The 140,386-nt window shown below is 41.5% G+C and overlaps 8 protein-coding genes and 1 long non-coding RNA gene across 18 annotated transcripts; 4 read left to right on the top strand and 5 right to left on the bottom strand.

Moving 5' to 3' along the window:
* Nucleotides 1–11,019: 11,019 nt before the first annotated feature.
* On the bottom strand, nt 11,020–29,658 carry hdlbpa (high density lipoprotein binding protein a). Its single transcript, XM_087835603.1, has 28 exons — nt 29,540–29,658; nt 25,807–25,878; nt 22,356–22,470; nt 22,099–22,265; nt 19,118–19,333; nt 18,826–19,032; nt 18,503–18,718; nt 18,090–18,296; nt 17,893–18,000; nt 17,700–17,804; nt 17,311–17,389; nt 17,084–17,223; nt 16,900–17,004; nt 16,653–16,766; nt 16,457–16,543; nt 16,230–16,361; nt 15,885–16,103; nt 15,340–15,561; nt 15,028–15,246; nt 14,805–14,943; nt 14,425–14,576; nt 14,241–14,345; nt 14,023–14,157; nt 13,576–13,719; nt 13,265–13,444; nt 12,885–13,001; nt 12,660–12,800; nt 11,020–12,560 (listed from the first exon to the last, which is right to left on the bottom strand). Exons 3-28 carry the CDS (start codon nt 22,429–22,431, stop codon nt 12,471–12,473), a joined length of 3,822 nt encoding a protein of 1,273 aa, XP_087691729.1. The 5' UTR covers nt 22,432–22,470; nt 25,807–25,878; nt 29,540–29,658; the 3' UTR covers nt 11,020–12,470.
* Nucleotides 29,659–41,404: 11,746 nt separating this feature from the next.
* farp2 (FERM, RhoGEF and pleckstrin domain protein 2) lies at nt 41,405–71,836 on the top strand. Of its 4 annotated transcripts, none has more exons than XM_087835611.1 (28): nt 41,405–41,532; nt 42,120–42,340; nt 49,119–49,223; nt 51,839–51,881; nt 51,963–52,041; nt 52,396–52,493; nt 52,977–53,091; nt 56,748–56,895; nt 56,998–57,093; nt 57,187–57,350; nt 57,440–57,508; nt 57,658–57,715; nt 57,895–58,153; nt 62,623–62,807; nt 63,059–63,148; nt 64,199–64,332; nt 64,510–64,591; nt 64,682–64,919; nt 65,550–65,680; nt 65,781–65,849; nt 65,940–66,029; nt 66,230–66,250; nt 67,180–67,262; nt 67,883–68,001; nt 68,795–68,934; nt 69,986–70,093; nt 70,176–70,327; nt 70,411–71,836. In XM_087835611.1, the coding sequence occupies exons 2-28, from the start codon at nt 42,140–42,142 to the stop codon at nt 70,502–70,504; spliced, it is 3,171 nt and encodes a 1,056-aa protein (XP_087691737.1). In that variant the 5' UTR covers nt 41,405–41,532; nt 42,120–42,139; the 3' UTR covers nt 70,505–71,836. The 4 variants fall into 4 exon arrangements, with proteins under 4 accessions (XP_087691737.1, XP_087691738.1, XP_087691735.1 ...); XM_087835612.1 differs by lacking the exon at nt 68,795–68,934 and adding an exon at nt 68,190–68,353 and having other exon boundaries at nt 41,406–41,532; nt 62,623–62,759; XM_087835609.1 differs by lacking the exon at nt 68,795–68,934 and adding an exon at nt 68,190–68,353 and having other exon boundaries at nt 41,406–41,532.
* A 3,704-nt stretch (nt 71,837–75,540) lies between these two features.
* Nucleotides 75,541–87,509, top strand: boka (BCL2 family apoptosis regulator BOK a). Of its 3 annotated transcripts, none has more exons than XM_035907444.2 (5): nt 75,541–75,707; nt 75,937–76,269; nt 78,804–78,932; nt 80,830–80,993; nt 85,551–87,509. In XM_035907444.2, exons 2-5 carry the CDS (start codon nt 76,056–76,058, stop codon nt 85,674–85,676), a joined length of 633 nt encoding a protein of 210 aa, XP_035763337.1. In that variant the 5' UTR covers nt 75,541–75,707; nt 75,937–76,055; the 3' UTR covers nt 85,677–87,509. The 3 variants fall into 3 exon arrangements, with proteins under 3 accessions (XP_035763337.1, XP_006790522.1, XP_035763336.1); XM_006790459.3 differs by having other exon boundaries at nt 75,934–76,269; XM_035907443.2 differs by having other exon boundaries at nt 75,903–76,269.
* A 773-nt stretch (nt 87,510–88,282) lies between these two features.
* Nucleotides 88,283–97,422, top strand: atg4b (autophagy related 4B, cysteine peptidase). The gene is made up of 13 exons (XM_006790457.3): nt 88,283–88,390; nt 91,288–91,389; nt 91,510–91,581; nt 91,675–91,773; nt 91,877–91,978; nt 92,073–92,145; nt 93,492–93,571; nt 93,895–94,091; nt 95,217–95,295; nt 95,439–95,584; nt 96,069–96,125; nt 96,231–96,324; nt 96,698–97,422. The coding sequence occupies exons 1-13, from the start codon at nt 88,381–88,383 to the stop codon at nt 96,769–96,771; spliced, it is 1,185 nt and encodes a 394-aa protein (XP_006790520.1). The 5' UTR covers nt 88,283–88,380; the 3' UTR covers nt 96,772–97,422.
* dtymk (deoxythymidylate kinase (thymidylate kinase)) lies at nt 97,289–101,646 on the bottom strand. Its single transcript, XM_006790458.3, has 5 exons — nt 101,318–101,646; nt 101,112–101,220; nt 98,764–98,854; nt 98,469–98,666; nt 97,289–97,597 (listed from the first exon to the last, which is right to left on the bottom strand). Exons 1-5 carry the CDS (start codon nt 101,541–101,543, stop codon nt 97,472–97,474), a joined length of 750 nt encoding a protein of 249 aa, XP_006790521.2. The 5' UTR covers nt 101,544–101,646; the 3' UTR covers nt 97,289–97,471.
* Nucleotides 101,647–104,372: 2,726 nt separating this feature from the next.
* Nucleotides 104,373–108,586, bottom strand: agxta (alanine--glyoxylate aminotransferase a). The gene is made up of 11 exons (XM_006790456.3): nt 108,272–108,586; nt 107,938–108,130; nt 107,133–107,197; nt 106,941–107,041; nt 106,795–106,865; nt 106,622–106,706; nt 106,441–106,539; nt 106,280–106,349; nt 105,031–105,126; nt 104,805–104,933; nt 104,373–104,708 (listed from the first exon to the last, which is right to left on the bottom strand). Exons 1-11 carry the CDS (start codon nt 108,428–108,430, stop codon nt 104,601–104,603), a joined length of 1,176 nt encoding a protein of 391 aa, XP_006790519.1. The 5' UTR covers nt 108,431–108,586; the 3' UTR covers nt 104,373–104,600.
* A 172-nt stretch (nt 108,587–108,758) lies between these two features.
* Nucleotides 108,759–113,614, bottom strand: zgc:103559. 5 transcript variants are annotated; one of them, XM_035907429.2, is made up of 11 exons: nt 113,235–113,614; nt 112,934–113,085; nt 112,334–112,448; nt 112,072–112,218; nt 111,896–111,941; nt 111,664–111,757; nt 111,328–111,514; nt 111,104–111,242; nt 109,908–110,080; nt 109,808–109,840; nt 108,759–109,708 (listed from the first exon to the last, which is right to left on the bottom strand). In XM_035907429.2, exons 1-11 carry the CDS (start codon nt 113,442–113,444, stop codon nt 109,565–109,567), a joined length of 1,440 nt encoding a protein of 479 aa, XP_035763322.1. In that variant the 5' UTR covers nt 113,445–113,614; the 3' UTR covers nt 108,759–109,564. The 5 variants fall into 5 exon arrangements, with proteins under 5 accessions (XP_035763322.1, XP_035763320.1, XP_006790517.1 ...); XM_035907427.2 differs by having other exon boundaries at nt 109,808–110,080; XM_006790454.3 differs by lacking the exon at nt 109,808–109,840.
* A 3,760-nt stretch (nt 113,615–117,374) lies between these two features.
* LOC102797843 (tetratricopeptide repeat protein 39C-like) lies at nt 117,375–128,699 on the top strand. The gene is made up of 14 exons (XM_006790453.2): nt 117,375–117,950; nt 118,673–118,721; nt 119,555–119,683; nt 120,130–120,244; nt 121,357–121,717; nt 122,688–122,856; nt 123,161–123,254; nt 123,353–123,460; nt 123,552–123,661; nt 125,366–125,489; nt 125,576–125,673; nt 125,763–125,867; nt 125,970–126,008; nt 126,105–128,699. The coding sequence occupies exons 1-14, from the start codon at nt 117,799–117,801 to the stop codon at nt 126,192–126,194; spliced, it is 1,743 nt and encodes a 580-aa protein (XP_006790516.1). The 5' UTR covers nt 117,375–117,798; the 3' UTR covers nt 126,195–128,699.
* On the bottom strand, nt 124,396–127,969 carry LOC148096021 (uncharacterized). Its single transcript, XR_015717173.1, has 3 exons — nt 126,588–127,969; nt 124,946–125,042; nt 124,396–124,855 (listed from the first exon to the last, which is right to left on the bottom strand). It is a non-coding gene; the product is annotated as an uncharacterized LOC148096021 (long non-coding RNA).
* Nucleotides 128,700–140,386: the final 11,687 nt, after the last annotated feature.

The following is a 140,386-nucleotide window of genomic DNA, read 5'->3' as shown; positions in this document are numbered from 1 at the left end:
CCACATTTGGAGCGTACACTTGGACTACTTATTCGTCCTGCGTAAAAGATGAAAGCAGGTGAAAAGTGTGGCGAGGAAAAAATGAGGGATGTGGAGAGAGAGTCAAAGAGTTTCATTTATAAGAGGAGGGGGGCATTATGAGCACATTTATCCAAAATTGGAAAATAATGAAGAAAGATTAAAGCCCTCCCAGTATTTTAGATGTTCCAAATGGACAACCAGTCCTGTAGTTGACAATGGACCACAGAGAGTTCCAGACACCATTATGTGCCACAAATAAGAGACTGACAATGTGAAAGCCTCTTTGCAAGATAGAGGGAAAGAAACTTGAATCAGGTCTACTTGTTCACATCTCCTTTCATACATCTTGTGTTGTAGTGACAAGACAAGAGATAAGCGCTCACTGTCTCAAATGAAGTAAAAGAGGGAAAAAAAGTGTAAAGAGGCTTTTACATCACCCATTATGGCTGTTATTATACTCCATATTTGCAAGTGCAGCTGCTACTGGCTACTCCTGCTGACCTCTGAGTCCAGAGCCGCACTGCAATATGTGCAGCTAACGCAAACCTATACAGGGACCTGCTCATTCAGGCCTCGCTGCTGCTGATTAAATTATTTAAAAAGCTGAAATATATGCTTTATTAGTTCCGTTTTTCATCGAGTGTTCTTGAATGAATCGGCTCCTTTGAACTTGGGGCGCAGTTTCAGCTCCACATGACAGGTTGAGCATTTTGTTCAGCGAAGCTAGATGAGAACTACAGCCTCCCATCACCTCCACCTAAGCTGAGAAAATACAGACAACCAGGTCACAGAAATTCTGTCACAAGTTATTGGGCACCTAAGAGTGTGGGAAATCCTATGGTGCAATATTATTCTCTGTAAATCTCAAACTGTGAATAACACAAGCCAAGCAATTTAAGCAGGAAGGTCATAGCAAAGTAAAGCAGGAAAATTGCCACGAAAAAAAAAAAAAGAAGAAAAAAAAACAGGCTTTCTGAGAGAGTGAAATAGATGAGAGATGAAGGGAGATGAAAAGTTGACGGGCTACCCAGGCAGGTCTACAAAAAGTAATGAATATCCCTTGGTGTGGAGCGATTTTGAGGAACTGTCATACTGAATGAAGTGAGATAAAAATTATATTTCACCCAGATAAAAAAACCAACCATTACAAAAGCAGAAAGGACATATGTCTGCCTGATGCTGCCCTTAATCCAAGACAAGGCCTGACAGCCTGCGCCATCAAATGTCAGCGCCACTGAAGCATCAAAACAGTGATTATACAACACATATGGCAAAAATAAAATAAAAAAATAACACAATTTAAGAATATAAAGTCTGAATTTTAGGCAACTTTCAATTATCTGATGTCATTTTCACATGAAAAATGGTGGAAAATGGAGCTGAATAAGCCCCATTATTCCATGTATTTTTAGGATGGATTCTGGAAACAACTTTTTAAAGAATGAGCTGTATTAAAAAAAATAAATCATTAAAAGTATGAATCAAAATGCGCGTGCAGGGTTACAGCTTTTATCTGCCTTTATCTCAAATGGCCCAAAATGGTCCACAAGGTTATCAGCTTTGAAATGTGCATCACAGTATCAATCGGTTGAACACGTCAGGTGCGGGTGGGGGGGGGGGGCCGTCTATGAATTCAGACAAACTTTTCCCCCTCCCCTCACATCCTTTTATCAATTCAGTTTCTTTTGTGCGGCACAGAATGAATTGAGCAGCCATAGATTTTGCCTTGTGTGTACAAAATAACGTGTCCTTCACAAAAGAATACAGTCATGCTTCTCATTCCAAAGTCTTAGTGCTTTTTCCTTGAATAAATCATCCACATCTATTGAATCCTTTTCATTTCACAACACAAGCCCACCTTTCACAGTGAAAAGAAAAAAGTCTGAATTACTTCAAGCTGAAGAGTTACCTTGCATGGAGAGGAATTAAGGACCATTTGCCAATATTGTGGATCAACTATGCTGAGAATAAAAGCAGCATTCTTGTGTTACCTGGCTGGGGAATTTCGCCACAAAGGACTTCAAACAAGGACCAGCATACAATCCACAGACTGATTTTTACTTGAGGGACCTTGGACTTTTCACAACAAACCGTCTTCAGCAAAGACAAGCATAAAGGGAAGCGTCTGAATACTCGTTGTATTACCCTCTTGGCCTTTGTCAGCAAGAACGTAGGCTGTTTATTGTATGTCAACGGATGACCTCAATCTCATAATTTATCACAGTCGTGCTGGAAAGTGAAAGGCTGTTTCTGGAAACTGTTGTTTTCCATTGTTCAGCCCTTTCATTCGTTTCTGAATATTTCTGGGCACCTTTACATGCCCCCGTACGTTGTACAATGCGTTACTAATACAGAGAAATTCAAAAACTAGAAGGACAATTGGAGAGCAGAGAAAGAGCGCAATCCAGATCTAAAATTTTATGGGATCTCTTTTGTCAGTGATCCCCTCTAGCGGGTTTCGGACACATCGGACACTTTGCTTTTGCCTACTCGTGTAAACACGCAAACTGATGAACAAATGGTAATGAAAATATCAATTAAAACGGGGATAGCACGCGTTCTTTCTGTAGAGCTTGGAGACGTCAAACTTGGCAAAAGTCATGTGACTATGCAGGTCTGATGTTTGCACATTTCATTGTCAATACTGGAAGTTGGCTGACTATCCCCCTGCTGCTCTTAAAAGGTGCCCACACTCCCACCTGAGTGACACTCACTTGAGCTCTGCTCCAGTCTCTAGACCCTCTAACAGCAAGATAAGACTCTTATCACCTCCAAGAGTGAAGATTTGGCCTCAATCCAAGAGAACCAACGGAGCAGGAAAACCACTGTCTAGACACTTAAGGTGAACTAAAAGCAACAATGCTCTGTTTGACAGGAAATACTAAAGGGCTGTCGCTGAGGCACGGCAAGTCGAGGAGGCTGTAGTTCAGACATTGTCATTGTGCAAAAGGGCCTCACCAGATCCCCTTTCCTGCAGTCATTTTTCATCACCAGCTAGCATGAACCTTCTGCAGGACAGGGAAAGAGATGCTGAGGAGTTCTGATACCGCATTAATCCCATCAGACCAAAGGTATCCTGTATGGGTCTCTTACAAACCCACGTTCAGGTTTAAATCATGACAACAAAACATATTTTTAAAAAACTGCCCCTGCATTTGTCAGGGTGTTTCTCTTAACTAATTTACTGCCACCTGTCAGTCACTTTAATAGTGTTAACGAGACAGCAGGAATGTGTGTCACGGCGCCCACGTGTTTGCATATTTGCATGTAAGAACAACAAACAAAATATTTACCCAACAACAAAACAAACTGCACATCCACAGGGCACCTTTAAGATAAAGTAACTCAAATTTGCTGCATTTTCTTTATGTACAACAAAAAAAATAATACTAGCAAACACCTGCTTTTACTTACTTTCGCCAAGGTAATCTAAAATAATTACTGAATGCAACAAAATAAATAATTGTTACTTAACATAACAGCTTTTCAGACCTGATGTTTCTGTGATAGCTCACACAACAGAGAAACAGACTTTTAAACACTACAGAAATTAACGGAACAAACTGCATTTAAGTATTCATGAGTCATGATAAGAGCTAAAGCTTAAAAAACATTGGTACGCCCCTTTAAATATAACTATTATTTATGTATCTAACAGGTTTATGACCCATTGCAAAATGAATCAACTGTTTCACACAAAAGTCAAGTTAATTGCCATTCAAACAGTTACCTTTAATGTCAGTAAACAAAAACGACTTTTAAATTATGAGTTCGAGATGCAACAACAAACAGTAATGCTCTGTGCCATCTTGTCTGTACATCAGTGTGTTGTGGTAAGGTTTGTCTTAAAAACAAGGCTGAGCAATGAGAGATGGCAGCAGCTGCGGGCTGGAGCGTGCAGGAACATGAGGCTATGCGTGCTATCTAACACCTTTTATGTAGAAACTCACCTGAAGTTTTCTCTTTTTCTCTCCCCGTGCTTTGTTTAAGTGGTAAAACAATTTAAAAACAACACCCAGTTGTGTTTCGGCACAGCAGCCAAATCAGATTACCTAGAAAATAACTTGCTAAACACAGACTGCAATGCTGGGAAGAAAAAGCGTCAAACATTTCCTGCGGTCTTATCATTTTGCAGTTTGCAGTGGTTTTTTTGTTTTTTTTTCTTCAAGTATCACACTACAGTGCTAAAGGCTCGCTTTGAATCATATAAATTAAAGTAGCAATAAACATCAAATTACAACCTCCCTCTTGGCATGTCTGTACGGAAACCTGGCTTTCAGTTTTAAGCAGTTATTCAGCTAATAAGTAGCAAGGTTTTGTTTCTAGCCAATTCAGTGGAATTAATGCTAACTGAAAACTATCATATTATTCTGCCAGTCAGAGATTTACTTATATGTGCTTTTTATTCATGTCAGTTTCTTTCACTCTCCTTTCCACTTCTTCTACCTCGTTCAGCAGCTCTTAAAGTACTCAAAGTTGCTCTGGTTGGTCAACCATGCACTATCTCAGCTGAAACACCAAGGACCATAAAAGCTCTATTCTCTTGTTGCTTGTTAGTTTCATAAATGATCCTTTATTTTCCTCTTGTGCACAGTGATCAACAGAACCATGCATTATTATAGAGCCTCTACAATGTTAGCAATGACATTTGCAGAGGCAATTTAGCAAATTCATTTTTAAGTAGATATTATTTCACTAAGACTTCACTTCATGATTTTCACAGCCAAAAAAAACCCATTATATCCACTATGAAATTATGAATATGAAATGTCCAATTTCATGTTAAAACATCGGCGTCATCATACAAACGCTACTGATGCAAACACACCTTTGCCAGCTCATGAGGATATTAAAGACCCCCCCGCCTCTCGACTCAAAGTGTGTTATTTTTGAATGTTTGAGCTTCACCCTTCAGAATGACGCGCAAACGCATGCGGGCTGTTCTCAAACGCTGAAGGGGAGAAAAGTATATTTCCACTTGCTTTGAATCCGAATTTAAGATGTGCACCTGCAGGTCTGATTTTGTGAAATCACAAGTAGTCTGGCAGCCAAATGTGGTCCAATATGTAATGTCAAAGTTTGTTTGAAGCATGTGAGCAGGAGCAAGAATGTTCCTGTGTGACTGCTGCGAAAATATGGGAGTATCTTATCGAACTTTTGTATTGGCTATCCATGTTAAGCAGGATATTATTGAAACTGATTGTTTTTGTATGTCTTAAAAATGTGGTAGGGAAGATTGTTGTCTAGTGCACGGTGGGAAAACAAACAAACAAAGCTATCAGCTAATGGGTAAAAAAACAGGACATCAGAAATAAAACTGCAATTTTTGTTTTTTTAAATTAAAAAAATATAGAAAGGATTTTGATTTTGCAGATTCTTTTGTTTACATTTTAATTGCACAAAGGGCATGGAAATGGCTGTAAAAAAAAAATTCCTGGCCAAATGTGACCCCTACTGGTCAGTATAACAGATTCCCCACCATCACAGCCTGCTTTTCTTTGCTCCTTTTTACTCCAGAAGTGCTGACACAGTCAAATAAATATTTGAGTTATGTGGCCTGCCCATTCTCACGCTAAAATCTTGGGATACGGTACTCCTATCCTGTCAACGGATTCAAGAATTCGCCGAAATGTGGTTGTTGATTTTTTTTTTATTATTATTAACTTGACCGAGTCAAACCCAATGCAAGGCAAATCAGAAGGCAAATTGAAGTAGGGTTTTTTATGGAAGTGTTCGAGTTCAGCAATATTTCATGTGGCCAAGCCTTTTCCGAGAGCGTGTGTCAGGGAACGTTGTATTCACCAGCATATGAATGTGTCGCCTCTCATCATTTGATTGAGCCCTGCCAGTCTTGAACGCAAGGGGATTCCACAGTCTGCCAGTGCCATTTACTGCCAGGGCCCTAAAATCCAAATTGACCTAGACACACAGACAGATGGAGACTTTTTTTTAGCAACTAAAATATGAAAATTAGGGAGGCAAGCCAGGAGACTCTATGGCAATTTCTGCTTTTCTTTTTTAACTATTTACTATTTCAATCATGTAGAATAGCTTAAGATGAACACCATAATGTTCAACTAGATGCATCTAACACACAGGATGTAAACCATCAAACTCATTATAAACTAGATGAAAATGACTAAATTCAGCCGGTATGCCAAAACAGGTAAAATGTACACTCAGGGTCTGAATGGTTTTCTTTCCACTGGTGGAGAGAAAACTTGTCAGTTTATTTTTTCTGTTAAAACTACCAGGAAAGCAAGAATTCAAATTTAACAAAATAAGAGAAAAGGAAGGAATGTTACTTATAATGTCACAGCGGGTGAAAGAGTAAACAGGATATTTCAGTGAACAGTGAGGGGCTATCCACATCTGTTTACAATGAATTTAATATGTGAACATGTATGGGGTGAGCTGGACAGTAGTATAGAGGCTGCTGCTGGCTGAGAGATCAAACTCAAGTCTATCGATGCCATCTAGTGGATATAAGGATTTAAACTGTGGCTTCAACTGCAGCTTCATTCTCCATCACATGTGCTATGCAGTTCATACTTCTATTTGAAATTATAATAAAAAGAAATTTACTAGAACTTTGGGGATTTTTTTAGAAAGGTCTTTTGCAGTCTTTTATTATTTGCCTTCCTTTTTTTTTTGGCAAATTCACCCAAATTTACTAAATGAAGACCTTAACATACATTTTCATGATCCAGTCACTGGGTTCTTTGTGAATTTCCCAACAATGTCCTTCTTTTCTGGAGGCTAATGTCATGGCCCACTTGCCTGCTGCAGGAATACTGTACCAATGTCACTACTATATTCTCCATATAGAAATGAGATGCATGTTTAACTTGTGTAGTTGCTTTTTCTGTTATTAGATGACAGAACAAGTATAAAACAGTGAAGTTAAACACTACATTGTTAGCTAAGTACTTGCTGCTTTGCTAAGATACAAATTTCATAGACATGACTATGTGAACATGTACATATGTGAATATAATTACATGTAAAATCATCAAGGATCAGACAGTTCATTTTAAAATCTTCAGCTAATTCACATTCATTAAGGATATCGAGCTGTGTAAACCATTGTTACTCACTGAATGGTGCCAGCTGCAAAGAAACAAAAAAAATAAAGCAACCAATTCTTATACTGAAAAATGCATTAGGATTTTCTGAAAAGTTGCCAAATTTTCACGAGATGCTTCTTTGAAAAAAGAAATACTGCTAAATACTTCAAGCAGAAATATTACTCAATATTCGCTCAGATCCTTAAAGAACAACGACCCCAAACTGCTGTCAAATGATAGTGTACAAACTTGTAACATGGTAGCTTCACCTGGTTTGGACTGGACTTCATTCACATTTATATTTTTGAAGAAGCTCCACAGTAGCCATCTTTGGCTTTGCATGTACAGAGGCAATATCTAATCTTGCCACCTGGTTGCGAGCAGCTGTTCGTCTATTTTTGCTGGCTGGCAAACAGCTTCAAGGTGCATTACCTTTTGGATGTAGCAGCATGTTACAAACTGCCAGGCAATGACGGAAACAAGGGGGAAAAGTACATTTTAAGATAAGAAATATGAAGACCATTTATAACTTAACGATTATTTGAAAATCATTATGTTATATTTCTTTGGATTATTGTTGTCATTTTTGGTTTTTTGCTCTTAATAGTTCCTGATTAGTTTGTCAGTTGGCTGAATTAATCAAATAATTGTTACAGATATTTAAACTGTATTGTTTGAAGTAGTTAACTTGCCATGATCCAAAATCAGATCCATTTGACCAAGTAGGACAGCATTTTTTTTCCCCATTCTGACATTCCTAAAAACCAAAATGGCTGAAAAATCAACCACAAGAAGCTAACATTGGCCAAGATTTCCAACCCCCACATGTGGTAATCTCATACAGTATGGGTCAAATTTGAAGTTTGTCATTGGATGGCAAGTCGAAGACAGAAAAGGGGAAACAGAGAAAGAAAGTGTGAGAGAGATAACGGGCCACTTGGCTCTTTCATGTGGCAAGATGCAGGAGTAGATGGCAGCAGAGGCAGGTAATAAGATGACAAATGCCCAGAGACACAAATCCACCACTCAAATGTTTCTTTCATTTTCAAAATCAAACCTGCATTACCTTCCAGGCAACCTCAATGGGCAAAGAGATACCTGAGGCCACCTGGATCCCACTCCAAAGAGTTAGCCAAGACAATTTCCCTCAAATCACCTGCTATCTTAATCTGACAGCCAGACTCGATTACAAGGCGTAAAAATTGCTTTTCTTGCCACCAGCAGTGGTTGGGAAATTATCTTAATTGTGTCATGATTATGCCTCAGAGCTCTGGTGAGAGCTTTACGTTGCTCCTTTCAAACACAGGAGCGCTTCATGAGTGTTGAAAGTGCGACTATCAGCTTTCAAGAGGAGACCGGGGAGAGAGGAAAACATTCATCTCCATTTCTTTGCTGCCTGTTCACAAACATGTACACATGTAATCCACGAAAGGGAGGAGAGCTCTGAACCTTGTGATACTGAAAGAGCTCAGCAGAGGAATACTCAACAGTGATTACAAACTACCTTTTTCAGTAGTTTTCAGGAGCATCAGTAGGAAGGAGAATTTTCATTTGCAGCACGCTGGATGGATACATTTGACTTTAAATAAAATCTGTATGAACAGTGACCTGATTTCCAAAACAATGACCTGATAATGGTGACACCAACAGTGTTTCCTATTAGGATTTACACGACCTCTTAGCACCGATATCGTTCCTCAAATTATCTAACACACATCATCTTTGCCCTACATTTAGTTTCTTTGTCGTCTGCTCTACATTGTGGTGAATATTTGTCATGTATGTATATACTGATCTATCAGCAAATTCAATAACAAACAGTAAACAGAACAAACTAATTTTACAGATTTTATCTTTCCAGTATGATGCTGGCCATCACACTAAATAACATTTTACCTTTCAGGCGTATTTGACAAACACAGGAAGTGACTGAGAATCTTCACAGACAAACACAGGAACTCCTCCACATCAGTCTGGCAGTGAATTATTTGTTCGCTCATGTCAATAGTTTATTCAGCCCTGCTCTTTCTCAACACTTTTCTGTCATATCAGTGGTTCTCAAACTGAGGGGCACGTTTGTGAGCTGTTTTGTGTTGTCATTATATTTTGGGTTTGTTTGTTGTTTTTACTGAGCTGCTTTCTTAAAGCTTTTTTTTTAATACACTGTGTTCTGGCTTAAATCACAATTTACCGTTAGCATATTACTAAAAACCCAATGAAGACGTGTGATACGAACCATACCAAATAAACAGACGTAGTTAAATTCACACTCAGCCACAGGTGTGACCAGGTGACAGCAAACTGAAAAGAGATACTTTTACTCACTTTATTCGATGTCCCGTCCACTTTTGTGTCTTTCATGAGGAAGGATCCACACTATGTTACGTCCGACGATTTTATTGAAAATAAATAAATAAAAGATAAACTCGATACAGCTGGAAGTTGTCCAAAGCTTTTGTTAGCAAACAGAATGCTGATGTTAGCTAACAATTCCAGGCTTGTTTCAGGTAAAGTGTGACCGCTCTGTCCCAAGTTATAGTTATAGACTGACCTCAACTGTAACTATCTTATTCTTATTTATTTAATGCTTATGAACTCACCTTGCTACAATTCATCAATTCAACCCTACTCCCGTTTGAGGCCATTTGATTTTTATCAGCCTTTACAACCCAGGGGGCGCTGTTTCACACATTTGCCCAGACTCAGAAAAGGGTAAGGACTACAAAGATGGTTCCATTTCCCACCTGACCCCCTCAGAGTCAGCCCGTTTTTTGCATTAGTTCATACTATGAGGACAAAATTCTACCCTCATAAAATGAGTGTTTTCCAAACTACAGGCCAAACGTTTTAAATGTGCTTAATTTTTGTTTATTTTTGTCAGAACTCAACATCAAATTTCCAGGTCTGAAGAAAAACATTACAACCAAATTAATTTTATGTCACAGTCTGACGACAACACCTGATTTCTGATAAGCATTTTTCTGTAATAACCTTTTGATTTCATCAGTATCACAGGTATCAGTATCACAGGTATTGTAGTTTCAACAGTACAACTACACCAGTTTCATGTCTATGACATTAGAGGAATAGAAACAAGCACTGATACCCTGGAAGTTTGATGTGTTTCATTTTAATTCACTGGAGAAAAGCTGAAAACTGGCATTTGGGGTAAACTTTAAAGGTTTGGGTCACCATATGGGATAGAAGCTCAAAACAAGTTATGAAAAGTCTCTTTTTTATTTATTTTTTATCTTTTTACCAATAATCAGGCTCATCTTCTGCCTGGATTTTTCTTTTTTGGCTTATTGATAAATCTGTGGTTAAAATAAATTTTCTTATTATTTGATGAATGTGAAATGTTTTACCTATATTCTGTGACTTTATTTTTGCACTTTTTGTTGAAATTGTTTTTTGTTGGTGTTGTTGTTGGTTTGTTTTTATGTAACACCATGATGAGCACTAAGTTTTGCATCACCTTTGCTGCCTAGTAGAGATATGCTGTGACATGACATGACATATGCTCCGGGACCTGAACATCACATTATTTTAACAGGATAAACACCAGCAATGAAGGGATTTCTCATCAGGTTATTTATAAAAAACATAAATTCTGGTGACTTTAAAACTGTTAAATTTGGTAAAATAATACAGAAGTAGTGATACAATTCCTGGGATTTTTGCTCTGAATATTAGGAATCATGTTATTGTTCATTAATACAATATCTGACTAACATTGCACCTAGTTTGTTTTAGATCACCACAGACATCAAATTAGAAAAGAGGAAACAATCTCAATGAGTCTCCATGCATGGCAGTAATATAGATGGGCAGATTATTATATTGATCGTGTTTTCTGTGTGTTAGATTTCATTGAAAAATTAGAAATTCTGCTTGATAGAGGGAAGAAAAAAAACTGATGAAGAAGCACAGAGCATTTTCAATTTTTATTGACTTTTTTGGACAATTTCTTTTCCAGTGTCATCCATAACCGTTCACTTCAATGGTATTTGCATAATCTTTCATTCAATACTAGGAGGATAGAAACCAAGGTAGGCTGATGCTAGATGCTGAATTAGCAGCTGACAAGCTAAATCTCCACTCGAGCAAAGTAAACTAGTAATTGAGGAGGAGAGGCGGGGGGGGGGGGCGGGACTGTCCCGAGAGTTTGAGGAAACAATAGACATACCTTCCAGTTGTCCATTAAAAATGCACCTCAACATCATCTCTACCTGGTTTGTATCTTTCTAGTTGTAAGGCTGATTAAAAATAAAAAGGGCCATTGCTATTTAACAGAGCAATCTGCATAGCAACTGGAAGACAAAAGGACTGGACACTGACCCAATACAGAGGATGAGTAACACAGGACATCACTAGACAGGTAGTTGGCACACGATGGTCTGCCGTTTTGATCACAAACACACAGTCATTTTATTTTGTAGAGTGACTTACTTTTGAATGTCAAAAAAAAAAAAGAAAAAAGAAAAAAATATATAGGTCCAACAGTTAGTGTGAGGTTGGATACGTTGGAGCTCTAGGCCTAGTGTTGCAAGAGGTTTAGTTCTGGCATGATCTCCAAGCATCTGGCAGTTTGAGTAGGTGCCATTCTGCACTGGCTAAAACCACCCCCCGCCCCCTTCCCTACCCTTCCTCCACTCCCACACCCCCTTTGAAAAGTTCACCAATTCATAAGGCTACAAGGTACGTGCCACTACTTGACCGTATACACAGAAGCACAGTTACAAGCAAATGGAACGACATGACGGAGGACAACCACTAGAGTGTGCTTGAGGGCTAATGACTGACAATTTTCAACGCAGCTACATGAATAAGGCAGGAGAGGGGTGGGATACTGAAACAGCTGGCCTCGCTGGTCAGGCTTCATGTCTGAATAGGTCACCAGCAGCAATTCAATTGCTTCACCCCACCCTGCGAAGGCAACTAAGATAAGGGCAGCTCAAAAAGAATTTAAAAAAAAAAAAAATTTAAAAATAAAATAAAAAGAACCTCATGTCTGGCCACCACTGAATTTGGTATAACAGTTCAAACCACAATGAAATGTCTTGTCTAATCAACATTTAAACATCGGTCTTTTACAGACTGTAGACTTCACCGTAACAATGGGTTGGTTTTTTTTGTTTGTTTGTTTTTTTAAGCATAAGACAGTATTTAATGCAGAAACAGAGCTCACAAGTCAATTACGGTATCTTAGAACACTTTTAGACTGAATCTGCGAGGCTAGACCGAGATAAGTAGACAGAAGGATGACAGTCTCAGAACTGAAGACTTTTAGGGTCAGCGGTCAGTCCAGGTCAAGAGGGGGTTGGGGAGAATAACGGGGTAGATTGTGTTGGTTAATTTCAGGCCCGTCTGTAGCAGCACGGCTTAGAAGCGCTTTGGTCCCCAGGGTGAGGCCTTGGTTGCCACTGGGGCTCCAAAGCTTGGGAAATCTTCAGAGCTGCTCATATCAGGGGCCTTAAGAGTAGAAAGAAAAAAAAAGGAAAATGAGGATTTAAAAAGAAAAGGGCGTGACCACTTCGCAGATTTTTGACCTAGATATTAGAAGACCCTCACCTTCTCATTGGCAGTAGCCCAGGGAGCCTCCCTCACCACGAAGCCTTTGGATGGGCCACGCTGTTCGTCGGCAGCAGCAGCGCTACTGCCAGAAGGCCTCATATAAGCCATCTTTGCCTCATTTTCCACAACATCTGCCATCTGACACAAAACAAACTGTGTAAGTACCAATTAACTCACACAAAGCACTTTTTGTTTTGACATTATCTGGAGAGGGAAGCTTACGTATTCCTCCTCCAGGTTGAGGAGATGGTCGATGGCTTCATCCACAAGCTCAGGGCGACCGGTGACTGTCACGAGGTTTGGGTCTGCAGCTCCACTCTGGGGAAACCTGAGATCAACCTGAAGAGTTTAAAAGAGAAGTTAAAGTTTGTAAGAATACAGAAAGTGCAGTATTTGGAATGACCTATTCCACTAATTACAATATCATTCATTTCTGTATGTGAACACAGCTGTGACTGTGCTGTCTGGCAGGTATAACCTTTTCCCTTCTGATAGTTTTTTGTGTGGGGGGAGAGGATTTTCCCCCCACACGTCTTTGTCTCTGTCATTATAAACAGATTTGTAGAGCAGCTACCTACACCTTCTCGTTTCACCATCCTCACCTTAAACTCATCCATGATCTTGCGAATGCCCTTGCCACGGGCGCCAATGATGCGAGCATGGACCCTGCTGTCCAGGGTGATGTCCTCAGAGATCATCTCTTCCAGCTCATCCACGATGGCCTGAATGGCATCTCGTGCAGCTATGGCTTTGTGCTCATACCCTGTAATAGTAATCTGATCCTATGGAGACACAGCAGAATTAATTTTTAAAAAACAAAACAAAAACACCCTTATACCAAGCATCTGGCCCGATATAGAGCACCATTATCAGGAAGCCCATTTCGATTTAATACCATAAGCCATAGACATACCTGGTTTTCATCATTCTTCTCTGGGAACTGGATGTTAACATCATGCTCAGTGCGGATGTTTGTAATAATGGCACCCTTGCGGCCGATTATCTTGGGGTGATACTTGGGGTCCACAGTGATGGTCAGCTTGAAGCTCCTGAGTGCCTGCAGAGGGTTTGCGAAAAGGTGGCAAAATGTTGGGTTGGAATTTCATAAAGTCTGACAGCTGGCCATTTCCCACTACTACTCAACCTGATGTTTGCCTAAGATAAGACTAATTATGAAGCCCTTTGTTCACTTGAGGATTATGATAAGGGTGCCCTTTGAGCTAATCTGAAAAGATAAGTGCACCATTTGAATATAAATCATCAACACAGAAATAAAGACACCATGTAAACTAAAGAGTTCAGCCTCGACACACACCAAGTGCCACAATTGATGCATTTTAGTACGCCAGCAAATACTAACCCGATCCTCTTGCTCGGCCTGCAGCTCTTTGACGCGCTCCAAGAGGCCCTCTTTGGCGCGGTCGAGAAGACTGGCCAAGCCGGTGATGGCGATTTTATCAGACTGCTGCTCAGGAGCAGGCACTTGAATATTAACCTGGAGAGAGACAGTGATGCCAGATCAAATATCCAGTAAAACATCAAGGCTCCTTCATTCCTATATGGACATCTGCAACACACCTCAAAATCCTCCATCATCTTGCGAATTCCACTTCCTTTCTGTCCAATGATGTAGCGATGAAGCTCAAAAGGCACTTCCACCTCAATAGTTACAGGAACCAGGGCCTAAAGAAGGAAGACAGTTAGCTGTAGTTCTTCAAAAAGTTGCTTTTTAACATTCCTGAGCTTGAATATGAAGTCCAACCTTCAGTGCTTCGATGGCAGCCTCGCACCGCTCTTTGCGTCCAGAAATTATAATCACATCGCACTTCTTGGGTGCGTTGGGATCAACTGGCTCCTTCACTTCACCGTCAGCTTCTCCATTCTCCTGGACAGGAGCCTCTGCAGGAGGTGCAGCTAAAAGAAAATCAGAGTATTCAAAAAAATAAATGCGCATGCCCAAATGCTTTTTGTTGGCTAAAAATATCAACCATCAGTTTCAAAACTAAGTACAATTATTTTATTTATTTATTTTTAAATAAAGTGTTACTTAAAAATAAATAAAAATATCAATGTTCTCATAATGAAAGTTATATTAAGACAGAAACTAAAGTAAGAGACACACTGCAGGTCTTTACTATTTACCTTGTGGGTCCTCGCGTTCTGGGAACTTAATCTGCACGTTGTGATCTCTAGTGATCTGCTGGATCCGTGAGCCCTTAGGACCCATGATTGAACGATGGAACTTCTGAGGAATTACACACTCCATAGTCACTTGAGCATCCTGAAAAATAAAAAGAAGAAAAGCTTGTTACATTTCAAAGAGGAGAATAAACAGAAAGGCTTCCCTTAACAAAACACTACTAACCAAGTCCTCCACGATCTCCTGCATGCGTTTTTTGGCAGCTTCCACACACTCTTTGGCTCCTTTAAGGGTAACTTTATCACTCTGAGAAGCTGTGCGGGGGAAGCTCACCATAACCCCACCATACTCATCAGCAAGGTCCCTAAGGACTTGGCCACGGCGGGCTACAAAGTAGCGATGATGCTTGGGGTCAACGTTCATAGTGTCCTCAACAACATTGTCCTGTAACCCCAAAAAAAGAGAAGTTTAAAAAAAATGAACCGAATTGTTGGTTCATTTCATCTAACTGTTGACAGAACTCGTTTGAAATCTTACCAAACTCTTGATGAGTTCCTCCAGCTCTTTCTGTGCATCCCGCACTGCTTCCTCGGTGCCAACCACAGTGATGAGTTCCTGGTCTTTGTCCTCAGGGGTGGGGAAGATGATTCTGGCGCCGGTGCTGTCACGAACCTTACGGATGTTTCCACCTCCTTTCCCAATAAGGAATTTGTGGTACTCTGGTTTTGCATGCAGCTCAACAGTGTGACTCTTTGTTTGCTAAGGAAAAAAAAAAGTGGATAAAATTAGGCTGACATTTATTACAAGTAGCTTTTAACTACATGAGGTCTTTGTTCAAGTCTTTTTCCAACTGAAATGCATGAACTCCCTGATAATGGGATAACAACTAACCAAATCAAACTTCAGAAACATTTTCTTAGCCATTTACGAGCGACTAAAAGGATGACTAAAACAAATGCTCAGCATATGCTAATACAAAAGGAGCTCTTTGCCTTTTTACCTTCTCATTCTCTTCACCCCACAACTTCAAAACAATGAGTTCAACAAAAGTTCAGCTTTAATTCAGACACATATTTACAAACCTTCTCCTCCGCCAAGGCAAGCAACTGCTGCTTAGCTTTCTCCACCTCCTCTGCAGGGCCTCTGATGGTGACCTTATCAATCCCTGAGCCCTCTGTGGGAAAGTGAATGTGCACACCACCACACTCCTCCATGATGGATCGCACCAAACGTCCCTTTGACCCAATCAAGGAGTTGTGCAGCTTCGAGGGAATGGACACATCCACTTCTGAGATGTTCGCCTGGACAACATGAGAATTTATTAAAGCAAACAAGACAAGATTTGAAAACAACCCTAGTTTAAATTAAAAAAATAATAATAATAATAAAAAAAGAAAATCCCCACACATGCTAAAATGAGTGCCTACCAGATCCTTCTGAATGGCCAAGATCCGAGTCCGTGCTGCTTCACAGTTTGCCTTCTTTCCAGTGATGACAATCATCTCTGAATTGCTGTTCTCAGCAGGCAGATCAATTTTGGTGTTCGTTTCCTCTCGAATCTACAAAGCAAAAAATAAAGGGGGTGTCAAATCAAACTTAAAACAAATTAACACGCCGATTTAACGTGAATTCAGAATCAGAAAACGTGCAGTACCTTCTTGATGTTTGACCCTCCTTTTCCAATGATGTTTCTGTGGAACTGCTTGAAGATGGGGACTGAGACAGAATAGCTGTTCTCCACCTGACCAAAGGAATCACTGAAGGTTAACACTTAATGACACTTCAACACTGCAATAAAATACAAATACACTAGCACAGCATTTTAAACTTCAAGTCAAACTGAGATTTACCATTTCAGCCACTATCTTGTTCATAAACTTTGAACATTTTTCTACTTCAGTTCTTGGGCCCCGAAGTTGAACAATGTCACTTTTCTGTGCTGGGTCAGGGAAGTTAATGATGACCTGGAACAAACATTTAGGGGTAGGGGAGTAAATTTGCCAAGGTTAAAGCAGAGGGAAGAAAAAAAAAAAAAAAAAAAAAAAAAAAGGACAACAAAACAAAACACAGAAACAACCACAATGATTTACAGCTCACCTCTGGGAATTTGTCCCGCACTTCCTTAATCTTCTCCCCTTTTTGGCCAATGATGGCCCTGTGAAAACGTTGTTCGATGATCAAGTCCTTTGTACGCTCGTTCTCCTACATGAAACCATGCAATTAGAGACATAACAGGAAATCATTTGCAAAGTTTTGCCTGTAAACTCAAGCTTGAACTAACCATGCGTGACGCAAGCTCTAGCAGCTCCTTCTTGGCTTCCTGCACACCCTGGGGATCCCCCTCAATGCGGATCAGGTTGCTTTTTTCATTATCAGGGGGGATGCGGACAGTCACCTTGTGCACCTCTTTGATCCGGTTGACTAAATTAATAAGTAAATGCATTGTTTCAGAAAAATATTCCTTGTCGTTGTTGTTGTTGCAGCAGCATCTGACAGCAATATACTCACTATTAACACCTCCTTTTCCAATCAGGTGACGGTGGAATTTGGGATCCACACTAATCTCTGCATAGTCCATTCGGCTTACCTATCAAAACAACAAAAATCATGAAGAGCTTGTTGTCTAGCACTTAAGGTTTGCTCATTCTCACTTGATTCCGGCTTCAAATTTAAACATTTTAAAATGTTCAACTTTACAGCAGAAATAAACACATTTACAGCCTTTTACAAAAAATTACAACACAAGTGTATAAATTTCGCTGAAGCTTACAGTTTTCATTACCGTGTGTAAGGCCACAGGGAGGTGACAGGCTTCCCTGAGCCTTCCCAATCAGCCAATTTCAGGGAGAAACATAGCCTGACAAATTTCTGTGTGACTGAAGATTCAACACACTTACCAAATCTGTAACCATGGCTTCAATCTGGCCTTGCACAATTTGCACATCTTTGGTAGGACCCTCCAGGGTGATCTTGTCTTCTCCCTCAGTGAACTCAATGTGCACCTTGACTCAAAATATGAGAAAACAGAAGTTAAAAGCAGGTTTAAAAAAGAAATTAAACAAGTACTTTATTTAAGAGCATTTAACACACCTTGGGCATTTGTTGAGTGATCTTTGCCAAGTTCTGGCCCTTCTTCCCAATAATGAAACGATGAAGCCAAGAAGGAGCTGAGACCGAGGAAACAGTGTAACTGTTTGCCTGTAGAAGGAAAAATGCTGTCGTTACTCCTCAATTCTCATATGTTTAAATACCTCTTAACATTACCAGTCTTCACATGGTAAATGTACCTTGGCATAAACTTCAGTGAGAGCCTGACCCAGACGGTCGGGCTCTCCACGAAGGATGACAGTTTCTGAGCTGCTGTCAGAAGGTGGGATCTCAACTGAGACGCCAGTTCTATCCAGAATCTCCTGCAGGGTGTTTCCCTTGGGGCCGATCACATATTTGTGCTGAGACTTCTTCACCTCCACAGCAATAGTAGTGGTGTTCTTTTTCTACAAGACAGACAAGAAGGTGAGGGACTTTGCACAAAGTAAATATTTTCATTTTTTGTGCCATTTATCTGGACAAAGGCACACAATGTGCAGGGCGATTACTGGCGTCAATCTAGATGATAAACAGCAATACCAGCTATAGAAAAATATGAAAATCTGACTGTTGCTGAAGTCTGGACACAATTTCTCAGTGATTATTTGCATACCTTGTCTTCATAAACCTTTTTGATCTTAGTCACAGCAAGGGCCACCTGCTCCTTTTCCCCAGTGATGACGATCTCAGTCTTATTCACACTCTGAGGGGGGACATTGATGCGGGCACCAGTTTCTTGCATCATCTCGCCCACTAGCTTATTGTAGGCACCGGTGATGAATGGGTGGTACACTTTTTCAATGTTCACCCTCTCTACAGCACGCTTGTCCTAAAAAGAGGAAAATTGTATCAGATTTTGAAGAGCTATAAAACAAACTTTTAACAAATTATATACAGATATTCTTAAAAAGGTGTTGGCGTGAGGTGGTAAATTACCTGCTCAGCAGAGATCAGCAGGATCTCATGCTTTGCCTTCTCCAGCCCCTCCTTGGTACCAGAGATCTTGATCTGGTTGCTGGGGTCGTCAGGTCGTGGGATCTGGATTTTGGTGGCAGTCTTGAGCTCCAGCTCCTGAAGCTTCTCCCCGTTTTTGCCAATGACAAAACGATGGTGCTCCTTGGGGATGCCAACACTAGCTGAAGCCTGTTGGTTTAGATTAGAAGGCAAAGTTGGTACCACAGTCTGCAACTTATCATTTAAGAAAACCAATAAAGGCAAATCTCTTAACCTGAGTCTGCAGTCGGGACACAATCTCCTTACGGGCCTTCATCACGGCATCCAACTTTCCAGACACCATGATGGAGAGACCCTGATCTTTTGCTAAGGAGAGTTCCAGGTGGGCTCCGGTCTTATGCATGATGTCTACGCAAACCTTTGCTTGGTCTCCTTCCCCAAACTGGTTGATGTCCTTGTACTTGCGCTCCTCCAACGGCACATGGAAAACCTAGGAAAACATAGTTCATGTAAAAAAAAAAAAAAAAAAAAAACAGTGAAAAACAGGATTAGCTTAACACAAAGAAAGCCTAAAATGTGAGGCAAACAAATGCGTTCAAATAGAACACCAACAGCTCGGGTAATCCTCACCAAGATCTGTAACCAAAATACACAAAAATGTTCCTTCTACCTAGGGCTGGGCAATATGGCCTAAACTTCATATCGCGATATAATTTGTAGCACGTGCGGTAACGATATATATCACAATATATTCTGTTCTTCTGCATAACGTATTTTCCACACTATAAGGCACACTTAAAATCCTTTTTATCATAAAATTTTATCAAAAATCGAGAGTGTGCCTTATGTATGAATTCTGGTTGTTCTTACTGACCTCGAACCGATTTTGGCGTGCAGAAATCTGTTAAATATGTTTTGATGGATTGTCAGAGCATTACGGCTGCCGTAGTGAGGAGCTTCGCGGAGTAATCTGGGTCTAAAACGCCGTCTACTTCAGGTCCCAAAGTCAAATGAACACTAAGAGTTAAAAACGATCTAAATTCTTTCATCTTTAATTAAATCATCAGCGTTGCTGCTTTATCGGGTGTAACAATTAAGTTTAACATCCAGGCATCCATGAAAACAGAATTTATTAAATTTAACGGAGTTAGAAGTTAACTTAAGTTAAGTTAACTTAGCTCGCTCGTTTCCACCTAAACATGACACACGATGTTCTGACTGAGAGATTTTTGAAACTAATTAAAACGTACAGCTCTGCTACCACTTCCAACATAAATGAAGACAGCAGTGGCATTTGCAGGGTTACTGAAGTTGGACTACCTGGTATATAATGATTGTTAGCAACACAGCTATGTTAGCATAACATTAGCACAGTGAAGCTGGAGGATGAACGCCAACTTATCGATAAAAGTTAACATGACAGATTCTGGTGCTTGGGGACAAATGCAATCGCATAGCAGGATACTATACATGGGCCAAACTTCAGTCAGGAGAACAACTAAGATTATTCATCCACAATACGAGGTTAGTTATTAAAATACTGCAACAACATGGGAATAGAACAGCTGCGAGAGAATTCAACATTAATGAATCAATGTTACGGAAATGGAGGAAGCGCAGTTTTGGCTTTCCCCATATTTCAAAAGTGCTTCATCTCTTTGCTATGACTGTCGCCCGCCATAATTTGCAGATGATAGTGGTTTTAACCACTGCGATGCTTTCGACCAAAACAGGCGCAGCTTTATGACATCATCAACATGCACTATCGCAATATAGTCAAAATCTCTATCGTTGGCCAAATTTATCGTTTCTATCGTATATCGTTTATATCGCCCACCCCTACTTCTACCAAAACCCTTCTCATTCTCAAATATAAATGTTTTTCCTTCCGTTTTATATCATACTGAAAACATGCCAATGAATTAAACATTTTATTTAAAAAGGAAAGATAATGATCCATTAATTCACTAGTCACACCCATCCCCCACCCTAAAGTAGACATCTGATTTATTTAAACACTGCAGTAATCAGCACCAAAAAATTTAGACATGGAAACTAATGATTCATCTTTTCTTTGTGTACAACACCCGTCAACAATCGGGTCAACACAGCTAGCTGCCCACACTGACGGAAGCAGACGACAGCAACCCTCTTTTGGACAAGTTTGGCAAGTTATGAAACAGGCAAGTGGGAAGTAAGACTGATGATGTCCCTATCAACCAGCGCAGTGCTTAGATTGCTGAAAGCTTAGAAGAAGAGTAAATAACATGACTATAACAACACAGGCTCACATTAACCTGCACAAGGAAAAAAATAAATAAATAAATCTGCAGTGCTAGCATTACTAACGTTAGCCAATTTAACAGATGTATAACAAATGTATTGTTATTTAGGGGGCCAAGTGGCTTGGCCCCCTAAATGCTTATGCTTCCGCACTATTTAAATCAAGGCCGTCATCAAACAACACTGACTGTTCTGAATGGCCTTTAAACATAGCATTTGTGTAAACAGCATTATACCTCATCTATTAGATAAGGCTCAAGCTCTCTCCTCCCCAAGTTTAATCAATTAAGTCATTTTCCAGAAGAATCTGGAAAGAACAAGAAAAAAAAAAAAAAAAATAGACCCTCCGATGCTTTTAAGCTTTGAGTCAGTTTTTCTTCTGACTTGCTTACAGAAGCCTAATTTCCACAGATAACTGTTTGAGTCACACAAATCTCCTGCTATTTATGGGTAATCATTTCTTTAATTGAATCTAAATGACTGATAAGGCTTCCTGTGTCACTGTAGCTGTATGTGTCTGTGCTATGGTTGTTTATTTCACCATGTTTACTGCTGCGTGTCGCAGAGCATGCCGTCTTCGTACCAACCACTAGTGTCACAGAACATACGGAGACAGTTATTACACGACGAGGAGGAAAACCCTTCTTAAAGGTTCGTCTTTTTACAACATCCAGTGTCGCCCTGTACACAGAAACAGGTGCCATGCCCGGTGGAGAAGAATCCATCATCAGCAGGAAACAGACATTTTAGCTTTGACATACATGACTACAATCCACTTACATGGAAGGATCATATTTGTCATTTGATTATTTAAGTCTCCTATTGCTACACATCTCTCTAAATATATAATGCATGTAGTAAAGTCTTAATTAATGTCTTTGTCATTTACTTTCAAATCATATAATTAAGATCCTGTGGCAGACTCTGAAATACTAATGCAGTTATAAATTTTTTTTTTTTTTTTTGTTCTACCTGGGTGATAATCGAAGACTTGAGAGGACGGATCTTTGATGCCCAGGCGCTGGAAGTTTCCTGGGTCCCCTCAGGTTGGGCCGCCTTCTCGGGGAGAGGTGGGAAGGCTTCCTTGTAGGTAGGAAGGGCTTCCTCATCCTCTCCAGCACTGGGTCCTGCCACAGCAGCTGTGCACATAGGAAAGACATACACCATGAAGCCACTTGTGGCTCGGCTTGCATTTTACAGGCCATAGAGTCTTATGTCCAAATACTCACCACCACCCTGCTCTGGCAAAAGCCCACTGCGGTGCGCATTGAAGGTTTCCTGCGTAAGTACAGCGACTGAGCTCATGGTCGAAATCCCACGTTAACACGGAGTCCGAGTGTGCCACTAAAAGAAGAGCTTACGTTATCTTCACAAGCTTAGTAACAGTACACGTAGCAAGGAAATATATATAAGTCTCAAAGGAGACGTAGTCTGCTCATTTTGAGCTTTTTCTCAAATTCAACTCGTTCATACAAGAGATGTCGTCGGATTTCTTTCTGGTTGATTTGTAGAAATTAAGGATGGACAGAGCTGATGCTCGAAATGGAGGTCGCTCAGTTCTCTGTCGTTCTGTTTTTACTTCGTCCTGTGTCAACCGTAGCAGCTAGAATAACCTGCTACAATAACTTTTCTGTGTGCTGAAGTTTGTTTGTTTCCTTTACTCTAGTTCAAACTGGCTGAGTTAGCTGAAAACCTTTGACGAGTCGGCTTAACTCTCCCTCATTCACTTTCAGTCATGTTTCATCAGACAAACATTACATAAAAGATTAGTAATCAAGGATGTTTGTTCAGTGTTAAACTTGCACTGCACTTATAACAGCACCATGGGCGTAAATGTGTGAGGTGAACTGGCAGTCTGCAGCCTTATGACTCACACTGAGCTGAAAGGAGACTAGAGCAAATAATTTAGGTGAATGAAGCCAGTTGAATTTTATTTTTCCATGGCTTTTATCTTCAGCCTGTTTTCAGTTATTGTATCAATAATTACCAATTCAGCACATTTTTATTCTGATGCATTTATTTTCTTCACATTTTATTAAATACATAAAAGTAAAGCTTAATATTACATTACTTTTCTTTTTCTTTTTTTTTTTAAAAAAATGAATCCCTGTTTCTTTCTCCCAATGATAAATACAACGTATTAATAGAACCCTCCTAACAGCAGACACCCAAAGCTAGGATACTGGTATTGTATTGGAAAACGTTATACTGGTGCATGCTCGTTAAAACCCAGAGACTTATGGCAAAGTGTTGTAACCTTTTGGATTGAACCAGTTAGTTAGCCCTGTGTATGTAATTTGCATAACAGCAGTGACAGTGATAGCTATAATGCACTCTTTGTTTAACCAAGAAACTGAGTTTTGCATGCACTCACAGGCAATTTTAGCAAGGCCCTTGTTTCAAGTGGTGCAAGTGTCACAAGCACGGTTTAAAGTGCTAAACAAGCTTATCACACACGGACTTTGGGATGTTCACCTTTATCTAATCTAAATTTATCAGAGAAAGCCATGTGCGACAGAATAGTCACTCATCACATTCACACGTCAGCACTTTGCTAATGTATGCCGAGTCTAAGTAGAGAGTAACTGAAGAGATTACGTCCTAGAGCGGTGGTGTGGGCAGGGCTGCAGCTACAGCACATTTTGTTTTTCCAACAGGAACTCTGTTCAACCATCTTCTCCAGTTCTATTCTAAGAAATGTAGCCAAGTGACAAGGCTGCAAGGTTAAGAGGATTTTACCCCACTGACCCCTCTGCATGTCCACGCTGGATAGGATTAAAGCAAAAATCCGCCAACATAAAGCTCAGCAGCCCTGTCTAGGATCTTTGAACCAATAATTCTTTCCAAGAAAGAAACCACAAGGCCAATCCGCTTATCTATAACAGTTATTTTAAAAAAACAAAATGAAATTAATTGATGTTGTTGATGTTTTGGCTTTCTGAATTATAAACAAAGTTGATGATTGAGTTCCATTAAAAACAACAACTGCACTCTGTGTTCCAACTACAGGTCAGTTCGGTTTAACCATCAATGATGAAACTTGATATCAGCCAAAGTCATCACCTCGTTCTTCTTGCTTTGTAGACAAACATAAATTCTAGCTAAAGCACAAGAATGCAAGTTGCTTCAGTGAGGAGTTTCCCTCCCAAGCGTGACTAAAATTCATCTGAAAGCATAAAGACTGCATCCTGACTTTGTTTTGTCATCGATCTGTAAATTGTGGGAAATTTGCTTCCATGTGGCTGTGTGTTTAGCTGCTCTATGAACACCCTTGCAGTGGGGCCTCCTCCTTGTCAGACTGCATAAACTTCCTGTGCCCACTGCTCATTAGCGGCACTATAAATTAAATCTCTTAACGGTTACAACTGATCATTCTTGGCCTGAAAACTTATTTTAAGTGAAACTGTCAGGTAACTTCGAAGTGTTTCACTGCAAAAAAATTTAAAGCACCAGTGATCCAAATCCAAAGTTATCCATGAAGGGAAGGAAGAAAAAAAAAGCCAGTTATCCACTTCAGATTTAGCTGGAGCCTGTCCTAGTTGTCACTGGGGGGGGGGGGGGGGGGGGGGGTAGGTAAAAGGTAAAAGCCCAGGTCAAGCATTAAGGGCATTTTATTATCTCACACAATCCTCAAATGTGGACTATAAGTTGTAATATTGAACCATGTCATGTAAAACACACTTTATTTAATGGACATTTCAGTAACACATCTTCTACCAGTTTGCTTTTTGTGCAGGATAAAAATCTTTTAATTCTCACAGTTATTTCACTGTATATTTGTGTTATTTATATTAATGTATATTGTATGACAAGCAACTCTGGCTGCCGTTCATCTGTAACGAGCGTAGCCTGTCAGTCTGCTGTTTACTTTGATTGTCAATATGATGGGTGTCCATGTCTATTTACTCTGGGTGAGGCTGTAAAACGAGTCTGATGATAAGGATACTGAGGTGAGTTGTTTAGGAGATCCTAACTAAACAACCAAAATTGTTGGACCTGGACTCTTACCGAATAAACTCCTATAATGTGAGAATGTTATCAAACCGTTTATCAGAGGGAGAGTGTGATTTTTAAGGACTCATGCTAGCTGCCATAATGTTAACTTAAAACCAGCTACTGTTTAGCAGTCTCATTATCAGCTAAACGGAGATGAGAGGATCGTATATCTAATCTGATAACTAGTAATTACAACGACATTATGAATAAATAAGCATATTTTTGCACATTTGTGTTAGAACCCTGACACAGTTCAGGAGATCAGGCTTGAAGTGAGGAGGTTAAGGAAATGCGGGAGGACAGATACAAAATACATGTACAAAACTTAAAGGCTTATTATGGTTTGAAAAATGTATTTGCGATTGTTAAATTAAACTAGTTGCACCATGTATGTGGCAGCTGTTTATACACAAGTGATTAGGTAGAACAGCACTACCGTATTAAAAATGGAGGCGAAACCTGGCTGCTTCCACAAACCAGGGCCTGCGCCGATGCATTTTTAATGCATTAATTCTAAGTTCATGACGATGTATCATTTTGTTGGAGGCCATAATTACTCACTAATCAGTGAATATTTGAGTAAAACTGTCTTTTTCCTGCTAAATAACTTTAAAAAGAAAAAGAAGAAGACTTAATGTTTTGTTGGCAAAAGTAAGTCCCAATATAAAATCTGTACAAACTTACCAGCTAAATGGTCAGTTACCAGATAATCCGTCCTGTAAAGATGAAAGCTCCCGTCAGCCTGCCAGCTTTTGCCTAGAAAGGAGAAAAAGAAAAAAAAAAACAACAACTGTTAAAAAATCTGGGACCTCAGTTTAAATCCACAAAGAAAACCATGTTTTCAGATAAACTTCTGTGTATGAGTCTTACACCATGACCTGCATTTAAAATGTAGATCATTAAATTGCACAGTAATAGTGGATACTGATTACAAACAGAGCCAATATAAGGGAAAAGAAAAAATATACTCATGCTTCACAGACATATCCACTCGTCAGGCCTAATTGCACATTTTGTTATAGTTGTGGTTCTGATGAGCCCGGTAAGATAAACACTGCCAACTCATGGCTGAAACCAAATTGTAAATTAAGAAGTGTTCAGATAAAGCAGATGCCAAGAAATGCATTAGTGAACAGCAGTAAAGCATAGCTGCCGCTGGAGCTCGCTCTCCTCAACAAGCATCTGGCTTTCATAATCAGGACGCTGCCTTGTCGTACAAAAAGGACAGAGCTGGCAAGTGATGAAGCTGCTGTGTGTGAGCCAGGTAACCAGGCTCTCACGCTCTCATGCAAGAGCCTGTAAACGCACACAGTGAACGATTCGCATTAAATGACCTTATTGACATGGCTGTGCTGAGGTCTCAGAAACACTTGGGATTCATTTCGCTAGTTTGATGTCACAGATTTCCTCACTTGCTCAACAACCCTTGGAAACAGTCAAATTTTCCACTGAGGTGTGGACAGACTCCCAAAGGACGAACGCTATTAACTCACCGAGTGTTGTTTGGGAAGAGGTGTACGATCTGCCAGGCACTTTCTTTGGAAAGCCCAATATTATAAGAAGACGCACTAAAAAGTAGGTTTCTAGCTCCATTTGTTAGCGTTGGCAGAGGTGACAACGTGTGGCCTGTTCTCATTAATATTATTAAAGCGACTAGTGATAGAATGGCTGTGTACAGCTGCTGTTAATAAAGCTTAGCACTTATGTTTTTATTTGGAAGACAAATCACAAGCCCAAAACAGTTTCTAATAAAGAGTCCCCCCCAAAAAACGCCTGTACATTTATCTAATTGACCATTCACATGCTGTACATTACAGGGTGCAGAGGTTTGGCTGCTCATAGAAAAACCATAAGGAAGAGGAAAAAGGAACCGCATTGGCAAAAAGACCTGAGATTTCTTTGTGTGAAGAAACAATAAGGTGGAACTGAAAAGGAATACACTTCTCTGAAAGCAACACCAGCATAAGGCGGTCAAGGCGGAGGAAAACTTTGGCTGACTTGTTGCAAAGCAAATGGGACGACATGTCAGAGACGGTATCTCTGTGGGTGGGAGTACCAAGCAATAAGGATGAAATTACAAATGCAAGTGAGCCTACCAATGATGTCTTGATGCATTCTCAAACTAATCAGACCTAATCCAACATGGGTATTTGAGGAATGTCTTCAAAATGTCTCAGCTTCTATCTGCTCAGTTTATAAACTAAACCAGCATCAGGAGTATTTCCAAGAGCCTGAAAGCATAGTCTGGACACCATGCAAACGAAAGATACTTTTGTCTGCTTCCTTTTTTCCACAAAGGATCGCCCCAGCAGATAGCTCCACATGGTTGATTTGGCAGAGTTCTTATGTAAACAGGGTAAGTTACATTTGTAGTCACCATTTATTAATTTACCATTTAATAATTAAAATAAAATTGGAAGTCTGATTGCTTCAGATGCCATAATTTACAATATCATTTACAAAATGTTCAGTTTCAGTATGATCTGAAATTATCCTCAGTAAAGTCAACAGGCATTTACAAATGCCACACAGAAAGGACTTGTTTTTCTATATGCTTCTACACAGCCATAAAGTGGTTTTTAGAAATAACAAATGTTTAAGGCATGTTCATGATATTGTCAACTTTGTGTATCAGGACACCACTATTATCTCTTTTAAAATAATCTACTGGAGGTAAGCAGGTATAGGACCAGCCTATATGCACTACGGAGAGCACTCCAGAATGGCAACAGGATTCAGGAAACCCTTTTCTTTGAACAAATTTTCCTTGGAAAAGAAAGAACTGGCCTGATATGATAATTACCCTTGAAAGGCCAGAGGCCTTTTGATTAGCAGTTTGGTTCAACAAATAGCTGCCACAGCACTAAAGCGCAAGTGTGTTTTGGCACAACTTTGGCAATTCCAGAGCAAAAAGTCTGCTCAAAAAAAGAAAAGGAAAGAAAAGGGGGGTCCAGAAACAGGATCATGACCCAGATGGAGGCCACATATTTACAGTGCTAAGCAATGAGAGATTCTTTTTATACTTGAAGTTGTCCTGCAGCCGTCACCTCTTCACATGTAACCACAGTATACATCCGTTGCTTAAAATGAAACATGCAAATTCCTCAACTGTAAGGACAAATTACTTTGCCTTCTCCTCCGAGATATCTTTCTTTTTGTTTTTTACTACAAACTATAACACAGTCAATATTAAAACCATACAAGTGAACCGCTTCTTCCAGCAGAACCTGTGCAATGTAATAATGTTTATTAATGCAATGATACAAGATAAAGAATTTAAGAGGTTGTTTTTTACTTTTAAAAAAAACAAACAAACACAACAACAAGGAAAGAAAAATGTGGCACGCTTTCTTAAAAATGTGTAGCCTAAAACCAAAATAAGAGTAAGTGGAGAGCATTCACCAGAGAGACCCCAGAACATTAAATAAACATGCCACGGGTACAGCTGTGGCAACCATTAATTCGACTTATTACTAGTTTAAACCAGTGTAATGCAGCTAGATGACATTTTACGTTACGTATTGGAGACAACTTGTACTAACGAACTGCTAACAAGTTCAGAGTGCCTGGCTCGCCTTTGCTAGTTAAACTCCCATTAGCTTCAGCATGACAACCTTCGAGCCTTTATGACATTATACCCCAATCCCAGATTAAGGATTTAAGAGGCTGGTTAGTGTGACTGCCAGCTAACACGATATCAAGTTAACCAAAAGCTGACAGCTGCCAACGACACATTTTAGTTAATGCTAGCTGCCGTCATTTGGCTAACATTGGTCAACCATTAAAAAAAATGTAAGAGATCGAGACAAACTAACACTGTCCCTACTGTCGGGGTTACTGTAAATATATGGGTCTCCTATCTGAGGTGGGATATTCACCGGGATAATCAGTGAGTCACGGATTACTGAATCCAAACCCTTAGCTGGTTAGCAAACTTGCTAAAAACTTTGAATGCGGCGTGTGACACGTAGCCCCTCAGCTAATGGTGAAGTTAGCTCAACGAGACCCACACACAACTTCAGGCTGTGCCTCAAAAAGCTAACGGCATTAAGATGGCAGCGAATCAACAACTAAAACAGTACCGTAACTCTGAACACATTCACAACCCGATGTGGTGTCGTTTTTATATGTTTTAGCCAACACTGCTGAGCTCGTTAAAACTAGTTGAACTGGGAGCCTTTAGCTAGCGTGCTAATGTTAGCTTCGAATACAGTTGGTTCTTCTAGCTGGCTAAGTCCACGTAGGCATACAGCTGAGCACGGGAGAAATGACACGGAGTCAGGCCAGAGCACGCTATAACGATCTGGGTTCACGGGAAAACTGTCCGCTTTTAACGAGCACAGCTATGACATAAAAAACTGAAGTCATGTGTAAAGAGGATATAGTCACGTTCAGGAGGAAACTAAAAAGTACTTACTTATTTTTATGTTCTCGTCTGCCCTGAAGGTGCAGAAGCTGAGATGAAATTCCACTGGCGAGAAGGTGGGATGGAAGCCGGACGGATATATACCAGAACCGCCCACCAATCACGTCCTCCAACGTCACTCCAGAGAGTCTGGTTACAAATAACTTCTTCTCATCTCCAGCAGTACAAGTTCTGAACTTTGATCACACTGAGCAAGAAAATCATGTGATAAAAAACGGGATTAAAGTTGTCCTCTCTTCTAAACAGTTCAAAGTCCCGCTAAAGTAAAATATAAATTAATAAAATGAAATAATAACTACAAATTCATTTGTTATTATCAATATCACATTTAAATATGAAATAAACAGGGCTTTTAAGTAAGTGATCAGTATAACATTTAACTCATAAGTGTTTCTTACATATAAAATAATTGGGGACCTACCAAAGAGGTTTTGACCTTCCCCAAAGGAAAATTGCCAGAACTCATTAATATTAATTCACTCAAACATAAAATACACACGTTTTCCGTAGTCTTCTTTATCTCAGGTAGCACAGAGTGGTCCCTTATCTATAGGCTACACCATGTACCCCATTCATCCTTCTACACATAGGGGCCCATTCTCAAAGTGCTATGTGAATCCTGCCTAATTAAGTGCAAGTCTTTGTTATCATTTTTAATTACATTGTTATTACATTTTATTTATAGAATCAGCAACAATGATATAAAATCATATATTATAATAATATAATAAATAAGAAGGGAGACACACCAAGAAGGTCCTGGATTCTAATCTTCAGGCCTTTATGTGAAGTTTCCCTGTTCTGCATGAACCTGCATGGATTATCTTCAATTTCAACTAACAATTCCAAATATGCAATATAGTTAAATTGTGCACAAAAAATGCATATTAGTTTTTCCATCCATTTTAATTGCAAAGTTGTAACAAAGTAAATGTAAATCACCAGTGTGTGAATGTGTATGTGAATGGGTGGATGACTGAATATGTAAAGCGCTTTGGAGTCCTTAGGGACTAGTAAAGCGCTATACAAATACAGGCCATTTACCATATCCAAAAGTAGAATGGGAGGCTGAGTTTTCAGCTGTCAGGCCCCTCCTCTGCAGAGCCAGCTCCCAGTTTGGATTCAGGGGACAGACGGCATTTTTATTTTTAAGATTAGGCTCAAACCTTTCCTGTTTGATAAAGATTATAGTTAGTGCTAGATTATCTGTGTAGGTTCTCAGTCATCCAGGTCATCTCTTAAGATTAGGGCTTAAAAAGGTGACCCTGAACCATCCCTCAGTTATGCTGCTATAAAGACTCAGCTACTGGGGGACTTCTTATACACTAAGCCTACCTTCTCCACTTCCCTCTTTACATTCCTCCTCCTCCTTCTTTTTTTAAACATTGTCTTTTTTTTCTTCATACAACCCCAAATACAACTCATATGTAATCATCTGAGTTTTCGTTTTTATATTTCGATATTGTAGGCTCTTGGCCCTACTAAAGCACCGTGAGATGGCTGTTGTTCAAGTGAAATAAATATTAGGCATAAACAAAGGAAATTTCTGCAATTTAAAGAAAAAACAAAAAAGTAACTGGTGAGAGTTTAATTCATTTTTATTATTATTTTAAATTTTGTGGTTATGAATCTAACCACAGAAGTGCGGTAGCACGGTGGTAGCATGGTTGCCTCACAGCAAGAAGGTCCTAAGTTCAGTTCCACCATCAGTGTGGAGTTTGTTCTCCCCATGTTTGTGTGGGTTCTCCCCGGGTACTCTGGCTTACTCCTACAGTCCAAAGACATGCAGCTAGTGGGGATAGGTTAATTGATTCATCTTAATTGCCCATAGGTGTGAATGTCAGAGCATCTGTGTCTCTATGTGTTAACACTGCAACAGACTGGTGATCTGTCCAGGGTGTACTCCGCTGGGATAGGGTGACAGCTGGGATAGGCTCCAGCATCCCCCGTGACCCTGAAAAAGGATAAGCGAATGGATGGATGAATCAAATTACTTTCATGTCTATTCCACGATCTATATTATAATTATGGACAACATATTTCTTTAATGCCCTCCCAGCCCATTCAGGTTGACTCATACTAAGGACACTGATTTTGACAAGCTTGGCAGTCGGCCTTGCTGTTAGGTAAGGTTTAAAGATGACAGTGATGGACATGATCCCCAAGTCAAACAAACAGCAATGACAACATGGGAATCATATAAACCCATGCTTAGGTGTTGTTGAATAACCTGCGGAGGTGACTCATAATAATGAATCAATACCAAAGAACTGGGCTTGGTGTAATTGTTTTAACAGCATCTACCTTAATTATCTTTGTTAAAAAGTCAACAAAACTTGTCTAGTCACATTCTCAAGACTATTGCGCTGGCATCTTTTGCTGAATGTTTAAGCGTCACCTTAAACAAAAGTCACAGAAAGTTTGCATTATTATTTGTTACACGCCATGTGACTTTATAAACATTTAGACATCTCTGACATCACAGAGCCAACACCTGTGAATGTAGAAAAAAGCTGACACTCATTATAGTCAGTCAGGATCATCTATCATAGTTCTGTACAGTGTCGGGGAGACTGGATATCCCTTATATGGTGATCTCAGGCCCATAACTCTGGCTGTGAATAGAGAACCCTCGTCCACCTGCGCTTCACGTCTTCTGTTTGGAGGGGGTAACCAATCAGAAGACAATTGATTTCTATTGACAGGCTGTGATGGGTTGCACCAAGATCCAGTATAAGAACTATGGTGTGATATGTTTCTACTCTAATAGAAATGCTGAATAAAAACAAAGCTGACAATAACAACTGTACATCCTGATTTAGTAATGGCATCTAAGGAAAACTGTGTAATTCAAGACCTGACAAGAAAAGAAAATGTACAGATAAACTTGAATTTCTCTCAGAAAACAAAAACAGGACTGCAGAGGAGCAGCAGCATAGCACAGAGATATACTACACCGCTGAATTTCCCAAAGTTAATCCATAAACAGTGAAAGAGTTCAGAAAACTTTATTGCAGCCTTTTCTCAAAGGTCAGTATCTTAAGTATGCAAAGCTACATCTGGACGAGTGGTTTTGGAAACAGGTGCTATGAACAAATTAAGTTAAGAAACTGATACTGAAAAGCAGTTAGTTTCTGAAATAGGACAGTGTTGTAAAGAACTCTCAAAATATATTAGGAACTACTTAAAGCAGAGGAATAATGATTAATGTGGTAAAATTATGAACAATAGTTATGTTATTAATGATTAATTATACACTAATATTTATCTTGCATTCTTAAACCTACTTAACAAATGACAGATAGTACCACCAGCAGTGTGCACTAAAAGTCTTTATTGTGCAGCAAAACTGTCCTATCAGTATTTTACTATATTTGATGTTTTTGTTGCATATTACCATTGTTTATAGTTTAATACACTGATTAGACATCATATCCCTTAAGCTATTCAAACAATTGTAGGGTTCCTCTCCGTAATCCCAACAGTCTTGTTGTCATCTTTCTGGCTATGCATTTTTCAACTTACCTGGCAATGTTTCGTTTCTTTAGCTTTAGAAGCTGAATAAACATATTACTGCAGATCTTGGCAAATATTTTCACTGCCTAATGGTGTTAGCTGTAAAATCTAAAGCTGTCAGATATTTGTAATGAAATGAGTAAGTAAGTATAGATAATATTCACTCTGTTCTCTAGCAGAACAGGCACTAACCTAAAATTTGGCATCAGCCCCAACGGTGCTGCCATCCACTGAATTTGTAATCTGCACAGTTGTACCCCAACTTATGTAACAGCTGAAGTCAGCTACCCTTGTAGTGTTGTTTCCAGTTTTATTTCTTGTCAAAGATGTTGAAATTTCCATGTTTTACAGTTTCCAACAGCCTTCATTATCTGTAAATTTGCCTGTTATATTTTAAGCTGTCTTTCTCACTATCATATGGCTGCTGCTATGATTTGGTGCTCTGTAAATAAAATTGAATTGAATTGAATTGAATTGAAAGTTGTTGTTTTTTTTAAATGTTTTATTCTGCTGAAAGATTCATCCATAGTTTGACCCCACAGATAAAAACACAAAAGATTTTCTCTATTGTCTGAGCTTTACAAAGTGTTAAATTATATTTTCTCCTTAGATTATAACCCATCTCTAGAGAACATCTTCTGTATATTTGCTGGTGACAGGTTATTCTACGTTTCATACACTGTAAAACCGAATATTCTGTTTAATTAAAAATATTAAGTAGGCTGAACTCAATTTTTAATCAAATTGTTATTAGAACTCAATTTAAGTAAGTTACCAGTACTTTTTATGAAAAAACGCTGATCAACTCAATTTATTTGAGTTGTCTTAACTTAGAAAAACTAAGTAAGCTTGCTTCTCAGTGCAGAAGGATGAAAGATGTGTTTTGAAAATGCCACGTCACTACCGTTCTCCTCCCTAGCACCGATCAGTCCGGATGTTCATGGTACCAGCCTTTTTTATGGAATATGTTGAGCAAACCTGGAGAAGCTTCAGCTCAAGATATTATTGTTGTCATTGCTGTGGATCTTGATACACTGACTTGGTGAGTAAATGTTTACTGTTATTCAAACTGATTTTGTGGCTTCTCTTAGTTTAGCACCAGGTTTATAATCTTGCTAGCTAGTTAGTGTTAGCCTAGCTTTGCTGCTGCCACTGGGCTCATGTTACTTAAAAATTAACACCACAGCCTTAAAAACTTTATATAAAAATATGTGAAATTTTCTGTTGATTGTTTGAAATAAATAAGTGAGATAAGAATAATTAATTATAATTATATATATTATGTTTAACCTGAGTATCAAAAGACAGCAGGGGGGTTGAAAACTATACTCCAAGAGTTAGCTGTGCTCACCGGCTCTGTCGAGCCTTGACCTCCGGTCAGCTAAGGCGCTGGTGGATAACAGAGCTCTCCGAAAACGCTGAAGCACTTTTGCAAATATGTGATATTTTGATAAATTAAGTAGATATTTGAGCATTACACAGCTAAAATATCTTAAAAGTTTATTTTGTTACCCAGAAAGGGTAATCTGGGGAAAAGGAGGATCGCTTTTGTCCATGCAGTTGTCAGAGCCTGTGTATGCATACTTGTGTGTACTTGTGGTCTCCTGAACTTGTGATATGTCGGAGAACAAGTGCTGTTCCAATTCACCTGAGCCTGAGATTGCCTAAATTGGAGTCTGTTCTATACCAAATGCAGAAAAAAATGTTTTAAGAAAGCAATTAAGTTCATGTTCCAAAAAATATGATTGTTTGCTTGCAGGACAACAGGAGAGATGAGTCTTCCGTCACAGATGGTGTGGTCAGTGAAGATGGTCGTCTACAGGTTCAAGCTCATTGCATCTCCAACCCACATCCATTGCCACTGTACTTAAGGGAAGTTAAAGACTTTCTTCTGCACTTACATTTGGATCACCTCGATCCATGATAGTCATTTGGGCAGTAATGCCTGGACTGGAAACAAGCCACCCTTAAAATAATACAACATTCCAGCTCCTGTGTTGGAATGAAAAACAAATGTGTTGTTTAAATTAGAGACTGCACTTGTGACAGAACAATAAATATTTTATTTTGATTATATAAGTAAGTACAAAACAAACTTGTGGTAGACCTAAACTTATTTTCAGAATAATTAAATCTGAGACTTTGTTTCATTGTAAGATTATAACAGTGATGGCAATATAATTGTTTGTTGTTCAAGAGAACAGTGTCCAGTATGTTGGCTGTTATACTTTTTTGCATTTGAAAATAAAAGTTGGGCTGATTTTAACATCATTACAAAAAGTGTTGTTAATTATTTTTAATCATATTCAGGTTACCACAAATTGTTTTTTTCATTTAGTTGAACTTGAAATGTTTGTCAGTAGGTAAACAATAAGTATTATACAGTCAGAAAAATCAAGTTATTCTTAATACTGCAGACTTGCAATGAATAAGTTGTCCTAACATTCATCTTAAGTAAGCTTTACTTAGTTTTTTTGAGGCAATGAGTTTGCTTTTTTTTTTTTTAGTTCTGGAAACTAAATAGGTTTTTACTCTGTACTCAAAGTGAATAAGTTGCCTTAACTTAGTCATCTTAAGTAAACTGTACTCAATTTGTATTGTATGCAATGAGTTTGCATAGTTTTTTTGAGTTCTAGGAACTAACTAGTTTGCAGAGCGTACTCAAAATGAATAAGTTGCCCTAGCTTAATCATCTTAAGTAAAACTTTACTCAATTTTTTTGAGGCAACAAGTTTGCATAGTTTTTTTGAGTTCTGTGAACTAATTAGATTTTACAGTGTACAGTACTTGTGCAGTATGATCTTTAACAAGGCTCATAAATTTGAACAAGTTTAATTTCAAAAATAAAATGTTATTCTGTTCTTGAAACTTTACCTGCTTTACAGTTGTCATGGTCCCCGTGCCTTGCTGGCTGACTCTGTGATAGGCAACATGTTTTGGTTTTTTTGGGGTTTTTTTGCTCTCTCTGTCTCTCTCCTCTGCTGGGGCGGTGCTCATTACGGGCTCCCGCCCCTGTGTGTGTGTGTGTGTGCGTGCATGCGTCCAGATGAACAGAATCAACTTTTGGAGATTTACTTTCCTGGATGATTGAGAATGCATCAAGAAGTATCTGATGATCTGCATCAGGGGTGTCAAACAAAAGGCATAATTGGCACAACGAAGACTCAAATCTGGGCCACTGGAAAGCTTTGGAAAAAAGAAGGAGAAGATAAATTTTGGACTTTTAATTGTAAGTTTTGCAGCTTCTCCTACTAATAATGACCTTCCCACAGCCATTCATACTACCATTAAGTAATCAATTAGGTAATCAATAAACAATTACATGACAGAAAAGTCCTGTTTTTATGATTTACTATGAAAAAAAATCAGTTTTTGTTTATTTTTAGAATGGACCAATGGTAAAAAAAAAATAAAAAATACACATTTCTTTCATTTACTACAGCAGCATTTCTTTGTCATGTAGAAAAACGACACCTTTTCTTTTTCTAAATGTGTAGTTGGACTTCCTTACGCTGACAGAAGTGTGGCCCATTGCCTCAGGTTAATTTGACATCCCTGCTCACATAGGGTTTTGAATCCAATACTGACCCCTGTGGGACTCCACAAGCAATGTTCAATCATTTTAATTATTGAGTTCCTGTTTCTCTTTATTCTTTATACTTTATTCTAGTTGCTCCATGATTCTTCGCCGTGGAACTACTTCCACAGTTTTTATCCGATTTTCGCCATTCAAAATTCTGCTCTTTCTGCTAATGCCGGCTATGACTTTTGGTGCTCATTAATTCTATACTTTTTGAGATATTGAATTTTTTATGCAATTTTTTGCCCATTGACGTGAATGGACCACATCATCAGTGTGGTCACTGATTTTGCTTGCCAGGTTGAGCTGTGTTTTAGCTCAGTGAGATCAGCAGCCTTTCTCAGAGCAGGAGGCCGGGGTTCAAATCCCGCTTATGGCAACAATTTTTTTCAGTTCACAGTTAAGCTTTTTTTGAACTGCTTTCAATACAAATTTCAGCTTCTCACCCCTTTTCAGTAGAATTTTCAGTTTTTCACCCCTTTTCAGCACAAATCCCAGCTTTTTCAGCTGTTTTCAGCAGAAACCTCTTTTCAGCACAAATTCTGCTGATTAACCAGCTTGTGGCAAACTTTCCTTTCAGGAGATAGTTTAACTTTTTCACATCTTTTCAGTTCAAATTTAGGCTTCTTCACTGCTTTTTAGCAGAATTTTTGGCTTTCACCTCTTTTCAGCAAAAATTCCAGATTCTTTAGCTGTTTTCAGCACAAACTTCAGCTTCTTCAGCTCTTTTCAGCAGATTGTTCCACTGCAAGGCATTCACACAGCACTTTTGCAGGAAATGCAATTTTTTCTTATCTCCACAAATTATTGCCTTTTGTTTAAATAGCTTTCCACCTAGTCTAGTGCCACCCCTCTAACACCATACCTTTCCACTTTATTCATTAAAGCCTGGTGATCAGTTGTGTCAAAATCTTTCTTTAAGCTGATAAAAGCTCCAGCTGCATACTTTCTTTGATTGATACAATTTTAGTTAATGCAATGGATCTTGATCTGTAATATTTTGTGCTTAGTTATAAATGTATTCAGTCTGTCAATGAAAAGAGTTTATTTCAGTATTTTAGATATTTGTATGAGTAGAGAATTTGTGGCGTCTGTCTCTGGATTTATACAAAGGGCTAACTGCTCTCACTTATATCATAAAGAGTTGAAAAAACAAACCAAATGTTTAGAGGTCTTAGTTCACAGGGTTACCCAAAAATAAACTGGCATCATAATTTGAAAGTTTGGTCATGTTTAATATCTGTTACACACACACAGAGCTAATTTTTATGTTTTATTGTTTTCAATTTATGCTCAATTTTTTTTATAATATCACGTATAAAGAAACAGCACAAACTGTATCTTCAGACAAATCCGAGGCTTCAGATCTACCAGACTAATTTCATCACACATGATGGGCACTGTCATGAGGCCCAGGGCTTCTTGCAGATAATGAACACAGATCAAAAGACAGTGTGGAACATGGGAAAGTCATCCAGTTCAGATTGCATTATTTGTCTTTCTATTAGCAGATCATTTTTATCTTTCCATTTAATGTTTTGCATCAAATAAAATGTTGTTTTAAATGAACACAAATAAGAAAAACATCACGAAAACCTCTCCAAAAAGAAGCAAGGATGAATGACGGCCTCTTGTTGAGACATTAAGCAGATACAGTTATGTCTACGACTATTTATACAGCGACACAGTTTTTGTCAATCTGGTTTTATACATAGTCTCTCATTTTCAGAGACTCAGAAGTATTTGGACAAATAGCATAATTTTAAATAATTATGTGACCCCAGCAAGGACTCAAGACACTCAGCATGCTTGTGACCGTGTGTTTATTTACAAAATGTGCGTCTCTGTGTCCCTCAGTCCCTTTATCCTTTCCCTCAAAGAGATGCTGCTGTAGCAAATCCCTCTATCCCTTCAGTACTATTCAGACTTCCAGCTGTCTTCACCTGTCCTTCCTTCCTCCAGGTCCCGACGTCACTGAAATAGGGACAGTGTAATTACTGAATTGCTTCCAGCTGCCCTGCCAGTCTCCCTGGCACTGCCCCTTGAGCCCACTGGACCACCCGACCTCTGCAGCGGAGCCGCAAACCACACCTCCGCCACAAATACTTTCTAATAACTGTGGTCAACTACTCCCTGAAGTCTACAACATTTCCAGATGCCATGGTGATCATCTTGACCTGGCTTGTATAAACAAAATAGCTTCATTTGCATTCAGGATTTCAATTAGGAATTTGAAATTCAGGGAAACTGATAATTATGGCCAGGACTGTAGCTGGTTATATGCAAAGTTCATAGTGGTTCAGTTGTCATTGTTCCAATGAAAAGCACCAGTTCTTTTTGGGCACCGTCTGCTTTAAAATACTAAAATGACTAAAGTCTTGCAATAAAACACAACATATAATAGCAGAAAATATATCTTAGATAAAAATAAATTATTTTAAACATGAAAAGTGTCATATGTTATTTGAATGTCTGTGTTTGTTAAGACTTGAAATACCAGATGATAGATACACATTTTCATATTACGAAAATAATTTGCACATTACATTCAAATACAGTCATGTGGAAAAGTTTTCACAGGGCTGTCTGCAGTAAAGTCGTGAATCATTAACTCACAAAACCACCTTCAGCAGCAAGTAATCATTTTCTGTATGTCTTTATCAGTCATATCACTCTTCCTCTTTGAAATGATGCTTCAGGTTGTTCAGGTTAGGTTCCTGGCCATTCGTTTATGGACAGCTCTCTTAAGCTTCTGCCACAGCATTTGACACCCTATTTTTTTTCTTTTTCTGGTCTTCAGAAAAAGATGTAGCCAAGCTTTATGTTGGAGACAGATCTGTTCTAGAATATTTTAGTGTTGTCATGAACTAGTCTGAATCTAAATGCAAAGATCAGAGTCAAAGATCAGCGACGATTGGCAGCTTTACAGAGTTCATTGAATGGTAGTGAGTTATTAACGGGCAACAGGTAAGTGACGGGGAAGAGCGGCTTCACTACAGGGATGCAGAGGAGCTCTACTGCAGGGCGGAGAGGGTGTTAACTGCAGCCCAGGCGGGAGGAATTGATTATTGCGAAGCTTATGAATGTTTCAGACAGTCTTACTTGTTAGGATGGTAAATTGAAGCTTTGGAGGAACACTTTGTCAGCAGGAGAAAATCGAGGAGTGTCAGAGAGGTGGGGGGGGCGTGATCAGGTAGGTTGTGAATGGCTAATACCTTTCCTTTGCAAGTAGCAGAGAAAACAAGCAAGAGCAGGCAAAATTTGCTGGAGGTGTCCACAGTCCACAAGTGAGTTGTGTACCAAACAAACAGGGTTTCAGGAATGAGTCTGGACTGAAAAGGGGGATAGAGAAACAGGTTTAACAGGCAAAGAGCACTAAAACAAACTAGTAACAGAAGAGGGCTTCCTATCACTATGTTGGCAAGAGGACTGGGGAACCCTTTAGCTTTAATATAGCCAACAATTGATTTCTATATTCAGAATAGCTATGGGACGGATGGCTCAAACAGGAACTTTCCTCCCAGTCGGGGAGGGGAATCGGCAGGTACACAGAAGAGTTCATGGATGACTCAATGACTCCGAAGTGCCCGGGTCCTGTGGCTGCAGAACAAGCCCAGATGTCAGCACCACCATGCTAAGAGTTGGTCTGAGGTGTTGATAGGTTGTATTTTGTTTTGGCTTAAATTACATGTCGTGCATTATAGCCAAGTGTCTCCACTGTGATTCTACCTGTCCAGAGGACATCGTTTCAGAAGTCTAACTGACGCCTGTAGCGTCTGACATGTAGCTCTTTGGTCTTCTGCAGTTTCTCTGAGCTGCAGGTGAATTTGCTGAGTCGTCCATTCCTGGGGGGGACAACCAAGTGCCATGAGTGTTTTCCACTTGTAAATGGTCTGACCTGACTGCTCCAGACCAGCAAACTGCCAAAACCAACGCTTACTGATGATCAGTTAATCGATTGCATTCGATTAGTAACCCATAGCCTCGCCTTATCCCCATCATTCCTCATTCCAAACAGGATTTCTATTATCAATACTTGTACTTCAGCATAAACATTATTTCTGCGGTGTGTTGGTACACATTTTGGTTTATGAGAAACACACATTCAGTGGAAATGCGTGCATATACATCAGATTTAATTATAGAACCTATCAAAGCATTTTTAAAGCATGATGCAACGTTGTTTGGGATTTTTTGAGAGAGAACAGTAGGGGGAGCGCCTCCACAATAAAAAAAAGTCCTCCTCCTTACCTCACATAGTTTTTGTCTTTAAAATGGGCTTACCAGACATCGGACCGCAGTGCAAAGTGCCCATTGTCCTGATGTAATTCAGATCTGAGGCATTTAAAGACTTATAGATCAGACGGGATGGTTAAATAGGATAACACACACACTCACACATTCACACACAATGTGTTCGGAGAACTGTGTTACTAAATTTGTACCACTTAGAAGTTTACAGTGAAGTCTATTTACATCACCTACGGGTCAGACTTTAGCCCAAACTTAAATAATGGCAGTTTCGCTTTGTGGGTCAAATCAGACCAAACTAATGATATAAAACACTTCTTATTATCGACTTTGACTCTTGGCGCAAATCCCCATTTACTTTTTGCAACATTACTCTCGTAAAAGAAATATTCCGACTGGTGAGTTTCTTCTTCTCCATCCGTGAAAGCCATTTAAAGTAGAAGAAAGTATATCTTGGCTCTCCTGCCTACGAGCCTTAGCCACATTTGCACCAATGGCAGGACAGACGGCTCTGCTGTAGCCAATGATAAACCGCTGTTGAGTGCGCACTCGTTTGGCTGACGACGACCATGGAGCGGAGTCGTGTCCTCTTCGGCGTTTCAAACTTTTAGCGTTTAGTTTCATTTCGGGCAGAACGGTAAGTTTAAAACCGCTTTTGAGCAAATTTCCTTTTTGTTTTCTCGTGTGGCGACTTTTTCGGATCTAATTCTCGGTTAAGATAATTAACTTAGCTTCGGTTCTCGACCGTACACTGGAATCCACTGAGTTCAGTTTCTCATCAAGAAAACAAACCTCACCTTACACATTCCTCATGCTTTCCCCGAAAGCTTTTCTGGCTTTAAGTGTTGCTGTAAACGCGGTTTACGTCTTGGTGGGACTTTTGGGCCCCACATGAAGCGCAAAATCGGTGCGCCGTCGGTTCTTTTCGTATGTTAGGCCGTCTTTTGTGCCAACCTGCACTTCTGCTTGAGGGTAAATATAAATGGTTTGGGTCAGTATTACTTTATGGTCTTCTGTATGTCAGCGTAATGCGGTACATTTCCTATGAATGAGCCTCAGGTGTGCGTAAACAGCTTCGCAACTTCGCAGGAAGCTGTTTGGACTGTTTTTGTTTGTTTGTTTGTTTGTTTGTTTTTTATGCCCAAATAGTTTGTCCTTAGAACAAAGAAAATATTTGATCAGTGGAAGTTTTGTGTTAATGTTTGTTGCTTTCTGAATTTGCAGGAGCGTTTCCCTGAGCTGGAATGGGGGAGATAGAAGGTTCATACAGGGTCCTGCAGACCCCTGGCACAAGACTGGGAGCCCAGTTCAATGCTGGGATCAGCACTCTGGAGCCGGGCCAGAGTCTCAGTGGCAACATGGTCAACAGGAGAATAAGCCAAGGCAGAGGAATACAGATCCGTGTGCAGGGGCTGGACGACTCTCAGGAGTTCTTTGATATAGAAGTAGGTTCTACTGTGTGTGGTTCGTGCATCCTCGTTTGTTTACTTAAAATATGTCCCCGGATTGCTCCACAGAAGGCTCCATCATACCTTGGAGGCCTTGGTCGCTCTGGTTTGTGTGTGTCTGTGTGTCTTGGTGACAGCTGCCACATGGCTTTGGTGCTGAAATCCCTTCCTCTTTAAGACTTCTTATTGGGGCAACTTAGTGTAACTCAGCAGGGCGCCTCTTGGTTTCTTGGCTGTGATTTCTGCTCCAGGTCCAAGTGGTAGCAGTTCTCTTTACTGTCCCTAAAGCTTGACTTCCAAAGGAGTAGGTATTAAAAGTTAGGAGTCTGGTCTTTCTGGGTTGTTTTTAAAAAATCTTTTTTTTTTTTTTTTTTGGTTTGGGGGGGGGGATTTACGAAGTCTAAATTTTACAGAAGCATTTGGTTACTCACACAGTCATCACATACAGTGTATAAATCCTAGCCAACTATTCTTGCTTTTGTTTTCTTCTTTTCATTGGAATTACTTTAGAGAAGTTGATCCCATTTAAATACTCGCTGTTGAACAAACTTTGAGATCCATGCTGTGACTCTGCTTTGCCATGTCTACTTGCCAAGTTGCAGCAGGAGTCACTGAGGAGGCCAATAGGAAGCAATAAGGAAGCCACTCTATCAGAGCATGCTTCCTGGCTTTTTTATGTGAAGGGGAAAACAAATCTAAGTAGAGTCTGTACAATGATTAAATGCTCAATTCAGTGGCTGGTTGATGGTGAAGTGTAATAAGAAGACCTGGCAGCTGCTAATTGTGTTCGAATAGGTTTGTATATTTATACTTTCCTGTGTGTATCCTAAATCCTTGTGTAGCCACAAGAGTAGCAGTTCAGGAGTACTGCTGAGACAGACGTTTCATAATCTTATGCACCATATGTTGTCTCAAAGTCTTAAGCTAATAGAGCGTAACGGGCATATGTTAGACTTGCATGGAAGCAGACCTGTGTGCTGTTCAGTCTAAAGAAAATTTAATTGGTCTCAAGAAAATGTTGTTCTGAGTTCTGACAGGCTGACTGAGGTCTGAGTTCAGCGCGGCTCCGCACGTGGTGTTGATAGGAGGTGGCAGACCGAAATACATGGCTGCAAAAAAAGAATGACGGCAGTGCTGTTGTCAAGCAGACTGGAGTTTACCAGGAACAAGATGGCCTCTGAGAGGCTCTGTTGTTCACTGCTTAATATTTCTGTTCATTCATTGTGAGGAGTCGTGGGCTGGTGGGTGAATAGTTTTTATCCTTGTGTATTGAATGGCTGCTCAGCTAAACACATCAGAAATGTGCGCTCTGTTTGTGCCTATCTGTCCACAGTCACTTCAAAGAGAACTGATTGAGCCAGCACAACTTTTCCTATGCTTTTAATTATATTTTTTTTCTCCCTCGTGGAGTCCGTGTGCAAAAATAGATACAAAATTGCAGTGTGGAATGTTTGCCATGGTTGTGGCCTTCAAGTAACTGCCTCCCCTCATTGTGGCGTTTTGGTTGCTCAGCTGCCCAAATAGCTTGTGTACAGTCTCCATCACCTGCCATTTACTGCCCCTCTTACTGTACAGTGAAGCAAAAATACACTTCACTCAAAATGACACACAGGAAAGCCACAAGGGATTCATCCATTGTGCAAATTTGCTTGACATAGATGTTCTTGTTTTCTGCTTTGTTTTGTGTGGTTTCTCTCTGTGAGTCGGGGGATAAATGTATGGGAACATTTTTGGAGTATTTCTGCTTTGCGTTGTGCTTTTAAAATATAGATGCCACATAATTTATAGATTTTGACGTCTTATGATTACAGTATTCTGTTGATTATATTGGTGCATTCCTAGAATAACAGCTGCCATTCTCCATATTTATTTCTTTACCGTTACATCACATCTTTCATTACGTGTGATAACTCTGAACTGTAAAATCATATTGCGTGCAAAGGTGTGTGTATTTCTGGCCATATAATGTCTTTAGCCTGGACCTAAGACAGTCCAATCAGATCAGTCTCTTTGATCTGCTGGCCTTCCTCTGCTGCAGTTACCTGACATGGGTCATCATCAGCAGACATTTGCTTGCACGACTCTTGTCCACAGACCCCTCCCACAGCCACCAAGCACAGGAGAAAGCTCAGCCTTGTGGTTTCTGGACAGGGAGGCTGGGCCAGCGGGGCAGGGGAAACACAGGCCTCTTTTATCCAGCACAGCCAGCCCCTTTGCTGGCCTTAACTTCCAGCTTAAAACTTGCAAAAAAAAAAAAGGGCAGAGAGTGGGTTGTGGAACCTAGCTGTGTGAAAATGCGTTTATAGTCAGGGTGCTGGTGGGAGGGAATCCAGGCAGGCTTTGCTTTAGTGTTAGCAAACAAGCACATAAATAGCAAGGTTGACAACCAAGAGGGGCAGTTCAGAGGGAGCAGTCATGGCCAGTACAAAGTTTGAGCTGAGGTGGTGGGGGAAGGGGACACAGTCAGGAGTGAAGCCCTGTCGAAAGTTGGTCTGAGGAATTCCAAACCCCCCTGGCCTGTCCCTGAAATCACATTTGGACTAACTAGATAACTCAAACAGTGTAATTCAACCGTGATGTGTGCTTTAAAGTCCTGTTTCATCTGTGAGCCGTTCTTGCAACGATGCAGTCAGTGTGAAATGCAACAAAGTGTTTAATTATCCTTTAAAATGGATGGTTTACACTAAAGTTAACAATACACAATTTTCCTCTGGCTCAGAGTGTTATTTATTCAGCTTGTCATTTCTTTAAAGACATTTTTACATGGATTTTTAATGAATAATTGTTTTGTGTGTTGAACAATTTAGATGAATAAATGGCACTACAATCCAGAGGGGGGGTAAACAGATTTTTATTTATTTATTTATTTATTTAAATTGTGTGGAAGTTTCTGGCATTAACAAGAGATTGCAAGATCGAGGAAAAACACTTTAAAACCTTATTTTGGGAGCAAATAAAGCTGAAAAAGCAAAGATTTTTAGGAGTTTTTTCCCATCTGATCTCATTAGTGTTTCTATGCATGCAGTTTTTATGTTGCGTGATGTTTGAAATTAAAGTCAATTTAGATAATTGTTTGAAATGGATAGCTAAATAAGTTCCTGGAAGTGTTGTAAGATGGCTGTCCGGTGGAAAGACTTTCTTCCAGAGGGAATTTGGATAAAGTAATGTCAGAGTGGTGTATCTCAGTTTGTTATCTGTGGTCAGTTTATAATCTGTGGCGTCGGTTACGCAGGCATGCTCACAAAAGCAGTAATCTCGTTCTTCATACCAAACACAGGCTGAGAAGCATTCGGCTCTCATCCCCACAAAGCACTCACGCTTCCCCACTGTGTACTGAAGTGGCTAAACTATCTAATGGCTGTGCCTTGAAGGACTTCTTGTTAAATACCTCAAACAACTCCTCTCTGCTCTTACTGTTATGGTAATCTTTCCTGCTGCAGGGAGTAATTTACCACCACCTAAGGAGGATCCACCTACTGAGATTTTTTTTTTTCCTCCTTTTTCTCCCCTCATGTTTTAAACGCCAAGCCGAGGCTGTAAATTATCTGGGTTACACAGGTGACTTGAGCAGAAGGCACTCTGTAAAACATCTGATCCCGATTACCACCTTCCAGAGTTGATTTGCCAACAAACAACATGACTGCCAGCTGTCCACGGGCGTGTCCTAAAGCCAGGCAGCGAGAAGAAGGGAAATTGCCATTCAGTTATAAAATCCATCGAATAACCTGTTTAACGTCAAAATGTATACCGCTGTGAAAAATGACAGCGTACCTCCCACTGTGGCAAATGCAAGCCCCAACACACCCCTGCTGTCAGTGGGAGGTTCTGCTAGAGCCCTCTGCCTTTCACCGTGATCTTTAAACAGTGTTTAACCTGTCATGCAAGGTACAACAAATCCCTGCATTTTTGAGTTGCACCTGTATTTTTTTTCATTTTCCCCCCTTGAAATTCTCTGTGCATGAGAAAGGCAGTCCTCTCCTATAGTAGGCTGTTTTTTAAGCTTTTACTTATACTCACCCCTGCTCCCAGCGCACACACACACAAACAAGGGGAGATTTGTCTTCCAGAGAAACATCTGTTTGCCATAATCCCCCGCTGCTTTTGGAGCTTGATTGGGTGACCCATTGACCTGCCTTAATGTTGGTGTGGAGATGAGGCTGTGGTCCACACCACAAGTAGGGTGTGAACAAACTCTGCATGATCTCGCTGTCACATCACAGATGTGACTTTACTTAAGATGCCAGGAGGGCTTCTGCGGTGCCACCCATTGGTTTATGATACATTAGCGGCAAAGAAGAACTGATAAATTATGTTTAAAGGTGGAGTTAAACAGCAAAGTAAATTTGGATTACTTTTAATCAGTTTGGCCAGTTTTGGTAGTAGATTTTCATGCTTTAAAAAGATATTTATATCTAGAAACGGGGCTGGATATGCCCATGCCATTTAGTTTGACTCAGTTTTCTGTGTCAGAGGCCTTCACAGGTCGGTACAATTGTTTTCTTATCTATGACTCTGAGAACTCAGATAGTGTGTTTCTTTTAAAGGCTTGCATGTGACTCAGGTGTGCAAAAGCTCAATCACCATGATACTGATGTCACAGTGTTGCAATGTTCAACTGTCAGGAAAAAAAAGCCAGCACTGATAAAGGAGCTGATAAGCCTGGAGGCAAACAATTCAGATGGATTGGACAGTTTTGAACCAATTTAGATTCCAGGCCCTTCCAAAAGAATGACTCATGTGATTCAACAGCTAAAATATGGATTTATTGGCAACTGCGACTAAAAGTCCATTTCATTTTTAAGACGTTTAACTCTGATGTCTGCATAGTGTAAAACTTCATTTGTACCGTGGTTGCTTCTTGGAGTTGTCTGAACTTGAAGACTGCTTTTGTACCAAAATTTTTGCTTTTGGTACATTATTGGCCAATTTATATTTGTAGTTTATAAACTTTTAAATTCAGGCATTTTTCATAACATCTACTACTTCTTTTTTTGTTGTTCCACTGTAAAATACTTCAGCTGTACTTAAGCTGCTGCAGGGTTGCCAACATTTAAGTGTGTGCCCACAAAGTAAACAGTTAGTGACTTCAGAGAGATAAGCCAAATTGGACAGCATAAGAGGAAGTTGGTTGAGGGGAAAATATTATCTGTGGGCTACATGGAATTTCACTGCAGTGATGCTGGAAAGAACTTTCTTAGGGGGGAAATGGGGGAATGATGTGCAGTAGTTGTACCCTTTCCTCTTTGCTAGCTGCCTGGCTTCACCTAGCAGCTAGCAAAGAGGCTAGCTGGGTCAATGAGAAAATGCTATCCCTCCCTGTCTGACTGTAAAAGATAATGCTACATGTCAAAGTTTGATCTTACTATGCTCTTAAACACACGTTCACAATTCCAGCAGAGGGTTAATGAGTAACACAATGACAAAGTGCCAAGAAAAAGAAGATGGCATTAAGTAGTTTGCTCATGGCTACTGCATTGAGAACATAATCCTCAGCAGGTCAAACCTGCCAACTGCTTCTGGGTTTCTTGTCGAACTAGCAGGCTCAGTTCTGTTTGATTAAACCTAAACATTAATCGTGTGGTGATTAGGCTGATTGTAGCTGTTTGACACTGTGGTTTTAAACTTTGTTTGCTGGTTAGACTGAATTCCCCCCGACTTATAACAGGATGAGGTGTACATGGTAAACCTCAAGAACACTGAGAAGAAATGAGGATTAGTGTATGGAAACATTGTCTAACCACAGGGAAGATTTGGTTTTGCTCTAATAACTTTGTTAATGAAGCACTCACTGAATGAGTCAAATTGACAAAATACCTCAAAGCGTTTCTTACATTTGGCTCCTGAGTCGTTGCGTAAAAAATCTCGCTGACGTTGTCTGGATCGTATGTTTGGCCTGCACTCAAAGGCAGCCCAGACAAAGTATTTTAACACACCGGTTTTTGTTCTCCGTTTGAGGTCAGCTGAAATCAGATACCTTGAATGTGTGGAAAAAGGGGGAATTTTACAAGAGATTCCTAAATTTATGGATGTTGTGTCAGTAGGTTTCACCTGCAATTTATAGATTTTCTGAATGCAGAACATGTGATTGTATCAAAGTAATGAAAAGACTGACTACAGTAAATCTCCTGGCGTGCTCTGAGTTGTAATCCTTTACTTTAGCCAATGCAAAGCAGTACTTTTTATAAGGCTTTTAAAAATACTATTTTACATTACAACCAGATGTTTCAAGCTATAATTTTCTCAAAAAGTCGCAAGCTAGGATTCCAAACCTCAAGTGCAGTGTGTTCTTCATACATAGTAATTAGTTCTTCATTTAGTGAAAGCAAACCCCAGAGCATTGAGATAGTAAACTTGTGCAGAATTCCCGCATGCACATTTCTCAGGCCCAGATAAACGGCGAAATACAGTAAGCTCAGACACTCATCCAAGTCGAGAAAAGTATTTAAATCGACAGATGGAACATACGCAACCATAAAACACACAATGGAGTGGATCATTTACAGCTGCGAATATTTTCTGCACCACACAGGCAGACGGCATTTATTCAGCGCTCGCTTTGAACACAAGCGTGTCCTCGGTCTCTTCGGGCTTAGTTGAAATTAGTTTTTGATGATGCTCTCCATCTGTGGAATCTTTGTGAATATTTTGTCTTTTAAAGCAATGCACTTTTGCTTCTCATAAAGCTCATAAGATCTATTGTCACAGAACTTCTGAAATCTTTGTGTTGACATAGTGATGAAATTCTTCTGCTTTTTCTTTTTTTTTTTCCTTTCAGCCAAAGGCTCTTGGACAGATCCTTCTCTCTGAGGTTTTCCACAGAGGCAACCTCATAGAGAGTGATTACTTTGGCCTCGAGTTTCAGAACATGCAGATGAACTGGGTACGTACATCTCTATTTCCTGTTTGAAGCGGACGCATTGGACATGGAGGAGCTGACTTGCGCACTGATTGGTTGAGGCAAACTTTTTTTTAAAATGCTTGATGACAACAGGATGGGCATTCGGGGAACAACATGGACTTATAAGTCATTAGTTGCTCTTCTTCAGCAATGCAAACAGTGAGGTAGTGTTTTCTCTGGACTTGAGTAGTATATAACTTTGGAATATTTTTAACTTGTCTGGCAGCAGTGCTCATATACACATGTCAGACTTTCCATTGTTTTACTATTCCAGAAACATAAGTGGAATTCAAGACCACCTAGAAGTTTTTGTAAAGCAGCAGAGAGGAGTTATGGAGCCCACTATATATCTTCTTCAAAGAGAATGAGGCCAGTGTTGTTTAATAAGATGCACCGGCCTCTTTGCTCATGTACGCTCAGCTGCCCGAGGACTGAAAACTATACCGTGTTTAAATATACACTACATTTGCTGCTCTGCAGTCTGGTTTTTAAAGGAGCTTCTTCCATTAACAAACTAAATCTTTTACGCATAGTGAATTTTTACTGAGCGTATGAAGGAAGCTTAGCTGCAGCTGATGTCATGAACTGTCAGTGACCCAGCAGGGCACACACTGAGATTCTTTTGGGAGTAGCTGCTGTGTCCTCATCAGTTATTTCATCGTTCAGGAAGCTCTTACTCAGAAGAATAATAATAATATATTGAGAGTTTAACAAATAATTGGAAAATGTTTTCATGATTAATCATCCGAGTCATGAATCATTCGCTTTGTTAAAGCTTCCCAGCTGTGAGGACTGAATTCGGTACTCATAAAACCAAAAACTAATTTAAATTGGGCTAATCTGTCCCACGGGGTCACCCCCTGTGTGCACCTCTGCTGTTTTTATATCACTCCAGAGGTCCTGTTCAGTCTCGCTGATCTTGAGGCTCTGTGTTGCTCACCTGATCTCCTCTACATCCATTAGATGTCAAGTCAATGAGAGGCACTTTATGTGAATAGCATTGGTTTGATTGTCTTACTTCTGCTTATATAGAATCTTCTCCACCAGATGCCATAAGGTGTTAAAGCAGAACTAAACAAGTCCTGTGACTTATGGGGAGAGGGTTAATAGCTTCAATCTTGCTCATGCACTGCAGACTCTTCCACGAACATCTTGTGGACTGCAGTTTGATCACCAGCGATGATCCCGGGCATGAAAGTCGAGTTGTTGTTTGCTGTCTGCACAACATTTGAGAACTTGGATGAAATCCAAAATGTACAACTTTTCAAACAGGAGTGACTTCAGAGAGGTAGCGGAACCTGAAAAGGTCTCCAGGTGAACATGGTGACTTTGAAGGGAAAATGGTCAAAGTGGCGTTCAGGTATTGTTTAAGGAGTAGTCGCCCCCAAATTTCATGATGGCACTACGTATCTGAAGTTTCTAAATCCTGCTTGATTTGGCAGATTTTTACACTGGATGGCCTTCCTCATGCAACAATAAGGGGTTTATGTCTCCTCCCAAAATCTATCTGGGCATATTTTGCTTGTTAGACAAATGTGTAAACCACTGCACCATGGGATTTTAAATGACGTACCAAAAAAGCTGTGAAAACAGTCCAAAATCCTCAGATATTCAGTGCTGCAGAGTAAGACGAGAATAAGCCTCAAATTGGCACATTTGAAAAGCTAGTGTGTTTAGAGGGTTTGCTTATTACATGTTTGGTAAATCAATACTTGGAATACTTGCATTCTACTCATTTCGTTGGGTTTCCCATAGATATGGTATCAGTACTTTGCCTCTGATTATTTCTACATATGCATTTGTACACTTCCAGAACCAATCAGCCAGTCTGCTGACGTAATCCTGCCCACGTATCGAGCGATACACCCATCACCGATTGCGTAGTGGTTGTGTAGTTGGCTTGACGCTAACTTTAATGTTGTCCTTATAGTTGATGTCCCCGATGTTTTCTAAACTTCAGTGACATTCCTCGACCAGCACATTGCTACTAGTCCGTCTTTGTGGGTAGTTTTTTTTTTTTTTAAAGTTCAAGTGTAGCTATGGGATATCCAGGTCAAATGCAGATGGTTTTTATTTATGTATTTATTTGTTTTTAAACTTAAAACATCAGACGATAGCTGATGGTTTCAGGAATGTTTTGGCAAATGTAATCCCTCTTTTACTCTCTACACTGACCATTTACCAAAGCCTGCTCAAGTGTGGTTAGCCAGTAGAATTGGAGTAGAAGCAGAAACCAGAAAGCTTTTTTTTTTTTTCCATTTTTAATAGAAATTTATATACAAACTGGCACATGTGTGACTACGAATTGAGCAGAATTCAGGCAGCAATCAGCTGATACCAATTTCTCAGTATATCTGTCTGGATCGAGCGCATTCCTCCCTCAATCAGCCCCAGATGTACGGCTTGAGCAGCCTCCTACACTGAAGCCAGTGTTTTGCCAACAGCATTGTGACATCTCTCTTCTGTTTCAAATGGGGCTGATGCAGCAAACAGTCGCTGTGTTACAAGGGAGTCACTGAAGTTATTCTGCCACCACCTGTCAAAGTTATAGTTCACATTATGTTCTGTTTTATTTGGGTTTTTTTTTTTCTCTTTAGGTTTGGCTGGAACCCACAAAACCCATTTCAAAACAAGTCAGAAGTAAGTGAGGCTGATTCTTAGCTCTGAATCCACCTAATAAAAAGTGTTTTGGGCATTGATAATCTGCTTGTGCGTTTACAGGACCAGCAAATACACTTTTTAGACTGTCAGTGAAATTCTTTCCCCCCGATCCGGGTCAGCTGCAGGAGGAGTACACCAGGTCAGTGACTGTAATTTCCTTTTGAATATCACTTTTATCTCTACCTGTATGAGGAGCTTGAGGAACATGGTTTCTGTTTTTTATTCCTCTTTTTTTAGAAGCTCTGTTATTCTTTGTCTTCTTTAAAAATACTTTTTCTGCAGTTAAAAACTTTGTGATCGTTGTTTTTCCAAGAGTTATTTGTTTAAATGGCACTTAAGGTTCCTAAAGATGCTTAATCCATGATGAGCTTAGTTTGTGGTTATTTACTTCTCATGAACATAAATAGATGGACACTAAGCTTATGACTGTGTGTGTGTGTGTGTGTGTGTGTGTGTGTGTGTGCGCACATGCTTTTTTTCCCCTCTCCTTTAGGTATTTATTCTCCCTGCAAATGAAAAGGGATCTGATGGAGGGCAGGTTGATCTGCACAGAAAATACTGGTGCCCTGCTGGCCTCTCACCTTGTCCAATGTAGGTTCTTTCTGTTTTTTTGTTAAAGCCGACCGTGTTATCAGACTAAATTAAATTATGCAGTAGTAAGAGCACTTGTAAAATCTCTAGTAACTGGTTTGCTCGATTTGTTTCAGAACATAATCCTGTTCACAGAAACCGCAGATCTTAAAGGTTCTTTTCAGTATTTTCTTGTACTCTGTAAAAAAAAAATATAAAATAAAATTAAAATTAAAAAAAATCTCAGAGTTCAGTGTGTTATACCTCCTCTTAAAGGTCTTTAAAAACCTCATGGTAAAACGGTGTTAAGAGACCAGATGAGAAAGCGCACATCTAGATTCAAAAAGCAATTCTTATGGTAATTTGCAGCAAATTGTGTACGGAATAATTTGTGAGCTATAATCTAAAGTAACAGCAAATCTACAGGTCACAAAAGAATAGAAACAATCTGTTAAAACCTGAAATGAGCGTAGTCTCGCTTCGTTTTCTCTCCATAAATCACAGCGGAGATCGGCGACTACGATGACACAGCAGACAGGGAATACCTGAGGATAAACAAGCTGTTACCTTACCAAGAGAAAGTACAAGAACGGATCATGGAGCTCCATCGCAGGCACCTGTAAGTTTTGCCTTTTTGTCTAAGTGAAATCTTTCTCCCTCTTTTCCAAATTGCTCTAACCGTCTGGCTCCTGTAGTTCAGTTTATGGCTGCTTTCCTTTCTCGCATTCCTCGCGCACTCAGAATACTTGAATATGACCTGTAAATGTAAACAGGGATGCTTCGTTCCTGATGTCATTACCAAAATTAAAGTCAGCCAGACTTTCAGCTTCTTCAGACTCTCTTCTAGCGACTTTCACGGTAGACCAGCCGCCTGCAGATTGTTCTGTTGCAGCTGCTGACTGTGCACTTCTGAGAATAAATGCAATTCATTATTTTCTCCAGATGACCACATGTTGAGGCGATTTGAAACAAGTTAACTGTGACATCGAAGTCTCTTCCAGGCATTGCCATCATATTGTGGGTTTGTTAGATTGGCCTGCAGTGAGGATGCAGGGGAAATGCAAACGATCACTGTAATACCATGATTGGTATGGATGATAAGAAGCTGAATTTTCATACTGGTAGATGAAAAATAGCACGGGTTCATTTCACTGGCAGATGAGATGCAACCTTCAGATTAAACAAATGATTTTAGCTTTTGCTCTTAAAACTGCACACGCACAGCACGTACTGTAGTACTGGCTCATTTACTTAGACCTGTTCTTCTTGTGGAGCTTTGCAGGAGTCACAGCAAAAAGGTTTTGTTTCTTTTATCTTGTACTGGGTTACCCTACAGTCGATCGTCTATCTGAAACAAGCCATTTTACCTCCTTTCCCCCTGCTTCAACCCAGCAGTCGGTGTTTCATAGCTCACCGCTGGCGACACATGTTGTCATTATCAGCGTATACGTGTTCTAATATTGAAACATGCTGAGAAGTATGCTTTGTGTAAGACTGTTATCGCACAATTTTTCCAGCAGATGGACTCTGGCTGTATTTTTATAATGCACTCTGTGCTGTCTGCAGCACATGTTGCAGAATCTGCATCAAGGCTGTGTGACTGTTTTGTGAAACGCATTTCTGCAAAGTAAACAAAACCAAAGCAGTGAGCCCCAAAAATCCAGATGCATCTTGTATGGAACGTACCATTGGCCTATATAAGACATGGGATGCATAGCCTTGTTGGTTTGACAGGCAGGGGTTATACTCAGCTGCAAACAAACAGCTGCAGTCACCACAGGCAAGCAGTCATTATGTTGTATTGTCTCTTTCCAAGTCTGCCTAAAGACGGAGCGTGCAGACGGAGCCTTGCGCTCTCTGCTTGATGACTAAATTTACGTCACTCAGACAGAAGTGGTCCCTCGCTGATGTGGAAACTGTAACACCCGCATCAGCCTGTTAAGTGTTGCTTCTTTCAGACATCTGAGTTTCTGCATTACTGTGCCTCCCTGGTTTTATTCAGACATGCCTAAACCATTCTGAAAAGAGTCACTGAGTGTTCAGCATTTGACTAAACACTCCAGCATGTTGAGTATAAAGTTTCTTGGTTATTTTGTCCCGTTCTTTAAATGGGTTCCAGCTATTTGGGCATAAAAATGTGTTTAAATGTCACTTCCTAAGCTTTACATAAAACCATCCCATGTGATTACTCATGTTTGGCTGTCTGTGGCCATTCTTCCACTGCACTGTAGCCCTGAACCTTTCTACAAAACATCTGATAGAGGAGCATGTTTGAGGCTTCACTGCTACGTTTGGGAATCATGTTATCCCTGCTGCATGCATTACCCAGACAGCCCCACAGAGTATTTCCAGCAGTGCAAACTCCTCTCAAGCATGCCAGTTCCTGCTGTGTGCCACTAGTAAATGTGGGGAGGGAAAAAAAACCACATATTCGCCCGAAATAGCTTAAAATTCATGTGTGAAAACAATTTGTTAGTGTGACCGCCCTCAACCAGCCTTGTACGACTATAAAGAAATACGTCCCTAATGTAGGAAGATGCTGGAGAGTTATTCAACATGTTTATTTGTTCAGGTGTTTGTTTCTGGATGAGCTCGAATAAATAATCATTTCCTGAAAACTGATCTTGAAACTTTAGCACCCAGGCGCAGTGCACTTTTTTTTTTTCTTTTAATGATGTTGAACACAGTTTCCTGTAATGAGGTCAATGAAGTGTGACTATTGAGTGTTCTTGCTAAACAAACCACAGTGAGGGTTTTTCCCAGTTTTCAGCGTGTTACAAAACCTCTCACTCCACTTTTCCCACCATTGGCTCCCATGCAAAAGCAGTGCTATCCTGTGGCCAATGGGGACTCTTTTCAACCCAGTGTGTTAGGTAGCTCTAAAGACTTTTGCTAATCTTCCCTTGGTTGCCAGCGTGGAAGCACAAGCAACGAGCTCCCTGGCCTAATCCTTTGCTCTGGCCGGTCTATTAGCCATAAGGCCAGTAGGGCAGGGGAGGATCCTAAGGAGATTTAACTGCTTAACAGATGAACAAAATTAGAAGACTGTGATGATTGGATGGATATATCTTCCTAACATGCTGTTTGGTTGTAATCACACCCTTTTTAAATGACTGAAATCCTCGAAATTATAAGGGATTTAAGGTCTCGCTGCTCGCTCTAAAGTTCATGCTGTCGTGCTTGGTTTCAATTTTATGTGGTAACTTTTTATTTTTTATTCTTTAACTGTACGTAAATATAGTGTAGTGTTAAACCAAACACTTTGAATGCTGTAGATGATTATTGCCCAACTTGATGAAAAATAATTTAATAAATTAATGGGGTACACAGTGAATTTGATTAAGGGAAGATGTGAATCACAAGACCGTAAAGTGACATGTTGGTGTGTTTATACAAGTGATCTAGAGCAACTCAAAGTTGATAAATTACAAACACTACATGAGATACTACAAAATTATTATTATTATTTTTTAATCATTTCACTACACGGATGGGAAGATTTTTAAAAAGCAGCGTTTTAAGCCCTCTGGCACTAGGCTTTTTATTTTAAACACCCAAGTTTAATCGGTAACAGCCAGAAAGCTAAAAATGGTGTTCCCAAGGACTGAAACTACGTGGGAACACTGTTAACACAAAACGACTTCACATTCATATCAGTAAATTTGACATTTACAGTTTTACTTCCGCCTGATCAAAATTGTACATTTGGATTGAATGAGCGTCACGGCTGAGTCGGTGATTGTGATTCTATTGACCCTGCACTGAAATTTTTTTTTTTTTTTTTATTAGCTCATCTCCCAATTTTGTAGCAACAAATGCGATTGAGCTGCTTGGCTGTAATCTGTAGTGTAAGCACTGACTGTGATTAACAGAGGCATTGTCTTTGTGCTAAACAAGCCATAATGGGCTGTAATTGGCATCTAGCTTGTTCACAGTGCTAATGCATTTATTTGGGAGGTCTCAGTTCCTTCACTGAAACGCATCAGTAATTTTTATTTACTGAACTTGGCAGAAAACAAATCTGTGACGGGCCCTACTCTACATTAGGCCCATCATAGTATTTCTTTCCTTCTTTTTGTTAAATCTACTGTGTATAAAGCCAGCACGTTACACAGAACGTAGAGCCAAAAAAAGGGTTTATTTATGTGCACATAAATCTGAACCTGTCAGTGGTCCACTGAGAGGAACCCTTCCACCTGTGCACTGTAAGAACAGCACGTAAAGGACCTGCTGTTACAGTGAGTATCAATAACTTCTGTTATGTTATGATACCAGGGGGCAGACTCCTGCTGAATCAGACTTCCAGATCCTAGAGATCGCCCGTAAACTGGAAATGTACGGCGTCCGCTTCCACCCAGCAGCTGATCGCGAAGGCACAAAGATCAACCTCTCTGTCGCTCACATGGGCCTGCAGGTTTTTCAGGTGACTGCTGCTCTAAATCCAAATGTCTTCCTTGTGCATATATCCTAACAGTGTTACTGATGATTGTGTCTGTCTTTTATTCCACCTGTATTTCTCTCTCAGGGCCACACAAAAATAAATACCTTCAACTGGTCCAAGATTCGCAAACTGAGCTTCAAAAGAAAACGTTTCCTGATCAAGCTTCACCCAGAAGTCCATGTAAGTGTTATCAGTGTCCTTCAATCTTAGATTTCATATACACTGAGACCAGATGGCTGTATGCATTCTGCTTCTTATTAATCTTTGTTTTAGGGCCCCCATCAGGACACTCTTGAATTTTTGATGGGCAGTCGAGACCAGTGCAAAGTCTTCTGGAAGATCTGCGTGGAGTACCACTCATTCTTCCGACTGTTTGACCACCCACAGCCCAAATCCAAAGCTGTCCTTTTCACTAGAGGCTCCTCTTTCAGATACAGGTATTGACTAAAGACATAAAAATAATGCCATGTGTCACTGTTACTGGTTTAGTACATTGAAGTGGTTTAATTAAAACTCTTTCTGCCAGTGGAAGGACCCAGAAGCAGCTTGTGGAATATGTCAGGGAAAATGGAGCAAAGCGGACCCCTTACCAGAGGTATGTGTGTTTGAGTTTAGACACACAATTTAACACAAAGAGAAGCAGTTTCCTTCTAATTCTTCTTAAGCATCCACTGGAAGAAAGATCTGCATAAAATCATAACGGTAATTGTTACAAGATGACATGGAGATCTTATTTTCTTTCAGAAGGAACAGTAAAGTAAGAATGTCGGCTCGATCCCTCGCAACCGATGTGCCAAAACAGGTAAATACTGCAACATGTGGTGCTAATACAGCCATAGATTTGTATTTAATGGATAAGCTAACGCAGATCTTTTTCTCCCTTTATCTCTTTCTGCTGTCCTCTCTGGTTTTGTTTTTTTTTTTTTGGTGTGTCTCTTCTGTGTTGCTTTGTTTTTTTTTGTGTTTTGTTTTTTTTTTCAGAGCTTTTCATTCAATGACAGTCTCAGGTCCCCGGGCTTGTCTTCCTCCGCAGCCGTGACTTTCCAGTCAATGCACATCCCTAGCGTTTTCCCGCTAACAGAACGCCAACCTCAGCCCCAGCCTTTGACCGCACTGAGTCAGTCTCCAGCACCTTCTCAGCAGCACCAGCTTCAGTCCCCTCTGCAAGCCACCAGACCCCCCAGCCCTCCGAAGGAAGAGCCCATCAAGCCTACTTCCCCGTCACCCTACGCTTTTCAAGGTGCCCCCAGCAATCAGGCAGCAGGACACTGCAGCCCCTTGTTTGTGTGTTCAGAGAGTGGCACCGCTCAGTCACAGCTCTCCAAAAATGGCAATGAGGATAATGAGCGTGGGGCCAAGTGGGGTGGAGGGAAGAGGACGGGGTTTTTTACACCTGAGGCTTTTGAGGCGGAGCTTTTGCGTACTAAACAGAACCCCATGTTCTCATTGTCCAGCTCACCACTACAGGTTACTGAGGAGTTCATTGATGATGATCCCACTGAAATTTCCTTCTATGGCGGGGGTGTTGAGGCCTACTCTTATGGGATGGAGGATAAAGTAGATAACTTTGATTTAATGGAGGAACCTGAGCTTAGCAAAAACCGGCTTTTTAGTGTGGGAATTGAAGATCTGAATGGGAACCCCAATCCCTTCCCTGACAGTATTGTAGGTCACTCTGAGACTAGTTCTTTGGTTAACAACCGCTCAGAGTGCAGCTCCTTGGATAACCTGGGGCTCAGTTCTGCAGGGGAGTCCATGTCAGTGGGCTACGGAGGAGCTGACACCTCCTCGCTTCGCCTGCCTGGGTCTGACATCCAGTCGGAGGCCAGCTCCATGGTCAACTTCCCAGCGTACTCTGTGCGCTCGGAGAGCAGCTCCGCGGTGCAGTTCAGTGACCTGGTGGAGCAGCTGGAGCAGCTCAGCTACCCGCCCACTGCCACAGAGGGTTCAGGGAACGGTAGCTCAGATTCAGACTCCGACTGGGGCTCTGACAGCGTCCTTCCCCCTGAGCAGAACCTATTTTATAGCAATCCTTTGACGGGGAACAGTGGAATCGAGGGGTTCCTCCTGCAGTGTCACAATCTGCAGGCTCTGACACTAGCAGACCCCTCTGGATCCCCACATGTTAAAATGTAAAGCACTTGAAGACAGTCTAGGGCTGTCCAAATTTAGAGATAACATTATATTACCTGAATTATGCTTCAGCGGGAAATCTGTGTGGTAACCGGAAACCCCTCTTAACCCTACACCATAACCTTCCACATCAGCCTCTGCGGGCTGCATTTCTCAAGAGGTGCACGTCTGGTTATGTGAAAGGCTAAGAGGAGTTTTTGGCTACATGGCAGATTTCCTACTGAAGCATAATTCAGCACATTTCACCATTTAACCAGCACTTAAAAGATGTTTGTAGTTGTTGAAAAAGATGGGTTCTTCTTCATCATCATCGCCATCACCTGAACTTTGAGGCTTCTCAGTGAAGACACCACATCATTTCACTTTAAGCATCCCCATATACAGCTTTAGTTGCAGGCAGTGCTATAATCTTAGTTTTTATTTCCTGCCTTGTCTGGTTGAGGAGCTTCTTTTATTTTTAACATCATTCCTATCTTCTCTTGGAATTTGGCTCTTATTTTTACGAGAGCCTCGAATGCCATATCTCTTTTACAGTTGTCTTCTCTGTAACATTTAGCCTTTTAAGAGAAAATATTGAAATGCTTTTTGGGAAAAAAGCATTTATTTTGGAAGCTTTATCTTTTTAAGACACAACATGACTCCTGTTAAAACGCTAATGTACACATTAGCATAGGACAAGTTATCCAAGTTACCTTCCACTTGAATAGTGAGTGTTTAATGGAAAAGTTATTCTTCTGTGTGTAAAGTTGATCACTTGAGATGATGGTTTCAGATAATTTAAGCTTGTAAGTAATGCAGAATCTTTAATAATTTTCTACTTAAAAAAAAAAAAAAAAAAAAAAAATTCTGTCCTGACCTACAGGTTGGAATAAAAATGAGCTAAATGTACTTAAAGTACTTAACAAGCATTTAACTTCTTAACTACTTTTTTGTTTTTAAAAATAATATCTGGCACTTACTGGGCAGTGTAGAGTTTTCTGGTAGATGGTAATCTGTGTCTAATCTCAGGGTTGAAAAATGAAACCAATATTAGTCCCTGTTCAAATGAATATTAAAGCCCCCCCTTTTTAAAAATAAAAATAAAAGAAAACACAGGGCATGCCATTAAATCGTTTTTTTCTTCTTCCTTTTTTTTGCCTGCCCCCTCTTGTACCTCGCTGCCACCTGCTGGCGAAAGTCAGCATTGTTCACATCCCAAAATCCCCAGCTGTGGTAGTTTTCTTTTGTTTTGATAGGTTTAGAATGTCTATATAATTATATTTTTACAAAGCCAACACCAGCTAACATTTTAACTCAGCTCAACATGAAAAAAAAGAATGTAAACGGTGTACTAATGAGCCATTAAGTGCACCGTTAGCACCACTTTCTACAGAATGAATGTATCACCTGTTTGTATGTAAGGCTTTAGTGTTTTAAACTTCTTGATTAACAAATGAAAGCAGAGCAATGAAGCACCTTTTCAAACATTTGATCAGACCTAAAAACTTACAGGAAATCCTTTATGATAACTTTTTTTTAGGAAACAGGTTTTTTTTGCACATTTCTAAGTAATTTTATAGGAAAAATCCAGGCATGTCGGGTTATTAACACATCAGTGTGGACAGAATATTTCTCTGTAATGTTTGCTCGACTGAGATATATCTGGTGTAAGGATTTGTAAGGGCTGATTCTACATTTAACCCAACTAAGATGACGATGATACAAGCTTTGATTTTCATCTCTTTAATGTGCCCGAACTCAATTCTACTTGATTTTTCTGTACATTTTACAGAATCTCCTTTTTGTGTGCAGCACGTGCACCTCAATGCAGTTTTTTCTCTTTATTTTTTTGTAATCAGTAGACACCACATGGATAAATCTCATCTGTCCTCATTGTCATTTTGAAGGATGGGCAAAACACACCCAAAGTGTTTCTGCAGACTCTCTGCAGTCACGGGTGTGGACGGGTGTTTCTGTGTCACCATGGAGAAATCGTATTTTGCTTCAGAGTTTTCTGATCTGAAGGATTTGTCTTGATGGCTCTTTATTTTTATTTTTTTTCTACCATGTGATTCTTCCCACTTAAAGTTTTCATTAACGACTAGCTGACAATTATAACCAGCTAACCTGCACTTAGACACCAAGTAATCACACCTTAATCCTGAACATGTATATTTTTACTAATCATAAACAGCCTGTACTTAATGTTTTGTATGTTTTTACTTTAAAGAATAAAGTAATCACTTTTGGGTACCATGAATGTCAGACTTAAAATTCTTTAAAGTTGCAGATTAAACTCAAAGGAGTAGTAATGGTGGAACACAAACCCTTTTGGATATTAGCTTAATGGTCAAGAACGTGGAGGATGAAGTTTATGTATGTTGCATATAATATATCTGCTGCTGTATCCCGAATGTGTTTTAGTTGCAGGAACAACTACAAATCAGTTTTTTTTTTTTTTTTTTTTTTTTTTGCTCACAAATCTGTCATTCAGCCAAACTGTTTGCATTGACTCATTAATATCCTACACTGACACCACTCCCTGGTGTGTTCCGAGTGTATCGCATGACACTCCAGGGATCCTGCTAACGTTATTAGAGGAAGAATTCGATATACAGCAGTTTTCCGTCATATTTGAGGCAACAGACGCACATGCTGTTGGGGGTTGGGTCGGACTTGTACACAAGATTCCTCAACCTAATTCCAGCTGAGTGCGAGTGTGTGTTCGCGCGCTCTGTTTGGACGGGCCTTGTGCCAAGTCATTCCACAGCAAACCCCCATCCTCCTGCTGTGGAGCCCAACGTCCGCTCCCTCTCCTCCCCTCGTGTCAGTCCCTGTGGTGGGGGCACTTCAAATAAACTATAAACAACTGTTTGCCCTCCAGACAGGCCGCATTCCTGATAACTCTTTGCATGAGCAATTATTTCCGGGTCGAGTAGTGAGTCGTGGAGCTGTCTTTCTTTTTCTTTTTTCTTTTTTTTTTTCTCCTCCCAGCCTTCCTCCCCCTCCCCCCCCCCCTCCCCCTCTGATAGAAGTGGAAGAACAGCTGTGGTGACCCATGACTCGGTTAAGATAATGGCCTGGCGTTTCATCTACTTGTTTTGTCTCCTGATTTTCTGTGCAGAACAAAAGCAGCAGAGCCGGTTCTCTGCCGTGAATCGAGCCTGTGTAGGTTACTATTTGTCGTTTGTCTTCCTTGTAGAGGGCGTTTGTGAGGGCAGGAGGGGGAAAATGTGGGAACTATTACTTGCCTTTGTTGCCTTCCCTTTATTTGTGGCTTGTGTGTGATGAACTTGGATTTGTTAGAATCTGTGGCTTTGTTTTTTTTTTTTTTCTTTAATAGGAAATGAGATAATTTAGGGGTGAAAAAATGATTTGGATGAAGATCAATTTTAATAGTTACATACAGTTTCTGAAGGAGGTCAACTACACGCAGAGGTCTTGGTTGTCTTAAGCTCCGCCCTGAAAAGCTCATGTTTAATCTGTGTAATTAGTTTTTTAACCCGTCTTTGTTTTTATCCTTTTTCTGAAATCTGACATAATATAAGGTGATATAAAATGCTTGTCTTTATAATTTTAATTTTCCCTCTTCCACAGATTCAGTGGTGGACAGCCCTCAGCTCTCCCCCGTCGCCTCCAAAGGTCCCCTCTGCCTGTCGCCCTCCTTCCAGATGTCGAACCTCAGCCTGCCGGGCCAGACCCCGTCGCCCCTGCAAAGCCCCATCCTGAGCGAGGTGGGCAGCAATGCCAGGCTAGAGGAGGAGGAGGAAGGCAGGAGGAAGGTACACCTCTTACATGCCAATCCTTCCAACAACCTGCCTCACAACCCTAAAGCACAGAGTACACACTCACTCAGTCAGTCCCTCTAATTAACAATGGGATGGGAGTTTTGTTTGGGGTTTTTTTTTTTGTTTTTGTTTTTTTTTTTTTTGGGGGGGGGTGTTTTTTTTCAGTGGAGGGAAAGTTAGTTTTTCTTAAAAGTTTTGAGTTTATTTTTGACAGCAGGAGTGTTAACTGATGTCTCTCACCGCAGCGATATCCCACCGATAAGGCCTATTTCATTGCCAAAGAGATTCTGACCACAGAGCGAACATACCTGAAGGACCTCGAGGTCATCACTGTGGTAAGTTTTTCTTTTGAAACTTTAAGGACATTTGGACAAAACCAATAAAAAATATATAAACAAATAAAAGCTGTAGGAGCAAAAATGGGTAATCAATCTGAAATTGTGTAGTTCTGCTGGGTCATGCATGTATGAACTTCTATTAACGTAATATTATTTTGCATAATACATGCACACGCAGTGTTTCCATGTGTAAAATTGAGTTTAACTCAGTAGTGTGTTGCATATTGATGATGCTAATTGTTTTGGATGTTTTTCTTGGTGTTTTTATATTACTGGGTAATTCAGGCTTCAGTCCTTAAGATGCGAAACTGGCGTCAAACCCTATAATTTATATTTTCTGAAGTCCAATAAAGAAATAAAAGGCCTTTTATTTTAAATGCCATACGATTGTTTGTAGAATAGTTTTGGCTATCTTACGAACACACTCACTTTCCCATTTCTCCTTAATGTATAGTGAGTCAGCGTGAGGTGCTTTCATAGGTTGAAAGTCAAATTTGGAATAAAAATATCCTCATGCTTTTAATTCTGTACCAATATATGACGATCGGGCGATAAGTGAGGGAGAGAGACGGACACTGGCATCAGAATGAAATCTCAGAAAGCCAGATGTGTTGTAACACTGCTCCCCTTAAAGGCATTTATGCTTGTAGTCAACATGTACTTTTTCTTGCATAGTGTGAATTAGCATGGCCTTTGTTCAGGGCTCTGGTGGCGTGTGCAGTGCTTTGGATTGATGGTTAATGAAGCTGTGATGAAACTTTGCACATGCAAACTTTGCAAAAAATTCAAGTTTAGTAAAATTTGCAATCAGGTTTCACTGGGGATTCAACACATGCAGTGTATATTTTCATTGTTACTGAGACAAAGTTTATCCTTCTTCAGAATTGCTGCCTAAATAACTGCCTAGAGATGAGATTTGCTTTTAGGAAGGACGCTGTGAAGAAGAGTTGGGACACTTTTCTTCAGTATCAGCAAGCGTTAAACCAGACTTGTCGTTTTCATTCACACCCATGTACTAACGGGACTTTTGCGTTTGGCTGCTCCCAGTGGTTCCGTAGTGCTGTGATCAAAGAAAACGCCATGCCCGAAGGCCTGATGACCCTCCTGTTCTCCAACATCGACCCCATCTACGAGTTCCACCGAGGTTTCCTGAAGGAATTGGACCAGAGACTGGCTCTCTGGTAGGTGCTTCTGGTTGTGGGTGTTCAGTGTACCTTGGAAGTTGGATTTCGTAATTGGGGAGTGACGTCATTGCAATTTAAAAAGTTCTGTGTTTGAGAGTGAGAGAAACACCATCTCATCAGGCAGGAGCTTCACTGAGAAGATAAACTCCGTACATGTGTCTTGTTTTTCCTAAGGGAGGGGCGTTCAAATGCTCATGTCAAAGGAGACTACCAGAGGATTGGCGACGTGATGCTGAAGAACATGTGTGCCCTTAAGGTAGGACAACTTCAGTTATTTTATCTTGTTTGTTTATTCTTTCACAATTGGCTGACAACCAGAGTGACCCGAGTCTCGTTTGGTCTCCAGGAATTCACCAGTTATCTACAGAAACACGATGAAGTGTTAACAGAGCTGGAGAAGGCCTCCAAGAGGCTGAAGAAGCTGGAGACGGTCTACAAAGAGTTTGAATTGCAGAAGGTCTGCTACCTGCCCCTCAACACATTCCTGCTCAAGCCCATCCAGCGACTCATGCACTACAAGCTAATCCTGGAGAGACTGTGCAAGCATTATTCCCCTGCCCACCGCGATTATGACGACTGCAAGGGTGAGTTTTCTAAAGCTTCTTTTACGTCATGACGGTGATGATAATACCCCACCATCTCACAGCATCAGTCCATTGTAACATTCAAATGCATCAACTAGTAGTAAGCAAGGGAACTGCAAATGGTAGCATCCAGCAAGAGCACATTGTCCCTCTGGTGAAGACCGCTTACTTTCACCCAATCAAGTATTCACAAGTTTATTCACTGCATGTGCATTATATAATATGTAGTACATTTGTATAATATGCATTATGGAAATGTACAGTTTATAAGGTGGGGAAAGCTGCAGTCAGCTGACACTAAAGAAGACGCTTGGATGAGTGACAAACGTTTCTCCCACTGAAAACGCGACGACTAACGCTATTAATCTGGAAATGCTTCAGTGTATTTACTATCTTAGATTGAGTGTTATCACAAGCAGGTTTGTAGTGAAATAGTCTAGTTTTATTCATAATTCTTTGAGACAAGATTAATAAATCATATATTAATGTGTAAGAGAAATATTAAAACTTTCAAAGGAAACGGTATTCATGTGGAAAATCATTTCCACTTTACTTGGTCGTCACTGTAGCAGGAATGTGATAAGTCTGTCATGTATCATCTTCTGGTTATTCATTTGTCTACCCATACAGAGGCTCTGAAGGAAGTGGCGGAGATAGCCACTCAGCTTCAAAGCAGTCTTATCCGGCTGGAGAATTTCCAGAAGCTCACAGAGCTGCAGAGAGACCTGATCGGCATCGAGAACTTGACTACACCAGGCAGGGTGGGTGCAGTGGCACAGAGCGAAGTGCAGGAAATAAGTGCATACAATCTAACAAGGTTGTCTTTTTTTATTTTTTTTTTTATTTTTATTTTTTTTATAGGAGTTCATTCGAGAGGGGTGCTTGTACAAGCTCACCAAAAAGGGGCTACAGCAGAGGATGTTTTTCCTGGTTAGTAAAAACAAAATTTACTTCCACTTAACATCTAAAGCTTCTAATCATTGTTAGCAGTTTTTAATCTTTGTCTTCTTGTCTTTTCAGTTCTCTGACATGCTCCTTTACACAAGCAAAGGTGTTACAGCAACCAATCAGTTCAAAGTCCATGGACAGCTGCCCCTTCATGGCATGATAGTGAGTCTACAGTCTCTTCTCTTAACCTCTGCCATCCCCCTTTTAACCATTAAAGCTCCCAATAAGACTCTGTAGTTAGGTTTACACAAAAGCTAACATCTCATAATCAGGTATTCCAATTCTTCTGACACACAAAGTGATGAGAAGGGAGGGTGAGGGTCTCCTAACTTTACATGTCTCTGCTTTGCTCCTGGCTGCAGCTTATAGTGTTGGATGCGCCGGTAAGTCCTCTGAGCTTTGCCAGCTTGGATGCCCAAACCCGACCCTTCTTTCCTCCCATGCCTGTGTAGACAAAGCAAAAAGCTCATCTTAAGACAGTAGATTGCATATAAAAAGAAATGGAAATAGCCTCAGCTTTTGAAACATGAAGCCAACGTATAAAAGCCTAAACTTGCATTCTTTCTTATGGCCAGCGGGGGGCAGTGATTCTGATTCCAAAAAGAAGTAACGCTGCATAGAAATCTGAGAAAATGAGCCTGCTTCTCACTTATGACAGCATTACACACTCCCGTGTACCTAATACACATGTTTACTAAATTATCAGCTATTTTACTTTAAATGAGACTTGAAGAAGAATTCAGTGTGACTACTTTGTGATGATGATAATAATAATGGATTGGATTTATATAGCGCTTTTCAAGGACAAGTTTCATGGACAAGTTTCTGCTGGTTTCTCAGTCAGATCCACCCCTCCATCATCTGTACAGGTTCAAAACACTGAGGTGGTGACTGCCAAAATGATCACAAATCAATGGGTGATGTCTTAATGGCTACATCCATTTTTTTTAAAATTAAATATACAGTGTTTACTCAAGACACACAGACATGTCGGCCTCTGCCTTTCATAACTTCTCATAATTCTATATAAATCAGCAGGGCATGGTGATGTGTGTTTTGACTTGCACGTGGATATCATTAGGATATAAAAGATAAGATGACCCCACCACAGTTTACCTCCAGACACATAGATGCTTCAGTAGAGGCTCTTTGCCAAGTCTCGCTGTGACTCCAGACGTTTTACATTTGTTCTCCCTTTCTGCTCCTGATCTGAAACCATTCATGATGAAGAAGGTTATTTGGATTACACCCGTTTCCTCTATCTAGCTTGCATTTTTGTTTTCTTTTAATCGTTTCCTTTTTCTGCTTGTAGGTAGAGGAAAGTGAAAATGAATGGTCGGTGCCTCACTGCTTCACTATTTACTCTGCTCAGAGGACCATTGTGGTGGCTGCCAGGTAAGACTAGGAAGGGGAGAAGTTGGAGTAGTGGCATGTGACTGTGCATGCAGTGAACAGCACATTTGTGTGTATCATGTACTTCCACAGTCCCATGTAACTATTACCATCACAGATAAACATCAAATAAATGCAAGTAAATCTAATGCAGATCCAAACAGGTGTTCTAAGTGAACCTTCGGCAAACACCAGGTGCCCCAATCCAGTCAAATACTGCTCCTTTTATTGGCACGAGTGATAAATATGTGTGTTCACTGTAATATAAACATCATTACCTGAGCCATCCACTGTAAACTTCCATCAGTGTACGAGTCATGTTTCTGGTTTGCCTTGACCTGCCCTTGTTAATATAGTAGTCTGAATACTTGGTGGGTTTTTCCTCCAAGTAAAGTGTATGTTATTTTTGGCCTGTCAGACTTCATTGGCCACATCACCACATTCTTAGATCTCTTAAAGTTCTTATCGTCTCGATTAAAATCTCTACAAATTCAGGCCAAAAGCACAGAAACAAAGAACGCTGCTATAATAAACTGGAAGTATCCCAATAATGGGTTACATCATCCTCTGTTCTCTCTAAAAATGTGTGCGCAACGCCGTAATGTGTCTGTTTGTGATTTCAGCTCTAAAGTGGAGATGGGAAAGTGGATTGAGGATCTGAACTTGGCTATCGACATGGCCAAGAAGTCTCAAGAGAAATCCAGCATCTTTCTTGACGCTGGACTCAGCGATCGCTCCAACCGTAAGTTTTCTTTAAACTCGATACCTACACAGCCTTGAGTGTAAATGTGTTTTTGTGGCTATTTTGCGTTTTTTCTCAGCTTAGTGAGCAGAAAATCCCATTTGGACACAAACACCCCAAACGTGCTGTTAATCCCTCCCCCTCCTCTCCTCTACACAACTTCCTGTCCTCCATCCTCCCCCCCTTAGGGTCGTCCGACGAGGTTTCTCTGGAGCAGGAGTCTGAGGATGACATGAATTCCTCCCGCACTTCACTGGACAAGCAGACACACCACCGTGCCAACACAACCATGCATGTGTGCTGGCATCGCAACACCAGTGTGTCTATGTCTGACCACAGCCTGGCTGTGGAGGTACTCCTCCCCTGCCCCCAATTACATGCAAACACGGCCATTTACATACCCCAGCATGCACACAACACACACCAACAGCACGTACGTCAAACCTCCCATCTTCATACCAGCATCAGTGGAGTGAGCGGAAATGGCTTTGCATTCTGTTTTCTTGTGAACCCTTTAACGCCTTTTAAATGCTCTTTTTTTTTTTTTTTTCCACCTTGTTTTTCCATTTTAAGTTCTTTAAGGCTCTAACAGTCAATTTCTCCTTGATAGATCATCTTCTGTTCTTTATGTGCATGCAAGAACCTTCCTCTGACACTGGCTTTTCACCCCACAGACCTGAAGGATTTCCTAACATGCTCTTCTTTCCACTTCTCAGAGCTAACATGCTAACACTTTTTTCTGCACCCTCTTGTTCCTTTTTCCCCGCCTCTCTCTCTCTTCGACCTCCCTCAGTCTTCGGTTCTCCGGCTGTCTCACCAGAACTTCCTCCTCGCTATCTCCTCGGTCAGGGCCAAAGACCAAATACCATCACACATGTTTGCTGGTACCGAAACCAGAACCTCTCTCTCACTGATTACCTGCGCATGAACCAGGTACTCGATCCACTGACCCGGAAGAGAATACTGAGCTACACAGTGACTGTGTTCCCTCCCTAAAGTCATAAGGAGTTAGAATTGATGAACACTGATGGTGGAATTCCAAGAAATACAAACATCTAAAGTGTTTATTTGTTAATTTATTGCTAGAATTACTACTTTGTGTCCCAGGAGATGCATTCAAAACAAATTAAAGTCTCCATTTCAGTTTGGATCTTCCTACCAAAACAAATAATGTTAAATAGAAGAATTATTAGAAGTAAAGCACGCAAAAATGAAGGCAACACGAGCATTTAGATAATGAAGAACGGAAAATGCATATTTTAAATACCAGATTGAAAAGTTGGAAGCAGAGCGAAGGAGCCAGGCTACCTCAGGCTGTAGAGCTTGAGACTCAGCTCCACGGCTAATTCTCCCTGTTGAGTAGACTCCTTAGTGTACTGAATAGAATTATATAAAAAATTTAACAGAAGCATGAAAGCAAAAATGGTTTGTTTTTAAGGTTTGGGTTTTTTAAATCAAAATCTGAATCAGAGTTTAAGCAAGAACTGATATGCTCATGCTTGTATCTCTCCTCGGTTGGACTAAGATGGTGGCGATTTCAAATTTTTAGATGCAAATCAGAGCTGAGCTGAGTGTTGGCAAGCCAGAGTTTACTGTGCCAGGAAGGTCTCTCCTTACCTGGTTAAATCACCATGGTAACGCTGAACAAACTGAATGAATCGTCTTCTACTCGGCAGCTAACGCAGAAGCACATTAGCAAAACCAGCCGAGTTACAACCACTTGTTGATGAAACGCAGGGTTAGTGAGGCCGTGTATCACATGGACATGCATGAGCAAAACAAAACTACTCTGTTATAATTACTACAGATCAAACTCCACCTTCAGAGCGCCAGCATGCATTAACTCTTTCACCTTAGAATTAACACACAAACGTGCATTATCTACAGATCACATGAATGAAACTTTAAACTCCAGCATTAAATCCATTTAATTTTAGCAATCATCAGTGTCTAACCTTGTTCCTTTCTCCTCTTTCCTCTGTAGAACCAGCTCTCGGGTTATCTCCTGAGGAAGTTCAAGAACAGTAACGGTTGGCAGAAACTCTGGGTCGTTTTCACCAACTTCTGCTTGTTCTTCTATAAGACACATCAGGTCAGCCCTCATAGATCTCCGACAGAGTTCGAGCCCACGTAAAAGCACGTCACTGAGGTGTCTGTCGATGTCTCGTTTGCAGGACGACTTCCCGCTGGCTAGCCTTCCACTGCTCGGCTACACGGTCAGCACGCCCGAGGAATCGGACAGCATTCACAAGGAGTATGTCTTCAAACTTCAGTTCAAGTCTCACGTATACTTTTTCAGAGCAGAGAGCGAGTACACCTTTGAAAGGTACGTTGATTCAGGTCAGTTGATTCCTCCAACCGTGCAGTTCTTCATCCGTCAGATTACAGTAGCATGTTTGCTCTTCACAGATGGATGGAGGTGATCAAAAGTGCAGCCAGCACTACAGGCAGGATGAGCCTCCTCATACCTAAAGGAGGTCCCATGGAGATCAACGGAAACTGAAATGAGCGTCGTGTATCTGGAGGCTGGGCCTCTGGGGCATCAGAGACTTGTCGGTGTCATTTCTATGTGAAATAGACATTTAAACATTAACAAATGAAAGATACTGCCAGTTTCAAGTGTTAACATTTTTCTTCTTGATTCTAATGGTCTCTGCATTTTGCTTGATTAATGATGTAAATGGTAACATTTTTCCCACTATACAGGATATAATGAAAGGGAGAGGTGTACATTATGAGCTTTTTTTTTTTTTTTTTTTTTCCTGCATATGTTGTCTTCTTGTTTCTTTGATCGCATAGACTGATGGGAGATGCTGTTTTTATGGGACCAACACAAAGGGCTTAAATTCAGGTTTTCTGAAGGACTGAAGCTTTACTGGGTACAGTACTGTACCGGGACTGACTGGGATACAGAAGAAATACAGTATGTGGGAAATGAAGGTACTGCAAATTGTATGTGCTCTCTAAACTGTACTTTGAAAGCGCTGAGGGCATTAGTGAGGAAGAGGTGAACGGGAAGGTAATGAGATGCTGAAGCAAGTGGGAGACTCGAAGATTTGGGAAGTTTTAGGGAATTCACGCTGCTGCGAGGAAGCAGGATTTGTTTCTATACTCTGAGGCCAGACCTGATTGCTTTATTTGCTCCGAGTGGGAGAATGCAATCAGTGTTTGAAACTTTTAAAAGGGAGCTGTTGTGTTTTATGCGCCTGGTTAGTTAGGCAGCGTTAAGGTCAGTCTGGTGCTACAGTTCTCTCTTTTAATATCTCATGTTTCCTGTTTTTATGACCCATAGGGATTAACTACTTGAGGACATGCTGTGCAACAATTTTTTTTCTAGTGTTTACTTTGTGAAATTTGCAGATTTTCCTTCTAAAAGCTAAAGAGAACATATTTTTAAGTAATCGTTTGAGGATGACTTGCCACATGTCAGACTTTTACACGAATGGGAGCTGCACAGATAATGTAGCGTTTTACATGAATCCATGGTATTATTTGGTTTATATATTTTTAAGAAGACTGGAATCTTGTCACTCTGTGTGTGATGTGTTTATATATATTTTTTTGTGTGTGTGTTTGTGGTGAAGCCAAGCGTGCAGTCCTACTTGCACCTCCCTCCCCACCTCTGGAGCTTAAAGAGAAAGTGATGATGGAGGTAATCTCCGAACCATCAGGCATTCTGTGCGAGTAAGAGGCAGACTCTGCTGCACACTTAACCAGTATGTTATTCCTATTTATTGTGTAGGATGTCGTCAGGGCCAGGCTCCTGAATACGCTCATGTAGTCTTCATGTTATTCCATTTAAAAACCTAACAAATAAAGCATAATTTGAATCGGACTTCTTGTGGCTTTGTGCTTACATTGATGCCCGTTTACTACTTTACGTTTAAGACATCAGTTATATGTATTTGGTTCAGTTGACCTAATAAAGTTTGCCTCATTTACTGTCATGTGTATATTGTTTCAATGGTGAATGCTCAACTTAAAAATACCTAAATGTTTTCAAAAGTTACGCTGTGGGCACAGAAGGCTCTCCCACCTAATGATTTTTCTTGTTTAATCTTTATTTACCCAGGAAGTCTTAATCTCTTTTGCTGTCAAGATAAGCAGCATGGACCCAAGTACACATTGCATTTTCAAAGCAACTGAATTTACTTTTTCTGAAGATGTGAACTTCAAAGAAATTAACATCACTGCAATAAACAGCCACCCGAGCTTCATATTCATATGGCTGAGAAATCCTGTGCAAGTATGAGAGCATGCACAATCTGTACAGATGTCTCCAACCAAGGTGGAGCTTTGGCTCTGTTTTGGAAAAAAAAAAAAGTCACCATTCTGCTGTTCAAACCCCCTTTCAAAAATCAACAGTTAAGAAGGAAGAAAGGCTTTAAAGGAGGAAGAGGAGGACCACAATTATTTATTTTAGATGCAGGATGAACTCTGGGGCTGCCCCAAGGCTGAATACAAGATAAATTTAAATTATTTTTAACACTGCATCATGCAAATCTACTGCAATAACCCCCAAGAAATTAGCATAATAGTTCCCCTTTATGATCATCTCTAGACAAGTTGCACAAAATCTTCACTTCCTATAAAAGTCAGCCCATCTTTATGCAACACTAACATTTGACCAGACTAGCTTTTGAAAGCATTGAAAGAAATTCTTCATTTGTCTCTGAAATTACTTTATTAAATAGAGTGGAACTTATCTAATAATGGTTTTCTTGTAGGGTCTAAGTACATTTTAATATCTCAGATCTGTTGCTTTACATAATGAACATTAGATAAAACCTTAAGGTCACATATGACTACTTGTAAAAATTGAATATAAAAACATAAGGAGGCATTTAACTGTACATAAAACCAGACAAAAAGCATCTAAAGTGTTGGGATGAGAAGAGGTTTCACTTGCATGTTGCCTAGTTAAGTGCACATTATCCACAAGTAACCAAACAGAAAAATGTGTCAAGTTTCACTGAGTAATTTCAAAATACAGGTATCATTTATAGAACTGACATAATTTATATGTACAAAACAAAATGTTTTAGTCTTGATTTGAGACTGAGACTGTCAGAAAATAAACACACAAAATTAAAACTAGCGTGACAAACTAGTTCCCCACAGCTACGCTGATCACGGCATGTATTTTCTCATATTAACTGCTGGATCTTATGCCAGACTTGGCTGAGCGAGACGACTTTGAAACATGCAGAATTTCATAGTTTGGATTTCAAGGAACGAGCCACATCCCCCATTAATCAAATTAAGCATTTGCGCATGTATAGATAGGATAATGAGGTTAAACAACATATTTAAGAAAATGCCAAAGAGGAATAGTGAGCTGGAAGTGTAGCCTTTACTTTACACCTGACTGTACAGCAGTATTGATGAGACTGCTGCTCACCTGAGAAATAGCATCAGATCTGCACAGCTTGCATAACCTGAACCACAACGACGGTAAAATGTACACACTTTGTGCTGGACTTTTTGAAGATAAAGAAGTTCAGGGTGAGACTTGCAGTTTGGGGAGTTGTTTTTTTTTTTTTATGTCTCATGTATTACAGAGGATCTGCAAAAAATAATGCCAGTCAGTCATAAACAAAGCAGGGCATTCCTCAGGCTTGTCCAAACAGCACTGAGCAGTGGGTGTGGTGTCTTCCCCAGAAATGCTGATACTGCTCGTCTGCCAAGCTGATGTGTTCAAACATTTTTCTGCTGGGGAGTGGTGAAGGCGTGTCTCCTTTACTTTTCAGACAACAATGTGCCTCCACTTCGGAAGGGTCTTTGTGGCTGTCAGTAATGATGACTGAATTAGTTCTTGTTTGATTACCTTTGTCGCGAAGTTTTTTTTCATTTTCTTCACTTCACAACCTTTATCTGCATTAACACAGAGTTCTAAGATTACAGCTTCTGATTTCTGCCTTGATAAACTGAGTAAAGTGGTGCACCGTGTTGCTTTCTTTATCACGGCTAACTCTTATCTGTGCTGGACGACTGTGTCACAGAGGGTTCCCATAAAAAAGTGACCTCCCTCATTTGAAGTACATTATGAAAAAGGCGGACACCGTGTGACTTTGAGCTTATCTCCTCCTGTGAAATGTACAACAACAGCTGTGAGTCCACCACAACCACCCAGCCCCTATTTGGTTTAAAGGAATGATTTACTTTTGTAAGAAATGTGTGCCAACCTGTTTTCTTGCTGAGCTGGACAAGACGCTTGACGTGAACCAAGCTTTGTGTTTGTCGTAGCCAGAAACAAATCAGATATATTCCCATCACTGGACATACTCCAGTCGATGACGATACTGCCTGCCACTTCTGGCTGTGAGATCTCTAGACAAATAACCAAATCAACACTTTGTGCACTCAATTAAAGATTAGAATGACTTTGTAGTATGTTGTACTGACAATCTGATATATAGTTTTATGTGAAAATGGCTCTAGTGAGTGCTAATGTTATCTTGGACACGGCAAGGCTAGCCCTTTCTCAGACTAAGCCAAACGGGCACAAGTGTTATCAACTTCCAGATAAATAAATATGATTAATATCAAATATCAAACTCCTCCTTCAGCCTTCAGTGCAACAAAAGTGTTAAAAGGCCCGAGAAAGAGAGATCCCATTTCTCTCATATTGCCTTCTCTAAACTGGTTTCTTTAAAATCCAGAACTGAATGTCAAGTCTTCTCTTCACATACAAAGTCCTGAATGATCATGTAGCATCATATTATCCCAACATAGATCTTTGCCCTTTTACCGCAGGCTTACTTGTGGCTTGTAGATATTTGTAACAGTACAATCGGAGGCAGAGCCTTCGGTTTTCAGGCCCCTCTTCACTGGAACAAGCCCCCACTTTGGATTCAGGAGGCAGACACCTACTAGCCTTCAAACTTTCCTTTTTGATGAAGCATAGAGTTAAGTTTGGATCAGGTGACCATAAACCCTGAGTATTTGTGTTCCACTCACCTCTTTTAACTCCTCATGCATTTATATCCCACTGTTGCATGTCATTAACACGCATGTGTGCTGCTGTCTTTAATACGCTGTCAGAAAGGCACGCGATTTAATGGTGGCTATTAAATGGGTTTGGCTTTGTTGTGAAAGAAAAATTGTGTGCAGTAAAAGATTACATCACAATACTGCTTTCATCATGTCCATTTTCATTTTCTAATCTGAGACAGAGGGCTTTTTATTAACATTTTACTGTTGAACTGCCTCTAATCTCTTCACAACCTGCTTTCAGTTAACTAAATACCGCTCTCATGTTCCAGTATGATCCCACACTTGATTTAACCACGCACGTTTTGTTTTCATTTAAACTACATTAAATACTTCATTGCTTTCCACAAATCAGAACTACTTAAGTTTAAATTACAATTTTTCTTGTAGACACACCTTTAATAAAAACAGTTGTTGATTAACAGCTGAGACACAACTGGGTCATGTCCTGTATGTGTGTGTTTTATATAAGGTGGGACGGGGGCAGAGGGGCGGTGCTTGTGTTGCTACAGCTTATCTCCGCCTTTCACTCCACAATAAGTTCCCTTAGAAGGAAAGCCTGCCTGCTGACTGTAAACTGGAAAGCATTTTTTACACTCAGCGTGGCAGTAACTCATTAAAAGTCAGTGAAAACATTTTCTACTCACCGCGAGATTAAAATGCAGCACACTTAGGATGTCGGGGTTTTTTACCTTCTCGACATAGTACTTCGGGTAAGTGCGCTTGAATGATGTTTGATGCCCGCACACCTTTAAGGATTCATACACAACTTTTCAGGTATAGTGCCAAGCTTCTCCTTGAAGTCTCCATCCTGGGTTTTCGACAGACTTTGATTGCGTTTGGATCCTGGAGCTTTATCTAGGCTATCAAAAGATATTCACAAACTAATCCCCGTGTTTGTTCTGCAGGATAATCTCCACAAGTCTTACTTTCTCTTAGCAGAGAGACGGGGCAGAAGGAGAAGGTTCGAAGAGGGGGCGTCCAGTGGGGAGAAGCGGCCGCTGAGCGAGGCGGTGGAGGCGGTGAGGTGAGGAGGGCACTCAGAGGAGGGTGACGGGGGCATGGAGATGTTGCGTCGCTCCTCTGTGTTTGCCTCTGAAGTGTTTGACCGCTCGCCCACCGACAAGGAGCTGGTGTCCCAAGCCAAAGCACTGTGCAGGGAATACATCCACTCCAGGCTGAACCGTGCCGGGATCGGCTGGTCCAAGCCTGAACACGGACTGGCCGCATCAGGTGGGACACTGGGAGAGATATCGTCGGTCCTGCTGTGGCTGGGTAAGTTTTCGGGAAACGTTCGTGCGTTTTTTGCGCACAATAGTACACTTAATTCAAACAGACACCCGCGATCACCTTCAAATGTGTGTTTAATATTCAAAAATGTGTCGTATTCCTGGTAAATCCTAATATGGTTTCCGAGAGCGCTGAGTTCACCTTTCACGTTTTTGTGCAGCCAAATGCCACAATATTCTATCTTCTATAGAATATATCTATATTTTAATCCTTTAAATGGCCAGATTGGGATTTATGATAAAGATATGTCTTTATTTTATATTTATACGTATAAATAAATAAACACGTAAACGACTTTATCGGAGAACACCTTTATTATTTAGAGAATCATGACGTGATTCCCAGGAATCCCCATAATAAAGCTAAGGTCACCGTTTAGTTTGCGTAATATTTTTCTTTCTGGATGCTGGCCCAGTATAAAAACTGGTGTGGTGGATTTTCTTCCTCTGGGAGGATTCACTTTACCATGCGTGGGGAACTTCCCACTTCCAGATAATTCACTGGAAGTTCATGTTGAAACTCGGCTGCTCAGCTTTGAAAATCCTGGAGGGGTTACACTGTTGCTAAATAGTGAAACTGAACAAAACCACTTGTACCCTTCTAAGAATAGAGTTACAAAACACTTCGACAATAATGAGACTTTTTTCATAAATAGTTCACCTTTTTTGATAGCAGACTAATATCTGGCAAAATAACAGAATAACTCCAAGCAGGGAGGACCAGTCTAGCCATGTTCTGACCAAACTCACTTAATTCCAGCATCTTAAAAGCTCACTAACTGATATGTCATATCTGGTTTGTTTAATCTCAACAAAAACTATGTTGTGTAAAAACATTTATGTCACAGAGGGTTTTTTTTGGCCGGGTCAGACACTCCAGGATGTTATTGGTATCTTTGGAAAGTTTAGCTCTTTTCCTCTGCTTTCAGTCTTCCTACAGTGCTCAGTTAATACTTTCACTAAAGTGTTTACTGTTGAAAGGGTTCCATTAAGATTCAAAGAGATGATAAACCCGTGTTTTATCACCGGGCAGTGTCCCTTTGTTTCTTAGTCAGATCCGGTGCTTGGCTGTCATACCCTGATTTAAAATACAAAGATGGGAACAGCCAATGAATGTATGTAACAGATAGAAACAGCTTCTGGGTTAGAAAAGTGAGACCAACACAGAAGTGCTTTAAACCTGATTCTTTTGAACAGTCGTCTGGTTCTATAGAAATCTATGAGAAAATGTCTCCGCTGCTCTCTGCACCTATGACTTCTACAAACACTTTGCTGATGTGTTTATGAATTCAATCACTAGTTTCAATTCTTACTAAATACAACTGATGTTCATTAGGTAAATTATGATCCACACTGGAGTCCAAAGGGGCAGTAAAGCGCGATATCCTTTAGGGCATGGCTGTGTTGTGATTGTCACCTCTTGCTTGTGACGGTTGAGGCTTCACAACTTCACCAAAGAAGTTCTGAAAACTCAAAAACTGACTGACTGGCTTAATAGGGGGTTGCCTGCGAGATAGTCCAAGCTCAGCTCAACGCTGAGTTGTTGCCTGTTAATATAAATTTTATACTGTAAACATTTTTTCAATTTTCCTTATTTCTTTGATAGAAGAGGTTGGGTCTATAGATTAGATTTTTTTTACAGTGTCTTAATTGCAGTAAAACATCTTTCTGTGAGTATTAGGGAATGACATACGGGACACTTTACTGCATGCACCAAGATGGTTTCACACCTCAGGTGAGCAGGCCATTTTCAGTACCAGCCTCCTGATGACCGGTCAAACCAGCCGCTTCTTATAAACACGTGACTTCCTGTTTTGATGTAGCTACACTCCCTATTTGTCATTTTTCTCGCTATTTGTCATCATTATTATTTAAAAACGGTTCCATGGAAGGAGGCCGTGTTGTGAAGTCTTAACCCACCAATTAGCCCACATTAGCAGAATGTAGGCTAACCAGCAGTTTATTGGTGATATCAAAACCACTGTATGAGTAATTAAAGAACATTATTATTGTTTCCTTTCAATTAGGCCGCATAATTTAAACTATTTTAGGTTTTTTTTGGCCAGAAGTAGATTTGCATTCAGTGAGGTCAATTTCAGCCATTTTCAGGAACGACATGATTAAGGAAATGGGTATCTTTACATTGGGTTCAACTTCACAGTGACATTGTCCATGTTTAATATACGATCTTTGCTCTTTGACCAAGCCAGGGTGTCTAACTGAGCAAAAGTGCTTCCCCAGTAAATGAAAACAATTGACAACATTTTTCCAATTAGATCAAATACAAAGTATTTTGTAAAATGCAAAGTATTTTATTCAGTAATATCTCTCAAAAGTCATATCTTTTATACGGCATTATCTAAGGTGGTCAAAATTGCCTTTATTAGCCATATGACTAGCTACTGGACGAGATAGCTGTGGCTTATAATGTGTAATAGTTACTTTTAAAAGCCACACAGCTTTTGAGAGTTTTTTAAAGTGAGAGCTTTGACTGAGTTTGCTTTCTCTTGTTTTGGACAGGCGATGAGTTGGAGTACCTTCGTCCCAATGTGTACCGTAACGTCGCCCGACAGCTGAACATCACAGTGGCATCGGAGAGCGTGGTGTCCGACGCCTTCCTGGCTGTCGCTGCAGACATTTTCTCCACAGGTCGGTCAAAATCTGGAAAATCAAGCCATGCAGATCTGCATCACAGGAACTAATGTTGGTGCTTTCTTAACTGGTCTAACCTGTACTAACCTGGACTTCAAAATGAAAAAAGGGAACGTATTTTGGTTATCACTGGGAAGGAGGAAGCCTGAGACAGACAAAATAAAGATGTACTGAAAGTTTGGAGAACTGAGTTACTTTACTTATTTTTACAAATTGCAAATGGCTAAAACGTTTTGTATAAGTGATAATGCCGCCCACTGTCGTGTAAACACTTCTTATTTAGGCTCACCACAGGATTCTCCATTAGTGAGAGACATTTTTAGGGCTGCCATTATCCCCCTCAAATGAAAGGAGCTGGAGGGAAAACATTCAGTCCATATTAGGTTAACACGATGGTGGAGCGAGTGATTGTTACAGACAGTTTGGACCCCACCCAAGGAGTTCAGACATGAATCCCAGCTGGGTTATTCTTCAGGGAACTTTAACAAAGCAGTCTGATGAAAAGGTAATGAACAGTTGGCTGGAGACGAGAGAAAATCCAGTCAGTCTGGTCCTCAGTAATGTTCAGAGTTACTTAGTAATTCAAATGTAGCGAACTTAAAGATTATCTGCCTTAATTCTCACAGTTCACAACTGATTATGATAACTTACAAAGGGAGTTCAATACCACGGGCAAAAAAGGGGGGAAAAAGGTCTCACGTCACAGTCTCATGTTGAAAACTTGCGTATCAGTGAATACAGTGTAAACATGGACAAACCGCAGTGCCGACAGAAGAAGAGAACAAAGAGGAAGTCCTGAGCAGCAGCAGATTATGACCACAAACTTGTGTAATCTGCACGAGCACAGTTAGAAATGTCATTTAGCTCTCCGCACGACAAAGATAAACTACAGCGGCAATATGTCCAGGCATCGTAACGCAACCTGCGCAACAGTGTAGCTGTAGTCATTTAGTCATGTAGTCGACACACACACAGACTACACGACTACACTGTTACAATTTCCATTTCCTGTAGTACTAAGTATATATTAATTATATAAAAGTAAACATAGATAATAATATAATAATAGATATTTTACACCCCTTCTGATGTTGTGTGTCTTATTGTAAAAGTAACCACAAGTGAAAGCCTTATTTAACTCCAGCTGGTTTTCTCATTCACAGCACCTAAAACTTACATAGTGTTGTTTTTGTAGCAGCAGGGAGATCATACTTGAGTATGGCTTGAATGTTTTTTTGGTTTACTTCCTATCGAGTACAGCTTAATTTTCATTATATTTTACCTTCATACCTTCATGTCCTTTTCAAACATTTAAAATCTTTCTGAACAGTTCAAAAAAACTACATTCCTGACCTATCAGATGTTGATAGTAGTATGAAATATGCAGAAACTTTAGAGTATCATCCTGCAAGTTTCCAGATTTCCCCTTCAAAGAGATCAGACGACAGTTAGAGGAGATGGATGAAGCCGAGGCTCGGTTTGTATGTGTTGGACATATAAACATGACAAAAATAGTCCGAAGCACTGACTGTAAATGGTGTGGCGGCAGAAAGCTCTACTGAGCGCGCAAGCTTAGTTGGAGAAATGATGTGCTCACTAATCTAGCGAGGCATTCTGCCTGCCGTCCCAGATCTGGTGTTTGGGTTTTCCCCATTGTGGGACAGAAAGGCATGCAGGCCTCCTGCTGAGATTGAATAATTTGTTCATCCACCTTTAAAGAAAGCTGCTGACAGACACATTTGCTGAATTAAATCCTACTGCAGTTATTCAAGTGGAGAGCAGGGTCTCTCCATTTATGAAATAATGACTTTCAGTATGTGCTCACACATCAGACAGCAGGACATTGATGCTTCCATAGGTTTAAGTAAAGATGTGGTTTATTTTCTCTCATAAGGTGTGACATGGGGAAAGGTGGTTTCCTTGTACGCTGTGGCGGGAGCCTTGGCGGTGGACTGTGTACGCCATGGTCATCCAGCAATGGTCCATATCATTGTCGACTGCATGGGGGAGTTTGTCCGCAAGAGCCTGACTTCCTGGTTAAAAAAGAGAGGAGGCTGGGTAAGGATGACTTATTATTACTTGTTTGTATGTTTCCGTAAGCGTGTGTTAGTCTGTATGAATGTAGGACTATGTGGCAGCTATGAGACAAGTAACTGAAAATGACAGCCGGCAGCTGTGGGTTCGGTTAAGTGTCAGTAAGAGCTCATAAAACCAAAGAAGAGAGGAAGCCATCAGCTAGTCTAGTCTGTTAAGTTAATGCAGTTCCCCACAATGACTATAACCTTAACCAACCACAGCCTGCTTATGTGTTGTGGTTTCTCTTTGCCGCTCTTTTCAGTCTTCTTTTTCCCCCAGGCAAAACAGATGACTGCCCCTCCCTGATCCCGATTCTACTGAAGCTCTCTTCCTGATAAAAGGGAGTTCTTCCTTCTTACTGTCACCAGTTGCTTGCTCATTTATAATCACCTGATTGTTGCATTCTTTCTCTGATGTTATAACGACTTTTTCTTCCAATATAAAGTGCCTTGAGACAACTATTGTTACCTAGTGCAATATTTCAATTTATTATTTAATATTTAGCTCTGCCATTACTAAAATGGCTTTCCTAAATGCAAAGTAAGACCTCTGTTACATATTCAGGTATCTGTGTATGTACATTAGGAAACTCTCGCTCCACATATGCTGAGAAATATTTTATTCTTTGTAAAAATGTACTGAACTGAGACGGTGAACATGTAGAAGGGATTTATGGCTGCTGTAAAAATAGTGCTCACTTGCCCCTTTTCCCACGCTATGTGTGATTTACTTACATGCAGTCAGAAACTTTGCTTTAGGCTCTTCGAGCAGGGTTGAAATTGAAACTGGAGCTTTGTGTGGACATGTAACTTCAGAGTCCCGCTTTTCAGTTTTGTGCTTTGAGTTGACGTGAGGCGATTTTTCTTTTCTTTTCACACAGCCTTCGTGATACATTTCAGTTCATCAGCTGCAGGTCTTTTCTATTTGTCATACACCGACAAATGTTAATGAATAGTTGCATGTTTTCAGAAGCTTTCTGAAGATTTACCGAGCTCAGGACTTTTACTGACAGCTTGATCTCACATTTTCACTGAGAGCGCACACCCTGCTGTGCTGGGTGTGGTGGTTATCAATCGCAACGTGTGTGTCTGCGTGTGTGATTCAGCATACAGGGATTTTTATTTCATTAGATAACAACTTTATTGAAGCAAATAGGGTTTATTTTAAAGAAAGACAGCACATGCACACTTTTAAATCTAAATAGTCCCTCTGAAGCAGCATTTTCTTATCATTCAGTCCAAGCTGCTGCTGGTCTCCCTGCTCAACCTCACTGCTTTGTGTTTTCACTCACAGCTCTTCCTTTTTTGAACTTTTTGGCATCCAGGTCAACTATAGTGGATACATAAGATCAGTTACTCCTAAGGCCCTAGCAGAGTAATCACAACTGATCACATTAATTGTGGGCATAAATCAGAGAACATTGATGAAAACATTTTTGTTGGTCAAATAAACTTAAGAATTCCCTTAACCCTTTCACACATTGTGGTCACTACAGTGGCCAGTTATTCAAAGGCTATTTTCTTGTATTTGTGTCAGTTTTGATGGTATACATGCACATAAACCACTACACTGGACACTGATGTGTCATCCCATACCCTGCCACCCACTGGGCGTTTAATGTTACTATAGATGTATGACGTGTTTCATTGTAATTGTTATTTAACCCTGTCGTGCATGAATTATGACAACCTCAATCAGGATTTTTTTCTTAAGTTTTTCTTAAGTTTCCTCTTTTCTTTTCATGCCTAAAGATGAATAAAAATGTTGATTGAGGTTGTCATAATTCATGGATGAAAAGGTTAAAGCTTGCCGAAAGTCTGACTGTTTGACTTTTGATTTTAACCTTTTTTGATTTTAACCTTGATTTATGTGTGTGTGCGTCTTTTGTTTTATACGATCTGCTTTGAGCAAATTGCCCCTTGACGAATTTGGCTCAATTGAAGTTAAACCAAAAAGATTGTATTTAATACTTTAAATTAAATTCATTTCAAAAATAACATTTTTGTTTTATTTAGCTGTGATGAAGTTCGTCACAACAGTAGCAGAGGCTGGGAGGAAACAAATCAGCGAAGCTAACTATATTTCATTGTTATTAATCCTCTCAGTGCTTGTCGGCCTAATTTAAAAACAGCATGCCCCGCCTGTGATTGGTGTGTCATATCGTGTTACACCCACCCAGATCAGATTTGCAATATCCTTTTGTTTTAAAATAACTCGAATTCTTTGTTTACAAAAAATGGAAAAACCTGGAACAAATGGTTCAGACAGAAAGGGGATGATCTTCTGTAGAATTGTGTTTATAGGAATAGCCTATCTGATAAAGTCCTGGACAAACATTAGTGTGTGAAATGGAACGATGCCTGACAACGTGCCCCTGTCCACGTTCTGCTCTGCTGGAAAGAGCACATTAATGCCTTTCCAGCAGAGCGAACCACAGGCCCGTGCGCTCTGAAACATGGCACCCGAGCCTGTTTTGTTCAGAGAGAAGTGGAGTGTGACGAAATGGAGAGCGATGCATTGTATAACTGACCTCCTGAGTACAAATGAGCGACCTGTTTTTCACTCTAACCCAGAGACGTCTGCTCTGACAGATGATGTCAGTGTGTGGGGAAAACCTAAATAACGTTGTGTGACTGGGAAAAGCGGCAGGAGCTGAAGGAGGAGAAGTGTTTAGTGTCAGAGCTGACACTAAACTGCACTCTCTGTGGTATTTCATTGTCTGTAAAAGTCTGAGTAGATGGCCTCGTATTGTAAGCAGTGCTCAGAATTAAGTGTGGGCTCTGGCTTTAAAATGGCATTCTTGTGGGCTAGCTGCATATCTGCAGATTGTCAGATTAGTGGAAAATGAAGGACACATGTTGAAATTGTAAGGTCTTCTTGTGTCTGTTAAACCCTGTGAGAACCAAGTCATCATTCACGAAGAGAAACTCTAACCATCTGTTTTGGAAAAAAATCCCCAAAAGGACTCTTTGGGGAAAAAAAGTAAAAAATAGCTTTTGATGTGTGTCAGTCAGAAGGTTTACTTTCTTCTATTCTATTTATTTTTGTCCCCTGATTACCAAGACTTGGGAGAACAGCTTTCAAAAATAACATACTCTCACAGCCCGGGGACAGTGCAACTTAGACTTCAGAGGGTTAAAACAATAGACTGTAAATAAACGATGGATATAGCCACTGTGACATCATGATATGTGAAATTCTGCTTTGAAAGAAAGCTTAACAGCCACTGACAGCTTTGATTTTTTTGAGCTAGAGGTGTATTGTGTCAGGTTATTGGTTAAAGTTAGTTAGCTGATTAGCAATCAACTGAAAAACAAGTCAGCTTTATAGCACTAGAAATGCTGTTCATAGCCTTCTCCAAAACAGTTTGGCCCTCTATAGACAGTGTTTAGTTCAAACTCTTAACTTTCCTCTGCCTTATTTCAACTGTCTCATCCTCATGATATTAGCCCTAAGTGTGTGAGTGTGTTGTCTCTCCTTTGTGTTTTGTCGGTATGTTGTCTTATGGACTTTGTATTTTTGGGACTGCTTATCAAACTCTCTTAAAGGTGTGTTTTGTGTTTAGCGCTCCCTCACTTAGAGTTGGCTCCTGGGTTCTAAACCTACATCATATGACAAGTATTTTATTAGTCTGCTACTTAAAATTAATAAGCAGGTATTTGTGTCTTTGCTTTGCACCCACACAGACAGTGAGGTCAAGTGCACTGTAACTTAAGAAAAGACCAGAAAATACAGCAATGCTGTAAAAGCACACAAAACACAATGAACGTTAAACAAAACAAAATAGAAAAAGGGAGTGTTATTGTTTCCCCAGAAACATTTCCAAGGTGTTTTGTTAGATTTTTTTGTTTTCTACTTCTGTTGTATTTCATGGAACTTCCTTTGTGTTTTGTGTGGTTTTGCAGCATTTTCCTATTTGCTGGTACTTTTTTGAGTTGCAGTCTGTTTGACCTTTCAGGGCTACCGTACACACAGTATATGGATGCAGCTTGTTAAAAGCTAGCTTTAGCTAATAACTTAGCACTACAGTCTTTTATTCAAATACGTTCTCTTCTAGCTTCAAAATATTTACATGGTGACTTCAAAATGCCAAAACAAATGGTTGATGTTATCGTTGCTACATTCATTCTTTATATACAGTTCATGACTCACAGAAGATGCATCTGGAAGACACAAACATCTACTTGTCTAAGTAACACAAAAAATACTTACATTTGACTCACCTAAGCAGTAGCACAAACTTCACAAACAGCTAAAATTGAGACATGTCACATGTTGAGTGGGCCGGATTAGTGATAAATTGATTATAACCATACAACAGGGGAATTATGTAAAAATAAATAAATCAATAAATCAATAAATCATTTGTACAGTTGTTATAAAGGGGGGAAATTGGCTCAAACTGTTTTCTGTATCAGGTGGTAAGGATGTTGATTTCTCCTGAAAAGTTGGATATCTTGGTTGCTTTTTATTTTTAGCCACAAAGGTTGCCACTTGTGTGAAACTTACTTATCTTTATTCCTCTGTGTCCCCCTGCAGGTGGATGTAACAAAGTGCGTGGTGAGCACTGACCCAAACTTCTGTTCGCACTGGCTGGTGTCTGCTGTCTGTGCCTTTGGACACTACCTGAAGACGGTCGTGCTACACCTCCTCCGCGAGAAGTGAAAGAAAAAGAGACACAGTGGATTGTGAGCACACTGCCCGGCACTGCACACCACCAACACCACTAAAGCACCCACTGCTTTGGAATATGTTTACACTTATTTGCACTGAGCCTCGTTGATGAACACCCACCCATTTCACAGACAGCGAACTTTTCTCGCGTCTTTGGCTTCCCCTTGTCTATTTATTATTAATGGTTATATAATGGCACACATCAGATGCAAACGTATAAAAACTGCATCTGTGAGCAAGTTTAGTTTTTCATTTTTCATCAAACTGCACAGCTTCCAGTCTTGGTGCCTGTTTTGCAGGTATTTGGCTGCTCCTAGTGGTACCAAATGGTAACTACTAGGCCTATACACAGAGAAGTCAACTCAGGATAATCCTGAGGCCATTCATGAAAACTTGGTATTAGAGGAAATCTACATTTTTTGCCTGGGCTGTAATAGTTCATGCTAGATAAAGAGAAAATTCAACATATTTTTGACCAACTAAGGACTGTACAAAATTCCTTGATATCGAGGGATCAGAAAAAACATGGTTTGTGTATTTGTTTTTCTTTTGACTTTGCAGTCTGAAATGCTCAGAACAGCACATTCTCTGTTCAGGCCTTTATTGTTCTTATCATGATTGGCAGCAGCTTTGACATTTTCTCTCCATTCCTACAGTCACTCTTCAACATTGTTCTGAAAGCATTTAAAGTGACAGTTCGTCCCAATGTCAGATTGACAGATTTTCCTCTGGCCCTCTTATGCTGTATGTCAGTCTACATTATTCAGGCGTGAGTTGCTGTTTTTGGAGGTGACAGGTTTATATATGTCTGCTTTCACTTGAAAATAATACAATTAAATGACAACGGCCCTTTGATGCTCAAAGCATCGAAAACTCAGCAGCAATGCCTCTTACGCTAAATCATCAGCCCTGTTTCACTATTTTCTTTTTACAAAATAAAATTTTACCATAGCATGAATATGTCATCATCGCTAATTCCAGCGATACAGTTAACAAATGTTAACTGTAAAAAAACAAACAAAAAACAGTTAACAAATGTAGAAAGAAAGTCAGTCTCTCATCAAACTGCTGACAACAAGGTTTGCAGATAGTTTTTATTTATTTTTTTAATGAGTAACCCTGTCATGATTTCTGCAAAACGATGCATGGTGTGCTGTTATCTTTAAAATGGCAAATGTGATCTTGACCTTGATGAAACAAATTTGGATGGAAACCCATTAGGTGATCATTGTGTTTAAGTGTGATTACATTCTGATCAATACTCCAGGAGGAGTAATCCTCACCGTGGCATAAGCTTGTTGGTTCTACAGTTGGATGAAACAGGTGGCATTGAGCCAAACTCTAGAAGGATCAATAAGACCATAGACCAGAGGGAATCAATGCAGTTTTGATTTTGGGGTGAAATGTACCTTTGTTATAAAAAGGGTAGACCATACATTTATTCTACCTGGTGAATCCATAGTAAACATTAAGATTACAAATGTTGAAGCTGAGATTAAGCTTTATCCCGAGTTATTTATGAATACTTTTTTATTAGGATATAAAATTAGAACATTTTAGGTTTTTTAATGGGCTTTGATGCTTACACCAAGTCTCTATGTACAGCCCCTTAATTCATCTTCAGTCTTCACTGTGAGGGAGTTTGTTATATTGCTGAAAACTGCAGTGAGTTGCAACGTGTTTTTTTCTGAGCACTTTCATTTCATGAGTAGAATTTATTCCATGAATAATTTCACTGTTTATATGGCATGTTAAATACATAAATGTTTGTGAATGGTCTTTGACTGTAAATGTGCAGACATAAATAAAATATTCTTAAAGCAATCTGTAAAGTCTGGAGCCATTAATGATGATTTTCAGCTGTTTTCCAAAGGACAAGCGCTTGTAAACCCTGAATAAATGATTCCTCGTTACAAAGTATTAATTAGTGGTCTAAGTGCATGAAATGAAAACACCTGTATTTACAGTTTTTTTTTTCAGTGTTTATGTTTCAGTCTTTTTTGTTTCATATCCCAGGACTGATCTCTAGTTGTACATCATTTACTGAATTGTTTTCAAATGTAAACTTACTGTTGTATGTGTAGGCTGCAAAGAAACTGCATAAACACTGAAGGCTATTGTTACCGCTGAACCACATTCAGTAAAATATCTGTTAAACTCTTATAATAAATAAAGTCAGATTTTGGGGTCTTCATTCACAGGAAAACCTTTCAGAAAAGAATTGGCCTCATTTGACTTAATGTAAGCTGTTTACAGCCCATTCACCTACACTCTTCTATTGATAACACTACTACTACTACAATTTTCATCATTTATAAGTCTATATTTTCTATATAATCAATAAGCTAACAGTTGGGTTTATTTTTTTAAATTAATTTCCATATAAACCTCTAAAGACCGTGCCTCTTTAGATGTTTTGACATTCAGTTGGTTATATACAGCAGGGAAATAAGGGTTTCTCCTGAACGCACCTTTAGTGTTTATTTGTGTACGTGAACGCACCATGAAACCGCTTTCCACGGGATGGATACGTCACGCACTCCCGATTGGTCCTAAAGCCGCCACGCCAGATTCGATTGGATATTGACGGAAACGTCCCGGCTGTTTCCGGATTCCGCAGCAGGTTTCTCTTCCCATTGGTCCAGCGTGTCCGAGTGCAGAGAACAACAAACAAGATCGGGTGAAGACCGTCGGGATGGATGCAGGTAAGCGAGATTTTACAGGAAAATATAATATTTTACTCCCTTAGCAATCTCGTTAGAAGTCATAATGACTACAGCATCACTCATTAACACCTGGCGGTGGCACTTCTGCTCTGTCGCTTTGGGATCAGCGTCGCCAGCTGGCAGCCTGCCTCGGTGACGCTAGCTGCTAAAGTGATGACTAAAGCTAACTGCTAATTATCGTTAGCTTGCTGCTACTGTTGCTAAATCTGCGGGATTCCCGCTTTGACAACTTGTGGTGTCATCACAAAACGTTCATTAAGGTGTCGTTTCTTGTGATGCCATATGTTGTTCTAAATAATTTGTCCTCTATACATCTTTTGACTTTTTAGCTAACGTTTTGTTACGCCCAAGATGAGCATCCCTGCTGATGCGCTGTCACCATCACATCGGTTATCAAGCTGCTGTTAGCCTGACTCTTGTTAGTTATGTGGGCAACACGTATTTTTAAAGCTCGGTGGGAATATTAAGGCATGTTAAGATATTTTCTAGTGTCTGATAACAGGTTTAATGGGAGTTTTATGCAGTTTTTAATCAGAACTCGGTCATTTATTGATGTTTGTTACTGTTGTGCTGAAGTTTATCTTGGCTTTGAGCGCAGTGTTTCCAGCTGCAGTGAGAAGCCTGAATCTAGCCTGTTATTGTGGTCGGACATTGACCATCCTCATCAAGTCTTTAGGGACAAAAATTAAATTTTATGTTTTTTTGTTATTCAGTTATTGAAAGTCCCTTAACAGTTCCTTGTATCTGCTCGTTTAATGTTTTTAGCTTTTAATGATAGAAACTCCCTCAGCAGCATTGTTAGCACTTGCTCCAAAATCACGGGGGTTAGGCAGAGAAATTTGTGGTCACTTATTATTAAACATCTTGACCAAGTTTTATCTTTTGTGTTCAGGAAGTAACAGGTCGTTACTACCTTGTAACCCACTGTAGAACAAGTAGAGAAATTTAAAATCCTTCATTGTATCAGCTATTAAATCCCTTAACTTTTGCAGTGGTAATTTAGAATAACTTCGTTTTATGATTACTAATTTTTATACACATTTCTTTGTCAATCTATTATGTATTTTTTGTCCATCTTCTTCACTTTATTGCTATTTTGCAAGTAGGTTGTGTAGGTAAGTTGCAAATGAATTGCTTTTTTTTGGATCAGTAAAATTATCTGACTCTGAGTTTAAAGTAAGAGCATGGAGGAATCATTTTCAGGCTGATGGATGAGTGTTTTTCACTGACTCAAGTGGCATGGCCTTTCAAAATAAAGTCCTCTCAATATAAAAGTGACCTCTCCATACCTGTCTTTCAAATATTGATTGACTTGCTGTCTCCAACTTTGTTTCACATTTAAAATGAAGCACCAGAAGCTTACAGGATCCAGATGGTACCTGCTCTTTGCTCCTAGCTCCCAGCAAGGCTGCTACTTCCAGAGTTTAATTCAGCTTCATACATTTTCTTCGTGGTTACTAGCTACTCATGACTCAAAAGGCAGTTTTCTGGTTGTTTTAGAGGGTGTGCTAGATTAAGCTTAGATAGGCTGGTTCAGATTGGGGTTAACTAAACAGGAAAAAAACTTAATTGAGAACAATTTTTTTTTAGGGAATTTCGCTGTGTGTGTTATGTAAGCAGTGAGCGATCGTAAGAAACAAATAGACAGTCGTTAACCACATTAACCTGACACTAAACAAATACAGGTTCTCCTGGTCTTGTGGCAGTGTTTTTCTTTCTTTCGACTGTTTCTTTTAGGAGTCCTCATGTTAGATAATCTACCTCCATCTTACACTATGTCTTCCATCCACTTCTGTCACACCAACCATCTCCATGTCCTCTCTCACTACATCCACAAATCACATCTTTTGTCTTCTTTTTTTTAGCCTTCCACATCTTTTGCCCATATATCTGTTGTCTCTCAACTGCACATGTCAAAAACCTTCTCAGCCTTACTTTTAGACTTTGTCTCCAAACTGTGACATGTACGCTGCCCTTTTGATGTATGTGTTCCTAATCTCATCCATCCTGGTCACGCCCAATGAAAATCTAGCGTCTTCACATCTTCAGCTCTGCCACCTCCAGATCACCGGCCTGTTTTTTCATCAGTGCCACAGTCTCAAAACCATGCATCTCAGCAGGTCTCACTACCATCTTCTTAACCTTCCCTTTTGTTTTTTCTGCATTTGACATAAACCACTTCAGACACTTCTCCACCCACTCCGTCCTACATGCACTCCCTTCACCTCTCTTGTGCACTGTCCATTACTTTGGATTGCTGATCCTGTGCATGGCAGGCAGTCTGCAGAAGATTATATGTTGACTTAGAGAAGTTACTACAAACAAGAGGTTTTTTCCTGTAAAAAGGGAGATTTTCCTTTCCGCTGTCACCAAGTGCTAAATCATAGTGAGTCGCCTGATTGCTGAGATTTTCTGTGTTATTGTGAGGTCTTTACCTTACAGTTTCACGTGCCTTGAGGCAAGTGTTGTTGGGATTTAGGTACTATATAAATTGAATTGAATGGTTTGGATATTAAGTGCTTAAAGGCTGGACACTGCAACAAATATGAGCACTTGATTTAATCAGTTTCTTAAAAGCCCCCAAATTTTTGTTCCTGGATGTGGTTTAGAGTCCACTCCAGCAACTAATGGATACTCCATCTGAACTCCCTGAGAGATAGGTTCATGTTTATCAGCTGCAGTAAATGGCCTGTGATAATGCTGGTGATCACCTGACATTTACTGACAAGTCTGAATATGGTCCTCACTCACATGCACTGCACAGCAAGAGATAAACCACCTCAGCTGTCAGCGTGTAAGCTGCCCGAGTTGAGTAGAGTGAAAACAGCTTTATCTTCCCTCAGACTCTTTTTTTTTTTTTTTTTTTTTTTTTGCAGCTACCTTGACATACGACACACTTCGATTTGTTGAGTTTGAAGATTTTCCCGAGACCTCGGAGCCTGTGTGGATCTTGGGTAAAGAATACAATGCACTCACAGGTGGGCCTATATCTTCTCGCATGAAAATTTCAATACCTATGAAACACATCACAAAGTCAGCATCTCTGTTTTGTCATTATGATGTGGATATGTTGTAATGTGCCGATGTCTGTATTGTAGAGAAAGATGAGATTTTATCAGATGTCACTTCACGGCTGTGGTTCACATACAGAAAAAACTTCCCACCAATTGGTAAGTTCTGGTCTTCATAACTTCTGTCACACGTTTCTAATGTGACCTCTGGCTATCAAAAGGAGTTATGGGTGACCCATGAATCTGTTACAGGGGGGACCGGACCAACATCAGACACGGGGTGGGGATGTATGTTACGGTGTGGCCAGATGATTCTGGGCGAGGCCTTGGTGTGCAGACATTTAGGAAGAGGTAAGGCGGACTTTATCTCTGCGTGGCACCAACAGCCTGTCTCCAGTGAATAGAAACGAGGCTCGTTTTTGACAGATTTCATAACTGACCTTTTTGTTTTCAGATTGGAGATGGGCCAAAGGACAGAAACAAAGAGAGGAGTACATCAGTCTTCTCAACGCCTTCATCGACAAAAAAGACAGCTATTATTCCATCCATCAAATTGGTAAGTAGTGAGCTTCAAACCATTCCAGTTACACCAAGGCTTGAGTGAACGACTTCACAGGAAATTCTTCTTCTGTTCTTATTAAATGCTGCAGCTCAAATGGGAGTTGGAGAGGGAAAGCCTATTGGCCAGTGGTATGGACCAAACACAGTTGCCCAGGTTCTAAAGTAAGTACAGGAAAGTACGACAAGGGTCCATTGTCCACTTCACGCAAACACACAAAGCCAAAATGAGCAAGAAATCCCCACATTTTGAAAGCTGGAACAGAGGAATTACTGGCTCTGTGCTCTGTAAATTAAAGATTAAAGCTGTGCTGTGCAGCATTTTTGTGAGCAAACAACAGTTTTTGTGTTCAGCATTTCTCTTAAGCACACATTTTTTGTGTCTTTAAGGCCTAAAACATTTTTAGTGCATTTCTGCTGCTCTCAAGTTTATGGGGTAATTGTTGACTCCTTGACAAATCTGGGATCCACCTGTTGCTACTTGTTGGACTTTAATCCATTAGCTTTTTCTGCTCATTGGTCAGTTATTTATGTTCATTTTTCAGACATTTATCACTACTGCAGGAAAATCAAAAAGAATCCTGGTAAGAACAGGAAAAAAGAAAGCTGAGTAAAACCCCCCAATGAAATATCCCACTCTCATATAGTGTGCAGCATACCAGTGTGGTATTTTTATTATTTGCAATTCAAATTCCTTTAAGTTGACTTTTATATGTAACACCAGCTAAAATAGTTCTTCACAACTAGTTCTAGACAAAAAATATTTTTTTCAGTATAAATAAAACATCTGAATTTAAATGTAATTTTTTATAGTTTTCTTATAGTGAATGGCAAGCTGCACATAAATACTAGCAGTCTCCCAATGGATGCTGATTGGTTGGTTAATCATTTCTAACATGAAGTACCCCTTTTGTGTACATTTTCCAAACAAATAAAAATACTGGCGGTCACCAGGTCTACCCGTTGATGTCTGAACTTGACCTTGAGTTCAAGGTCACCAGTATTTGTACTGGTCTGAGATTTTTCATAGATGCACCTGACCTGCCTTTCAAAGTCCTACATCGACTTGTTTTGGAGATATCTCATTCACAACTTTGGTGTCCACGCCACTTGCCCAGCGGGGTGACAGCTATACCCCATAAGCCTTTTATGTCTGAGGGGTAACTCATATGGATGTAAAAGAAAGCGCTGATTCGGATTGTCAAAAGTGATGCTGTCAGGAGCTTGCTGCTAAAGTGAATTACTGTGCTGTGACATCACATATAGTCTCAGAATTGTATTTCACGCTAATCAAAACACAAAAACGTTAGAAACACGGAACCACCATGTTTTGAAACTTGATGAAAAATTTCCTGTTTGCCCCATAAAATTTACATTTTTGGGCTGCACCTCCATCAGACTGACTCACAAAGCTCCCAGTGGACCAGGAGGTCCAGAAGGTGGGCAGTTCTCAAGTGTTTCGGAGCGCTGGGGTAAAATTAAAACGTGTGGCTGTGCTGTTTTGCTTTCAGGAAGCTGGCGGTGTTTGATACGTGGAGCAAAGTAGTTGTACACGTGGCGATGGACAACACTGTGGTCATCGAGGAGATCAGTGAGTGCAGCTATGTTGTAACTTGGTGTTTCTTTCATTAGCTTAACCTGCATAAATGTCACTGTGGACTGTTTACACAGTTCCTGTTTGACCAAATCTAACAGTTTCTGTGTGTAAACATCTGCAGATTGATATGAGTCTCTGCAAAGAAACAAAGTTCATCCAAAGACAGAGTTATGCTGCTACTTAATTTACCAGTAGCAGCATAACTCTACACAGACCTAATTTGTATCTGGTGTAGTTTTCCTTCACTGTATTGTACTGGCAGCATGGTCGACAGTAATCTGAGTAATTTTCTGGTTTTTGTGATCATTGTTCTGTAGAGCGCCTTTGCATGCCCTGGCTGGATGCTGCAGGAGCCTATGGAGAATCGGAGGGAGTTGGGGAGCTTAATGGATGCCTGGAGGGAGCGTGTGCTATGGCTGAGGAGGAGACGGCGCTCTGGAGACCTCTGGTACTGCTCATCCCCCTCAGGCTGGGCCTGAGCGATATAAATGATGCCTACATTGATACCCTCAAGGTGAGAAACTAGCATGTACAGCATAATGACACAACTAATTCTGTGAGTAGTTATGGCCACTGTATCATAAAAAATGAGCACTGTCAGTGCAGATGTGATTTGCAAAATGGGAAAAATGACAGATAACCAAAAAGAAGTGACATAATGACAAACTGTAGAATGTGAGGCATTTAGAAATCAGAAATCCAATACTGTTAAGGAGAATCACACATGAAGGAAGTAGCAGTGTAGAGACCTTAGAAATCAATGACACTGAGCCCAGACTACAGCTGATATAACTGTTGGTGAATTAAAGTGGGCTCAGGCAAAACTATTCTAAACTACAAAATGACAACCAATGAGAGCAAATGATACAGTTGACTGACACGCAACAGCTTGGTACACACATTTACAGACAGTTACCTAGGCAACTGGAGCCTGGAGCAAGTGTGACCAACCACCAGTCAGAAAGTCACGCACAATGAGCAAAATGCTTTGTCTTTGGATGCTCTTTTATGTTAGTGACCAGGAAAATAACTATTTAAAAGTTACCACAGTCTGATCATGTAGTGTCCTCGGCTTTTCAGTCAGATAATGGATGTAGTCTCCGTGTGCCTGACTTTTATCCGTACTAAAATTCTAAAAGGGTTGTGGGTAGTGCAGATGCCTGTTTGGGAACAAGATAAATAATTCATCAGCAGTGCCAAGATACAAAACTGTTCAAAAGCAGCTTCTGCTAATTTAAATCTCTATCCACTTCCAGAATTACAAGCCACTTCCACAGATTCAATAGTCTCAGTGCTGTAGAATTTATGTATGCCACAACTCCAGGCACGGCCTCCCACTGCCCGCTTCTCAATCCCAGCGTCTCTCTAACACATGGAGTAAAAAGCACATCTCTGTTCAGCTGAAACGGAAATAAAAAGCTTCATTATTAATTTAATGACCCCTCATGACTGACAGCATTATGAGATCAACAATACAAGAACGGTACCTGAATAAAACTCCCGGTACGTTATCATAGATTTTAATTTAGTGAAAGGGATTTTGAGGAAACATTCAGTGCCAGCATGGTGTATATAAATATATATAAGCCAAATTCAGCCACAGCTGGGGTGAGATAAACCCTCTTGTCTCTTTTCACAGCAATGCTTCATGCTGCCTCAGTCCCTTGGTGTTATTGGGGGAAAACCCAACAGTGCCCATTACTTCATTGGTTATGTCGGTATGTCTAGTCTCTGTGTTTGTGAAATAAACTGTGCATTCTAAACAGCTCATGTTCATCATGTGATTCTTTTTTTTCCTTCTCTTCTTAAACACCTTCATTAAGTTACCCGCTTGGGTCTGAACACGTGTTTTTGTCCCCAGGAGAAGAACTCATCTATTTAGACCCACACACCACACAGCCTGCAGTGGAGCCGTCTGAAGACAGTCAGGTCCCCGATGAGACGTACCACTGCCAGCACCCACCCTGTCGCATGCACATCTGTGAACTGGACCCATCCATCGCAGCGGTAGGACTGCCAGGGAGAGTTTGACAGTGCAGAGCTTTTAGAACAGTCTTCGTCTCTTAGACCAGCGGTCCCCAACCTTTTTTTGCGCCACGGAGCAGTTTATGTCTGACAGTATTTTCCTCCGTACAGTAAAGAGGATAATAAAGGGGAAAACAGATTACCCACTAACTAAAGAAAAAGATCCATAGCTGAAGCTTCCATTAGGTTAACAGATGTTAACAGATCTCATCCCAAGTTTGTCCAGCATTTGTTGGAAAGTATGAAAGAGTCTGATAAGGCAGTGGAGGCAAGTAAAGAGCTAGTGGAATAACGATGGGCTTGGAAAAAATGTCATACTGTGTCCAGATGCTGCCAAAGACCTTTCAGAAGTGCCTCCGGCTGATACAACAATCAACAGAACAACATATCAGATGACACACAGGCTGTTGTGTGCAGATATGAATATTAATAGTTAGACATAAATGTGTTTTCTGTGCTCTTCCAGGGTTTCTTCTGCAGAACAGAGGATGAGTTTGATGACTGGTGTATGCGCATAAGGAGGGTGTGTCTCTCTCTGTCTGTAACATTAATTTTTGTTTATTACAACTTAATAAAGGCATCGCTGTGTTTTTGGAATATCTCAAAAATAATTGTCCTCGTCTTGTAGCTGTCCTGCAACAGAGGGACCCTGCCTATGTTCGAACTCGTAGACAGCCAGCCTTCTCATATGGTCAGCGTGGACACCCTTAACCTTACTCCTGGTAAATATACTGCAAATTATTTTCTTAAATATGCTAAAAACTAATTCAACTCTGTGAGGGGAGTGTTGTAGCTACTCTTTAGCTCTTTCTTTTGGGAGGAAAAAAAAGCAAGAGGACGTTTTGGTAAGAAAAGTTAGTTTTTGATGGGTGTTAATTAAAATGTTTGGGGTTTTTTTTACCCCCCTTTAAGAGGGGGGCCAGTGGCAATAATGCTACACCGATTGGTTGTAAAGCTCACCAAACAAAAAATGCATGACAGCAAGGAAGATGTGTGAATCCCCCCTAAAGATAAATAAAACACTGTTTCTGGTGTCTCAACTCACAGAGTTAATAAACATGAATTTAAATTTTTCTTTAAAATTTTCCTTTGCAGATTTCTCAGACTCAGACAGGTTGGAGCGATTCTTCGATTCAGAGGACGAGGAATTTGAAATCCTTTCCCTGTGACGAACATAACGAACAATGATTTGCTGTTCTCGATGGCGGACGGAAGATTCACCGTCTCTTCTCTGAATCAGAAGGGAAGCCTGAGTGAAGGAACATGAACTGGAAAACTCTTGAGCCAGTCCAGCTCCAGTGGTGTAGTCAGTGTGTGGCACACAGCCTCTGAATGCTCCATCATTAGGACTGCCTGAGGGAGGGGAGGGAAGGGGGGGAGCTGTAGCAGGAGCTCAGGATAAATTCTGTATGCACATCTTCACATACACGTGTTTCCATTTAAGTCTTAACACTTTTAAATGTTTCTTCTGAAGTGATATGGTGCCTTTCCCTGACTCCATTAGTAAAATTGCCATAACAGTTTTATGTTGTGTAGAAACACGGTGCGGTCATGATGCCCACGGCTTACGCGGTTTGTCACTAATAACTGACGTCTGTAACAGCCTGTAACGAAACCAAATTTAGTCAAATCTGAAGACAAGTTGTCTTAGTTGTATCCTCGCCAAGTCTGAAACATATACACTCATCCATTGGAAGATTATTTATTTAATCAAAGCAGTATATAGGCAGGTGACAGAACAATAGATATGTAAAAGAATGAAAAAAGCAAAAATAAAAAGAGCTGAATTTCAATTTGTATAGCTCTCTTGACTTGTACAAGTGTGGGACGTAATATTTTACTCAAGTTTGTGGGGTGCAGGAGAGGACTTTAGTTTTTAAGAGTTTCACTCCAGAGCTCTCCGAGCGGCAGGTTCTGTGCTTTGTTGATGGCATTGAGGCTGTGGGCTGTGATGTCTTTGTGAACATTTTCAATATTCTGTGCTGCATCGATCACCTGAGGAAGAAAATTTTGATAATTAGAACAAATCGGCGACTTTAGTCTTTTTCCAGATAGTTTAACGTTAATAAGATGCAACGAAGAGACTGTGGAGGTGCTTTCACACAGGAGGCAGCATTGGACACCGCTGCCACAGTTCAGCAAATATAAACTTGGACTGCCCTAAAGTAGAAAGAAGACATCCAGCAGACAGACTGGAAAAGTTCATATCAGAACCACAGGAGGAAAAGACTTCCTTGGGAACGGGTTTCCATCCAAATAGATGCAGCTGTGGAGTTTAATGGTGGTGAAGCTTTACTCTGCAGCTCTTATGAAACAGCTCGCTGATTCTAGTAGTGAGCACAGCTCTGTGCATGATACATCCTGTGTTAAAAGCCCCATAAGAGAACCTCAGACTGCTTTCATAACTTTGTAAAAATGAAAACTATCCAAGAATTCACATTCTGAATTCTTATTTCTAGAACAATAAATAACACTAGACCCAAGATAAAGTAAGGGGAACGCATACTCTCATTGTTCACAGTATTTATTCATTTCAGTCTCATTGCAGTGCAAGTCAAGCTCTATACTGCTCTCACCAACACCTGTCAGTGTGGAGTGGACCTGATGAACACAGGTGAAGTAAAATAACCCAGGAGGTGGTAACATGATACATTACTGTATGTGATGGCACAGACTGATCAGGAAAGGGAAGCCAGTGCAACTATAAAGACATGAAGAAAAGCTGTTGGTGTCGCAGGCATGAAATAGAGTTTAGGTGGTGCTTTGCAGCTGAAAGGTGGCACCTGATCACACAGATATCGGCCCGATGCATCCCCGTTTTAAACATCCTGTCGGAATAAATCTTCCATTCAGGCTTCCCTCATACCTGCCAGTTTACAGTCTGATCCTTCATCAGCTGTTCAAACCGCTGTTGCACTGTTCTTTGGAAGACGCTCGTCTCGTATCTCTCTTGCCCAAACTGTCCTCTGAGAGCAGCCTCGGCCGGGTTCAGCTGCAGAAACATTACGAGGTCTGGCTTTGGCAGTCCCACATCAGGCTGCATGCACCAGTCCAGGCGGAAGCCCTGAAGAAGACAAAAAACCTCCATCTGTCACGCTCGACTGCATGTTGCAATACCGAACTGATGGATGGAGTTTGAAAAGCAGAATAAATGCACTTACCGGCTTAGCGCTGGTGAAAGCAACTCCAGAGAAAGCATACCTGTCTACAACCAGATTGATGCCTTGCTCCAGCTTCTTCTTCATTAAAGGCCTGTGGGTTAGAATCTGTTAGGCTGTGAAAAGACTTAAAGGAAATGAAACATAAATGTCAGCACATTTGATACAACCAGCAGTGTTTGCTGTTGTGTTTGCCACTCAGTCCATTTGCACTTAAAAAAACTGGAGAAGGAACCAATGCAAATAAAAATAAAAATAGCGTGAAACTGAACTCACCACTATGCACTTTTAAGGACCTGTGATTTATAACATTCATAGCATGAAGTAAAAAAAAAATGAACATGGCTTATCTAATTGTACTAAACTTGCTGTAAAAAAATAAATCAGCTGATTCTGAGGTGAGAAGCACTAACTGATTTTGTCATAGAATGATTTTACTTTTTAGGAAACCTTAAAAATGTGATATTGATTTAGGAAATATTTAGTTGTGCATCAATAAACAGCTAGTCCTTTCAGCCATAAGGCTCAAAGCCTGTGTTACAGGGTCTCAAACCATTTTAATTCACGTGCCACAGGCAGCCCAGTTTGATCTCAAGAGGACCAAACTGCTACAATTATCTGCAAATCATGACTTTTCTTTTAGTAAGTGTACATTATTAAAAAAAATCACACGTAATAAGCTATTGTTTCATAAAACTCCCAATGAACTTTCTGGGGTGTCCTATAAAAACTAACATCTGAGTTTTCCTACACACAAAAAAAATGCTACTGAAATAAATTAAACAAAGCCATCAATACAAATCACTGGGTTTCTGCTTTGTTAGCGTTTTGCTCAGAATTTGTCCCTTCATTTTTTAAAAAGAAAGACAAGATCAGAAACCTTTGCTCCCTCTTCATCCACCCGTTTGTCTGCTTTAGGTTTTACACCTGACATTAAAACACTCGTCCAGCTGCTGATCACACTGTTGGGTTGTATTAACCTGGTGTCTCCAGTTGAGCCGGACCATTAGTGTTTAGGCACATATGCAGGTGTTACATTCTGTAAAATGCATTATATATGATTAAAATAATTTAACTGCAATAAGTATACACCTTTCATATAAATATATTCTATAACTTCACTATTTTCTTTAGCCCACATAATTATATATTTCAGTTACATAAAACGTGAATTTTGATTTTATGTAGTGTATAGCCTATATAATAAAAATTAATGTAGCCCAATAACTATAAAATCCAGAAAGCTACAGAACATGGGGCGGTTCATTTACAATCACAAGTCTAACTTACGTTTCACAGTCATTTTTATATCAGAAATAATCAGATTGTTTTGTGCTTAAATGTAAACAAAATGCCATAAATCTGCACTGTCATGAACACATTTATCACCAAACATTTAAACCTAATATTTCATGTTTTATTAGGTTAACCCTCTGGGGTCCAGGGTATAACTGCCATTTTTGACTACAGCTTGATGTTTTTTTTTTTGCCTTGCTTAGTTTGGTATCATTATTTTCAGCACAACCTCACATGTCTGAATTTACAGTTATTTTTTCATTGCTATAGTGTAATAATACATGTGATCTGAAATCACAAAAAAAAAAAAATGAAATCAGAATAGGCAAATATTTATTTTTTACTGTAAAAACCACAAACATGTTTAGTAAATTATTTTCAAAACTTGAAATGCAAATATAAATTGTACATTTTAAAAACCTATGCACAAATTTTGTAAACAAAGACATATACAACTATTTAGCTATAAATGCAGCCAATGCATCGGGCGTTTTTTGTAAAACAATTTAAAACTACCGAAATTAAAATTACAGAACAATCAGATGTCACAATAAGATGTCACACAAATTGATTGTGCCAGTGAAGTAGTCTGTCTGCCACAAAACACCACAGGCCTTAACCCTGCAGGCCTGACAATATGCAGTATATTCAGATTTAGAGTTTATATTCAGTGTTAATTGTAGCTAGGCTCAAGGTGTTAATGCTAGCTTCTTTTAATAAACAACACTGTCATATGCAAATAGGGTGGCACCCCTGTAGATCCGCCCCTGTTTAAGACTGCATGAAGTAAACCTAAAGCACTGAAAAGTCCAAACATGGACTGCTTCCCATTTTCTCTGTATCATTCCTACTGTAGTGCCTGTCATCAGAGTAATTTGGGAACGTGTCACTTCCTACATGTTAGCTCGAGGATCAGTCCACTAACACTGATTTGCAGCCAATAGGAAGCCGACCTCAGGAGACCTTCTCATTAAAGGTACTGAACACACCTGAGATTTTCTTTCCACACAGATTTTCATTGGCACATATGTTCTCACTAACGTAGAGAGTCTTACACCATCTCCCAGCGGTTTGCAGAGAACAACAAGTGCACCGTGTGGTCCTCCAAATCACTCTTGTTCTCCAGGTAAGCCCCAATCAGCTGTCCGATCGTCGTGGTCCTGTCTGCATGAAGAAAACCGCCCCGGGACAACACGTCAGACACGTTAAAGCCAGAGGAGAACTTTAAGCTCCTTCGGTGAAAAACGGAAAGCATTCTCACCGGGGAATCTCATCATCTCAGCCGGCCTGCCGCTCTGCTGCAGAGCTTGAACCAGCTTGCTGCACTGCGTGGTCTTCCCGGCCCTGTCCACCCCCTCCAGCACGATGAGCGCTCCTCTCTTACCCGCCATCTCCGACCACTGTCCGTCAGTGCTGCGGTGAACGTTGCAGAAACCGCGAACAAACTGAAGCCAAGCCCTAGAAACAGACCTGTGCCCTATCACCATTTACCGCCTTTTCCTAAAACAAAACGTCAACAAGGAAACACAATGACGCACTTCCTGTTTCATTTCGTCCCGTTTCAGCCAGCCCATTAGCTCTTCGACTGCTGCCCTCTACCGTTTACCCATCATCCCCCTTCACAGATCATTTAGATTTTGCCTACAACACCGTGTAAATACTCCGTCTACTACTCAGTCTGTTTGTATTAGAATATCCAAGAAAAGCAAAAATGCAGGAAAGAAAACTCCTACAACTGTTCCAATATCTATGGAGAACTGCTCTCTACTTCCTTGGCTGTACTTAGAACTTCATACACTTAATCACAAGCAACAGTTATGCTGAATAAAACATGTTTTATTAGCACAGGGCAATTTACTGGCTGATTCACCTGTGAGTGTGCAGTGTCCGGAAGTTCGCTCTCAGACTGAACCTCTGTCAAGTCTGTCAATTCAATGTCATCATAAAATCTCAACAAATCACAACAGCAATCTCCTTGAGATGCTTTATATTAGAGATTGATTTATATATACGGCGAAATAAGATGACAACCCCTTCTATAAGAGTTGGCGTTGACTCTCCAGGTATCTGGATGTCGTTTTAAAAGATATTCCCAGATTTGGTGTTTTGATAATGGTGGTAGATAGCAAAAAGACACAAAATGTCCCATAACTGTTTAGTTGTTTTTTTAGAGCTGGAGGTCATAAAGACTATATATTTTTATTGTTTGCTATCCCTTTTTTGTCCCTTTGTGTCCGGTGGAATCCTGGAAGGGAACATTCCCATCAGGATGAAGGTGATCACTTAAAACTAATTCCAGCTAAAGGTGATATTCAACACCTTTCTTTTTCTGATAGTATGGAGGGAAATAATCTGTTTCACTCCCTTTGACATGATGAATGAAATTAATCATTAATTCTTAGTTAAATAATTAGGTATATATTAGGGGTGCAACGATACACAAAATTCACGGTTCGGTTCGGTTCGATACTTTGGTGTCACGGTTCGATATTTTTTCGATACAAAAAAAATGTTCATGCCTTTTTATTAATTTGTCATTTATTAAATTTTCACGGCACATTCTGCACCACCTCTCTGTGCGTTCATCATTTGTTTGAAGCCAGCTCACCTCCTGCAACCACTTTTCCGAGAATACGCGCTTCTTTTGTGGTTCGGACTCCTTCTGACATTTCTTTGGAGGTGGAGGAACATCACAGTAATTGCTTAAAGGAGCTTCTTCGACATCTTTAAGAGTTCTAAACAAATGTCTGTCCTCCTCCTGAAAATCTTATGTACGCAAACACGAGTTGCAACTTCTTATCTTGTGCGGGTTTTTATTTTGACAGCGAATGCGCACCTGCGGGCCACTTATGTGCAGCCCTGGTTATTTAGCTCGTCATATTGCAGCCACAGAAATTCTTTTGTCCATGAAACCATAAAGCTGCACTTTCTTTTTTCCTTATAGTCTGATTTGTCATAACTTTTCCGTTTTGTGGTAAGCTTTTCTTTGGCTGTCACTTCTTCACCCTGACCTGTCTTATTTGGCTCAGCAGAACTAAAATATATATCCTGCTGCTTTTACACACGCACTTACATAACGCTCAGCGATTCTCTGCGCGATCAACCTCTCACATGTTTAAGCTGCGGGAGATTTCACTTGTCATGTTTGCATAGTAAGCTAACGATTGATAAGACGATGTCAGAGGAATTGGTGCGCAAATTATCATCACTCACCAATCAGTGCTGTCGCTCTCTATACACAGTTCACGTGATTGCAAAGTGAAAGCAAAAAACAAGCGCAAATTCAAACGCGATTTCAGTATGTCACATATTGACAGTGGCCGATGCCAATGACATAATTACCCAGCTACATTTCCGAAAGAATGCAAAAGCATTGACATATAGTTTTCCTTCCTACGATAGGCCGACGGGCAGGGCAGAGATAGATTTTGGTAGCCGGACTGGAAAAAAGCCCCAGGACGTCGGGCTAGCGATTTTGCGAGCCCTGTATCTGATTGAGAAATCACTCATCTTTGGAAAACAGAGTTTATTATGGAGAAATGTCTCTTTCCAAAATAAAAGCTATACTATACGCTTCTTCTGGGCTATATTCTCAGCAGCATATTAAACATATCAGGTCCCCATAAGGAGAATCATGTGCTAACGGCTGTCTAAATGACTCGGGTAAAGTTTGTAGCATGCCTGCTTGTTTTTGTCTGCTTCCACTTGTCTTTGCACTAGGATGATGTCGGAGTAAATGTGCAGTCATATTGGTTGTGTTCCCACTAGTGCTGTCAGCGTTAATCTGAAATGACATTAACGTCACAACACGGCAAATCTCCGTTAACGAGCTACCGCGGATCGCCTCATGAGTGGGGCTGGAAGACGTCAACACATTAACGAGCTAACTGCGCTAACACACTAGTTCCCACCAATTGAGCATTGCTGGCACATCCAACATACTGTTTTACTTTTGTCCATGACACGCTTACCTTCAGGGTCATATGTCACATGAAAACCAAAATAGTTCCAAACGCCAGATCTGAATGAGGGTGGGGGAGGTTCAATTTGCCATGTTGCAACTAGCCTAGCTTCTGTCTCGCTAGCTTGCCCTGCGCTCAGTGAATCTGTGTTCGACTACTCCGCCTAGGCTGCACTGTCGAGCGCAGATCCACTGAGCGCTCAACACAGATAGCATCGTCAGAAGGAAAGTTGATAAAATAAATTAAAAATGTTGTATCGTTCGATACATATGCGTACCGAACCGAAAGCACTGTATCGAACGGTTCGATATCGATACGAGTATCGTTGCACCCCTAGTATATATATATATATATATATATATATTAAATTATAGCCTATTGATATGTTGGTTTGTTTTGTGAATGAACACAGCAAAAACAAAAGACCATAAAGCAGATGGGAGGGGGTGGAATAGGTTGTTTCCCAGAGACTGTCATGACAAGTTACTGTATTGTTACAAATGGCCAATATTTAACTGCACAACACATGAGCACTAGATTTCATCCTTATGGGAAAATGATCTTTATAGCATTAGACACGTGTTACACTTTGCTCTTGTGACAGTGTTTCAGAGCATCTTTCAGTGCTGCCAGCACCATGTCGACGTTCTCCCTGCTGCTGTTGCATCCCATCAGTCCCACGCGGAGCACCTGGAAAACGACAAAAACATCCAATGTAAAACACACAGGCAGGAACAAATGTGTTTGGATGATGCATATTGGCACTCGATCATCATGTTTTCCTACCAAACCAACTGATGGTCCGAGCCCCCCAGAAATCTCCAGATTGTGTGTTTTCATTATGTAGCTTGTGATCTCTTTCCAGTCATATCCATAAGGAGCAACAATTGTAGTGACTGTTGGCAGCCTCAGACGCTGTAACAAACAGCTCATTATTTAATCTTATATAAGAAAGAGCTGCAAGCTTGATGTAAATTCCCTTACAGATTATTATGATTATTCTAAAACTTACCTTTTCTTTGACAAAAAGCTTGAGACCCATGCTCTCCAGGCCAGCATGGAAATATTCGGCTACCTTCAGATGTCGTTCCCAGGAATTCTCCAAACCCTTAAAAAAATTGAATTATAGAATTAAAACTAAAAAATTCACAGACAATTCACAGACAATTCGCAGACACTAGGGAGCTGCAAGTCCTTTACTCATCAACCATATCTCAATTTTCAGAGTACTGATTACAAAAGTGTGCTCTACAGCTGTGCTGTGAAGCCGCATGTTCAGCTAAATTCTAATGCTGGATGACATGAATATTTAACAGGGGAAAGTGTTTCATGTTCACTCTTAGACTAGTGTGTTAGCACTTTTCATATTAGCATTAGGCACACAATACCAAGTCTGGTGGGAATGTCACATTGTTGGTATTCCAATTAAAGCTGTGGATAAATTAAATTTTGGCCTGATAACTGTTGGAGACTATAGAAATATAACGATCCTAAAGTTGGTAGGATTAATTCTCTGAACATGAACATCAGTACAAGGCTGAAATATTTTAGCCTGCACAAAAACCAAACATTTGTTCACTCATTAATTAATTAACTATTAATGAATTTATTAAACAAAACAAACCAACGTATCAATAGGCTATAATTTAAACCCCTACACCATGGATCTAGACAGCTGTGGTGGTTTGGGCATCTAACTACAAAAGCCACTTCCTTCTCCTCACCTGAGGAGGTGGCTGAGGGCTGTCTGATCATACCTGCTTAGACTCCTGTCCTGCAACTCAGACTGAGATAAGCAGGATAATAGATATTTTTTCCCCCTTTATGGGATTCCCAAGGCAGTTACTGAACCACATAGGATCCAGCTGCTTAACTGGAGCTTAACTGTATGGGCCATAAGAAGTGCTCAACTGGTGGGAGGTGTCTGCAGATTCCCTCAACAAACTGAGTTCTGCATCTGCAAAGTTCTGACTGCTGCAGCTGGACTAACTATTCTCTCTTTTTTGATTCAAGAAAAGTGAGGGGTCTATATGTCGCGTTCACTCTGCAGCTCATCGGTTTAATAAAAGTCAGGATTTTAATCAAAAATGTGACATTTCCTTAGTGACACCAAATGTTTTAGCTGCAGTGCTTTTATCTCAGGTTTCCACAGAGGAGATACGCTCTGTTTCCATTACTGTATTCTGTGCTTCATTAGTTAATTGCATAAAATGTTAAAACTGCATGCTCATGAACCCTTTTAATTGCTAGACATGTCTCACCTCTTCAACAAGGACAGACAAACTTTCCCTCAGAGAGTAAAAAGCAGTGACAGGACCTGTGTGGTGATATCTATGAAAAGAGACAAAGCAATACCAAATGATCTTAGTAATAGGTTAAAAGTGAGCCTGAAACACGGTCCAGTCTGCAGAGAAAGTCTTACACTCTTGATGGCTTTCCATCACATCCCCAGTAGTTTGCCAGCCAACTCAAATCCAAGTAAAAAGACACAGGCTTTGTCCTTCGGCTGAAGATTTTTTGGCTGTGGATAAATTTACCTTTAAATACTTATGGTACCCTATTATTCTGAATGAATAAAAATGATAAAAATGTGCAGTTCTTACCATGCTCTCTCACTGAAGGAAATCGGTGCTGTACCTGGTGGGGCATTCAGAACCTTTTGGGAGCCTGTATACAGGATATCTATCTCTAAAAGTACAAACATCGACAGAAAAATCCATATATATTATTTCATAAAATAAACACTGGAAACATCTGGCAGGATCTTTCAGTGCACCTTGTTGGTCCATGTAAACAGGGGCTCCTCCAATTGATGCCACAGAGTCAACAAGAAACAGGCAGTTATACCTGCAAGCAAATCACAAAACACCTATATCATCTGTCTAGCTGCAGATGTGGTGATCGCAAAGTGCTGTGTCTTACTTATGGCACAGCTGTCCGATGCCATCTAAAGGATGCAAGACTCCCGTAGAAGATTCTCCGTGTGCCACAAAGAGCAGCGTAGGTCTGTGTTTGGATAAAGCCTGCGGTGAGATAACAGTGTGATTACACAAGTGGCAGCAGTGACAGAAATGATTAAAGTAGCCTGATAACTGGAGCATCAGGAAACAGTACCTTTTCCATCTCTTCAATAGTGAAGCAGCCACCAGGAGGAGCCACTATAGTGTTTACTCTCGCACCTGTAGGTTTGATACACATGTTTTTTCTTAATTAACTGTTGTTGTTTTTTTTAATTACACCAATGAAAGCCACCTTTAAAAGACAGCAGCAGTAATACTCTGTATTTTTATCATCAAATCCTGTGGAAAGACCTATGGGAGTTTATTTAATTATGTTCCACAATGCTTCATTATTTTCCTAAAAGTCAGTATAATGCACTGCCTGACTTGGTCATTACTGTGGACGTGGCCACTGTAGTTTCTTTTGAGTGAGGCCCACTTGCTCCGCCATGCTGCAAATACTAGAGCAGCTAATGAGTATTCACCATAGACTATATGGCTCATGGTTCCCTTATTGTATGACCTCAGTAAAAACCTTTCTCATGAGATTATAGGTTCAGCTGCTAGCACAACATTAAGTTAATGTTTTAAACAGCTATGATGGCGTCTGTGAAAATGTTCAGCTTGACTTGCAGTGTGCTTTGGTGTCATGCATGTTGTGCCTGTCACAATTTGTGTAACCTGGAACTCACACAATGGCCCGGGTCGAGGCACAGTTGCGTGAGAGAGACAGTTTCTTAGGCGATTTCAGAGATTAGCAGATGGCACACATAAACTTTGCTGTACATTTGGAAAAGGCGTGAAAGTATTCCACAGCAAAAGCTCTTTTTGAACAGTGCCCATCTGTTGTAGGAAATTATATTTTTGAATTTGGTTATCTTCCAGGATTTGTTAGGTACAAATGATACAATGAGCCTTACCTATCCTCTCTGCCATCTCAGCTGCTCTCTCTCCCCAGATTCCATTCACAGCTACAAGCACGCTTTCCCCAGGCTCCACTGCATTGAAGATGGCGCACTCCATAGCACTGTGGCCGGTGCCACTCACAGCTAGAGTCATTTTGTTTTGAGTCTGGAACATATACTGGATCCCACTCTTGATGTCGTTCATTATCTGTAATTGAAAAAGGGCCGGGTTTGGTGAAACGAGTAGCGATCTATCTGATGTTAGAACCATTCCCAATCTTTGTCTAGCACAAACAGCATGCAACCCAAATATAGATCCTAGTCATTGGTGTTAAACCTCTGAAGTTACCTCGAATATCTCTGGATGCATGTGTCCAATGACAGGGTTGGCACCGGCCTCCAAGATCCGTGAAGGGACGTTTGAAGGTCCTGGTCCAAACATGTGACGATAGGGAACAGTCAGAGGTTTCTGCAGGCATTTTGGTGGTGGTACAGAGATGGACGACATGTTCCCAGCAGTGTAACAAGAAAAACAAAACCGCAAAGAGCCGTGGAACCAGAGAAACCACACCTCAGCTTAACACACCTCTCTTTCTGACCAGTGAGCACCACAGGTCAGAAGACCATCATAACATGTTCTGCTTTTATCTTTTCCTTCTTATGTCAACACCTGTTAGTCTCTCTGCGTAATGAGCTCATGTAGTTTGATGTGTCCTCATTTTTCAAGATAAGCAAGTGATCCAGCATGTCCCGAGATGTTAATCATTGACCACCAACTGACCAGAGTCTCAGGTTTAACTATTAAACTGCAGTGTTCCTAAAACATTAACAGAGTTTGTTTGCTAAAAAAAAATCACTTTGTAAGATGATATTTGAAATGCATTAATGAACCTTAATTAAATCTATCACATCTCGGGTCATTAAGAACCCAACAATTCTCTCATAAGGAAATAGTTGATGAGGAGAAACTCATTTTTAACAGGATCTCCTGTTAAAACAAGACTCACAGTGGACAGCCTTCTACTTTTAAATATCCTAGGAACCACAATTAAATCAGCAGTCTGTGAGTAAAGTGCTCTATTGGGAGAGTATGGCCCTTTAAGATATTTGTCATTATTCAAGACCTTGTATGTGAGGGGAAGGATTTTAAATTAGATTCTGGATTTAACAGGGAGCCAATGAAAGGAAGCCGATATGGGAGAAATATGCTCTCACTTTACTCCCTGTCAGTCCTTTCACTGCAACATTTTGGATTATCTGAAGGCTTTTCAGGGAGCTTTTAGGACAACCTGATAATAATGAATTACAGCAGTCCAGCATAGAATTAATTAATGCATGAGCTAGTTTTTTAGCGTCACTCTGAGAAAGGATGTTTCTAATTTTAGAGATAGTGCACAGATGAAAGCTTTTGTTTGAGTATTCTTTTGAAGTAAATATGCAGCATCGTAATTCAATTTTTCTGTGCAGTTAAAATGCTAAAGTTCAGCAGAAGTTTTCGTTTTTTAAATGACCCTTAAGCCAGTTTTTGTTTTCCATTATTATGAGGTCAATAACTTTTTAACCATCACTCAGTGAGAATCAGTGGTGAATTGAATATTTGAGGTTTATTAGGTTTGAGGTTTATTGTCATTGTGCTTCACAGTTAGGCCTGATTTGTCTTCTGAGGGATGAGGAGATGCTTCCCCAGAGGTTCGGCGCAGAAGCTGCCATCTTCGTACACGAGCCGTCCCCTCAGGATGGTGGCGCGCACGGCCCCTTGCAGTTTGAGGCCAAGGTAAGGAGTCAGCTGATTGCACAGTCACAAACAGCAAACTGTTATGCAAACAACACTCGTCAACTCATCACACAGTGTTTATGTTAAAATTTTCTCAGTGATTGTATTTGCCTTGTTTTTGTGATGTATGTTTTCTTCTTGAATCTGTGAAACAGAGCAAAGGATGAAACACATCTGCCTCAGGATATGATGACTGTTTATGGTTTCTTACCTCAAACTCTCTCTCTGGGTCCCATACAACCAAGTCGGCATCATAACTGGGGGCAAGGCAGCCCTTCCGGCTGTCGAGGCAACACAGCTGAGCTGTTTTTTGGCTCAGGAGCCTCACAACATCAGGGAGCTGAAAACCTCTTTTACTGGCTGAACTCCAGAACAGAGACAAGCCTGAAAACGATGAGAGTAATAAAGAAGATGACTGAGAACTGAACTGAGACTAATCAAATCAGAGTTTTTCCACTCCTTAATTCTATTTACCCTTTAATAATAAGATTGTATGAGGCGAAACACTGCGTATCACTGTCACGAGACGTCTTGGTGTCAGACTTTGACCGCTCTCTCACTGAGGCAGAACAGTAAATGATTGCTTTAAACTGGAACTCGTTCATGTTTACCTTCCTTTGAACTTTGACTGACTGTCAGTGATTGTCAAAAGCATTATGGGGATATGTGGGGGCAGGGGGCAGCTAATCCAACCCAAAAGAAAAGAAGCATATCCCTGTAATATTCCACGGATTAGAATTCATTTGTAATCCATCCATCCATTTTCTTCTGCTTATCTCATTCAGGGTCAGGGGGTGGGTGGTGGGGGGGTGCTGGAGCCTAACCCAGCTGTCATAGCGTGAGAGGCAGATTACACCCTGGACAGGTCACCAGTCTGTCAGAGGGCTAACACACAGAGACATCATATCTCTTCTATTCATATCAACTGGTTGATTCTCACTAGAGCGTTCACTATTATACGAGGTACTATAAAAGTGCTGTGATTATAATTGTATTGCCTGAAACACTACGTTATGTTGCGGTAGTTGAGTAGAATAGTTTCTCCATCTGCAGTTATTATTGATGCGAATGCCTGTTAACAATTCACATTACTGTCATCCAAATACAGTTTTGGCATTTGGTCTTTCCATTGCACCAAACAAATACTTGGAAAGCTGCAGCAAGACCTCCTCAGGATGCAGAACAGATCACGCATCTGACATAACATTAATTATGGAGGAGAGAGGCTTGCTGAGGCAGCAGTAACAGCAGGCAGGTGGCATCAACTTTGCCGGTATGATATGCAGAAGGGGTTGATGTAGGCTACTGAGGTCCCGGGACTGTGGCAGACATTAAGGTCTGCCTGCCTTTTTGATAGTTGCTACTGTATATTAAATATTCTGCATCTGTGTTTGCATGAGTCAGTACCAAACTGTAAAGAAGAAATCCCTCCCCAAGCCTGTGTGAAGTCTCCACTGTCCAGTTTCTTCAAGTCGGTGGTGCAGGGGGAGTGGTCTGAGACCACCATGTCAATCTGTCCAGCTTTCAGCGCAGACCATAGCTGCTCCTGGTGGGGGAAAATCAGTCAGAGAGTAGCTTTTTGTTTGCTGAAAATAGTCAACTTTGTGTCTTCTGTACATATGATTGTTTACTTGGTTAACAGATCCTCTGATGGGTGGGCAGCACTTAAATTGCGTGGCCCCTGCAGGTATGTCTTCTGCACACAGGCTGAGATAGTGGTGGGTGGTCTCCACAGTCAGAGGAGCTCCAGCCTGCCGTGCTTCCTCAATCAGTTTCAGTGGCTTTGCAGAAGACAAGTGAACTATGTGGCAGCGAACCCTGGAGCAGGGATATTATAAGAAACATCAGCGTCTCCCTTTGGTTGATTTTCTTATGGAATGACTCAATTTTTCCTGCTACAAACAGAACCTATACAAATATATGAACTATGATATTATGGTTATTCGTTAACATGCTGATTTTCTCACCTGTACTGCAGGCAAAGCTCTGTGACAACACGAATAGCTTCAGTTTCCATGACGTCTGGCCTGGACCGCAAGAAGGTGGAATACTGGCAAGGGTCTAACATGGGGTTGGGTAAGAAAATATCAGTGTTTATTAGTGTAAAAACAAATAAAAAGGATAAAGGGTGAATGAATTTTGGACACTAACTACATTATATTTTTAAGTATTTTCATAAAACACTGTAATGATTGTTACCACCAGTCTCTCCTTTTCCTTCCCAAACGTCCCTCTCTGCGTGAAACTGGAGGAGACAGGAGAAAAAGGCTTATTTTTTATTTCATCTGACAATGTTTTGTGTGCAAACTAAAGGCAAATCACACACAGAGTAAGAGAACTTAATGTTACGTAAGATGTTTTGGTTTGTAAATTACCAGCAGGACGCTTCCTGTGCCTTGCAGCTGCTTCATGGCTGTATGTAGATCGCTGTCATTTACATGGGGGAACTCATCCACCCCGCTATGGATGAGAAAACACTTGAAGCCAGCCACTCCAGCCTGGATCATTGGACGTAGATGGAGCTGCAAGGAGACATTCATGGAGTGTTTGCTTTAGTCTTGGTTTTTTTTTTTGGTTTTTTTTTTACAACCTGGCCTGTTTGTAGAGTTCATCATGCTAAAGCTGTGCACACATTACCTGATTGCCGGGGACCACGCCTCCCCAGAAGGCTACATCCACAAAACACTTCCCTGTTGCCTGCCGCAGCTTCTCGTGAAAATTGCCAAGAGTTGTGGTGGGAGGGATGCTGTTTCTGTGTGAATAACAAAGGCCTGATGAGAGCTTCACGTCTACTGTTTAAAAAAGAATCTTTCTCAAACGGTCTCAGGCCAAAGCCAAAAATCATTTCAGCCATAGAATAAAACATAAAACTGATAAAGAAGACATGTTACATTACTATTACTGTTTTCATTACTTGTGCTATATTTAACCCGTCAGGCAAGACTGCATCGTTATGTTTTGTTTTCTAGCTTTAAACCTTTTCCAGTTACCCTAAACTCATTCACTGTAAGTATAATTCTTAGAATAAAGAGTTAAAGTTAAAAGTTAAGTTAAAATTTCAGCCTTGACATTTTAAACCAAGCCATGGACGTACAGTGCTTCTCGGATTCATTTTGATGCTTGCCTGAGGAAAACAACATTTATTTTGCAATCTGTTTACCCTGCACGCTCTACCAGTGACTTTGTATGATCAGACTGCAGGGACTGATTTCTGAATTGGTGAAGTCTCCAACTTACAGCGGCATGTCCACAATCGTCGTCACCCCTCCGGCTGCTGCAGCTCTGGTGGCGCTCCAGAAACCCTCCCAGGAGGTACGGCCTGGTTCATTCACATGAACGTGGCAGTCTACAATGCCTGGCATCACCACGCTGTCACCCACATCCAGCACCTTCCAACCACAGAAAAGTTTTTTAACAATGCAATGAATCAAGCATCTGAGAGAAATAAGATCTTCAGGAGTGTTAAATCAGTGAATTACAATTTTACAGACAGGCGAATTATCCTGAGCAGTGTTCTGAGGAGTGAAACCCAGCTTACCTGACAGGCCACATCCTCAGAAAAGCTACAGCTCGACACTATTTCATGTATCTTCCCATCCTTTATAACTACAACTGCAGGACGTACTTTGTCACCATCCAGCACCCTCGTACTCCTCACAGCACTGACTGTTGATCCGAGTTCCATGTTTTCTTTTTTATTGACTGTTATTGAGTTGAGTACGCTAGACCAAGGGCGTAGATTTGGCATGGACGGCAGGGACGTGTCCCCACCAATATCCAGCGATTATTGAATTGTCCCCACCAATAATTTGATCTCTTCGAGTAAAGAACAACAATCCCGATAGAAAGAAAAAAAAACTATCTGTCAGAAAGAGTTAAATACGTCCTCTACTGGAGTCCTACGTCACGTGACAAACATGGCCAATGTGATTGGCTGAGCCTTTCAGGGAGCTCTGTTTACCTGTTAACCCTGCGCTGAGAGGAGGACGGCAGCAAAGAGGAAGAACCTGGATATAAGAAAGTGTTTTTCAAAGAAACCTGTAACTCACTTAAAGTCAAGTTCACTCATAAAATGTGTAATAACGTTACAGGCTATGCTCCGCTTTGGCCCACATCAGTCTAAAACTGTATGTAACCACGAATAACGTGTTTTGGAAACGAAATGCACAGCAGGCAGCACTATTAGTTCTCTCAGTTTCAGAGCAGCATTTCTAATTTTGATTGAAACTGTCAGAGAAAACGGCAGCCTCAAGCAGGCCAGGGTTTTAGTTTACAGAGGCTGTTAAAATTATATGTCTAACGTTAAAATATGCCAGCAGTTTATCTCTGTTAATGAGAGGAGAAGGCATGTGTTTGGCTCCTTCACATAGAGGACATTGAGTTGTTGTGTGGGACACCAGTAGTCCATGTCTGTTGCTATAACAGTTATTCATGTTTAGAATAAAACATCCCAGCTCACTGATTTGATCGGGGCAATAGTGCCTAAAATGTTGCATAATCTTGCTGAGAGTTCTTTTACTCTGTGGTAATCTTAGACGAGTAGTTTTATGGACAAAACCCACCAGGTCATTCAGTGTTCATTTTGTGCTAATGTATAAGAGATGTTGGTGTAGTATAACTGAAATAATGTTGTTAAGTCCTTAATGTAACACACCCAAAGAAAGATTTTAGGTCTGACCAACCGTCTCAGTCGTGGGCAAAAAGATGACAGTCAATAAAATTCTAAAAGATAATTTATTGACAAAAAATATCAAGAGATAAAAGATAAAACAGTCCAGTGTCCCATTCATGAATCAAATAAAAAACACACAGTCCCAAGGCCAGAGCCAGCTATGCCACACGGCCAGTTGCACTCCACATGTTGCCTTTAACAAGGGGTAGAAGTTGTCCTTGGAGACCCACCACCCTGCAAGCATATAGCCAGTGGTCACTCCAGCCTCCGCAACTCTGCTGCCTTTAGGCTGTGGCATATAATAGGCCCTGGCCTGCACAGAGAGACAAAATGACACAGCAGTGTTTGTAGTGTGGGCTATAAGTAGACCAGTGTATCAGTGCAATCAAGTACACCTGCCTCTAATTAGTCCAACCCCATTCCAGCCATTGGCTCACCAAAAATGTGACACACACACACAAAAAAACCACTCCCAACCCAGTGCAACTTCACACAATAATATGGAGCTGAATTAACACAGGCACATTAGTCTACCATGTTACATTTAAAGTCATATTCTTTTATTGTCATGACTGTATTTGAAGCTATTTTATTTTAGCATGATACCTGATTTATATGGAATATGGCTGAAGTAAACTAAAGCCTAAAATACTTAGTCAGTCATTTGTTTAATAGTAATTTAACATTATATAATTCACATATAAAACTATGAATTGTAATTTTAAATGGTTTAAAAGCATGTAGAATAGCATATGTAGGCAAGTATATTTCTCCTTTTTTATCAAGAAGCAAAGACAAAAAAGACAAAAATAAGAAACAGGGCAGGGTTCAGTGGTTGAATCATCCGTCCCCACCAATGCCAAAACCAAATCTACGCCCTTGCGCTAGACTCTCACTAATATTCCTCTGAACTCTAGATAAAATCTGAGCAGCTCAGTTGCCCTATGTGGAGGCACAACCCTCTACTGAACGGGCTTATTGACCTTTGTTTGGCCACGTGACATGCAGGGCCAGTCATGCACGGTTTGTATGAAATTTCACAAGTAGGACCATAAAATATACTGATTCTAGAGGACATATGACAAATTGTGAGCATGTTGAGTAGTGGTGTCTGATACTGCATGTAGGGGAGACCGGGGATAGTTGTAACGTGGGTCAGTTGTAACACTTCCAGTTTCTCCAATCAGGGCTAAGTTTCAAATGACGTGACTCATCCTGTACATGCCCAACTCAGTTCTGCTATCACATGTGAAAAATCAGCACATTTTGTCAAACACAGACAATTTAACACGAAAAAAAGTAATTTGTATGCCAAAAAGTAAGTTTTTCTACTTTATTTCAATTTCTAATAGCATTATCTGCTTTGCAGTTAAACTCATCAAACTTAAATTATGTTATTTGTATGTCTATGAGGATATATTCTGTGTAGGTCTTTAGTGCTAATGTTTTAGCCGTTGGCTGTAATCTTAGCTAGTTCATGGCTATAGGAGTCTGTGTCAGTTGTAACAGCAACAGTCTGGGTTAGTTGTAACAATAATGCAGATGTTACAACTTACCACACTATTACTTTAACTTATATTAAACAAGTTGGGGCAACGACATCAGCAGAGAGGTTCACTAGTCGCTTCTGTATATGCGGTTAATGCCATTGGCAACACAATTCCTCCACTGTTTGTGTTCCCACACATACATTATGCAGACCACTGTGTCAGAGATGGACCAGTAGGAAGTACTGGTAATGGAAATAAATCAGGATGGGTGCAAGAAACAGATTTCCTCATCTTTCTGAAGCACTTTGCAAACCACACCAAGGTAAGCCATGAAAAAAAGTAATGGAATTGTGATGCTGGTGAACAACTACATTTTTTCAGCTTCATTGTTATGTTCAAAATTGGTGCAAGAGTTGTAGGTTATAATGCCCACTGAGCCAATGAGGCCAAACTCAAGGAAGACCAACCAAAATTAATGAAATATTCAGTTGCAGAAAATTCCATAATTTGTCTTTTTTGGGGGGTTGGCATATGTTCAAAAGCTAGATTTCTGCATTCTGTCACACACACACATAGCTGCATAAATGGCTCTAAGTGCATTCATGTGTTGAATAAACAAAGATTACATGGTAATGTTTTGTTAGTACCCTTATTTCATTGTGTTACATTTCACCCCAGGATATGTTACAACTAACGCAGACTATGGGGTTAATTGTAACATTTCACTCTTTGTGTTTGAGACCATACCATGCAATGGGTAATTGTGCTGCAGAGAAAATAGCTGCACTATTTAATAGCAGAGACATGTAAATACTTTGCATTACATTTTGAATCCACTACCTTAAAAGAGCTCCAATTTACAGACAGAAATGTGAAAAATGTTACAACTATCCCCGGTCTCCCCTACTAATACTGATACTTTTTCTTTTAAAGGCATTTTCATACTCATGTTTGAGATAGATTTTTTTCAGCTCCATTTAAATATTTCATTTAACATATTTCAGGGGGCTTATTTGAATGTCTGAATATAGTATAGTAATAGATATGATGACCAATATCACTTTTAAAATTAATTCAATTAAACTTTATTTATATAACGAAAATCACAACAGGAGTCAACTCAAGGCACTTTATACTGTAGGGTAAAAGCGCTACAATAATCTATTATTTGTTTGATTGTATTTTACAATGAAACGGATTTAACTTAAAAATGCAGATTTACACTTTTTTTTTAAAACCGAATCAGTTTTGAGCACACATCTGCGCCGATCCTGACAAGTATTTAAAAAAATAAAAATCTCGTGCGCAAATCCGACAGATGTGATCCTCCTCACCTGTCATCACTGCAGGCTGCTGCTGGCTTTGGCTGTCTGTGGGCGTGGGGTGAGTGTGAGGGATGGAGGCTGACAGGATTCAGCTTGAGCAGGCCTCACCACCCCTCATCCCTTCATCCTCCCGGCGATGCGCTGTGCGTTATGACGCCAGGCCGTTTGACGAGCGCATTACGTGGGGCTGTCAGAGCAGCACAGCAGCCGCGTTATGTAATGCATCGGGTGTTGCTGCACGGATCTCAAGATCTGGAGGAAAAACTGACGGATGGCTGATTTGGTAACAAATAACCGCGTGCCGGCGTTTGACTAAGCTTACAACTACAATGCTAAATGTAAACTGTAAGAGTGCAGTGTAATAGAGCCTGACTGGGACATCGGTGCCCATCCCTGAGGTGCACAGACGTCTGGAGCCTGCGGAAGCTGCACATCTTTTTTTTTTTTTTTTTTTTTTTTTTTTTTAGCCGGCCGCTGGCGCGTCTCTGTTCAACGTGTTCTCTTATCTCAGTGGAAATAAACCAATGCGGGTTTGGCTGACGGAAGAAACAACATCGTTTTTTGTTCTTTATTGCGTTGGTTTGAGCCAACAGCCGCTGAGCTGTGGTATAAACAATGGCGGGTCCCGAGCAGTCCCAGCAGCAGCAGCAGCAGCAGGTAGAGGAGAAGGCAGAGCACATAGATGATGCTGAGATGGCTCTGCAAGGCATTAACATGCTGCTCAACAACGGCTTCAAGGAAAGCGACGAGCTGTTCAGGAGATACAGGTAATTATTTTGCGCATTAATCGCTGCAATCTTGCTGAAGCCTACAAGTCTGAAACACTATATACACAGTACAGTATGTCCCTATGGATCCACATATACCTCAAACGGAAGAATATTTTTTAAAGAACTTTACTATCTTTGAGGATCTGTCTGATTTATGTCACCACCTTTAAAATGGAAGTCATAGCACTAGAGTTGAAATTAAGAAACCAGGTGACAGATATAAAGAGTTAAGAAATCAAAGAAAAGGTTAAACGATGTCAGTTACTTTATTGCTGTATTTTCTATCATGAAAGTATTTGGTGATTTTCTAGTACATTGTAATAAATGTAAATCAGTTCAAATGTATTTTAACTTATTGGTCGAGATAAAACATTTTGGGATTTCAGCGTTAGCTCTGAAGAGTTGTGAAGGATAAAGGATATTTTTTCAGGCACAACAGATTAATGATACTTGTTTGTTGCAGCCCTACGTGGCTTCGGTAAATGTATGCACAGAGACACTTGCATTTTCCTCCTTGCATGTCAGACAGATAGTCCTTGGCAGCGGTCATGACAGCTTAAGATGAGACTTGTTTCTGCTCTGTTTGTGCCAACAGAAAAAGTTACTGTCTGCAGCTCCTTTTAAAAATGTTCATCTTGGTTTTGCAGGACACCCCAAAAATACACAAAAAGCATAATAAAGGTTTTTTTCTTGTTCTCTGGTTTTTTGTTTCTCCACAGGGGCCAGAGCCCATTAATGAGCTTTGGGGCCAGTTTTGTCAGCTTTCTGGTGAGTTTTCTTAGCCAGTAGTCCAAATAGTTGGTAGAAAAAATAGCAATGCACTGAAAGAGGTGTGAAAGATGCACGAGCAGAGTTAAAATAATGGCCATCCCATCACAGTTCACCCAGGTATTAGGACCTCATTGTCACCACTACATCCTCTCCTTTGATTTGCTTTTAAATCCATTAACATAATGGATGCTTCCTCCTCTCAAGATCAGCATCACTCTTGCAGTGAAGCACATTACTGAAATGCTTCAATAATGGCAGAAGGAGATTTTTCACAGCATGGTTGTCACACACACACACACTCACAGACACTGCTGTGTCACTCCCACTCGTGTCGACACTCGCACAGCATGATGTCATCCTCTGTCCCCAGATGCTAAATGGCCCTGAAGGCTGTTGGGGGTGCTGACATCTGACCAATCATTGCAGGCACTCACACATGCCCAGTGGCATTTAATGCATCGTGCATAATATTATTACAAGCTAGTATAAAACCACAAAATTAATTTCTTATGTCAATGTAAGAAATTAGTCTTGTTTTATATTTAGCATTTCACCCTGTGTGTGTATTCTGCTGGGCTGCATCTTTTCAGCCATCCCAAACACAGCTGCACAGATGTCACCGTGTTCCTCCATTCATTATTTTGTAGAAAGAACCCTTTGTCCTTTCCTGCTTTTAAAGCTATTACATAATGCTCCTTCACTCTTAGATTGTAACCTAGCTAATGCATAAACATGCCTTACAAAACAATACAAATTCATATCAAGATAGTACTAATGTAAAGCAATGAAATATCACCAGACAAGGACTTTTTTCCCGCCTTTCACTGCAGAATGCCATGATGACATTTGAGGAGGAGAAGATGCAGACTGCCTGTGATGATCTGAGGACCACTGAGAAACTGTGTGAGAGCGACAGCGCTGGAGTCATAGAGACAATCAGGAACAAGATTAAAAAGAGTGTAAGTGCAACGCTATTAAAAAAAAAAAGAATTCAAAGTGTATATTATAGGGCTTTCTGGAGGGCGCTGAAAAAAAACTGTAGACTGAACTGATAAGAGAGCTTCCATTAAATTTGGGGCTGAACTGAAATCCAGAGATACTGTTAGTACAGATTTAGATGGATTCCACTGTTGCTGGCATCTTCTTGTATCACGGCCGGTACAGGCTGCAATTCAGATAACTATGTTAGGATCCTCAGCTTTAGGCGTAATGATGCAGGCAGCAATGAGATCATGCCAAACTCACTCGCAGATTCAATTAGTACTCCTGGGAAATTTAATCAACAAACTGGGTGAGGAGTGGAGGGTCATTCAGGAAACTCCCCGTCCCTCATGCCTGCCAACCACTGGGGAAACGAGATGCATGCTGGAAACTAAAATCGTGTGCCTGTGTGTGCGTGTTACAGATGGACTCTCAACGGTCCGGCGTTGTTGTCGTGGACCGCCTGCAGAGACAGATAATAGTCGCCGACTGCCAAGTATACCTTGCTGTGCTCTCTTTTGTCAAACAGGAACTCTCAGGTAATAAACAAAGAACCATCACAAGCTGGTATGATCTGAATCTGCATCATTCATGAAGTAGTGGGAAAGTGGGGGGTTAGATTGCTGTTGGTCTATCATGACTAGGTTTGCTTGATTGTTGAACTTGTACTTGACATTATAATTCTGATTATTTTGCATGATTCATTAACTTAACGAACTTGTGGGATGTTCTTGAACTTTAAATATAACTCAAGTGAAAAGCTAAGAGAGGTGCAAGTGGTGACAGACACAGGGTTGGCTGTTAGTGCCCTCAGAGGAAGAGTCTTGTTGTTTTGGTTAGTAAAGCCTGTCTTGCAAGTGCAGTAGATGGTCCATGCTTGTCCACGACCTTCAGTGTAAGCGTCTTACACCGGAGGTCAGGCAGCAGACTCACCTGCCTTGGCGAATCTGTATAATAGCATCACACAGAGTGATGGAGATTTGTCACCAGACACCCACTTACTCAGATGAGTTTTGTTTTAAAAAGTGTTAAGCGATTAATGAAATAATAACACAGAAATTCAGCTCAATGGTTCTCAGGTGATCCTCATTTCTTATGTAATTTGCCGCCTGAAAGATGTGAGAGTGCAAATGTCTGATGCTGTCAAGATTAGACGTTCAAAGATCTGTAGCACGGAGTCTGTGTAATATCCATGTGAGACTGTGTGAGATAGTGCAAGTAACTGTTTGGAGAGTTCGCAGTGATTAAATTGTCATCTTTTGTCCTGTTCTCCTGCACACTCTACCAGCTTCTTCTGATTCTCAGCATTTTTGTTACACCAGCAGTGTATTAACAGTATTTCCAGCAGTGAGAATCTGGCTACAGCAAACTAAATGAAGTATAGTTGTTTCTGGTCTGAAATTGACACAATCTGGCACTTAATAAAGTTAAATATTGAGTAAATGGTAAGAATTTATAGTCAGGCCTAAGACTTACTTTCATGGATGGGTTGTTGCAATCAGTTAGACAAATTAGCAATAAATTCAAAACCATAACAGAAGATTTAGAGTTTTTTATAGTTGTCTTCTGGGTTTCTGGGTTTGTTCTTCCACCTCAGCATGTCGGTGCAGAGCGTCCTCCAAAATTTCTTATTTCCTGTTTCCACTGATAGCGTATATCAAAGGAGGCTGGATTCTCCGTAAGGCTTGGAAAATGTACAATAAGTGCCACAGCGACATCAGCCAGCTGCAGGAGGCCTATCAGCGGAGGTCCTCTGGGAACCAGGACTCCCTCTCAGCAGACAACGCCAACCACAATACACCCGTGGAGAATGGTGTCACAGCCGAAGCCCTGGACCGCCTCAAGGGCTCAGTCAGCTTCGGTTACGGCCTCTTCCACCTGTGCATCTCCATGGTACCGCCACACCTGCTCAAGATTATCAACCTGCTGGGTTTCCCTGGGGACCGACTCCAGGGCCTCTCCTCCCTTATGTATGCAAGCGAGAGCAAGGACATGAAGGCCCCTCTAGCTACGTGAGTGAGCGGAGGTCTTACCGTTTATTACATCAGGCTCATTTCTACAGCAGGAACTCAGAGCAGAAGTTTTATATGTGAGCAGCTCCCTAATCTGCTGTTTCAGACCCTCTAATTCCATTGCAGAAAACGACGATCCATAAAACTAACTGAGGTGACATATTTTGTTAGTTTAAACAACATAAATATTAACAACAATAAAGGGAACAGAGATGGTTGATATCTGATGGTGACATTTCAGTGTAAAAATACAGCTATTTGAGCAATGCAGCTGCTGTTCTTCATCATCTTTTAGAAATGTTTTGTGCAACAAGCAAACAGTGCAGTTTTTCATCGGCACTGAGAAGTACCTTCATCTAAGCGTGTACCCTTTCCCTTTTTCTTAAAACAATCCTGAAGAGGTCCAGTGGGGGCAGTTACTGTTACTCAAACAGCATGCAAAGATGCCTGCATCCCTAAAATGGCCCACAAGTTCCTGCAGTAGAAAATGACCTTTAGGATAATAATATTATTATTAATAATAATAATAATAAACAAATTAGGAATTGCTGAGTGGTTCTTAATGGTTTTGTTTGAGCTTAATTACTTGTTAATTAAGCTTTCACAAAATATGAAGCATATAGTAAAAGATCGTCACATACGAGTTCTTCTTTTCCCCCTCTTCTAAATTTAAAACAGTCTCACTGACGGTCATTTAACAGCTATTTTGAGGTTTTTGATTACATAACATAGAGCTTGTTAGCCAATCAGGGTCCTATCTTCACCCTGGAAAAAGCAGCTGATAATAGAGTCTCACTAACGGGTTTATTTGACAGCTGCGTGTCAGCTTTGGGAATTAATTTTTAATCTCAAGTTTTAAGCCACATTGACAAGACGTTTATAAGCTTAATTCCATTTCAGAGATTTAGCCTGAAGTAGTGAGAACTGTTATCTGACCACTCTGGGCTCAATCTCCTGTTTTGTTGCTCAGGTTGGCCCTCTTGTGGTACCACACCGTAGTGCTGCCTTTCTTTGCTCTGGAGGGCTCGGATACGCATGCAGGGCTGCTGGAAGCTAAAGCTATTCTGCAGAGAAAGTCGGTGGTTTACCCCAACTCCTCTCTTTTCATGTTCTTTAAAGGACGAGTCCAAAGGCTAGAGGTATGTAACCTTTCGGTAATGGTCAGCGACAGATCAGTCAGCAAGTCCATATTAGCTGCAGATGGTTTATTTGTGTTGTGCTCCATGAGAAATACGCAGAAGACAAAACATTCTTCACTGTGGTAGAGTATGAAAAATATCATTCACCTCTCTGTGTTTTCAGCACATGCACTTAATATGCATGTCAGACGGTTCATTAACTCACCAGCATCTAATCAACCACCTACTGATCCATCACCCATGTAGTCTGTCTAACATGATTACCGTTACCTGTTGGTGTGTGTGCTCTCTCCTCTGTCCCCAGTGCCATATCAACAGTGCTTTGGCCTGTTTCCATGATGCATTAGAACTTGCATCAGACCAAAGAGAGATCCAGCATGTGTGTCTCTATGAGATTGGTACGTGTTTCCTCATCAGGTTAGTCGTGACATACTGGCTGTTGGCGCAGACTGCAGTGATAGATTAATTGCACTCTGCCTGCTTGTCTTTGGAACAGGCTGGTGTAGCATGATAGAGCTGAATTTTGAGGATGCATACAGGGCATTCGAAAGACTGAAGAATGAGTCTCGCTGGTCACAGTGCTACTATGCGTATTTGACCGGAGGTAGGTCTGGCATACACTAACAAGCGACACTGTTAGGATGCTGTTCCTTTTGCTTTAGCTCCTAAATGGTCCTCTTGGTGTGTTTTTTCAGTGTGTCAGGGTGCTTCAGGAGACCTGGATGGAGCAAGTGGAGTTTTCAAAGACGTGCAGAAGCTCTTCAAGAGAAAAAACAACCAGATTGAGCAGTTTGCTGTGAAAAGGGTGGGCACTCTGATGACACCTTTTTATCATTTCTTTCTTTTACACAGAGTAGAGTCAGTGAGGGTCACAGGTGGCACTTCACTGCACAGCTGAAGTCAACTGTGACGTTTTCACAGGACAGAAGTTACATCTAGTACCTGATTTAATTCCGGACGGTACAAAACATGAACATAGCCATCACGACTAATGAGTAGCCACATTATTCTTAGCCAGCGAGCATGCCCTGGATAAGCCTCATTTCTATAATGATCATATTTTACAAGCTGGACTTGTATTCAAAATGTTTTATTCAAAATAACTGTGAGCCTGTGAGGACGGTGTTTATTGAGGTCAAAGGAGAAAAGAGCCAACACCCATTTTCCTATAGTCTTAAATACAACTTAGAATAGAATACAATAGAATAGAATGACTACTTTACTGTCATTCAGAAAAAACAGACTAACTGCGCTTTCCTCAGCATTCATTCATTTAAAACAGTGCAGGGACAGTGTTTCTGCCACCCTGGGCACCACCTGGTGGACAGTAGAAAGAATGCAAGACTATAGCGACTTGCTTTCACTTTTCAGACTCAGAGGTTAAAACCATGTTTATAAAATTTAGTTTCTATGGATTTTTCCAGCACCCTGGTGGCTTGTCAAGGTACTGCATGCGGACAGAAAGGCATTATTTATAATAAACTAATAACTTAATGCTCATAAAATAAACCTAGTGTATATAAGTTAAATAATCCATTCTCTGGTCTTAGACCTCCAAAAATATTTTGTTTTTATTTTGAGTTTAAATCATGGAAGCGAGATCGCGGATACAAGCGGCGGAAATGAGCTTCCTCCGAAGGGTGGGTGGCCTCTCCCTTAGAGATAGGGTGAGAAGTTCGGCCAGTAGAGCCGCTGCTCCTCCACATCGAATGGAGCCAGCTGAGGTGGCATCTGACAAGGATGCCTCCTGGGGTTGGTGTTCCGGGCATGTCCCACCGGGAGGAGGCTCCGGGGCAGACCCAGGACACGCTGGAGAGATTATATCTCTCGGCTGGCCTGGGAACGCCTTGGTGTTCCCCGGATAAGCTGGAGGAGGTGGCTGGGGAGAGGGAGGTCTGGGCTTCTCTGCTTAGGCTGCTGCCCCCGCGACCCAGCCCCGGATAAAGCGGATGAAGATGGATGGATGGATCATGGAAGCTCTCAGGTGGAAAAACATAAGCTGTTAAGAGAGAGTTAGCCTCAACAATCAACTCAACAGAGGACAAAAATGAATCATTTTAAACGAAAAGAAGGAAATATTTAATCTTACTCTAGTTTGTTGATCAGAGTTTAAAGGTTTGGGTTTCACATTAGGTTGAAGCTTTCTTCAGTTTAGAAATGGAGCTGTTTCCTCTTCTTTCTGGCAGCTATTCCCCCAAAGACACATTTTAACAGCACAATCACCATTAAAATTGTAATTAAAAGCAGTAACATTAGCCTTTCAAGTTTGTTTTAATCATTTGAGAGTTACATTAAAAAAGCCTTTTTATGTAGCAATCCTGTGTAGTTCTATGTATAATAATGACTGGGAGTGACCAATAGGACTTTCTATTAAAACCAAAAGAAATCAGTTTCTGTGCCAAGTAAGTGTTTGTGGTGGTAAGTGGTGACCTCTGGTGAAATGTCTGACTCTTCCACCGTACGACAGCCTCTCTAATGTTTTTCTATGTTTTCTGTCTCCTGCCTGCAGGCTGAGAGACTGAGAAAGATGTCGCCCTCCAGAGAGCTATGCATTCTTGGCGTAATCGAAGTTGTTTATCTGTGGAAAGCACTGCAGAACTGCTCCTCATCTAAACTGCAGATAATGAATCAGGGTGAGCGTAGCCCATACGATTCAGATCAGCATTACCTTTGTCATCATCTATCCTGTGTAATCATTTCCTGTTTTGGGGGGGTTCAGTATTGCAGACTATAGATGACACTTCGTGCAGAGGCCTGAAACACCTCCTTCTCGGTGCCATTCATAAATGTCATGGAAATATGAGAGACGCTGTTCAGGTATCAATCCGCAGTGACACACTGAGAGGCTTTGCAGTGGATCCACACTGGCAGATTTACTCATTTTGCTCTTTTGTGTGGCCTTCCAGTCATTCCAGCTGGCTGCTAGAGATGAGTACGGACGACAGATCAACTCATACGTTCAGCCGTATGCCGTCTATGAGCTGGGATGTGTACTCCTTGCAAAGCCAGAGGTCAGCTTGCTGGTCACAGCTTTTAGATTTTTTTTTAAATTTGTCTGAGATGTTGGATGTTGTGCCTGATTATAACCCCATGGTTTTTGTGCTGCTATTCAGACGGTGGGAAAAGGTAGATCACTGCTACTTCAAGCAAAGGTAAAATAATAACTTATAAGTTATTTGAATTGGAATGAACTCATTTGCAGTTTTCTCAAAATAAACATTTTAATACATGTCTATATTATGTTTTAGGAGGATTTTACAGGCTACGACTTTGAGAACCGGCTTCATGTTCGCATCCATTCAGCCCTGGCCTCTTTGAAGGAAGTAGTGCCTGTGTGACTCCAGACAACTATGAGCATCAATGGCTGAATTTTTAAGCCGTTCAGAGTAACTGTTTGATGTCTTAGTGAAGGATTTGGGGAAATACATGTTTGTTACCCCACCCAGTCAGACTGACAACCAAGTGTCATCATAAAAATAGCTAGTGTGGCTATTACTAGCAGGCTTAAAACTATGCCTAAAGTTTTCAAAGTTATACTTTTATAGATGTATATTGTTAGCCAGCAAGTTAGCCACCAAAACCTATGTTGTTGCTGCATGGTGCAAGAAATATTAAAAACTTTAGGGCAGATTATTTTCATTGTATGATGAGGTGAATCATAGACATCAAGCTAAAATCTAAATAAGAAAATCTGGGAGCTTTACGAATGTGTTTCTTTTAGTTTAGTTCACCTCCAAGGCATCCATGTCCTGTTTCTGGATATGATCCACGTAGATGAAACTAAATGAGTCCTTATCCCTGGGGAAAAATAACAAACAAACTCATTTCCTCCAATCTTTAACTGTTCCTTTAAGTGTTTTTCTCATGCATACGTGTAAGCTAGCTTGTAACAGTGTACCTCATTAACTTGTGTATTTGGATGACTTTAATGAAGCCTCTCCCTTCAGTGAGCAGTTTACTCAGCACACAACCTCTTAATGAGAGTGGAATTCCCTCAATAATAGTTTTAAAATGGATACGATACAGTTAATATTGCTTTTACATTTGTGCCATCTCACTCCAACTATAAAAAAGAAAATGCTAAATTAAATTCAGTTGTTTTTTTTTTTTGCCACATAACATATTGTGAACAGGAGTGAGTAAAATGTAATATTTGATATATTTAATACATTCTTATACAGACAGATGACAAATTAATGGAAAGAGAGCAGTGGTGTTTCTATCGTGTCACCTTTCGGAAATGTTTTTTTTAAAATCAGCAGTTTTGAATAAAAAAGCAACAAAGCTGAATTTTAGTAACAGACGGTTCAGCACTATGACATCAGCAAACTCTTGTTTGTTTCCCTACATAAACCTGGTTTCACTTTCAACCTCGGCCTCTCTGCGGTTATGTTCCTCACAAGTGGGCCCTGAGGGGATCCAAGAGATCTGTTATGCTGTGGAGGGTTATTTTGATCTCTTGGTTTTGATTCACTTGTCCTCTTAGAGATATGAATCACTGCAACTACTTCAAAAAACTGCTCAAACAAACCCTAGATTTTTGCATTTCAGTACGGCTTTATCCTATAGTGAAACAGTTTAATCCTTAAAGGCGATTCCAGGGTGACAGTGCCTCCATCTATAAGACATGAGGGTCACAGAGTTGATCCATAAGTACAAATATTATGCGAATCCCGTCGTATGGCCTCATTAATTACTAATATTGGCTTTTCCTTTAATTTGTCACCTGTCTGTAAATTATTAAATAGCTTGCTAATGTTTCAACTGTCACTTCAGTGTTAAAATCATGCTTTTGGTGACTAAATTTTAGTAATCTGCCTGTGGACTTTGAACAAAATTTACATTGAAACGAGTCATACCGTATCACACAGTTTCATTACTATTCACAGTGGAAATAAACTAGCAAACTAACATGGGAATAGTTAAATAACGTCACTGGTCACCTAATCTTACAGCAGCTCAAGTAGCTGGACCTTTAACAAATGAGACAACCACACTTCACAATGCCCTCATGGTGTTGCTATGTGAAGACATTGGGCGTGGCTCCTGTGCACTATGCATGGCATGGCAGGGTAACAGTGGCTTTAAGACTGTACTGAAGTCAAATGTACCTGTGTGTCCAGTCCTGCATATATATATGAAGGTATTATAATACAGTACCTTCAGTGCTGTCATGTTACCTCTTGAAAGGTGCTGCTAAATGTCAGCGTAATAAACATATATTACTAGTGACTTCTTTTGTTAGTGTTTTAGTGATTGAAGCTTTTGAATTAGTTCTTAATAGTGGCAAGTTTATATATTAGATAAGAGGAGGTGCACTTTTTACAAGCAGTATTTATGCTGTTTTTAGTTTGACTGCTGTGATGGCCGGCGTTAGCAGCTGAACTGACTCAGTATGATCTTGTATTGGACAAAGAACATTGGTGAGAGTGGTTTTGACAACCTTTTTAACCAGTTTAACACTGTACATATGAAAACTTCTGTGCAGAGAACTGCCTTTTATGAACAAGCACTCCGAGGCTTTTGTTATCCGAGCAATACAAGCAAATGAAGGGTATCATATAGTCATTTAAAAAGGCTTTCCACACCGACTCTGTGTTTTTCATCACATCACATTGTAAAGTTAAAGGTTTATTTTGCTGACATACCTGGTAAGACAGTGCTAGTCATCCCTTGTGGCTGTGATGGATATAACATGTGGTAAATGTTGAGCAGTTGAATGCACCCAGTACTTCTGTCACCGAAAGATTTTCTTTTGTCACGAGGTTATGTTGGAATTAAAGTTACAAGTCAGGATGATGGTGTTCAAATGTGTCACTGAACAATAAACTGTTCTCCATTAATCCAGGTAAACAGTGTGTATTTTTCTCTTCACTCTGGACTGAAATTGCACCTTCGAAAAGTGATGTTGCACCGATGACTTTTGGTAGACACACAGTAACTGCACTTTCAAGAAAATGTCTGTGAAACTGTTTGGTATGCTGTCACGTTTCTATGTATTCCCATTGAATTTATCTTTACTAACTCCAGCATCCTCCCACGGTCCAAAATATGCATACTAGGTGAACTGACTTGTCATTTATTCAGTCATTATATCAACTTTTTGGGATTAGGTGAATTAGTTATTCTAAATTGGCCTAAAAGTGCTAAATGAGTTCATGGTTTGAATAGTCAGTATGACCAGAAACGTATTATATAAATGGCAATACATTACATTCATTAAAATTTTAATTCCATTCATGTGCACTCTTATAAATATCTCGCAGTCCTATTGGATCACAGGCTCCCTGAACACCGATATTCTCTGCAAGAAGGGGCAGAGCCGCCTCTTCTTCCTGCAGAGGCAGAGGTCCCTTGGTGTGTGATGAGATGCTGCGTATATTTAATCACACCGTTGTGGCCTGTGCTGTGTTTTATCCTGTTGTATGTATTCAATTCAATTCAATTCAATTTTATTTATATAGCGCCAAACCACAACAAAAGTCGCCTCAAGGCGCTTCATAGATACAGAGAAAAACCCAACAATCATATGACCCCCTATGAGCAAGCACTTTGGCGACAGTGGGAAGGAAAAACTCCCTCTTAACAGGAAGAAACCTCCGGCAGAACCAGGCTCAGGGAGGGGCGGCCATCTGCTGCGACCGGTTGGGGTGAGAGAAGGAAGACAGGATAAAAGACATGCTGTGGAAGAGAGACAGAGGTTAATAACAGATATGATTCAACACAGAGAGGTCTGTTAATACATAGAGAGCGAGAAAGGTGACTGGAAAGGAAAAACTCAATGCATCATGGGAATCCCCCGGCAGCCTACATCTATTGCAGCATAACTAAGGGAGGATTCAGGGTCACCTGGTCCAGCCCTAACTATATGCTTTAGCAAAAAGGAAAGTTTTAAGCCTAATCTTAAAAGTAGAGATAGTGTCTGTCTCCCGAATCCAAACTGGAAGCTGGTTCCACAGAAGAGGGGCCTGAAAACTGAAGGCTCTCCCTCCCATTCTACTTTTAAATACTCTAGGAACAACAAGTAGGCCTGCAGAGCGGGAGCGAAGTGCTCTAATAGGGTGATATGGTACTACAAGGTCATTAAGATAAGATGGGGCCTGATTATTTAAGACCTTGTATGTGAGGAGCAGGATTTTGAATTCAATTCTGGATTTAACAGGAAGCCAATGAAGGGAAGCCAAAACAGGAGAAATATGCTCTCTCTTTCTAGTCCCTGTCAGTACTCTTGCTGCAGCATTTTGGATTAGCTGAAGGCTTTTCAGTGAGTTTTTTGGACATCCTGATAATAATGAATTGCAGTAGTCCAGCCTGGAAGTAATAAATGCATGAACTAGTTTTTCAGCGTCACTCTGAGACAGGATATTTCTAATTTTAGAGATGTTGCGCAAATGGAAGAACGCAGTCTTACATATTTGTTTAATATGTGCGTTGAAGGACATATCCTGGTCAAAAATGACTCCAAGGTTCCTCACAGTGTTACTGGAGGCCAAGGTAATGCCATCCAGAGTAAGAATCTGGTTAGATACCATATTTCTAAGATTTTCAGCGCCGAGTACAATGACCTCAGTTTTATCTGAGTTAAGAAGCAAAAAGTTAGTGGCCATCCAAGACTTTATGTCTTTAAGACATTCCTGCAGTTTAACTAATTGGTGTGTGTTATCTGGCTTCATGGACAGATAGAGCTGGGTGTCATCTGCATAGCAGTGAAAATGTATGCTATGTCTTCTAATGATGCTGCCTAAGGGAAGCATGTATAATGTAAACAGAATTGGTCCTAGCACTGAACCCTGTGGAACTCCATAATTAACCTCAGTGTGTGAAGAGGACTCTCCATTTACATGCACAAATTGGAGTCTATTAGATAGATATGATACAAACCACTGCAGTGCAATACCTGTAATACCTACAGCATGTTCTAATTGCTTTAATAGGATATTATGGTCAACAGTATCGAATGCTGCACTAAGGTCAAGAAGGACAAGCACAGAGATGAGTCCACTGTCAGAGGCCATAAGAAGATCATTTGTAACCTTCACTAAAGCTGTTTCTGTGCTGTGATGAACTCTGAAACCTGACTGAAACTCTTCAAATAAACCATTCCTCTGCAGATGATCTGTTAGCTGTTTGACAACTACTCTTTCAAGGATTTTTGATATGAAAGGAAGGTTGGAGATTGGCCTATAATTAGCTAAGACTGCTGGGTCTAGAGATGGCTTTTTGAGTAAAGGTTTAACTGCAGCCACCTTGAAGGCCTGTGGTACATAGCCGATTATTAGAGATAGGTTGATCATATATAAGATCGAAGAATTAGTCAATGGCAGGACTTCTTTGAGCAGTTTTGTAGGAATGGGGTCTAAAAGACACGTTGATGGTTTGGAGGAAGTAATTATTGAAGTTAACTCAGAAAGATCGATTGGAGAAAAAGAGTCTAACTTAACATCAATGGTACTAAAAGTAGCTGTAGATAATATTACATCTGTGGGATGATTATTGGTAATTTTTTCTCTAATGATAAAAATTTTATTTGTGAAGAAGTTCATGAAGTCATCACTAGTTAACGTTAAAGGGATGGTTGGCTCAAAAGAGCTCTGACTTTTGTGTATCTATCCATGCACTTTCATTTTTTATATCTCAAAGTAAGTGCGCAGAATACGACAAGCTGGACTTTTACCGCACCTTCATCACAATGACAGCCGAGCACAGTCATGATAATAATGTGAACTCGTTGAAAATATGCAGTGATGGAAAATTATTCAAATGTGCTCATCAAACCCCAACAATCAAATGGGGATGGTGGGATGGAAAAACTCCCTTTTTAAGAAACCTTCGGCAGCATGAGGCTCGAGGATGGTGCAAATGGTTGGGGATGAAAGAAAAGGCAAAAAAAGAAAAAAAATCAAGAGCATACGAGGACAGGACAAACCACATGATGGGAGGAAGAGGACCAACGTTACTGACATGCAGTAGTGATAAATTAACACACTGAGAGTAAAAGACAGTGGAGCAGAAGTGCTCAGTGCATGATGGGAAGTTAATTAGCACTTGTGTCCTATAAAAGCATAACTAAAGGATGGGTTGTCTGAAGGCACACTTAGGCACTGACACAGAAGATTGCAGGAATCCGAAAAGGCTGAAAGGTCTGCACAAAAACAAAGAGTAAGCAAAGGAAAGAACTAATGGAAAATATGACATGACTGTGGCCTGTTATGTTACCCTGGTGATGTAATGATCTGGTTGTTGAGAAGACAGCATGGACACGTCATGAGGAGCAGGGGAGCAATCAGCTGATTGTTGACAAGTGACCAAAGGAGAGGAAGGCAGAGGGGCCTTCCCTGAAAAAGATAAGCACACGGACAACAACACGAACAGAGGAGAGAGAGAAAAAAGCAGGCAGAGAAATGAGGGCTTGGGGACCATGACATCTACAGAGGCCCATTTTCAGCAATTATACCTGTTGTTTCAGTGGTACATTGTGTTAACCGCTGTCAGCTTTCTCATGTTAAATCCAAACTTGTCAATCAAGAAATCTTTTTCCAAAGACATCAGCACATCAGGTTTATAACCATGTGATCTGTCCATACAGGAGAGAGGGAGAGAGAGGGGAACCGAGAGAGGGAGGGAGAGGGGCGAGAGAGAGGGAGGGAGAGAGAGGGGAACAGAGAGGGAGAGAGAGGGGAACCGAGAGAGGGAGGGAGAGGGGCGAGAGAGAGGGAGGGAGAGAGAGGGGAACAGAGAGGGAGAGAGAGGGGAACAGAGAGAGGGAGAGAGAGGGGGGAGAGAGGGGACCAGAGAGAGGGAGAGAGAGGGGAGAGAGAGGGGAACAGAGAGAGGGAGAGAGAGGGGAGAGAGAGGGGAACAGAGAGAGGGAGAGAGAGGGGAACAGAGAGAGGGAAGGAGAGGGGAACAGAGAGAGGGAGGGAGAGGGGCGAGAGAGGGGACCAGAGAACGGGAGGGAGAGGGGAGAGAGAGGGGACCAGAGAGAGCGAGAGAGAAGGGAGAGAGAGGGGAACAGAGAGGGAGAGAGAGGGGAACCGAGAGAGGGAGGGAGAAGGGGGAGAGAGGGGACCAGAGAGAGGGAGGGAGAGGGGAAAAGAGAGAGGGAGAGAGAGGGGGGAGAGAGGGGACCAGAGAGAGGGAGAGAGAGGGGAGAGAGAGAGGGAGGGAGAGAGAGGGGAACAGAGAGAGGGAGGGAGAGGGGCGAGAGAGAGGGAGGGAGAGAGAGGGGAACAGAGAGGGAAAGAGAGGGGAACCGAGAGAGGGAGGGAGAGGGGCGAGAGAGAGGGAGGGAGAGAGAGGGGAACAGAGAGGGAGAGAGAGGGGAACAGAGAGAGGGAGAGAGAGGGGGGAGAGAGGGGACCAGAGAGAGGGAGAGAGAGGGGAGAGAGAGGGGAACAGAGAGAGGGAGAGAGAGGGGAGAGAGAGGGGAACAGAGAGAGGGAGAGAGAGGGGAACAGAGAGAGGGAGAGAGAGGGGCGAGAGAGGGGACCAGAGAACGGGAGGGAGAGGGGACCAGAGAGGGGACCAGAGAGAGCGAGAGAGAGGGGAGAGAGAGGGGAACAGAGAGGGAGAGAGAGGGGAACCGAGAGAGGGAGGGAGAAGGGGGAGAGAGGGGACCAGAGAGAGGGAGAGAGAGGGGAGAGAGAGGGGAACAGAGAGAGGGAGGGAGAGGGGAACAAAGAGAGGGAGGGAGAGAGGAAAAGAGAGAGGGAGAGAGAGGGAGAGAGAGAGGGAGAGAGAGGGGAGGGAGAGGGGAACAGAGAGAGGGAGAGAGAGGGAGAGAGAGGGAGGGAGAGAGGAACAGAGAGATGGAGGGAGAGAGGAAAAGAGAGAGGGAGAGAGAGGGAGAGAGAGAGGGAGAGAGAGGGGAGGGAGAGGGGAACAGAGAGAGGGAGAGAGAGGGAGAGAGAGGGAGTGAGAGGGGCGAGAGAGGGGAACAGAGAGAGGGAGGGAGAGAGGAAATGAGAGAGGGAGGGAGTGGGGAGAGAGAGGGGAGGGAGAGGGTAACAGAGAGAGGGAGAGAGAGGGGAGAGAGAGGGGAACAGAGAGAGGGAGAGAGAGGGTAGACAGTGGGGAACAGAGAGAGGGAGAGAGAGGGGCGAGAGAGGGGAACAGAGAGAGGGAGGGAGAGGGGCGAGAGAGGGGAACAGAGAGAGGGAGAGAGAGGGGAGAGAGAGGGAGGGAGTGGGGAGAGAGAGGGGAACAGAGAGAGGGAGAGAGGGGGAGAGAGAGGGAGAGAGAGGGAGAGAGAGGGGAGGGAGAGGGTAACAGAGAGAGGGAGAGAGAGGGGAGAGAGAGGGGAAAAGAGAGAGGGAGAGAGAGGGAGAGAGAGGGAGAGAGAGGGGAGGGAGAGGGGAACAGAGAGAGGGAGAGAGAGGGAGAGAGAGGGAGAGAGAGGGGAGGGAGAGGGGAACAGAGAGAGGGAGAGAGAGGGGCGAGAGAGGGGACCAGAGAGAGGGAGGGAGAGGGGAGAGAGAGGGGACCAGAGAGAGGTAGGGAGAGAGGAACAGAGAGAGGGAGGGAGAGAGGAACAGAGAGAGGGAGAGAGAGGGAGGGAGAGAGGAACAGAGAGACGGAGGGAGAGGGGAGAGAGAGGGGAACAGAGAGAGGGAGAGAGAGGGTAGACAGCGGGGAACAGAGAGAGGGAGAGAGAGAGGGAGAGAGGGGACCAGAGAGAGGGAGAGAGAGGGGAGAGAGAGGGGAACAGAGAGAGGGAGAGAGAGGGGGGAGAGAGGGGACCAGAGAGAGGGAGAGAGAGGGGAGAGAGAGGGGAACAGAGAGAGGGGAGGGAGAGGGGAACAGAGAGAGGGAGAGAGAGGGGAGAGAGAGAGGGAGGGAGAGACGGAGGGAGAGAGGAACAGAGAGAGGGAGGGAGGGAGGAACAGAGAGAGGGGAGGGAGAGGGGAACAGAGAGAGGGAGAGAACTGGAGAGAGAGGGGCGAGAGAGGGGACCAGAGAGAGGGAGGGAGAGGGAGAGAGAGGGGAACAGAGAGAGGGAGAGAGAGGGGAGAGAGAGAGGGAGGGAGAGACGGAGGGAGAGAGGAACAGAGAGAGGGAGGGAGAGAGGATCAGAGAGACGGAGGGAGAGGGGAGAGAGAGGGGAACAGAGAGAGGGAGAGAGAGGGTAGACAGCGGGGAACAGAGAGAGGGAGAGAGAGGGAGAGAGAGGGGAACAGAGAGAGGGAGAGAGAGGGAGAGAGAGGGGAATAGAGAGAGGGAGAGAGAGGGAGAGAGAGGGGCGAGAGAGGGGACCAGAGAGAGGGAGTGAGAGGGAGAGAGAGGGGAACAGAGAGAGGGAGAGAGAGGGAAAGAGAGGGGAACAGAGAGAGGGAGAGAGAGGGGAGAGAGAGAGGGAGGGAGAGACGGAGGGAGAGAGGAACAGAGAGAGGGAGGGAGAGAGGATCAGAGAGACGGAGGGAGAGGGGAGAGAGAGGGGAACAGAGAGAGGGAAGGAGAGGGGGACAGAGAGAGGGAGGGAGTGGGGAGAGAGAGGGGAACAGAGAGAGGGAGAGAGAGGGGAGAGAGAGGGAGAGAGAGGGGAACAGAGAGAGGGAGAGAGAGGGGAACAGAGAGAGGGAGAGAGAGGGGCGAGAGAGGGGAACAGAGAGAGGGAGGGAGAGGGGAACAGAGAGAGGGAGAGAGAGGGGCGAGAAAGGGGAACAGAGAGAGGGAGGGAGAGAGGAACAGAGAGAGGGAGGGAGTGGGGTGAGAGAGGGGAACAGAGAGAGGGAGAGAGGGGGAGAGAGAGGGAGAGTGAGGGGAGGGAGAGGGTAACAGAGAGAGGGAGAGAGAGGGGAGAGAGAGGGGAACAGAGAGAGGGAGAGAGAGGGGAACAGAGAGAGGGAGGGAGAGGGGAACAGAGAGAGGGAGAGAGAGGGGCGAGAGAGGGGAACAGAGAGAGGGAGGGAGAGGGGAACAGAGAGAGGGAGGGAGAGGGGAGAGAGAGGGGACCAGAGAGTGCGAGAGAGAGGGAAGAGAGAGGGGAACAGAGAGAGGGAGGGAGAGAGGAACAGAGAGAGGGAGGGAGTGGGGAGAGAGAGAGGGAGAGAGAGGGGAGAGAGAGGGAGAGAGAGGGGAGGGAGAGGGTAACAGAGAGAGGGAGAGAGAGGGGAGAGAGAGGGGAACAGAGAGAGGGAGAGAGAGGGGAGAGAGAGGGTAACAGAGAGAGGGAGAGAGAGGGGAGGGAGAGGGTAACAGAGAGAGGGAGAGAGAGGGGAGGGAGAGGGTAACAGAGAGAGGGAGAGAGAGGGGAGAGAGAGGGGAACAGAGAGAGGGAGAGAGAGGGGAGAGAGAGGGTAACAGAGAGAGAGAGAGAGAGGGGAGGGAGAGGGTAACAGAGAGAGGGAGAGAGAGGGGAGGGAGAGGGTAACAGAGAGAGGGAGAGAGAGGGGAGAGAGAGGGGAACAGAGAGAGGGAGAGAGAGGGGAACAGAGAGAGGGAGGGAGAGGGGAACAGAGAGAGGGAGGGAGAGAGGAACAGAGAGAGGGAGGGAGAGAGGAACAGAGAGAGGGAGAGAGAGGGAGAGAGAGAGGGAGAGATAAGGGAGGGAGAGGGGAGAGAGAGGGGACCAGAGAGTGCGAGAGAGAGGGAAGAGAGAGGGGAACAGAGAGAGGGAGGGAGAGAGGAACAGAGAGAGGGAGGGAGAGAGGAACAGAGAGACGGAGGGAGAGGGGAGAGAGAGGGGAACAGAGAGAGGGAGAGAGAGGGGAGAGAGAGGGGAACAGAGAGAGGGAGAGAGAGGGGAACAGAGAGAGGGAAGGAGAGGGGCGAGAGAGGGGACCAGAGAGAGGGAGAGAGAGGGGAGAGAGAGGGGAACAGAGAGAGGGAGGGAGAGGGGAACAGAGAGAGGGAGGGAGAGAGGAACAGAGAGAGGTAGAGAGAGGGGGGAGAGAGGGGACCAGAGAGAGGGAGAGAGAGGGAGGGAGAGACGGAGGGAGAAAGGAACAGAGAGAGGGAGGGAGAGAGGAAATGAGAGAGGGAGGGAGTGGGGAGAGAGAGGGGAACAGAGAGAGGGAGAGAGGGGGAGAGAGAGGGAGAGAGAGGGAGAGAGAGGGGAGGGAGAGGGTAACAGAGAGAGGGAGAGAGAGGGGAGAGAGAGGGGAAAAGAGAGAGGGAGAGAGAGGGAGAGAGAGGGAGAGAGAGGGGAGGGAGAGGGGAACAGAGAGAGGGAGAGAGAGGGAGAGAGAGGGAGAGAGAGGGGAGGGAGAGGGGAACAGAGAGAGGGAGAGAGAGGGAGAGAGAGGGAGAGAGAGGGGCGAGAGAGGGGACCAGAGAGAGGGAGGGAGAGGGGAGAGAGAGGGGACCAGAGAGAGGTAGGGAGAGAGGAACAGAGAGAGGGAGGGAGAGAGGAACAGAGAGAGGGAGAGGGAGGGAGGGAGAGAGGAACAGAGAGACGGAGGGAGAGGGGAGAGAGAGGGGAACAGAGAGAGGGAGAGAGAGGGTAGACAGCGGGGAACAGAGAGAGGGAGAGAGAGGGGAGAGAGAGGGGAACAGAGAGAGGGAGAGAGAGGGGGGAGAGAGGGGACCAGAGAGAGGGAGAGAGAGGGGAGAGAGAGGGGAACAGAGAGAGGGAGGGAGAGGGGAACAGAGAGAGGGAGGGAGGGAGGAACAGAGAGAGGGGAGGGAGAGGGGAACAGAGAGAGGGAGAGAACTGGAGAGAGAGGGGCGAGAGAGGGGACCAGAGAGAGGGAGGGAGAGGGGAGAGAGAGGGGAAGGGAGAGAGCGAGAGAGAGGGAAGAGAGAGGGGAACCGAGAGAGGGAGGGAGAGGGGCGAGAGAGGGGACCAGAGAGAGGGAAAGAGAGGGAGAGAGAGGGGAACAGAGAGAGGGAGAGAGAGGGGAGAGAGAGAGGGAGGGAGAGACGGAGGGAGAGAGGAACAGAGAGAGGGAGGGAGAGAGGATCAGAGAGACGGAGGGAGAGGGGAGAGAGAGGGGAACAGAGAGAGGGAGAGAGAGGGTAGACAGCGGGGAACAGAGAGAGGGAGAGAGAGGGAGAGAGAGGGGAACAGAGAGAGGGAGAGAGAGGGAGAGAGAGGGGAACAGAGAGAAGGAGGGAGAGAAGAACAGAGAGGGGAATAGAGAGAGGGAGAGAGAGGGAGAGAGAGGGGCGAGAGAGGGGACCAGAGAGAGGGAGAGAGAGGGAGAGAGAGGGGAACAGAGAGAGGGAGAGAGAGGGAAAGAGAGGGGAACAGAGAGAGGGAGAGAGAGGGGAGAGAGCGGGGAACAGAGAGAGGGAAGGAGAGGGGGACAGAGAGAGGGAGGGAGTGGGGAGAGAGAGGGGAATAAAGAGAGGGAGAGAGAGGGGAGAGAGAGGGAGAGAGAGGGGAACAGAGAGAGGGAGAGAGAGGGGAACAGAGAGAGGGAGAGAGAGGGGCGAGAGAGGGGAACAGAGAGAGGGAGGGAGAGGGGAACAGAGAGAGGGAGGGAGAGAGGAACAGAGAGAGGGAGAGAGAGGGGAGCGAGAGGGTAGACAGCGGGGAACAGAGAGACGGAGAGAGAGGGGCGAGAGAGGGGAACAGAGAGAGGGAGGGAGAGGGGAACAGAGAGAGGGAGAGAGAGGGGCGAGAAAGGGGAACAGAGAGAGGGAGGGAGAGGGGAACAGAGAGAGGGAGGGAGAGAGGAACAGAGAGAGGGAGGGAGTGGGGAGAGAGAGGGGAACAGAGAGAGGGAGAGAGGGGGAGAGAGAGGGAGAGTGAGGGGAGGGAGAGGGTAACAGAGAGAGGGAGAGAGAGGGGAGAGAGAGGGGAACAGAGAGAGGGAGAGAGAGGGGAACAGAGAGAGGGAGGGAGAGGGGAACAGAGAGAGGGAGAGAGAGGGGCGAGAGAGGGGAACAGAGAGAGGGAGGGAGAGGGGAGAGAGAGGGGACCAGAGAGTGCGAGAGAGAGGGAAGAGAGAGGGGAACAGAGAGAGGGAGGGAGAGAGGAACAGAGAGAGGGAGGGAGTGGGGAGAGAGAGGGGAACAGAGAGAGGGAGAGAGAGGGGAGAGAGAGGGAGAGAGAGGGGAGGGAGAGGGTAACAGAGAGAGGGAGAGAGAGGGGAGAGAGAGGGAGAGAGAGGGGAAGGAGAGGGTAACAGAGAGAGGGAGAGAGAGGGGAGAGAGAGGGGAACAGAGAGAGCGAGAGAGAGGGAAGAGAGAGGGGAACAGAGAGAGGGAGGGAGAGAGGAACAGAGAGAGGGAGGGAGTGGGGAGAGAGAGGGGAACAGAGAGAGGGAGAGAGAGGGGAGAGAGAGGGAGAGAGAGGGGAGGGAGAGGGTAACAGAGAGAGGGAGAGAGAGGGGAGAGAGAGGGAGAGAGAGGGGAAGGAGAGGGTAACAGAGAGAGGGAGAGAGAGGGGAGAGAGAGGGGAACAGAGAGAGGGAGAGAGAGGGTAGACAGCGGGGAACAGAGAGAGGGAGAGAGAGGGGAACAGAGAGAGGGAGGGAGAGGGGAACAGAGAGAGGGAGGGAGAGAGGAACAGAGAGAGGGAGGGAGAGAGGAACAGAGAGAGGGAGGGAGTGGGGAGAGAGAGGGGAACAGAGAGAGGGAGAGAGAGGGGAGAGAGAGGGGAGGGAGAGGGTAACAGAGAGAGGGAGAGAGAGGGGAGAGAGAGGGAGAGAGAGGGGAAGGAGAGGGTAACAGAGAGAGGGAGAGAGAGGGGAACAGAGAGAGGGAGGGAGAGGGGAACAGAGAGAGGGAGGGAGAGAGGAACAGAGAGAGGGAGGGAGAGAGGAACAGAGAGAGGGAGAGAGAGGGAGAGAGAGAGGGAGAGATAAGGGAGGGAGAGGGGAGAGAGAGGGGACCAGAGAGTGCGAGAGAGAGGGAAGAGAGAGGGGAACAGAGAGAGGGAGGGAGAGAGGAACAGAGAGAGGGAGGGAGAGAGGAACAGAGAGAGGGAAAGAGAGGGGGAGAGAGAGGGAGAGAGAGGGGAGGGAGAGGGGAACAGAGAGAGGGAGGGAGAGAGGGAGGGAGAGAGGAACAGAGAGACGGAGGGAGAGGGGAGAGAGAGGGGAACAGAGAGAGGGAGAGAGAGGGGAGAGAGAGGGAGAGAGAGGGGAGGGAGAGGGTAACAGAGAGAGGGAGAGAGAGGGGAGAGAGAGGGAAAGAGAGGGGAGGGAGAGGGTAACAGAGAGACGGAGAGAGAGGGGAGAGAGAGGGGAACAGAGAGAGGGAGAGAGAGGGGAACAGAGAGAGGGAAGGAGAGGGGCGAGAGAGGGGACCAGAGAGAGGGAGAGAGAGGGGAGAGAGAGGGGAACAGAGAGAGGGAGGGAGAGGGGAACAGAGAGAGGGAGAGAGAGGGAGGGAGAGACGGAGGGAGAGAGGAACAGAGAGAGGGAGGGAGAGAGGAACAGAGAGACGGAGGGAGAGAGGAAAAGAGAGAGGGAGAGAGAGGGAGAGAGAGAGGGAGAGAGAGGGGAGGGAGAGGGGAACAGAGAGAGGGAGAGAGAGGGAGAGAGAGGGGCGAGAGAGGGGAACAGAGAGAGGGAGGGAGAGGGGAACAGAGAGAGGGAGGGAGAGGGGAGAGAGGGGAACAGAGAGAGGGAGAGAGAGGGGA

The sequence above is a fragment of the Neolamprologus brichardi genome, chromosome 23 (assembly GCF_056152115.1).
Source record: "Neolamprologus brichardi isolate AB-2024 chromosome 23, ASM5615211v1, whole genome shotgun sequence".
Lineage (NCBI taxonomy): Eukaryota > Metazoa > Chordata > Actinopteri > Cichliformes > Cichlidae > Neolamprologus > Neolamprologus brichardi.
This window is presented reverse-complemented; position numbering and strand designations above follow the sequence as displayed.

Excerpts from the sequence above, each read along its gene's own strand:
- hdlbpa (XM_087835603.1), bottom strand. The coding sequence starts at position 22,431 with ATGAGCTCAGTCGCTGTACTTACGCAGGAAACCTTCAATGCGCACCGC. Across the intron at positions 19,033-19,117 it reads TGTCCCGACTGCAGACTCAG|GCTTCAGCTAGTGTTGGCAT; the intron begins GTTAAGAGATTT and ends CTAAACCAACAG. Across the intron at positions 14,158-14,240 it reads AGATGATGGAGGATTTTGAG|GTTAATATTCAAGTGCCTGC; the intron begins GTGTGTTGCAGA and ends GTCTCTCTCCAG.
- farp2 (XM_087835609.1), top strand. The coding sequence starts at position 42,140 with ATGGGGGAGATAGAAGGTTCATACAGGGTCCTGCAGACCCCTGGCACA. Across the intron at positions 52,042-52,395 it reads CTGCAGGAGGAGTACACCAG|GTATTTATTCTCCCTGCAAA; the intron begins GTCAGTGACTGT and ends CCTCTCCTTTAG. Across the intron at positions 67,263-67,882 it reads ACCATTGTGGTGGCTGCCAG|CTCTAAAGTGGAGATGGGAA; the intron begins GTAAGACTAGGA and ends TTGTGATTTCAG.
- boka (XM_035907444.2), top strand. The coding sequence starts at position 76,056 with ATGGAGATGTTGCGTCGCTCCTCTGTGTTTGCCTCTGAAGTGTTTGAC. Across the intron at positions 76,270-78,803 it reads GTCGGTCCTGCTGTGGCTGG|GCGATGAGTTGGAGTACCTT; the intron begins GTAAGTTTTCGG and ends TGTTTTGGACAG. Across the intron at positions 80,994-85,550 it reads TAAAAAAGAGAGGAGGCTGG|GTGGATGTAACAAAGTGCGT; the intron begins GTAAGGATGACT and ends GTCCCCCTGCAG.
- atg4b (XM_006790457.3), top strand. Across the intron at positions 96,126-96,230 it reads GGTGTATGCGCATAAGGAGG|CTGTCCTGCAACAGAGGGAC; the intron begins GTGTGTCTCTCT and ends CTCGTCTTGTAG. Across the intron at positions 96,325-96,697 it reads CACCCTTAACCTTACTCCTG|ATTTCTCAGACTCAGACAGG; the intron begins GTAAATATACTG and ends TTTCCTTTGCAG.
- dtymk (XM_006790458.3), bottom strand. The coding sequence starts at position 101,543 with ATGGTGATAGGGCACAGGTCTGTTTCTAGGGCTTGGCTTCAGTTTGTT. Across the intron at positions 98,855-101,111 it reads GCAAACCGCTGGGAGATGGT|GCCTTTAATGAAGAAGAAGC; the intron begins GTAAGACTCTCT and ends TCTAACCCACAG. Across the intron at positions 97,598-98,468 it reads ATCAGACTGTAAACTGGCAG|GTGATCGATGCAGCACAGAA; the intron begins GTATGAGGGAAG and ends TTTCTTCCTCAG.
- agxta (XM_006790456.3), bottom strand. The coding sequence starts at position 108,430 with ATGTCGTCCATCTCTGTACCACCACCAAAATGCCTGCAGAAACCTCTG. Across the intron at positions 106,707-106,794 it reads TGTTTACATGGACCAACAAG|AGATAGATATCCTGTATACA; the intron begins GTGCACTGAAAG and ends TTGTACTTTTAG. Across the intron at positions 104,709-104,804 it reads TCGGACCATCAGTTGGTTTG|GTGCTCCGCGTGGGACTGAT; the intron begins GTAGGAAAACAT and ends GTCGTTTTCCAG.
- zgc:103559 (XM_035907427.2), bottom strand. The coding sequence starts at position 113,444 with ATGCCAAATCTACGCCCTTGGTCTAGCGTACTCAACTCAATAACAGTC. Across the intron at positions 111,942-112,071 it reads GCACAGGAAGCGTCCTGCTG|TTTCACGCAGAGAGGGACGT; the intron begins GTAATTTACAAA and ends TGTCTCCTCCAG. Across the intron at positions 111,758-111,895 it reads AGGAAAAGGAGAGACTGGTG|ACCCTTGCCAGTATTCCACC; the intron begins GTAACAATCATT and ends ACCCCATGTTAG.
- LOC102797843 (XM_006790453.2), top strand. The coding sequence starts at position 117,799 with ATGGCGGGTCCCGAGCAGTCCCAGCAGCAGCAGCAGCAGCAGGTAGAG. Across the intron at positions 118,722-119,554 it reads CCAGTTTTGTCAGCTTTCTG|AATGCCATGATGACATTTGA; the intron begins GTGAGTTTTCTT and ends CTTTCACTGCAG. Across the intron at positions 125,674-125,762 it reads ATATGAGAGACGCTGTTCAG|TCATTCCAGCTGGCTGCTAG; the intron begins GTATCAATCCGC and ends GTGGCCTTCCAG.